The 133,754-nt window shown below is 39.2% G+C and overlaps 2 protein-coding genes across 2 annotated transcripts; both read right to left on the reverse strand.

The window, feature by feature from the left end:
• Nucleotides 1-12,318: 12,318 nt before the first annotated feature.
• On the reverse strand, nt 12,319-52,271 carry LOC143268653 (UDP-glucuronosyltransferase 3A2-like). The gene is made up of 7 exons (XM_076551787.1): nt 51,187-52,271; nt 42,853-42,951; nt 32,552-32,666; nt 25,249-25,780; nt 20,892-21,123; nt 19,354-19,573; nt 12,319-13,626 (listed from the first exon to the last, which is right to left on the reverse strand). Exons 1-7 carry the CDS (start codon nt 51,278-51,280, stop codon nt 13,350-13,352), a joined length of 1,569 nt encoding a protein of 522 aa, XP_076407902.1. The 5' UTR covers nt 51,281-52,271; the 3' UTR covers nt 12,319-13,349.
• Nucleotides 52,272-58,132: 5,861 nt separating this feature from the next.
• Nucleotides 58,133-105,264, reverse strand: LOC143268652 (UDP-glucuronosyltransferase 3A1-like). The gene is made up of 7 exons (XM_076551786.1): nt 104,981-105,264; nt 99,571-99,669; nt 83,300-83,414; nt 64,735-65,266; nt 61,480-61,711; nt 59,973-60,192; nt 58,133-58,448 (listed from the first exon to the last, which is right to left on the reverse strand). The coding sequence occupies exons 1-7, from the start codon at nt 105,072-105,074 to the stop codon at nt 58,172-58,174; spliced, it is 1,569 nt and encodes a 522-aa protein (XP_076407901.1). The 5' UTR covers nt 105,075-105,264; the 3' UTR covers nt 58,133-58,171.
• Nucleotides 105,265-133,754: the final 28,490 nt, after the last annotated feature.

Genomic DNA, 133,754 nt, shown 5'->3' on the forward strand with positions numbered 1-133,754 from the left:
AGTTTGCTGGCACATCTTTATTCAAGATCAAAATAGACATTAGGAAGACCAGACACTTGAATCTAGACAACAGCCACTTTTTCTTCTGACACCAGTTCTACCAGGGGTAATGATGGAGTTTGATTCTTGTGGATATGACTTGATAAATTCAGGGGAAAATTACAGCCACACATGGTACTTGAGGTGCCCATATTAACCGTTGTTTCTCTCGTCATTTAGTCACTTAATTCATCAACAAACAGCCAATATTAACTATGTCCTCTTTTCAAAGTACTATGCTAGGATAGAAGCTAGAAGTCTGAGGGGTGACTGAGACAATCAAGCTCTTGAATGGCATAGAATCTTGAACTGAATTCTGAAGCCTCTTATTAAAGCAGAACAGGAAAATACAGTTTGAAAGACCTGGGGTTTGGTCAGTCCCCATGCAGGTTCCACAGCTGTCAGCCTAAATCTGTAAGTTTCTCTGAGCTTGGTTCAGTTGTCTCTGCAGATTTCCCCTCATGATCTTGACCTCTGTAGCTCATATAATCCCTCTTCCATTTCTTTAACTGGACTCCTGGAGCTCAGCCTGGTAGTTGGCTATAAATTCTCTGCACCTGCTTCCATCACTTACTGGATGAAGACTCTATGATGACAGTTAGGGTATTCACCAATCTGATTACTAGTGTAAGCCAGTTCAGGAACCCTCACCACTATTACTAGCACTCTGCAAGGGACCAGACTAGACCCTCTGCACATAGGAGACAGCTGTGTAGCTGGGTCTATTTGAGGGGCAGTGGGATCAAGATCTATCCCTGGTGCATGAGCTGGCTTTCTGGAACCCATTACCTGTGGTCGGACACCTTGCTCTGCCTTGATGCAACAGGGAGGGGCTTGGTCCTGCCTCAACTGAATGTACCAGGCTTAGCTGTCCCCCAATGGGAGAACTTACCTTGTTGAAGCAAGGGATGAGGGGTAAGTTGGGGAGTGGAAAGGTAAAAGGAAGAGAGGGAGGAAGGATGAGAGGGGAATTTATGGTTGGTATGCAAAATGAATAAAAAATTTTAAAAAATGTTAAAGATCATTGAAATTGTATGAATTTTATTAATAATTATAAAATAAAATATATTTACAGCTAAAAAACATAAAAAGACTTGGGATTTGAGAGGAAGGCAAGAGAGAGTTGAGTTTCCAATAAAGAAGAGCAAGACAATCTCGGGGCTCTGAGATTTGACCAACACATCCAACTACAGTCTCTGAATAAGATGTCATGATTTCACTGATATCAGCCCAATTAATGTGTGTCTGACTCTTAAGTCTCTTTCTGATTCTTAAGCCATAGCAGTATAATCTGTCAGGTGGAACTAGGCGTAGGAAGCACTCCCCAACGCTGTGACCACAGCACCACCAGGTGTTGGCTCACCATATGTACAGTTCCCTTGTCAGAGGCACAGTTCGGTCCATTCCTTCAACAAACCTCTGCCCAGTTTGCTAGTTTGGGGCAACAGAGGCACAGACAGCCTTCAAAGCCCAGAATCTCCCTCTAGTCCTGCTACTGAGCTACAGTTCATCCCACGAGGGAAAGGCACAGGTATCACAGCTTTGGCATGGGAACTTTCTGAGATACCAGAGAGGAAATAATGCCTACATTTTACTCATAATAGAAGACAAAAATAATCTGTGCTAAGGCTGTGAATGTACCACAAAGAAACACACTATATCTTTTATTTTATATTTTATTTTTCTTTTTTTATTATTAAGAAGTTTTCTATTAATTTTACATACTAACCACAGATACCTCTCTCCTCCCACCTCAGCCTTCCTCCTAATACATCCCCGATTTCCATCTCCTCCAAGCCAAGGCCTCACGTGGGGAGTCAGCAGAGCCTGGTACCTTCAGTTGAGGCAGGTGCAAGTATCTTCCCTGCACTACGACTGTGTAAGGTGTTCCATCATAGGCACTGGGCTCCAAAAGCCCCACACATGTACCAGGGACAGATCCTGATCTCACTGCCAGGGGGCCCTTTAAGCAGGTCAAGCTACACAACTGTCTCTCCTGTGCAGAGAACATAGTCCAGTCATATGGAGGCTCAGCAGCTATTGGTCCACAGTTCATAAGTTCCCTAGTCTGGTTTGGTTGTCTCTGAAGGTTTCCCCATCATGATCTTGATGCCCCTGGCTTATAGAATCTTTCTTCTCTCTCTGACTGCATTCCTGGAGCTCGACCTGGTGCTTGGTTGTGGATCTCTGCATCTGCTTCCATCAGTTACTAAATGAAGGCTCTATGATGACAGTTAGGGTATTGACAAATCTGATTAACAGGGTAAGCCAGATCAGGCAACCTCTCCACTATTGCTAGTAGCCTAAGGTGTGTTCATCCTGTGGATTCCTGGTAACTTCCCTAGCACCCTGTTTCTCTCTATTCCCATGATGTCTTCCTCTATCATGGTATCTCTTTCCTTGTTCACCCACTCTGTCTCTGTTCCAAGTCGACCATTCCATTCCCTTATGTTCTCATCCCCTACCCCCTACCATTCATTGTCCTCCCAGCCCCAGTTTACTCATGGAGATCTCATCTTTTTCCCCTTGCCAGGCAATCCATGTGTCCCTCTTAGGGTTCTCCTTTTTAAGCTAGCTTTTCTGGGGCTGTGAATTTTAGTCTAGCTACCCTTTTGCTTTACTTCTAGTATCCATTTATGAGTGAGTACATACCATGTTTGTCCTTCTGGGTACCTCACTCAGGATGATATTTTCTAGTTCCATCCGTTTGCCTGCAAATTTCATGGTGGAATCACTTTGAGTTTCTCTACACTTAAATTTGTTATTGACTGTTGGCTTGCTGTAAATTGCCTTGTAATGTTTAGGTATGTTCCTTGTATTCCTGATCTCTCAACATCTTTATCATGAAGGAATGTTGGATTTTATCAAAGGCTTTTTTGGCATCTAATGAGATGATCATGTTTTTTTTTTCTTTCAGTTTTTTTATATGGTATATTACATTGACAGATTTTCGTATGTCCCACCATCCTTGTGTCTCTGGAATGAAGCCTGCTTGGCCATGGTGTATATTTTTTTTATGTATTCTTGGGTTTGGTTTGACAGTATTTTATTCAGTATTTCTGCATCAATGTTCATGAGGGAGATTGGTCTGTAATTCTCTTTCTTCTTGCACCTTTGTATGATTTGGGTACCAGGGTAACTGTAGTATTAAAAAAAGAGTTTGATAATGTTCCTTCTGTTTGTATTGTATGGAAAAATTTGAAGAGTATTGACATTAGTTCTTTGAAATTATGGTAGAATTCTGTGCTGAAACCATCTGGTCCTGGGATTTCTTTGGTTGGGAGACTTTTAATGACTGTTTCTATTTCCTTAGGGGCTATTGGTCTATTTACATTGTTTATCTGATCTTCATTTAAATTTGGTATGAGGTATCTATCCAGAAAATTTTCCATTTCTTTCAGATTTTTCCAATTTTGTGCAGTATAGGTTTTGAAGTATGACATGATGATTCTCTGGATTTCCTCATTGTCTGTTGTTATGTCTCCCTTTTCATTTCTTATTTTGTTAATTTGGATGCCCTCTCTCTACCTTTTGGTTAGTCTGGATAAGGGCTTGTCTATCTTGTTGATTTTCTCAAAGACCCAACACTTTGTTTCTTTGTATTGTTTTCTTTTTTTCTATTTTATTGATTTCAATCTGCATTTTTATTAATTCCTGGCATTTATTCCTCCAGTGTGGGTTTGCTATTTTTGTTATAGAACTTTCAGGTGTGCTGTTAAGGCACTAGTGTGAGATTTCTCCATCTTCTTTATGTGGGTATTTCATGCTATGAATTTCCTCTTACCACTGCTTTCATAGTATCTCATATGTTTGAGTATGTTGTATAATCATTTTCATTGAATTCTAGGAAATCTTTAATTTCTTTCTTTATTTCTTCCTTGATCCACTGGTGATTCAGTTGAGCATTATTCAGTTTCCATGAGATTGTAGGCTTTTGTTGTTGTTGAAATCTAATTTTAAACCATGGTGGTCTGATAGAATACAGGAGTTTATTCCAATTTTTTCTATCTGTTGAGTTTTGCTTTGTGACCAAATATGTGGTCGATTTTAGAGAAGTTTCCATGGAGTACTGAGAAGATGGTATATTGTTTTTTTTCTTTTAGGGTAGAATGTTCTGTAGTATCTATTAAGTCCACTTGAGTCATAATATCTGTTAGCTCCCTTAATCACTGCTAAGTTTCTGTCTGGTAGACCTGTCCATTGGTGAGTGTGGGGTGTTGAAGTCTCTCACTACTAGTGTGTGCAGTTTGATGTGCGATTTAAGCTTTAGTAATGTTTCTTTTACAAATGTGGGTGCCCTTGTATTGGGGACATAAATGTTCAGAATTGAGACTTAATTTAGTGGATTTTTTCCTGTGATTAATATATAATATCCTTCTTGATCTCTTTTGATTGATTTTAGTTTGAAGTCTCTTTTCTTAGATATTATGATAGCTACACCACCTTGTTTCTTGGGTCTATTTAATTGGAAAGTCTTTTCCCAGCCTTTTACTCTGAAATGCTATCTGCCTTTGAAGTTGATGTGTGTTTGTTATATGAGGCTGAAGGATAGATCCTGTTTTCATATCCATTCTGTTAGCCTGTGTCTTTTTATAGGCAAATTGAGTCCATTGATATTAAGGGATATTAATAACCACTGGTTTTAATTCCTGTTATTTTGTGGTTGTAGTGTTGTGTGTTTCCCTTCATTGGTATTTTTTGTTGTGGAATTATCTATTGCCTGTGTTTTCATGGATGTATCTAACTGACTTAGGTTGGTTTTTTCCTCCTACTGCTTTCTGTAGGGCTGGATTTGTGGATAGTATTGTTGAAATCAGTTTCTATTATGGAATATTTTGTTTACTTAGTCTATGCCAATTGACAGTTTTTTTGGGTATAATAGTCTGGGTTGGCATCCATGGTCTCTTAGTGTGTGTATAAGGTCTGTCCAGGACCTTCTGGCTTTCAGAGTCTCCATTGAGAATCTGAGAATCAGGTGTTATTCTGACAAGTCACCCATTATATGTTACTTGGCCTTTTTCCTTTGCAGCTATTAATTTTTTTCTTTATTCTGTATGTTTACTGGTCTGATTACAATGTGTCGAGGGGACTTTTTTGGGGGTCCAGTCTAGTTGGTGGTCTGTAAGCTTCTTGTATTTTCAAAGGCTTTCTTTCATTATACTGGGAAAGTTTTCTTCTATGATTTTGTTGAGTATATTCTCTGTGTCTTTGAGCTGGTATTCTTCTCCTTCTTTCCCTATTATTCTTAGGTTTTGTCTTTTCCTGGTGTCCCAGTTTTCCTGGATGTTTTGTGGTATGACTTTGTTGGCTTTAATGTTTTCTTTGACTAATCAATCTATTTCCTCTATCTTATCTTCAATGCCATCTCTTGCATTGTTTGTTATGTTTGCATCTGTAGTTCCTGTTCATATACTCAGATTTTCCATTTCCAGCATTCCCCCAGTTTGTGTCTTCCTTATTGCCTCTATTTCAGTTTTCAAGTCTTGAAGTGTTTCCTTCACCAGTTTGATTGTTTTTTCTCGGTTTTCTTGGCTTTCTTTAAAGGACTTATTGATTTCTTCCAATTTTTTTGTTTGTCTTTTCTTCGATTTCTTTAAGGCAATTTTTCATCTCTCTTTTAAAGGCCTCTATCATCTTCTTAAAGTCATTTTTAAAGTTGATTTCTTCTGTTTCTTCTGTATTGTGATGGTCAAGTCTCACTGATGTAGAACCACTAGGCTCTAGTTTTGCCATATTGCTCTTTGTGTTGTTGAATGTATTTTTGCACTGGTATCTACCCATTTCTTCCTCCAATTGGTATAAATGGTGTCTGTGTCTTAGGGAGCCTCTTTAACTGTAACTGGCACTCTTGGTCCAATGGGAGCTCTTATTCCAATGGGAGCTCTTGGTCCATTCAGAACTCTTGGACTACTTGCAGCTGGGGTACTCTGTGTCTCTGGGAGCAGATGTGATCTCAGAGGATGGGTGGGTTTGGGGGCAGGGTGGAGCTTGTAGGGTGCAGGGTCTGGTGGGGGATAATGGTACTCCAGCCTGCCTGCAGGAGTCCTGCCTGCTGGCTTGCATGTGGGGCTGCAATGTGTAGGGGTATTGGGGCATGTGTGAGCCCCTGGGCCAAAGCTTATAGGCTGGAGTGATCAGCTAGAAGAACAAAGACCTGCCAGTTGAACCAATTGGAGCAGATGGAGTCTGTGTCTCCCACTATATATTTTAGATGGCTGGCGTGCCATATGTTTTGGCCAAAGGAAAAAAAAGTAAATAACCAAAGTAGAGAAATACAACTTTTTTTTTTCATTTGCACTTGTGTGTCTACGTACATGTATGTCACATGCGTGAGAAGTCACAGAAGATGGAAAACACAGCTAGGATTAGCCTGTTTTGTCCAATAGACTGCCTGGCCCCTGTGGACAATGATGGATCCATTTAAAAATCCAAGTGACTGAACTTGAGGTTTGAGGGGAAAGGAGGACTAAGGCTATGTCTGTAATGTTGGTCAACTCTGCCTTTCCTGACATTTACCAACCCACACCCAAAATGGCAGATGAATGGACATTCACAGAGCAACAAAAAGCAGGGACTTGGAGATATGGGGCAGAGGATGAATAGAGCAGCCTCTCCACCCCCACCCCACCCCCCACCCCCACCCCCCACCCCCCACCCCCCACCCCGGAAAGGAGACTCATGGCACTGGTCCTGTATAGGCTGTCTCATTCCACTTCTCTTATGTACAGCTGACTGCCACTGTCAGAATTCTCAGCCTGGATTTCCAACATTCTTGCCAGATAGAACATGGAAACACATAGAGATCTGCTTCTGAGAATATTTCTTAAGGTTCTGTTTAGGCTGAGCCTTAGGAAAGAGAGATTCACTCAGGCCCCAACCTACGCTTCTGCTTCAACATTTCATTGAGTTGTGTTTAGTGTTATCTGGTTGCAGAAAATTGAATAATCACCCCTCCCTCCCTCCCTCCCTCCCTCCCTCCCTTCCTCCCCTTCTCCCTCCATTCCTTCCTCTCCCACCTCGAAGAAAACAACCTGTAAACATAAAAGTAGACACATTCATCAATGTGCTCTCTAGCATATTAACCCACATATGCTAAAACACCAAATTCTTCAACAACCAGCTTATGATTTAGTCCAAAGAAATGTCTTACCACATCCTCAAAAATGAAATCCTGCCTTTGGTTTCCCCAACAAATAGTCAAGAGAACTGGAGCAGCTTTGGCCTGCTCATATAAAACTATAAGAAAGGAGTCAGTCTGGGAAGATGCAGAGGGGAGAAGACCAAAATACATAAGGGAAGGCAGAGCAAAGGATATCCGGGGAATATGTGCCAAGGTGGGAGATGGCTGCTCTCCTGGCTAGCAGGGATGTGCACCACAGTGACTGATTAGGTCTCATTTGGTTTCTGCCAGTCTTCCTTTGCCTCCTAGTGCTTGGTGTACTGAGTCACAGAGAATGTGCACTACATAGAAACCATCCTAATGGGTGGCAGTCACAGGAGCCCAGCCAATTGCTAAAAACAGCAAGTGCCCAAAGAGCTGTACTGATTTTGCCAATTGCATTACCTCCTTTTAATGTTGTCACGCCTATTTCCCCCTCTGCTACACTGAGCAATAATTTTAAGTACCATTTAAGGCATTTGTGTAATTGTTAAGTGTCCAGGTCGTTACATTCAACTTTCTCAAAAACAAAAGATGTAGTGTTACTGTAATAATTCCTGTCGTTTTAAAGCATTGTTCTGTATAAAAAGAATAGAGAAGAAAAGCAATCTACAGAGCATGGGGCTGCCGATTAAACTGGGAGAACTTGAAGCGATTTTGAGGAGGAAAGCATGCTTGCCTTCTCTCCTCTTCCTCTCCTGTCTCTGTTACCTCAGACTTCATCCTGAGGAGCGTAGCCATACCTATGCTGCCCTCACAAACATGTTCATCTAGGTTTGTTTAGCTTTCTGATTCCAGAAGCAGAGTTCAGTCACTCTGATGGAATCATTGTACCCAAATAACTGAAGCTGACATCAAAGACAAGAGCTTAGAGATGTCTCTTCTTATGGCTGATTTGGCTCAGTGCTTGATCTAAATCTGAATCTATAGGGTCCCTTATATGTTACTGGTCTCTCTCCCCCACTTCCTTACCCTCTCCGTCCCTTTAACAAAAAAATAATTTATAAAGAAAAGATATTTTTCCCTAGAGTTCTAGGGGATGAATTCCGCCACTAAGCTATCAGTTAGTGGCTGGTGAGAACTTCTTTTTCCCTTTCAGTGTGGTGCTATGAGCTCTATGTTCTTCAGAAGTCTGTTCTTTATTATTTCTATTAATACTACAATGAAATTAAGTACTGATCCCCATGTTTGCAATTGGACATATTTCCTAATTATCATTAGATAGAGTTTGTATTGCTGTGAGAAGATACCATGCCTAAAACAATGGGAGGAAAGGGTTTTTTCATCTTACTGTATACAGCACAGTCCATCACTAAGGGAATTCAGGGTTAGAACTCACACAGTGCAGGAACATGGAGGCAGGAGCTGATACAGAAGCCATGGAGGAATGCTATTTACTGGCTTGCTGCTCATGGCTTGCTCAAACTACTTTGTTATAGCACCTTCAACCATCAGCCCAAGTTACCTGCCCACAGTAATCTGGGTCCTCTTGTATCAACCATCAATCAAGAAAGTGTACCAAAGGCTTGCTTACAAGCTAACCAACATCTTAGAAGACTGACATAATAGAACTTCTAACCGATGTCAACAACAGCCTGACTCAATACAACTGCCATGTGATGTCTATTGTTTATTTAACCCATTGATAGTCAGATCTTCTGATATTTTCACCTAAAAGATTCTTCTTTGACATAACTGGCATATACTTATTCCTGCAGTAACTTTATTTGAATTGATTCTAGATAATGAACTTGATCTGAGTGAAGCAACTATACAGGCTATGAGGATAAACTTCCATCTGTAATAGGTGGCAGTGGAGGATGGGGGGTCCGTTATAAATTTCTCCTCTCAATAGAATATACTTGTTAGATATCAGCCTCTTTGGATTTTCTGACGAGAGAGAGAGAGAGAGAGAGAGAGAGAGAGAGAGAGAGAGAGAGAGAGAGAGAGAGAAATCTGTTCAGTGTGCCATTCAAGGGTTCCTGTGACTTACACATGCAATAAAAATCCAGACTTAGTCAAACACAGAGGTTACCTTGAGATCTTGTCACACTGAGCTCCTTAGGGACTGGCAGACAGTGTTTCAGATGTATGAGGGGAGCACTCTCATTGCTGTACCTCCTCCATCTGACTCTCCTCCTGGACTGGATTGAGTCTCTGGTGTTTTGTTCAGAACATAACTTGCAGTACAGCCACTTTGGAAATCAGTGTGGGGCTTTCTTAGAAAACAATCTACCTTGGAAAGCAATCTACCTTGAGACACAGCATTACCACTCTTGGGCATATACCCAAAGGAAGATCAATCATACCACAAGGACACTTGCACAACTGTGTTCATAGCAGCATTTTTTCATAATAGCCAGAACCTGGAAACAATCTAGATGCCCCTCAAAAGGAATGAATAAAGAAAATATGGTACATTTACATAATGGAGTATTACTCACCTGTAAAAACAATGACTTCATGAAATTTGCAGGCAAATGGATGGAACTAGAAAAAATTATCCTGAGCACAGTAACCCAGATCCAGAAAGACAAACATGGTATGTATTCACTCAGAAGTGAATACCAGATGTAAAGGATAATCAGATCACAATATACAGCTCCAGAGAAACTTCATAACTTAGGAGGACCCTAAAAAGGATACATGGATCACCTTGGGAAGGGGAAATAGATGAGTCCTTCTGGGTAAACTGGGAGTTGGGGTGTGATAAAGGGGAGGGCATGGGGGATGAGATCATTGGGGAGTGTGATGGTCATGTTGGAGGAGGAGAGAGCAAGGAAAAGGAGCCATTATAAGACTAGGGAGAAACCTAATGCTAGGGAAATACCTAGGAATCCACAAGGATGACCCCAGCTAAGACCCCTGGCAATAGGGAAGATAATGCTGGAACTGTCCTTCTCCTACAATGAGGTAGGTGACTACCTTAACTGTCACCATAAAACCTTCACCCAGTAACTGATGGAAGCAGATGCAGAGACCCACATGCAAGCCCTAGGCCAAACTCTAAGAGTCCAGTAAAAGTGAGAAAGAGGGATTATAGGAGCAATGGGTGGGGGTCAAGATAATAACGGGGAAACCCAGAGAGACGGATGACCTGAACTTGTGGGAGCTCATAGACTATAGACCAACAGCTGGGGAGACTGCGTTGGACTACACTATGACCTCTGTATGTGGGTGACATTTTTGTAGCCTGGTCTGTTTGTAGGACCCCTGGCAGTGGGACCAGAATCTATCCCTGGTGTGTGAGCTGGCTTTTTGGCATCCATTCCATATGCTGGGATGCCTTGTTCAGCCTTGATGTGGGGAGAGGGCTTGTCTTCCCTCAACCAAATGTTATAGGCCTTGTTAACTCCCCATGGGAGGCCTTACCCTTTCTGAGAAGCCCATGGGCATGGGTTGGGAGAGGTGGGGGGTAGCAGGAGCAGGTGAGGGAGAGGGAGCTGTGGTTGATATGTAAAATGAATAAAAAATATTAATTAATTAATTAAAAAAACACTGATGGAGTACCAGTGGATTCATGACTAAATACAATCACTCCCCTCTCCCAAGATGTATCATCAGAAAACAGCTCACAATTGAGGAGTAGGTCCCCTCTAGTCCCTCCTCCATCCATGCCAGGCTGTTAATGGGCATCACTCAGGTGTTTATTCTTCTCAAGTTCTTCTTTGTTAATTTAGTTTTATTTGTTTCTTTGATTTTCTTTTAAGCTCCTTGAATTTAGATGAAGTTTATAATTTTCTTTTAGATTATGCATCCTGGGATTCATACAGGGATTTCTTGTCAGCAAATATTTCTATAGGCCTGATAGGTTTAGGGGTAAGATGCTGCCTTGATCTTTTATATCCTGGGAATTGGTCATGGGATCCCAGCACAGGGACTTTTTTTTTTTTTTTTTTTTTGTCAATTCAGTGTTATATGTGAGCAGAGCAGATTGGGCAAGAAAATGGTGGGGTCTGGAGGTCGGGTGTGGCTTATGTGGAATGACATCAGGCAGACACAGGGAGCAGGCCTGGTACGCAGGAAATGGGTTCTTCAAACCACACATTTTCAAGGAACCTGGATTCCTTTTCATGGGAAATGGTATTTAGAGACTAGAATATATTACTGAGGTCTACTCCTTCCTAGTGAAAGACTGCTGCTTTTCTTTCTTATCTTTGTATTGGTCAGATTTAGGGAATAACAGGTTGATTAAGACTATAAAAGTCTCATATCTGTACCTCTGTGTTGAGCTCCTCCTATCTTTAGCACATAAAATGATGAATTTGGGGTCATCCCTTAAGGTGAAATATAAGCCCACATGGTAATGTCACTACTCTTTCCAAATCCCCATTTAAAATTCTCCTTTTACACCGGGCAGTGGTGACATATGCCTTTAATCCCAGCACTCGGGAGGCAGAGCCAGGCGGATCTCTGTGAGTCTGAGGCCAGCCTGGGCTACAAGTGAGTCCCAGGAAAGGCGCAAAGCTACACAGAGAAACCCTGTCTCGAAAAACCAAAAATAAATAAATAAATAAAAATAAAAATAAAAAAATAAAATTCTCCTTTTGTAGTGGGTAGCCATTCCAGCTTGGATCTGGAAGTTCCAACCACCATTGAGACTCTGGCAACTGTTACGCCTACGAGGCTGGGAGAGGGGAGGCGCCTGGAGACCCAAGAGCTGGATGGGCCAGTGCTCTCTCTGTGCGCTCTCTGTGCCGGGACGCGAAACGGTGAAGGTGGATTGTGCAGAGCTCCGGAGAACACCGCTGGATTGCAATACACCTTCCCCAGACCTTGTGACCTACCTTTCACTTAATTTGTGAGTTACGCCATTAAATAAATATCCTTTTAACTACATGGAGTGGCCAAAATAATTTCTCCAATCTCCTTTTAGTAGCTTTGGAAACTTTAAATGTCATCAAATATTTGCTTATTCTCTAAACCTATGCAAAGATAATGCATTCTCATATAATAATCCACACAACTATAAAATACAAACAATAAATTGCAAGGTCATTTGCAATTATCTTTGTCTTTAATCTGAGAATTTAATGTGCAAATTAAACTTTCTCAACTGTCATTGTAATAGCTTTTTTTCATACTTGTATAGTTATAAAAATGCTGGTGAAAGAAGTGCATTCATTTCTGTATATATTTTATTTTAAGGGTTTAACTATTTTTCTATTTTAACATGTTTTATATATACAGTAGTAACAAACTTGCAAATCAAGAGGCTGTGTGTAATATGAGCTGTGATATGTGATCCTCATCCACACACTGCAGATATACCATCATAGGATTTTCCCATGTACACTTGGTTTCAAAAATAATATTTTATGAATAGCCACACATTGCTTGTTGTCCCTGAACTTCTATCAAATAGGACATTCTACATTTATCACTTCTCTTTCTATCTTCTTACTTAATATCACTGAAGTTGATGTTGAATCAATTTATAAATCTCTAGTTTATTCTGTTTTACTGCTATTCTGTTATTTCTGTTTTAGCTGTTACTCCAATAGGTGGATAGAACGTAGTTCCTTTTCCTTACTTATTATAATTTCTCAGACATAGGGAAATAAATCTATCATATCAGTCATATCAAAAATGATTCTCCAAACCCTCCAACTGTATATGAACTATAATTTTGATGTCTACCAAGAAAAATAAGGTTACTTCATTCATGTTGTCATTGTCAGGCAAATTGGTTCATATTACATCCTAGGAGTGAGTGTTCCTGCCTAACAGAAAGTGTAGAATGGAGCAGGACAGGCATTCTGAACTCTAAAGAGAGATTATAAGATAAGAAAAATAGAGGAGTAATCGAATTTGTCTATTTTTATCTCAAATGATATGAGAAATTAAAGTGAGATGATAGAAGCCACAGAGAGGATGAAACTGTCATAATACTGTCAATGGCAGAAAGGAGTGAAGAGAAGAAATGGCTGGGAAAGGAAGGATTGTACTAGAGCCAGGCGATCCAGGTAGTGGAGTCACCAGTCAATGTACTGTATGAGTGTTAGGAAAGAGGCAGAAAACAGTGAGGACAACTGGAGGTCCAGCAGCAGGAAGAGGGAAAGAGGAGAACCCTGGGAGTTCCTTGTGTTAGGGAAGGGGGAGGCCTCTAAAGAGCCAGATTTCCAACATCCTCCCCCAGGTCAACCTAACATTAGGACTTCTTTTCCTTCCTGACCACACCCTGGGACCTGAGCAACAAGCCCAGCATTTTCGTCAACAGCCACAAGGTGCCCAGAGTGAGCCCCAACAGGAACAATAGGACATCCAGCAGGTTCTGCACATGCCATGGCTGTTGAAAGCCTTGGGGCTTGAGATGTGCTCCTCCCCCTGTTTGTAGGATGTGGTCAATCCAGCCCACCAGACGCTGGGAAGGTGTCAGGGGGTGAGAGCGCCTGATGGCCCTGGCAGCCATGGCTGCAGACTTGAACCTATGGGCAGACACAGAGATAATGTGTTACCAATGTGCTATGATAGTACTTGAGACCTTATAACAGGCATACAAAACACACAAACACACACACACACACACACACACACACACACACACACACACACACACATCTTTTTCTTTTTTTTTTATATAGAGATTTTCTATTTATTTTACATATCAACCACAATTTCCCTATCCTACCTCCTCCCACCCCTCAGTCTCCCCCACCCACCCACCCACCCACCCAACACACCATCCATTCCTAACTCCTCCAAGGCAAGGTCTCTCCTAGGGAGTCAGCAGAGCCTGGTACATTCAGTTAAGGCGGGTCCAAGCCCCTCCTCCCTGCACAAAGTCTGAGCAAAGTGTCTCAGCATAGGCACTAGGTTCCAAAAAACCATATCATGCACTAAGAACAGGTTCTGGTCTCACTGCCTGGGGGCCCACTAAACAGTTCAAACTAAACAACTGTCTCACTTATCCAGAGAGCCTAGTCCAGTACCATGGGGGCTCCTCAGCTTTGGGTTCATAGTCCATGTGTTTTCACTAGTTTGGCTAGTTGTCTCTGTATTTTTTCCAATCATGGTATACATATCTCTTGCTCATATAATCCCTTCTCTCTCTCCTCGATTGGACTCCTGGAGCTCTGCCTGGAACTTGGCTGTGGATCTCTGCATCTACTTCCATCACTCACTGGATGAGGATTCTATCATAATAGTTAGGCTGTTTGGCCATCTGATCACCAGAGTAGATCAGCTCAGGCACCCTCTCGACCGCTCAGGCACCCTCTCGACCATTGCCAGTATTCTATAGTGAAGTCATCTTTGTGGGTTCCTGGGGACCTCTCTAGCATTCTGCTTTGTAATAGCCACATCATTTTCTAATATAGACCCACAGATCAGCTTCAAACAAAATTGCTGGCATATACTTGACAGCTAAAAGTTCAATAAAAAGATAAAAAGGAAAACCTTATACAGAAGGATCAAAATTAACCCTGGAAGGGAAATTTTTAAAAATGGCTATGTTTGTAAGTATTGACCTATGGTACTAAAGGTGTGCTCACATTAAGTATATTTGAACACAGGTGACAGGATGTCTGTCTGATTAAGTGATTAGGACATTGAAACCTGAGTATTCAGTCCTGTTTGGTTGTGAAATCATTGTCCTAGATGGGCTAGGGAAATGTGGATCACCTGTTTTTGTGTTTGTGAAAACTTCCTTTATATCAGGCCTGTCCTGGGCCCTAGGAACATAGTGCAAAATGATACCCACTGATCCTCATGGTGCATGCTTTCTATGTGCTAGTGTGCAATAGACACACATTGCCAAGGGCTGTGGGTGTATATAGCAGGTGACAACTAGTGTTTGTGGTGATATTTCATTTGTGCTGAAATGTGGTGATATTTTATGTGTGCTTTAATAAATAAAGCTTGCCTGGAGATCAGAGGAAAAGGTCAGCCACTATAAGTAAACAAAGAAATCAGGCAACAATAGCACTTGCCCTTAATCCTATCACTTGGCAGGCAGGATCTCTGTGTGTTCAGGCCACACTGGAAACAGGGCCAGGTGTGGTAGCACACACCTTAAATTCCAAAACTAATTTAACATGGAGATCTGGAAGTCTGTACAGACAGGAAGTGACAGAGCTGTGTAGGCAGAGGAAGTGGTGTATCTGAACTGAGAGAGAAAATCATATGGCATAACAGCAAGGCATACAAACATGGGTGGACAGGAAGCAACTCGCATTTGGAAGCTGCAGAGTAGGTGAGGTAAGGTTTGCTGCGGCTTTCCTTATTTCCCTGATCTCTCTAAGGCTTTCATGCCTGTATTTGGCTCTGAGTTTTTTATTTAATGAGACAATTTAGAAATGTGTCTACAAGTGTTTGACAAGTCGACCAACAGACGTATAACTCCCTAGCAGAAAGCCCCACTTGACAAAGCCCTGGAGTTACTATTACTGACCAGTTGCTCCTGCCTGTCATTTTTCTCATGTGCTACTGTATTTCTTTCCTAAGAACAGCTATTGATGCTTTCCCACTGCTTGTGTGTTTATCTCTAGAATATATTCCATCTATTGGCACATATATAGTGGTGAATGGTCAGGAAGCTGATTTCTACTTAAGCTGTATTATTTTGATGTATAGAAACTATACTAGGATATTTTACATTACTCAAACTGACATAGGATTATCAATCACAAAGATAGCCTTTTATACAGACAGCTAACTTTAGACTTCAGAACAGATTCAAAGCTGGCTGCTTGCCTCTAGAGACAAATACCTGAAGCCGTTTTTCCAGGTGTTGTTTTGCTTATTCGAGGTCAGAGATTGAGCAACTTTAGACATAATTTTCTCAGTTATTGGCCCTCTGCACACAGTCCCAGCCTCAGTATAGGCTCAAGGTTCAGCCAAGTGTTTACTTATTGTCTGGGATAACTCACCAACTTAGAGCTACATGCACGAATCAATGTGACATTGCTAGCCTAAAAGAATCTATGTGAATTACCTTGTGTTGTGAGAACGGGTAGGGTCCTGAAAATGTAACTTATAAGAGTTTGGCTGGCTGTAAGAGAGCAGTGGCAGTATGGAGAGAGACAGATGTGTAGATTTATGTGAGAACTGACACAGAATGTGAGTGAATTGTTTGTGTGTGTGCAGGGGGTGTGTGGGTTTGGGTGCTGGTGTGTGCTGAGTGAGAGATGAAGAAAGTGGCAATGTAGAGGAGGAAGTTGTGCAGAATGTGAGTGAAGTGTGTGTGAATGCTGGGTGAGAAATGAGGAATAAGAAGCATTAGGTAATGTAAGAGAATGAATGAGGGCAAATGATATTAATGAACAGTTTAAGAGCTGGGCAGAGGGTAAGAGTGAGTGTGTGAGTGTCTGTAAATTCATGTGCTAACTGAGGAATGTAGCTGAATGGGCAGAGAGAAAAATGTAACATGTAATTGCCCAAAGTTGGGCAGATAAGAAGAAGTAGTGTGAGACTAAGATGAGAAAATTAATGAATGAAAGAATGAATGAGTAAAGAGTGAAAAAATGATGTAATAATATGTGAAAAATGTAACAGAGTAGAGAGAAGAAATGTGCAGATGTAACTGTGCCAAAGAGATTTGTAGCTATGTGGAGAAGAGGAAAATGAAACTGTATAGAAAAGAGATATAGAAGAGAAATGTTTGTAAAAGAATGATATGTAGACATGTGAAAACAGATATAACTGTGTATAGAGATATATGGCCATATGCATGTAAAGACAGACAGGTAGCTGTCCATATAGAAGGTAGCAGTGTGGAGATATGTAGACATGTGAAAACAGATATAACTGTGTATAGAGATGTATGGCCATATGCATGTAAAGATAGACAGGTAGCTGTCCATATAGAAGGTAGCAGTGTGGAGATATGTAGCAATGCAGAGACAGAAAGAGTCAGAGGCCATTGTTAAGATGAAGTAAAAGAGACAGTTAACATCAGAAAGTATGTGTGTTTTCTTATTTTACTGGAGAGATAAGAACTGATTTCTAAATACCCTCAGATCGAAAAGGCCTAGTCTTTACTGCCTTTGTGTATTTTCTTGCATTACCATGGAGGTGGTCTTGGAGCAGGCTCTCCATAGGCCATTGATAAATATGACACACATGGTAGAGAAATTGCAAATATTTCAAAGTGTTAAAGAGAAAGTAGTGTATGATGAGTGAGCTCAAGCACAGAAAGAAATAATAGCCAAAAACATGTTCTCCTAAGAGTATGACGTTGGAGAGATGGTTCTGTGAGTTCAACACAAAGACCCTGAAGAGGGAAGGTCACCCATTAAGGACATGCAATTGTCCTTGTCGTAGTTTAGTGAGAACGGCTCCCGTGGTCACATATATTTGAATGGTTGCTTATCAGTTGGTGCTCTGTTACGGAAGGATTAAGAACTGTGACTTTATTGGAGGAGGTTTCTCACTGGGTTGTTTCAAAAAGCCTACACCAGGCATAGTCTTGATCTTTCTGCCTCCTGCCTGCAGATCAAGGTGTAAGTTCTCACCTATTGCTCCTATTTTGAAAGATTGATGTTTGCGTTTTATTTCAGTAAACAATTGCTAAAGACATCACAATAGAACATATGCAATGTTTTTATTACATACTTCTATTGAACATTACAGAATTCTTTGGGTTATTTGTAAATTAATGAATAGATTTGAATACTTATGACCCAATACTTGTTATAACATAGAAGAGTTTGTTTTACTCTAAGGAATGAATTTGCATTTAAAATCTTAATGAATGTTTTCATAAATGAATAGATGACATAGTACTCTAAAGTCTCCAAGTTATTTATTTATAATATTACATAGTAGTATGCTTAGCCTTTACTATGTATTAGCCATTTGTTAGATTTGTGTATGTATTTTATCACATGAATGTTAATGATAATGGTGTATGACTGCTTTACGTGAGTTCTTATGCATCTGGATAAGCAGATGCCTGTGGCCACAGTCACATCCATGATGATCATGGACTAACCTCTGAAACTGTAAGCAAGACCCAAATAAATGCTTTATCTTACATGTAGCCTTAGTCAGGGTACCTTTTCACAGCAATACAATGGTAATTAAGACAGTCCTCTTCTAATTCCATTCGAATTATATAGGTATATGATGAGTCAGGGAGATTAGCCACCTAAAGAACATGCAAATGATCTCTCCTGCCTCTATTGAAATTCTATTATAGCTATCCAAAATATAAGAGATCATGGCTGAAAGGTGTTTAAAGAAATGCTCAACATCCTTAATCATCAGAGAAATGCAAATCAAAACGACTCTGAGATACCACATTACACCTGTCAGAATGGCTATGATCAAAAACACTAATAATAGTCAATGTTGGAGAGGATGCGGAGCAAAGGGAACACTCCTCCACTGTTGGTGGGAATGCAAACTTGTACAACCACTGTGGAAATCAGTATGGCAGTTTCTCAGAAAATTGGGAATCGATCTACCTCAAGACCCAGCTATACCACTCTTGGGCATATATCCAAGGAATGCTCAATCATACCACAAAGATACATGCTCAGCTATGTTCATAGCAGCACTATTTGTAATAGTCAGAACCTGGAAACAACCTTGATGCCTGTCAACTGAAGAATGGATTAAGAAAATGTGGTACATATACACAACGGAGTACTACTCAGCAAGAAAAGCAATGACAGCATGAAATTTGCAGACAAATGGATGGAACTAGAAAAAATTATCCTGAGTGAGGTAACCCAAACCCAGAAGGACAAACATGGTATGTACTCACTCATAAGTGGATTTTAGATATAAAGCAAAGAACAATCAGATTGCAACCCACAGAACCCGGGAGTCTATATAGCAGGGGGGACCCTAGGATGACTGTGGCTTATAATAAGTTTTGGTTTTACTCAATTACTGGGCAAGCCGCAATGAAACATTTCACAATTAGGGTAAGAATTTATACTGTATCAAGCTGATAATAGAAAAATAAATTTTAAAAAGTGAAAAAAAATGAAGATAATGTGTGTATAAGAAATCATCCCACCACATTAGGTAGAGGCATAGTCTCAGTACCACACCTAAAATTAGAATTAATAACAAAAGAGCATCAGGACTTTCAGGGAATCACGCATGTATTATAACACATCCCACAAAATTCTGTTTCATTGATAAACAGACTATACAAAACATGTATTCAGTCTAAGGTACCCCAATCCCAGAGAGCTGCATACCTCTTGTCTTCTATGACTTTTTTCAGTGTAAGTGCAAATGTCTCTGCCTTGAGTGTCTCTAGATGAACAGAAACACCAATTTTCTTTGCTTCTACTAGGACCATGTTTTCAGGTTGGTCTGCTAAAAAGGGAATCCCCACCATGGGTACTCCATGCTGGATGGCCTCCATTATGCTATTCATTCCCCCGTGGGTGACAAAGAGACGAATACTAGGATGAGCTGTTGCAAAAGAGAAAGATCATCCAGTATGTCACTATCAAAGTTCAGATACCAGGTAAAGCAGCAGACCCAAGAAATACCAATGTGCTAGGGAGAATGAATTTACTGATGTTGCTTTAGAGATTTGCAATGTTCCAGGATGTAATACCAAGCCTTCTCTCTGCAGAGAGATGCCTTACTTCAGTCAAAATCTATCTAAGATCTAGAGCCAGGGACAGCTACAAGGACAGTGACAAGTGAGGCAAGTTTCTTTGTCCTTCTATTCATCCTCATCTTCTCCACTGATGCCTTCTTCTTCATTTGTCTAACCTTGGCCTTCTCTTGCTTTTTTACGTCTGATCTCACATGAAGTCTATATTATGGGTGTTATCTGCTCTGTTTGGGGAAGTTTACAGAAGGGGATGATAGACCAGAAACTTCTGTATTTACGGGTCGTGTCTCTTGCTCCATATTGAAAAAAAGGCTACTAAACATTTCTTATGATCATACAGAAATCATCCCAAACTATACCTCACTCAAAATCTACCCATTTTCCCTGGAAAGCAAGTCTTTTTCCTATTGTGTAGCCTGTGATTTTACTGAACAGAGATCTAAGTGAAAAATTTCCCAGCTTCTTTTGAGTCACAGTTTTAAGTACAAATCTCTGATTCAGCCACTGAGTGTAGAAAAGTGTATCCATAAAGTCACACAGAAACAAATAATTTGAGGGGAGGTGGCTTTAGGGAATTCTCTGTTGCTCAAGAAGTCATTGTCTCCATATATTACTGTGAGCTTATGTGTGGTGGTACTCAAATATCTCCTTATGTCCTCAATCCCACAATATCCATGTTGTAAGTGTCTGAGTTTTCAGCTCAGCTGACAACCAAGATGTGTCTGCATGCTTACGTGTGTGTGTGTGTGTGTGTGTGTGTGTGTGTGTGTGTGTGTGTGTGTTTATAAATACCAAGGATTTCTCACATCACTGTGAGAATAGCAGCAACAAATGGTGGCAACTGCCAAAGGAGTAGTTATAGCTCACATATTGGTCAAGACTGTGTTGGAGTGATCAATGGTAAATACTCAAGTCAAGGCTACATATCTATTTAGGGAACTGAAATCTGTCTGTGTTGAAAAGGATGAGGAAGTTGTTGCTATGGCCAGTCTAGAGCACAGACTGATTCTCCCAAGAACCTTAGCTGCTTCTACCTGCCTGCTGGACATATATCTTCACCCATCAGCAGCCTTTTCTTCTGCAAGTCAAAGCACTCTGACATCAGTTATCTGTTAAGTCCCAAAGCACATTAAAAGAAATAAAGTAACAGGTCTAGGAGATGTTTACCCAGGAGGTCAGTCTGGGGAAGCCAATTCATGATTTTGACATTTGGAGCCATACTGACATCTTTGGGCCAATGAGCATCCTTACATGCCCACAGCACTCCTTGAGGGAGGTGAGCAAAGGCACTGTTCATCTCCTTAATAAGTTCCTTGGTCTGATACATTGTTGCTATGGAGCCCAGTGTCACAAGGACAAAACCCGATTCTCCAAACTTAATGATAAAATCTTCCAAGTCCTAGAAGAAACATAAAGAAATTAGAAAAAAGTGGTTTGTTAACACAGGTGTGACATGAAACAAGACCAGTTGTTAAATAAACCCATGCCTTGCTTGCTTGTGTTCTATATGATAACACTCCTTTCAGAGTCCCTGTATAGCTGTGTCTGGAGTAGTTACTGCATTGAACAGCAGTCATCTCTTCAACTTTGTGTAGTTGAAATATTGTGCACCCCAATAAACTTATTTGGAGGTCAGAGAACAGAACATCCAGTATATTCAATATAGTTTTATGCAGTGGTCAGACACACATTTAATCCTAGCATTCCAGAGGCAGAGATCCATATGGATCTGTGTGAGTTCAAATCCACACTGGAAATAGCAGGCATGGTGACACACGCCTTTAATCCCAAGAAGTGATGGCAGGAAGTAAAAAGGTATATGAGGCATGAGGACCAGTAACTAGAGCCTTTTTAAGCTTTTAGCTTTTAGCAGCTGTTCAGTTGAGATCCATTCGGATGAGGATTCGGAGGCTTTCAGTCTGAGGAAACAAGGTGAAGTAAGGAATTGGCAAGGTGAGGTTGGATAATTTGTTCTGTTTCTCTGATCATTCAGTATTCACCTCAATACCTGGCTAGAGGTTTGTCTTTATCAATAAGACTTTTTAAGATTCGTGCTACACCTTTGGACTCTCATGGTTTGCTCTTCCAAGCAAACACATACACCAGATTTTATTTGAATAACTGACTTTTACTGCCTAAAATGTAAGCTCCAGAGTAATTTAATTGCTAAGGGCATTCTTTTTGCTTAATAACTTGAGGCCCTTCCTAACTATTTTTGACATCATTTGTATTATTTTATATTCATGCTAGAAATTCAGTATACGAAATTTCTTCACTTGCTGTGTGGCATCGTGTCCTCTCTTCTGGTGTTGTTTTCTACCTTTGCTTACCTAGTAATGACAGATTCATAGAATGGCTTGAGAAGTATTCCTTCCTGTGGAGGTGGCACAAATAATTATACAGGAACTGGCATTCATTCTTAAGTGTTTCACTTAATTCACCTGTTAATCCATGTTATATCAGACTTCCTTAATGAAAGACTTTGTTATTGATCAGTCTAATTTAATCCCATAACTTTAAGATGTTCTATTTTCCTCTTGAGTCAATTATGTTAACAGCCTTGCATAGGAATATGTCCACTCATGTAGATCACCTAATTTGATGATATATCATGTTTGTATAATTCAATTATAATCTTTATTGTTTTAATAGTGGATAATTTTTTACTTTAGAACTTAATTATTTTGTTGTTCTTTCTTATTTATATTCTTAATGATCCTATTGCTTTTCAGCATACTACTCTTTTGAATTTATTGGTTCTAAATTTGTTTATTCATTATTTCAATGCTCTACACTCTGATTCTTTTATGTCCCTTCTTTCTGCTAGCATCCTGTTCAGTCATCTCTTCATTATCTCTGCCTTATATTGAAGGGTTAAATTATCAATTGCAAGTACCTTGGCTGTACTAATAAATATAATAATAGCTATGAATTATATCCTATGTCTTGTTTTTATTGCACTCCCTCATTCCATTGTGTTTTGTATCCTTATCCTTGGTATATAATATTTTCAAATGTTCCTCTTGATTTTTCTCTTTGAATTTACATTATGTTGTTTTCTATTCACCCCACTGTGGTAAGAAATATTTACATTAACCAGAGAATTTGCAAAACTTGGGGTTGGGTTGGGGTGTGGCATGGGCTAACACACGAACAAAGGAATTTGTTTTGTGCATTAGAGAAGAATATGTGCTCTGCTGTTGTTGGAATGAACACTCAGAACTGGAGAGAAGGTTCAGTAGATTTCCTTCCAGAGGACCACAGTTCAGTTCCCACAGAGCAATCACAATTCTCTGTAATTCTAGTTCTAGGGGATCCATCACCCTCTTCTGGCCTCTTCTGGGCACTTGCAGGAACATGATGCACACACATACATGCAGGGCAAATACTCAGGCACATAAAGTCACTTACAAATACATTTTAAGCATGATCTATATATTTCTAATAATTCTATTGGGCCTATAGTATTATAAAAGGTGATAATTTGTATGGATAGTCATCTAATTCTAAAACTGTAGAATTGAAGTCTTAAGTTATTATTCATTTCTTCTTTAAATTACTTACATTTTTCTTCATAGTCTTTATTTCATAGTTTGTGCATAGATGACATATTTCCCTGTAAGTTAACTATTTCACATATTTTAAGTAATATTTTTATGGTTGCAATGTTTGATAAACACAAAGTTTCAAATATATGTAGTCTTTAAAATTCTTTGAGAGTTTTGATATAAAGTCTGATTTTCCTTATGTTGGCAACCACCACAGTCTATTTGCTTCTCACTTAATTCTTACAAAACAAGTATTGGAATACCCCATAAAGTGATTCCAGACTCTTGTGTCATGTATTATTTTGAAACATTTCCTCCCACTTTGTAACAATCCCTTCATCTCTCTGTGTGCCAATATCTGACCCATCAGTCCAGAAGGGGGGAGCTCTGGCAATCACATCTGGATTTATAAATGTAAGATATCTTCTACCACATAAAGATTCTGTCAGAGAACCCCAAACCTGTATACTGTACTCCTATTTCACCAACTTGGGTATTCAGGAGATTCTATCTAAAGCCCATATCCGAAAGCTCCTTCAAAAAGTTTATATATATATATATATATATATATATATATATATATATATATATATATATATATATATATATATATATATAAAACAGTCTTCCAAACAGTATGAAAAAGCTCCTCAAAATATTTGTTGTTAATTTTTTACAGGTCCAACCATGACACCAATGTAATGATCTTTGTAAAGATTAATGTAAAGCAGATAGATAGATAGATAGATAGATAGATAGATAGATAGATAGATAGATAGATGATAGATATCACTGATCACTCCCCAAACACTTGTTCTCACAAACTGCAAGGAAGGATGGGCACTGTGGTGCCCAACAGAGCCAGAACAAATCCATACCCTCTCTGCTTTGATCTGAACACAGGACAAATATCATCTTCATCATTTCAGCATCTTGGCCACCATGGTTTATATTCCCTTCATGGGTGAGGGAACCCCACAGTGACAGGGAACAAGCAATCTAACATCCTTAGCTCACTGTACTTATAAATTTTCAGTGATAGTGATTCTGAGCCTTCATAGAAATGCACACTACATGGCAGCTTTGATGGTTTACAGTAGCTAGATGGAGTACCTAGTGCTCAACAGGCTGGGGACACAGAATAACAGAAGCAGTTCTTGTCACTAGTGATAAGTTCTGTCTAGGTACATGTCTTCTGAAAGTATTATCTGTTTCATTATGAAGAACCCACCTCCTTAACACATTCTAAGTGTTTTGACATTCACTGTATTTAATATATATATATATACATATATATATATATACTTACAAATATATATGTATATATATATATATATTCAAATAGAAATACCAATACTAACTAAAGATTTTTTCCATCACAGCAAGGAATAGAGACAAAAGAAACTCACATTTTGTACCATCTACCCAGGTATTCAAACTTAGCATGGGGTATTCTAACACTGTGCTATCACAATCCAAAAAATCTAGACTCAGAGTTCTTCTGTTGCCTTAGAGTACTTTCATTCAAGACATCTTTTCTAAGGGACAATTTCCACCTATGGTGGTTTGAAATAAAATGGCACCCAAAAGGATTGGTGCCATTAGGAGGTATGGCCTTGTAGGACTGAGTATGCCCTTGTTGAAGGAAGTGTGTTACTGTAGGGGTGGACTTTGAGGTCTCCTTTGCTCTGCTATGCCTGATGTGACAGTTGACTTCCTGTTGCCTGTGGATCAAGATGTAGAACTCTGAGCTCCTTCTCCAGCATCATGTCTTCCTACATGGCACCATGTTTCCCACCATGATAATAATGGACTAAGCTTCTGAAACTGGAAGCCACCCAAATTAAATGTTTCCTTTATCAGTGTTGCTGTGGTCATAGAGTCTCTTTACAGCAATAGAAACCCTAACTAAGACACCATCTAAGCACCGCAGACCTCTGAATGAAAGATAAACTGAAAGCTAAGCTTTCACTCACTTGAGGTATTGGTCTAACAGGTTTGTCCGTTAAGCCTCCCACATAGATGATGTTGGGAAACATGGGATGAGGAAAATCCAAGGCAAAGTCAGAGCTGACAAACCACAACTCGGCTTTCCATGGAAGTTCAGACAAAATTGGCCGAGAACCTTCTGCAAAATGCTCCTGGATGATGCTGTCATATTGAGAAAGTATTTCTCTTTGCTTCATGGATGAATCAAGGAACATCAGGAAGTTCTTCACTCTGGCCCAGAAGTCCATTTGGTCAGTTAAAATGGAACCAAATCCTGGGACAAAAGACAAAGGCCTTGGTAGCCCATAGTCTATAATGCTAAATAGCATGGGAAGAAAGGCCACAAATTGTTTCCCAAGTTTCTCAGCGATCAAGAAAACACAAGGATCTGCTGCATCTAAAAATAACAGGTCAAAATTCTTATTCCTTAAGGAGTCCATGATGTCCTTTCTGCTTAATAAGTGACTGCATAAGTCCACATAGTGTTCAAAGATCTTTATGTTAGTGTGATGGGTAGACCTGTTTAAAAAAAAAAAAAACAAATATTTTGAGGAGCAATTTCATACTATTTGGAAGACTGTTATACTCAATCAAAGTATTTCACAGCTAGACAAATACAAACCTATAATCCAACACTCTGGAAACGGAGTCAGAAGTATCAGGAGATCAAGACTTGTCACAGACTTATGACTTGAGGACAGCAGGCTGGACTAAATAAAACCATAACTCACTTAGAATGAATTCATTTTTAATATATTTTATAAGAAAAGGCTCTGTGGCTTGAATTTTTTCCTTCTGTTTAACGCTATACAAATTATAGTGTTACTTAATATGTAAAACACATTGCTTTCCATAAAATAAAATATTCTTAATTAAAAATAAATAGGCCCATAGGAAATAATTTTCCATTCATCTCCTTACTACAGGGAGATATTTATTTTCTTCTTAACGATTTTTGCTTATCAGAGTTGGGGAGGATATTCAAGTTGATAATGCTGCACCACCTTTCCATGTGAATTACAGCTGTTGTTCAAAATCTTCAGCTTTAGTCATTCTGATATAGATATAGCTCTGCTTCCCAAACTATTTCTTCTTCCATCACATTTCCTCTAAGAGTCTATTTCCATTCATCATCAGTGTTAATTTATTTTCTTCTGTCTTAGAAGCCATCAATGATTATAGTGGATCTCAGAGTATCAGTCTCCATGGGCAGGTGTATAATGCTATTTACTTCACATTGTATAATGATTTTTTGTTGTTGTTGTTGAGAATCTTGCTCTATTGCCAATCTGTATAAGTTGCATGATTACAGCTTCTATAATGATCAGTGTTAAAGTCATTTCTTGTAGAGACCCAGAGAGGTTTCCTAGTGAGATCTGAGTTTGCTCTGGCAGTAAGGCTGCATAAGGGAATGCTTGGACCACAGGCATGCTTACCATGTGTTTGGAAGGGTCAACACTTGGCTGTGCAGTGTGCTTTGAGGGCAAAGGGGAGATCTTTTGCCCTGCCCTGGGGTCAAGAGAATGGACACAAAGACTCTAGAGCCACTAATGAATTAGGCTCTGGTTTCAAACTTTAAGGAGAACTTTAAGACTATGATTAGGACTGATTTCTGAGCATTTGCAACCTCAGATATGAAACAGTTTTGAATTCACTATGGTAACTATGATAATCATGATTCATGTACCCTCTGTCTTGTTGGAAGAAATTATTAATATTTCTGTTAAGAGATCTCTTTAAGATGTTTGCTAAAGTTTACAAAGTAGTCCTGTAGAGAGTTTGCTTTTGAATGTAAGTTAGTGTTGTAAATATGCATAGTAATATTCATGCTAGTTGTAAATATGTATAGTAACATTCAGACAAGAATTATGTTAACCTGGTGATAATAATGAACCATGATTTGGTAAAGCTAAGGGAGTCTTTAAGTTTCATGCAGTTACATCACTAGTTTGTTTATTTAATGTGTTTATTTAATGCGTTTGCATCAAGAGTTTATTGATGTAAAAAAAGGCCTTGGCAAAATTAAGACTGTTATAGACATTACAGACACATTCAAAAAGGATATCCCTCTTAGTCATCCTCTACTCCTTTGGAAGGGTGGCAGCCCTAGGAATTCCTGTGGTTTTTTTTTTTTTTCAAGTATTTGTAAGCTCTTAGTAGAGACCTGATTCAGAGCTGAGTTAAGCTCTGTACTTCCACTGCTAGAAGCCTGTAGTCAGGGAAGGGTAACATTCTTCTTGCTGCTTTGCAATCTAAGGCAGAGTATGCTTGATGGAAAGTGTATCTCAAGGAAGGGTAAGGCTGACTAGGGAAGAAGAATGATCTAAGGAAGGATATCTGAGGAGTCTGAGGGACCGTTTAAAATATTAAGAAGGGGGAGTTTTGGAGACCCACAGAAGTTTCCTAGTGGGATCTGAGCTTGCTCTACCCAGCAGGGCTGCATAAGGGAATAATCAGACCATGATTGAGTGTGGTTAGCAGGTGTTTGGAAGTGTCTGCACTTAACTGTGCAGTGTGCTTTGATGGCAAGGGGAAGGTCTTTTTCTCTTACCCTTGACATTGTTATTAAAAGAGCCTTTGAAGAGGTAGAAGGGGCTGTTGGATTTTTATCCAGGTCCTCCCAAAGCTATCCTGTGTTTCTGTCTTTCTCCTTTTTGCTATCTTTCTATCTAAAATGTGTCTAATTCCTCTCTCCTTTTCATAGGAATCCTTTAAAAGGTGGGAGCTGGCATCCCTCAATTTCTTTTAATCCTGCATATCTTGGCTTGAATATATTATCCCACAAAAGGAACTTTCCAATGATAATATTGGAACAAGGAGATCATGATTCAAGTTCCTGCCTAGAAACTAAGCAATTAGAAAAATAAATATAAAACCCACAGATTTTTTCTCTTATATATGAAGCCTAAATTTGTGTGTGTGTGTGTGTGTGTGTGTGTGTGTGTGTGTGTGTGTGTGTGTGTGTTTATTTCCCTTTTTGATGATGAAATTAGAAAGGAGGCAATGAGAGCAGATAACAAAGTCATCAAAAGAGATACATGTGTAATGGAATAGTGCTATGGAGGAAGGGGGCAACCTAGAAGAAAAGATACTGGCATCTATGTTTTCTAAAAAGTAGATAGCAAAGCCTATTACTTTATATACAAACTTAACTTTCTAATGGGAAGAAGAAGTATGATTGGAAGCCTATTTTTAGAATTTACAACTTCTACTGCTCAAACTGACACTGAAGACTGTCCTCAACTTTAGTAATTGTACTGATGACTCTTCCACACAGCACTTTTCCAGGAACCCTTTCACATCAATGCTTAGCAGATAAGCAACCTGGTAAGATTCACAAGTGCACCATGCCATCTGACATTAAAAGATCCACAACATGAGAGCCCAGAGTCTGGCTTATTTTTGCTCACTTTTAAGCTCCATTTCAAGTCACAAGAGCTGTGGTTTGTCTGTTGTGGGAATTCACACTGCTAATGACCTTGGGATATCTGGCATAATAGAGGCATGGATTTTTTGGGTATGTGACTATTTAACTGAGCAGGGGCTGTGTACTTTCTCTCTTTCTTGGTGTGGCCAGAGACTAGAGGGCTGGTTCAATTCTCCCATGGGCAAAACAGAAGTATTCTGCAACTGGATCTACCTTGTCCTGTATATGTGAGTCTGTTTTGCCTTAGCACTCACAAATAAATTGACATATATTGACATATACATGCTTTTGGCTCTCTGTTCATTTGTCTTCAAAGGTTCACCTGTCAGAGAGTTGGTGCCCAATATGGCTGTGTAGATGTAGTGGGATCTTTAGGAGCATACCTTTGTAGAAGGTTATAAGAAACCCTTACCCTATAGAGGGTTAAAATAGTCCTCATTAGACTTTGAGTTAACTTCTGTGGGAGACATAATCCTGTTCTTTCTCTTCTCTCTCTCTCTTTTTTTTTTTTTTGGTTGTGAGCCTAGCCTTTAACGGCTGAGCCATCTCTCCAGCCCTCTTTCTCTTCTCTTGACTTTTCAAGTCACACATTCTTTAGCCATTATGTTGCCATTATCATGATGCTTTCAATCAACCTGCCTGATGTTGACACCAGGAGTTGAACCTCTACAACTGTAACCTGAATAAGCTTCTTTTCATTATAAATTCACCTAAATTGAGTTACTCTGTTATAACAATGGAATGCAGATTGATACATGGCATAATTCATATTTATCACCTAAATTTCATTTTTACATATTTTATATAATAATCCCTAAATACCTGTAGTAGAATGATAATCCCTTTAAAGTATATCAATTATAAAATTCTCAACAAGTTCCTATTCCCATCAACTTGACTGTAATTTACTTGTAATTTGAACCACACTTCAAGAGTTCAAGCTTGAAAAGAAAATACAATATATATATGTCAAAAATGTAAATAAATAACAACCATGTTAGACTAAGGTGCAAGTTGACTTCTTTCAAACATATGACAAAAGATATGTGATCTTTCAGTCTGTGAGTGAGAAATATTTCCAGAAAGAATCATGGTGCTCTGAGTACCATCTGGAATATTCAGTAGAATTTTCTCGGACAGAGATGAGTAAGACCAATGAAGTTAACCAGGAAACAAATCCGTACTTGTCATCCATGTGGAAGGCAAAGGAGGTTCTGTAGTCAAAGACTAAAAGCCTCAGGCTCATCTGTATTACCTAGCCATTGAAAAGTTTTAAACTAACCTCTGGCCATTAGCTGTTAAGTCAATGATAACCAAGCTATAATTCATAGAACCACAGAGGTTAGGTGAATAGTAAGGGACCACTGAGAATGGGGAGAGCTCATGAAGAAAGGAAAATAGACTAGATAGTTACTGGTGTAAGTGCGGGTCTGGGATGGGGGTGTTAAGTGGGGTGGGAGGAGAGTGATGAGGGAGGGAATACAGGGAGACACAGATAAAATAAATGGACATTTTAGGGATAGAATTGAAACCTATCATAATAGACACTTGCTAAAATGTGTATATATACACATATATATGTGTATGTATATATATATATATATATATATATATATATATATATATATGAAGGTGATCTCAGTAAAATTGCCAAATGATGTGGGAGACAGAGTCACAACTTGCAATATCTAGCCACCAAATGATCTTGCAGTATCATAATTGAGTCAATCTAATTGAGATGTTGGACAAAGGTGTGGTGGTATTGTGTTCCCCAAAATATTGTGTACCTTAATAAACTTACCTGGGGTCAGAGAACAGACAAGCCACTAGTTAGGCAGTGATAGCATACGCCTTTAATCCTAGCATTCCAGAGACAGAAATCCCTCTGGATCTCTGTGAGTTCAAGACCACATTGGAAAGAGCCAAGCATGGTGACACACACCTTTAATCCCAGAAAGCCAGCCTTTAATCCCAGGGAGTGGTGGTAGAAAGCAAAAAGATATATAAGGCGGGAGAACCAGAAACTAGAGGCATTTGGCTGGTTAAGATTTTGGCTGGTTAAGCATTCAGGCTTTTGAGCAGTAATTCAGCTGAGACCCATTCTGGATGAGGACTAAGAGGCTTCCAGTCTGAGGAAACAGGACCAGCTGAGGAAATGGCAAGATGAGATAGCTGTGGCCTGTTCTGTCTCTCTGATCTACTAGCATTGACCCCAATAACTGGCCTCAGGTTTGATTTTATTAATAAGAACTTTGAAGATTCCTGCTACACAAAGGGGTCCCACAGAAATTCCCCAGACAACCCATGCAATTGCCAAAACTATAGGTTGCTGTCCACAAACTGACAACAAGGCTCTCTTGCTGAAGACAACACCTACACAGACCATTGAACATGGAGAAAGTGAGCTGTTGCCTATATAAAGTAAGGTTCTAGCATCTTTGGTACAGAAACATACTGTACACAGTACCAAAATAGAAATATAAACACCAAGCAAGTCACAAAACCAGTGATCTACAATGTTGTCCTGCTTGCAAGATATGCTAGGCCAATGGAGGCACAAAGCTTGTAGGAGTAACCAGCCACTAACTGATCTGACTTTAAATCCACTCTGTGAGATGAAACATACCAAACACTGCATGGGTAATCAAGAACCTGAGACTAAATAGCCCAGGGACCTAGGGTAAAACCAAATAATATCAGTCTATAAAAACAAGACAAGAAATGAAGCAATGAAATTACTTCCAAAGGCATTTTGCAATACTCCTAGATAAAGGCCTTGTACAGTCATAATCCCAGGAGCTTCCTGCTGTAGTAGATTGGAACAAATATAGAAAGCCATAGCCATATTTTATGCAAAGTGTGAAAGATCTTGGAACACTCAACACCAATTGGCATGTTTCCATCAATTCTCCCCCTTTGGGGGTTAGGGATCCCAGAGAAATAGCAGGCCGTGAAGGAGTCAGAGGGTTTAGGCCACATGAAGAAAACAAGAACCTCTAAATCAACATGAGAAAAGCAAATATAACTCAGAGAGACTGAGGCAGCTCTCTCTCTCTCTCTCTCTCTCTCTCTCTCTCTCTCTCTCTCACACACACACACACACACACACACACACACACACACATACACACACACTCACACACACATCCATTTTAGTGATGTTATGGGTTTTATGATTATGTACAAGAGCAGGTCTCTGATTCTTGTGCCTTCTCTTGCACCCTTTTCCTTTTCTTTGTTTTTCTTGTGCAACTCTGATGTGATATTTTGCTTTATGTTATTATATTTTATTATCTTTTAGAAGATTGTTTGGCTTCTAATAATGACAGAGTGACAGAAATAGAGTGGATCCGTGTGGGAGCACAGGTGGGGAGCTATTAGGAGGATAGAATGAAGGGAAACTGCAATCAGGATATATCATGTTTGGAATAAAAAGGGGGAAAGGAAAGCTTTTAAATTAGTTTAACAGGAAATGACCAAGGCAAGCACAGCCATGTAAAGTGACTTCCTCCATTAAGGGACTTATGTAAGAAGGTAACAAGGTACATGAAAGAAGGAGGCTCCTCTTGCCTTGAATAGAGAAGTTGAAGTGACTGCACCAGATTAATTGAGACTACATGTACAGATGACAAGTAAAAACAAGGCCTAGAAGGCACATCTTCCACTTTGTAGAGACTATCCCATCATTTATTGAGCTGTCAGTCATCCACAGTGCACAACTCAAACACAATCCATCCCCACATCCACCAGTGCTCCCAGTCATCATTTCTCTTAAATTCACTCAAAGCATCATGTGACCATCATCTCCCCATTTGTAATACTTGATTAGCAATAAGTTGGTTCCAAGAATTGAAACAAATTACCTGTAATGAACTAATTCCTCTGCAAGGAGTTGTCTTCTATTATCAATTTCCTTTTGCTTATCTTCAGGTAGATGCCAGTTTATAACTTGGTATGATATTTTCTCCTCTTTAAAATCTTAGAAAACATGGATTGAGTAAAATTTAGATTTATCATAATATACCACACATTATTATGGGGATAAAAATAATTTTATTTTATTTCTTTGCAAAAATTTGATTTTTCTTCTTCAGTGGTTTCATTATTTTGATCCATTCAATTCTGTAATCTGGGAATATTTATTTGTAGTATAAATCCTAATTGATCATAAAAAAAAATCCTGGAGCCAGATACTAGAGTAAATTGTAAAAGATAAGAAAGACAAAGGAGCAAGCCACAGCCATCTCTTACCTTGCCAACTCCTCAGTCTGAAAGGGGCAAGCTCCTTTCTTCTCCTCCCTTATATTCCTCTCTCCACCCAGCCATATCACTTCCTGTATCCACCTCCCTAGCACTGTGATTTAAGGCATGTGCCTCCCAAGTACTAGGATCAAAGACATGAGATGCCAAGGGCTACAATTAAAGGTGTGTGCCACCACTGCCTGCCTATGGTTAACTAGTGACTAGCCCAACACTTTGATCTCCAGGCAAGCTTTCTTTGTTAGAGCACAAAAAAGACACCACATTTATTGAGACTTTACAATAATACAAGAACATTTATACAGTCTACAGTAATGTAAAATTCTAGCAACAGCTTTCATTTAAAGACACAGCTATTATTTTTCATTTTATGTGTGAGAAAGTATAAAGGAAAACAGTATAAAATTATTCATTAACTGTCACTATAATGAGTTAGAGTTTATAGTTAACTACAAGTCAGTTTGACTGCAGAGTCCCTGCTTTTCATAGAAAAATTAAAATGAAATATGCCAAGTGTTGATTTGCTTGTTTGCCTTTTTGTTGCTGTTCATTTCATGTTTGGAGTTTGTTTGTTTGATTGTTCGTTTCTTTGATTTGTGGCAGGGTTATGTTTAGTAGCCCACATTGCCTTTCAACTCACAAACCTGTTTCTTGAGGCTGCAAAGCACTTGGAGTATATACAGCGCCAGGACAAAGTGGTGTGAATCTGGAGAGCTCTCTCTCCAGGTCCCCAGCCAAGCCCCGGCAGTCTGACAGTACACTTATAAAATAAACACACAGACGCTTATATTACTTATAAACTATGTGGCCATGGCAGGCTTCTTGTTATCTATTTCTTTTATCTTAAATTAACCCATTTCTATTAATCTATAAGTTGCCATGGGGCTCGTGGCTTACCGATACCTTACATCTTGTTTGTCATGGCAGTGGCTGGCAGGTCTCTCTGCCTAAGCCTTTCACTTCCCAGAATTTTCTTTCTTGTTTGTCCTGCCTATGATTTCTGCCTGGCTACTGGCCAATCACCATTTTATTTGTACAGAGCAATATCCACAGCAGTGGTGTTTCCATGTTTGTCTGTGGTTTGTTTGATCAAATTCAAGGGTTCTGACTTTAGTTTAAATGCTTATTCAAAAAGAAAAGGAAGGGAGAGAGAGAGATAGAGAGAGAGAGAGAGAGAGAGAGAGAGAGAGAGAGAGAGAGAGAGAGAGAAAGAAAGAAAGAAAGAAAGAAAGAAAGAAAGAAAGAAAGAAAGAAAGAAAGAAAGAAAGAAAGAAAGAAAGAAAGAAAGAAATCAGGAAAGAAAAAAAGGCTGCCATGCCTTCACTGGCCACTCTAGCACTTCTCATTTCTCACGTGTTAATTAACAGTCTGTTTGCAATTTTGAAGTTTAACTCCTGACAATTTCGACCTATATCTCTCATTTACAGAAAAAAAAAATCCTCAAACCATTGATTCTTGCTATTTATGAGAATTTAAATCAAGACAATTAGGTAAAAAACAGAATCCTCACATGAGATTCACTGGAGAGTTTCAATTATTATTTGAAGACAGACTATAGGATTGGGACTTCCTTTTCATTGTCCCTGAATCATGTGTCTCAGCCCAAATTTATTTTAGAATCTGAGATTCAGTCACGATTGTAGATTGCAGCACACACTATGAATGTGTCTCCAAGTGGAAAGGCTCTTACCTTTGTGTCTGCAAGGCAGTAGTGCTCATAGTAAATAGTTAGGATCGCTACCCTGTATGACATAATATCCAGCTGAATAGATCCAACTGAATGTTTATACCCACACAACACAAATAACAATGACACAGGATCCCGGAAAATGCCCTTTATATCCCTACCAATTCCATATCTATAGCTAAAAAAAATGCTATTAATGATGTTACATGGAAAAGCACCCACAGAATCGTTACAATACAATCAACGGTTCACTTCGAGCTTGATTTTAGCCTTAGACCTTTCAAAATTGTCATTCTCTTTGACAATTCTGGTTAGGTCTCTCTGGAGGAAGTTGTAAATATGAGAAGCTTAGAATGACACCCACCATCACTGAGGGAAGTCAAGGAACAATCAAAAGAAGGAATTGGGTGTGAGTCAAGGGTTATAAAAGAACATACATAATAATTTTAGAGAAAATTACAAAGGACTTTCCTTACATTTTGTATCTCAAAATTAGCATTAAAATCAGAGGAACTGTACCAGTAGAAACATTATTATTGACATTAAGGCATATCAAAACAAAGGTTACAAAGACCCTTGGATACTTTCCTCAGGTGACTCTTCTTAACCCCCAGAGTATAAATTGCCTGATGCTCTGAATAAAACTAGCTATTGCATGAGACTAGTCTACCTAATTTATTGACTTCATTATATTAGGCCCTACTGCCTCTAGAGTGGTAAACAAATCAGCAGTGAGTATGTATTGACATGCTTCTGCAAAGTGCATGCATATTTATTCACACACACACACACACAAAAAAAACACAAATGTGTTCTTTTGACATGGACTATGCTGTGCCCTTATATTATGATGCCAGCATTTGAAGTAATATTCTTTCAGGCATCTTTTCTTTATAGATCAAAAAACATTGCAAACTGCATTTTTAAATAGAGATAGGGTGTGATTATATTTTATTTGTATGATAATAAAATTTGCTGTAGATCAGAGGTCATAGCCCACCATAAACAGAAGTCAGGCGGTGGTAGCACATGCCCTTAATCTGAACACACAGAGACTCTGCCTGCCATCCTGTGGGCTTCAGCTACCCTATGGCAAGATCATGGTATGCAGGCTTGATCTGCAGCATGGCTGTGGATTCCTGCCATAGTACACAGAGGTGTCTCCAAGCCACACAATGTACTATGTGGTGGATTTAGCATTTGCTAGTTCAGACCAATAAATAAATAAATAAATAAATAAATAAATAAATAAATAAATAAATAAATAAATAAAAGTTTTCTGGGCTACACACTGCTTTATTGGAGGCATAGACCCACTGCTTCTGATAGTTGGTGGTACACATAGCCTCCAGACCCAGAGATGGTGATAAATGTACCACCATACCATCACCATGTTGGAAAACTGAGGTGGGCAGAGCCAGCAGCCAAAGCTGCCATTTCAGTCCTAGTAATGCTGCAGTTTAAAGCAATAAATTCACAATAATTCAGATCTAACAATACTTTAAATGGTTTACAGTGTGTGTAAAAATGTACATGTAGGCTTGGAAGAAGGAAGAATATGTATATAGACAGTTATATAATGAAATAGTTTTAAAAAATAAACTCTTTAAAGAGACAGTAACGATCGTATAAAAATAAGCCATGTAGAGATGGATATTACACAAAGAATCTGGGTTATATTGTCTTTGATATTTTTAACTGCAGGAAGACATTTGATTGTAAAGGCTGCTGAATTAAACTTGAAAAAAAGGTATCTTGACTTCAAAATTTGGATTTAAGGATATGTTGCTTTGGAAAGGACGGTCTGCTTTTGTTTCCACAGGAAGCAAGAGGCTATGGATTTGTTCTAGATTAAGATACATCAGGTTTGACCAGACAAGACCCCCTGAAAGTTCTCCAATGACACCATAGCCCAGATGATCCAACATCCAGGCAACTGCTCAGAGAATACAGCATCACAGACTATGCCAGTCAGAACTTGACCATAATTCTTAAGTTTCTCAAGATCCCCATAAGAATACAGTGCCCTTTATTAGCAAGAAGTAGCCTAGAAAACTATGCCCGCATTCCTAGAAAATGGATTATGGATATTTGTGTTTGTTTAGGTTATTAGTTACAAATTGTTATTGGTCATAGTCAATACCTTTCTAAGGTAAAAAGGGGGATATGATATGATGAAAGGACAGATGATTGAATCTACTTTTAAAGAGCAACTGGTTTAAAAAATGTTTTACATTGCTATGGATTTTAGTTTATTGATACAAATTTAAAGGTATTACATTTACATAACTCATTTAAATCATAATGGATAGTTAAGAAATACAGATCAATAATTGGTCTTCTGTGATAGTCAAACTTATAGTCATGTCAAGTTTTCTAGGTATACATAGATATAATTCAGTTAGGTAGGTAATCTTCAAACACTTCAAAAACCTACAAAATATGGCATTTAAAATGTTTTAAGCCGGGCGGTGGTGGCGCACGCCTTTAATCCCAGCACTCGGGAGGCAGAGGCAGGCGGATCTCTGTGAGTTCGAGGCCAGCCTGGGCTACCAAGTGAGTCCCAGGAAAGGCGCAAAGCTACACAGAGAAACCCTGTCTCGAAAAACCAAAAAAAAAAAAATGTTTTAAAAATTTAGAATTTCTGGACAATGAGACACGTCTGCTCCTGGCAGCACCAATTTACTTCAGAGAGGAAGATGGGCATTTAAGGCACTCTATATGGAGTTATCTTCTTCTTGGTAAAAATAGCCATTTGGGGAGGAAACTGTTCTTGCCTGGACTGCTTGACAAAATGCTGTATCGACTGGACATGTAGGACCCATAGAAAGGTGACCACTGAAATTTGCAAGGCAAGATGGTACTTCAGGTTCCTGCTTCACAGAAGAAACTGATAGACATTGTACAAGACTCATGAAAAAGTGACTGAGAGACTAAGCCTATAGGCTCAAGATGGATGCCCCAACATTACAGAGGAACTTTGGATGACTGTCCAGGCAGCCAGCTGTCTCTGTCATTCTAGATTTTTGAAAGTTGCTTACAATGCTCTTCCTGTTTACTTAGGTAATATTATATCCTTCTGAGGTCATTTATGTAGTTGAAAACTAGATAGTTATAGTTATGGTTTTCCTTGGTTATGATAAAAGATAAATTAGATATGATATTTTAGACTCACAAATATAGGATAGATAAAATATGTTCTTTAATTTTACAAAATACAAATAGACTAGATATTGTAACTATAATTTTTGCTTGATATATGTAATTATACTAGGTTAAAGTTAAAACCATGCTTTTGTTTAGAAAGAAAAGGAGAAGTGATAGGGGACTGTCTTTTTGTATGCTGTGAAAACATGTTACTCTGATTGGTTGATAAATAAAGCTGTTTGGCCAATGTTGAGGCAGAATAGGGTTAGGTGAGACATTCTAACTAGAGAGGAGGAAGGAGAAAGGCAGAACAGAGGAGAGGCTGCCAGTCGCCACCAGGAGAAGCAAAATGTAAAGATACCAGTAAGCCATGAGCCATGTGGCAAATATAGATTTATAGAAATGGGTTAATTTAAGATGTAAGATCTAGCTAGTGAGAAGCCTGAGCCATAATGCAGTTACACATTATATTCTCTGTGTGTTCATTTGGATCTGAGTAGCTACAGGACTGCGAGAACTCAGAAGACGGGTGGACATGAGAGAACAAAGTGCTATGTGAGAGGGAGAAAGTCTTTCAGGTCAATCCTAACATTCCAATCCTCCTCAGTTCAGCAGTGATTAAGAAATAGTCAAGTAGAATGCTATACAGAGGGCACACATGTTCCCTCTCTATGCCATTGTCCTTGATTCAACTGTTGATTTATAGAAGGGTTTCAATTGTCTCAAAACAAATAACAGTGTGATTCTGACTCCTGTGAGAATGATCTCTCTCTCTCTCTCTCTCTCTCTCTCTCTCTCTCTCTCTCTCTCTCTCTCAGTCTCTCTGTCTCTCTGTCTCTCTCTGTCTCTGTCTCTGTCTCTCTCTCTGCCTGTGTATATGAGAGAGAGATTCGAGGTGTGTGTGTGTGTGTGTGTGTGTGTGTGTGTGTGTGTGTGTATGTGTGTGCGTGCGCGCGTGCGTGCGTGCGCGCGTGCGTGCGTGCGCGCGTACGAGCGTGCGTGCGTACGTGCGTGCTTGTCTGTTTATCTGTCTGACTGACTGTTCGTAACCTTGACAATTCTGGTATTTAAGGATAAATGTGTGTTTTAAGATGTAGAACCAACAGTACTGAATCAACTTCACCTTACATAGTGAATGAAAGTTTCATACATTTCATTCCTATAGACTAAAGTCAATAAGCTGATAGAGAAAGAAAGGCCTATGTTCTAATCTGAAACTAAATTCTAAGTTAGGGATATCATCATATCTGCTCTATCTGCTTTTTTAACTAACTACCATGACAAAGAAGAACCAGCCTACTAGAAGGGATGAAGGTTGGCTGGTCAGGCAGAACATGTATACAAACAGGTCCTGGCCTGAATATTTGTAGCAAATCACTGAGGATCTCTGCTGTTATTGGACTGGTCCCCCCAAAACAAAAGCAACATTTAGCTTGAGATATATACCTAGTGAAAAGTGGGGTAGACAGGTATTTATATGTGGCTCAGTTGTTACAGTGCCTGCCTAGTGTACACAAAGTTCTACATTTGTTCTCAAGAACCATACATAAAATTTAAGGCAGACATTTATTATCCCAGAACTGAGAAAGTAGAGGAAGTTTGACCAGAAAATCAAGGTATCATTTACTACAAAGCAATATTGAAGCCAGCCTGGTATACATGAAAACCTTTCTCTAGATGATAAACAGAAAGATAGGTATGTAGGTAGACAGATAGACACATACATACATGGATACATACATACATACATACATACATACATACATACATATGCTGTGGGATGTCTGTCTGTATGCTGTGAATATGTGTTGCTCTCATTGGTTGATAAATAAAGCTGTTTTGGCCAATGGCCAGGCAGAATAATGTTAAGTGATACAATTGTACTTAAGAAGGGGATGAAGAAGGGCAGCGTCACGGCAGATACAAGCCAGCTGCCAAGGAAGCAGGATGTGTAGAAAATGAGACAACAAGCCACGAACCACATGGCAAAGCATAGATAAGAAATATGGATTAATTTAAATGTAAGCACTAGGTAGTAATAAGCCTGAGCCTTCCACCAAGGATTTATGTTTAATAAAATCTCTAAATGAATATTCAGGAATTGGCAGGCAGGAGAGAACCATCTGGTTACATAGATTTCTTTATGGTGAGTGCTAATGTGGTCAAAAGATTGACACATTATGAACAAGGCCTTGGGGAACTGTGAAAGAAGCTCCATTGAAAAGAGGAGAGGGCCTTTTACCTCAAGTGTATTTTTTTCCTGGGATTGTTATTGGACATGATTTCATACTTCCTGCAACAAACACTTAAATTCAATTTATAAGACATGTTTTTTTTTTGTTGCATGTCAGAACATAGCTATAGAATGCAATCTGGTAAAAGGATATTCCTAGGGCTCTCCTCAGGGTATGCTGAATCTGGATATGGCCTTCTGGCACTCCTTTGTGCTTTCCCTGATAAAATCTATAGTACATGTTAAAACTGACCTGTCCTGAGTAAATTCTGGGAAAGGGTTGCTCTGTTAATATTTAATATGTAATTACTGGTGTGTATTTCCTTGTTTTACCTGATCGTGTATTTCTGAACCCCAACAACCTTCCTTGAATCATTGTTTTGATCGTTCCAGTTGTGTATAAAGTACATTGAAACTGAAGTAATATTTTTCTGTAACATTATTGACAGTAGTGTAACTCATTCCTTAAGTTCTTCAAATCCCAATTCTTGAAAATAGATCTGCATAGGTCAACGAAGGTTGACAGTAAGTGTAAGGAAGCGAGTTATAAAACGAAAGAACTGTAAGGTCAAACCATTAACCCTTCTATCCTGGCACTATCAAATACCTGAAAATCATGTGAACCCTAGATACTTTATTTCTTCAAGTTGTCTGTCAGTTTTTCAGGTTGAATAACCACAGAATAAAAGTAATTCAGACAAATAATTAATGTTTACATGTTTTAATACATAGTTTCAGTTGAAGGTTGGATAAAAATGCTCTAGTAAGCCGGGCGTTGGTGGCGCACGCCTTTAATCCCAGCACTCGGGAGGCAGAGCCAGGCAGATCTCTGTGAGTTCGAGGCCAGCCTGGACTACCAAGTGAGTTCCAGGAAAAGGCGCAAAGCTACACAGAGAAACCCTGTCTCGAAAAACCCAAAAAAAAAAAAAAAAAAAAAGCTCTAGTAATGTTGTTTCTCTATTCACTAATCCACTTAACCTCTACTAGGAAATAAAAAGAAAGTCTAACCCATTATCACATCTGAAATGTCCAATGTTTATGGAAGTAGAAAGGACCTCTGAGTTGGGAGTGGTGACTCATGCCTATGAACCCTGACTTTGAGAAGCTAGGATAAGAGCATTCCCTGAGTTTGAGACCAACCATGGGTATATGAATATGTTCCATGAAAGCCTGGGCCTGTGTCAGAAAAACTAATAAAAAGAAAAGAAAGAAGAGAACAAAGGAAGGGGGCAAATAGCAGTGCATAGTGCCAGGGAGAGAGAAGAAAAAGAAAATAAAAGACAAAAGAAAATTTAGGTCAACAGCACTTTCATCTAAGAATTAAAGACAATTGGTCAACAGACATGCAGGATTTCTTTGCAGACCTTTAGTGCATAGCTTGTTAAAAGATCACAGAGTCTATAGGCCTGAGCAATGTATCAAAGGTTATGAGACTAGGCAAAAGAGGATAAGCATGAATTGCAGTTATGAAACCAGAATATTAAGGCAAATTAAATGTATAAAAATAGATCCAATAAACAAAGAATTGAAGTTTTCTGGGTTTCTGTGACCAAATCGATCAGCAGAGACTGGTGGGTTTTGGTTTACTTAAGAGAATCTTCAAAGCTTTGCAGAATGATATCAGTCTTTGATTTGCTTCTGATTCTCTGTACTCACTAAGCTAAATAAAATCTTCTGATATCATTCTGCAAAGCTTTGTGAGAGCCAGTTATTCTTCAAGAATCTGGGGTTTTCTCAATCACACATCCTAAAACTGAGCATAAATAAAAAGATTGCTAGAAAATATTTCTTAAATTGTAAGGCTTTTAAAAATAGAAACTGATTCATGCAGCACTGAGTGTAACTATCCTTAGATAATTAAAATCCTAAATATGGCAGAATATGTTGGTTCAACAATACATTTAGACATACTTGACATGAAATTACTCAAAATGATCAATAATGATGTGTAGTATTGACTGTGAGTGGCATACAAGTATTGGGATAGTTAATCTCTTTTTAGTGCCATAACAAAATATCTGATATTATTTAATTTATAGTGTTAATATTTTATGAGATGGCTCAGCAGTTTAAAGTGTATACTACTGTTGCAGAGGACCCATGTTCAGTTCCCAAAATCCACATCAGGCAGCTCCCAACTGCCTGCTAACTCCAGGTCAAGGTAATTCAACCACCTGTGTTGGCCCTCTTAGGCACTTGTACTCATATGCAGAAATACACACCATAACATGTAAATATAACGAGGAAAATATATATAAACATAAAAAATTATTTATTTCATAGTTTTAAATATTGACAATCCAGGATTATGTGGAGCTGTTGTGTGGAGCCTTTGCTGGATGCCTTTTCACTGCATCATAACACAGAAGATGATGTGTTTAATGTATAGTGAGCACTTGAGCCACATGACAAAAGAAAGAAAGAGGCCAGAGAAGGGAAGGTTCTTTCTTCCATAAACACCTAACCCACTGAGTAAAAATATCTACCCATGGATGGACAATGTAATTCATTTCCAAGTGTATACCTTCATAAGCCAATCAGCTTTTACTAGGCCTAGTACTTAAGGATCAATAATGCTCAATATCATTGGTTCTGGCCATCACAGTCAGTCTACATCAGGAAGTAAAATACAGAAGTTTATCATATGAGGTCTATAAAACTTATATACCCACACATACACATTCAGACACATAAAAAAACACAAACACACACAAACACCTGTACCATGATTTATATCTAAATAAGATCAAATACAGTACTTATATCAAGCAGTTCTATACAAAAGCCATTATTTTTTATTCAAAGTGACTTGATGTAATAATTGATTTCAAAAGTACCTGGATAGAGAAGCTTTTCATTAAGCAGACTGGTCACATTATGGCCATGGTCTTGAAGAATTTGTGACACACGGTTCATTAACATATAGTGGCTTCCACCTAGAAATAAAACATAAGTTCATTTTTGTGAAAACTAATGAAAAGATTTCTGGTTACTATAAAAAGCTGACACAAAGAAATCCAAAAGTAAGTGTAAAGACGTAGATAGCCTCATAATGCATAAACAGAAATAAGCTCTTCCATGCCCTCAATTACATTTTAGGTAATATCCAGGACATGAACCCAGAGCTCTGACCAATAGCAATCCTCAACCAAGATAGGAAGGTCATGCCTGAAAAGATGGCTCAGCAGTTAAAAGCAGTTGCTGCTCTCATAGAGGACTTGGGTTCAATTCCCAGCACTCACATGGTGACTCACAACCACCTGAAACTTTAGTTCCAGGAGATCTAACACCCTCTTCTGGCCTCCATGGGCATTTCATGCACATGCTACACTTACATACTATATGTGCAGGCAAAGCACTCATAAACACAAGCATAACAATAAATCTTTTTCAAAACTCTAAAGGTTCCCATCTTGATTAATGAGCTACTCTGCTCAAACATTAGACACTCTTCATCCTGTGGTTCATGGATATTTCCCACTGTGTCTTTCCATAACTACATTAATCATTCTGGCTCCTCTTCTGAAATGATCCCTGAGCCTCAGGTGCAGAAGTTGCTTCATTCAGTCATTTGGGTCAATAAATTACCACAAAAACAGAAAATATATGACATTAAGATGGCTGATATTTTTTCAGTGAAAAAATTTCATGGGGACAGATGGCTATTGAGCCCTTATGAAATATCTTTTCTTAGACCCAAGTTTCTACCATTTTGAATAAAGCCATTAAGGGTCATCATGAGATCTCAATAATTCTGGGGTGCTCATGAAGAACATCAGATGCATGAGGAACTGGGGCAACAAATTCTCCAAAAATCCTGGGATCTTCAGGAAATGTACAAGTAGCTATAGAAGGATTTTTATTTGGGCCACCAGCTCACAAATAATGACACAGAAACTTAATATGAATTCTTAAAACTAGGCCTTAGAGCAGGCTTACCCCACTTGCTCTTATAATTTAAATTAGGCCATTTATATTAATCTACATTTTAAATTGTGGCTTTTTATCTTTCTTCCATTCTGTATGTCTGATTTCCCCCCATCTCCTTACCATCTCTTCTGTTCCTCAATTATATCCTTCACTCCCTCTCTGTGTCCATAAGTCCTGCCTATACTTCCTGCCTAACTATTGACAATTCAGCTCCTTATCCAATCACAGCAATATATCTTCACACAGTGTATAAATATCCCACAAGTATCATCAAACAATAGATTCTTTGTGGCTACAATTTCTTTAGAACATTAGAGTCCAGAGCTGAAGCAGAGAAAGATAAATTAAGAAAAGAAGTGGAATTTGTGCAACAAAAGCTGGGAGGTCAAAGTTATCAAAGCACCATGATTGGGGCAGAGCTGGAGAAGTCAGGGAAGTTAAAACTATATGTTGTGTGAACCACTCTTTTCACTTACATTTGTGTTGTCTGTAATAACACAACACAGATGAAAGCCCATTGCACCTTGAGTTTCCTTCTCTTGTTCTCGTTAGACTGAGAAGGAGTGCCCAGAGAAACAGCCATTCTAATGAGTGCTCATGAAAAAGAGTTCATCCTGCAGAAAAACTGAGAATTTCAAACTGCACAAACTGAGCCAGTGAGGCTGGGAAAAAGTGAAGTTTCAAGAGTTGTGTCTTTACCTTCATTACATTAAAAATACTAGCACAAAAGCAGATGGATGAAACAACTTCTGCACCTGAGGCTCAGGGATCATTTCAGAAGAGGGGACAGAATGATTAAGAGTCAGAAGAACATGGAGTTGGCTGTGAGATTTTGTCTCCTAGGAATATCAGAATCTAAACTCATGAAGTCTCACCAGCAAGACATAAGCTAAATAAGAACAACATAAAAATGCTAAAGTTGATGTAGGAAAGCACAGAAGCCTTCAACCCTTCACATATACAACAAAAAGAAACAACAAAAATATAGACACAGGTAAGAAAGGCTGAAAATGGCAGAACGAATCTTACCTAGGAAAGACCACAGTAATTGCTTATCCAATACAAAATGGACATGGTTTTGATATCATAGATCAAACTATGACACTCTAAGACTGTTAACAAAGTTAACCTTGAATCAGGGGGCAGTGTCTATGACTATATGGCCAGAATTAGCCATGGAAAATTTTTAGGACCCAGGATATGATAGAGAACATGGGAAGAAATAGAGAGCATACAAAGATATGTAGGTCCTTTCAGTCTGGGAAATATGGATGGAGAGGGTCAGCTGGTTTCCATTGCAGCTTTCTTGAATTATCAGGGTTTTACCCCAATATCTGACTCCAGAATTGTTATTGATAATAGAACAATTCAGATAAATGCTTCCTGACCTCCCTAAAAACATACATACTAGTGTAGTAGGTAGCTAGATGTACCAGCTTTGACTGGAAAGTACTACCCCCAGTGAGTCTTCTGGTAGCTGTCACACCTACCTATGACCCTACCCTGAGGTGGGGCCAAGACGGGATCCCTTAAGACCCATGATCTGGATGTGCCTACTCTCTTGGTTTCTGGTGATTCTGGATGCTGGATGGTAAACCAATCAGAGCTCTCCAGAGAATACCACTGGACTGCATTTCACCTCTCCCAGATACTGTAACCAATCTCTTTACTTGCTGCACATTACCCCCAAAAAAACCTCCCTTTTATCTACATGGAGTTGCCTTAATATATCCCCCAATATTCTAGTAGCACTATACAGACTGAGCAGGTTATACTTAGTAGTCTATGTGTATATACACATGAATGTGTGCGTGTGACAACAAATGATGAAGAATGAGGGCATGAATTTGAAAGAGAACAGGGAGATATTTTGGGGAGAGTTTGGAGGGAGAAAAGAGAAAAAGAAATGACATTATAATTTCAAAAAATAAATTAATAATTTTGAAAGCAGGTGGAAAATGGAGTCACTATTTTTAACAAGAGTGTGCAGGTCCCCACTGTAATGATTCTCATTAGAAAATATAAAGGAATTCATTTTGGACATAATGTGAGTTTCAGTCCTACAAAAGGCAGCCCAGTCCCTTCACCCTTCTTTTCCTCTAGGAAGAACAGAGCAGAAGGTTCAAGCCCATGTCTATAATCTGTGTTTCACTCCAGCACTGAGGTACTCAGGATCCATCTCTGAAAGTGATCTAAGTGGAACCCACTGTCCTTTGTGAAAGGTTGAATAAAATAATCCCTTTATACTGGCACACCTCCAAACTATTGTATTCTATTATCCTAGACAAACAAAAAGTAAATACCATTTGAGCCAGAGAATACAGAATTTGAAGACCCATCTTTCTTCAAAAAATGTTGAGAAGGTAGATGAAACACAGCAGGGCAAGCAGAGTGAGTACTCCTTGAGATATCAAGTCATCTTTTCAGTTTTACCTTGGAAGAAAATATTCCTAATATTCACACCTTAGAAATTTAGGGAAAGTCTCTGAATGTTCTGCCCCTGGCACTGAGGAAATTGTGGGATTCTAGGGTTTAGGAGTACATCTAAACTTTTGTGCCCAGTTCTGTGTAATGATTGCTTCTACAGCAGCTGAAAGAACACTTCTGTTTTACATAGTTATCATCTGCCAGGTGGAGATAGCTCACACCTTTAATCCCAGCACTCAGGAAGAAGATGCAGGTATATCTCTATGAGTTGGGGGCCAGCCTGGTCTACAGAGCAAGTTACCAGATAGCCAGGGCAACATAGAGAAGATCTCTATCAAAATTAGATAAAAAGAAAAAAAGCACAAAACAAAAAGACCACAAAGGGGGAGGGTTGGAGAGTTTGCTCTGTGTTTAAAGTACTGGATCTTCTTCCAGAGGACCCTGGTTCAATTCCAGGCACCCTCATAGAGGCTCATAGCCACATGTAACTCCAGTTTCAGAAAGCCTGATGCCTTTGTGGAACTCCCACATGGCCTGGGCACATAAGTAGCAAACAGACAGACATGCAGGTATAACATTCTTACAATAAGCATAAGTAAGAATATATTTTTTATCATCATCTTGCTGAGACAGGATAATGATAGATAATGAAGAGATCCAGATACAGCTAACTTACTATTTGTTGCTCAAATTCTAAAGATCATAAAAAAAGGGCCAGATTTTGGGGTAAATGCTGAGAGATCAGAGTGACAAAGGAACAAGCCACAGGTCACCTCACCAACTCCATGAATCCTCTGACTGACTGAATGTCTGAGTCCTCAGGCAAAAGGTCTCCAGCTGAAATGGGCTTAGTTCTTGTCTCCTCGTGCCTTATATACCTTTCTCCACCCAGCCATATTACTTCCTTCCTAGTGCTGACATTAAAGACATGTGATTTCCAAGTACTGGGATTAAAGGCATGTGCCACCACTGGCTGTCTCTGTTTCTCTCCAAGACTGAATCAATCTCATGTAATCCAGGTGGCTTTGAACTCACAGAGATCCAGATGGATCTCTGCCTCCTAAGTGCTAGGATTAAAGGTGTGTGCCACCACTGCCTGGCATCTATGTTTAATCTAGTAGTTTGTTCTATTCTGATCTCCAGGCAAATTTTATTAGGGAACAAAATATATCATTACAACTATTCATTGTTAAATGCATAATGTCAGTAGCTTCGCTATAAAGCAGCACTAGGCACCAACAATGAAATGCTTACAGATGAGCTTTCCCTTATGACTACCACAGCTAAAGGAGGTAGAGTTTCAGATAGATACACAAATTGTAGGCACAAGAGGGTTAGTGACAAAAATATCTTAATTTGCAAAAACTCCTTAGTGATGTTCCAGAGTAAGCTCAGATGTCAGAAGTCAGTAAGAGCAGAATCATAGTCCCTTCAGAATGAATACTCTTCATTATAATTACCAAATAAAAAATCGAAGTAAGCCAGACAGCTTCATTTGCTTTTGTTTAACTTTTAAAAAATGTTTAATTTTCAGTCTCCTAGAACCCTTGCCCCAACTCAGCTCCAGTTGCCAGACAGTATGGAAAATTCCTGCACGAAGCCACCACCACCACCAAAATCCCCCATTGGACCCTGCAATCTACAAGTGCCACGCCTTGCCTCAATATCCATCCACTTGTGACCCCAGTAACTTCCTGAGACATGGAAACCAAACTGCCAGCTCTCATTGGAACAAGAGCTTTCATTGGACCAAGAGTAACCTCCTGACACAGGGAATCCACCAGGCCTCATTGGACCAAGGGTGGCTTTCTGAGACACAGAACCTGCCACCTCTCATTGGACCAAGAGAGGCTTTCTGAGACACAGAATCTGTCTGCTCTGACTGGACCAAGAGCCCTGAGAAGACCAAGAGCAGCCCCATGAGTCACAGAATCAGCTAGCTTGGATTGGGCCAAGAGCAGCTCCCTGAGACACAGAATCTGCCAGCTACAATTAGACCAAGAGCTAAGATTGGACCTAGAGGGGGCCCTTGAGACACAGACACACTAAGCACAGAGTGGACCAATACCAGCTCGCTCAGACACAGGCAGCTCTTGCACCTATTAGTAGAGGAAATGAACAGACGTAAATGCAAAAATACATACAACATAAACAGCAATATGGTATCACCAGAACCTAGCCCTCCTCCAACAGCAAGACCTGAACATCACAATGTAGAAGAAGCAGAAGAAAGCGACCTTCATGAAGATGCTAGAGGCCTACCAAGAAAAAAATGAAGAATTCCCTTGAAGAGATTTAGGAAAAGACAAACAAAAGATTGGAAGAAATCAATAAAGAAATTGAGGAAAAGACAAACAAAAAATGGAAGAAATCAATAAAGAAATTGAGGAAAAGACAAACAAAAATGGAAGAAATCAATAAAGAAATTGAGGAAAAGATAAGCAAAAAATTGGAAGAAATCAATAAATCCCTTAAAGAAAGCCAAGAAAACCATGTAATTAAACATGTGAGGGGAAAAGCTCAAGACCTGAAAAGTGTAATAGAAACAATGAAGAAGACACAAACAAAGGGAACGCTGGAAATAGAAAATCTGAGTAAATGAGCAGGAAACACAGATGTAATCATAATCAACAGAATACAAGAGATGGAAGAGAGCATCTCTGGTGTGGAGGATAAAACAGAGAAAATAGATTGGTCAGTCAAAGAAAACACCAAAGCTAAAATAGTTATAACACAAAACGTCCAGAAAATCTGGGACACCATGAAAAGGTCAAACCTAAGAATAATAGGGATAGAAGAAGGAGAAGAATACCAACTCAAAGGCACAGAAAATATATTCAACAATATCACATAAGAAAACTTTTCTAACTTAAAGAAGGAAATATCAATGAAGATACAAGAAGCCTATAGAACATCAAACAGACTAGACTCCCACAAAAAGTCCCCTTGCTACATAATAATTAAACCATTAAACATACAGAATAAAGAAAGAATATTAAGAGCAGCAAAGGAAAAAGGCCAAGTGACTAATAAAGTCAGACTCATCAGAATAACACCTGACTTCTCAATGGAGACTTTGGAAGCCAAAAGGACTTGGACAGATGTAATGCAGACACTAAGAGATCATGGATGCCAGCCTAAACTTATATACCCAGCAAAACTTTCAATCACCGTAGACGGAGTGAACAAGACATTCCAAGACAAAGCCAGATTAAAACAATGCCTATCCATATATCTAGCCCGACAGAAAGCACTAGAAGGAAAGTTTCAACCTAAGGAAGTCAGATACACCCATGAAACACAGGCAATAGAAAATTCCACAGCAGTAAATCCCAAAGAAGAGAAATACACACACACTACCATCAAAGGATAAGAGGAACTAACAATCACTGGTCATTAATATCCCTTAATATCAGTGGACTTAATTCACCTATAAAAAAGACATAGGCATACTGAATGGAAATGAAAGCAGGACACATCTTTCTGCTGCATACAAGAAACACACTTCAACTCCACTACCTCACAGTAAAAGGCTGTGAATAGTCTTTCCAGTCAAATGGTCTTAAGAAGAAAGCTGGTGTAGCTATCCCACTATCCAACAAAATAGACCTCAAACTAAAATCAATCAAAAGAGATCAAGAAGGACATTACATACTCATCATAGGAAAGATCCACCAAGATGAAGTTTCAATTCTGAATATTTATGCCCCAAATACAAAGGCACCCACATATGTAAAATAAACATAATTAAAGCGTAAATCAAACATCAAACCCCACACATTAATAGTGGGAGACTTCAACACCCCACTCTTACCACTGGAAAGATCTGCCAGATCGAAACTTAACAGAGAAGTAAGGGACTTAACTGATGTTATGACTCAAATGGACTACATATACTAATCAATATCTACAGAACATTACACCCTAACAAAAAAGAATACACCTTCTTCTCAGCAGAAGCTTGAAGGTTACTTTTGTTAAAATCTTGACTCTTTGCCAACAACAATAGGTATTCAATTTAGGATTAAAATAACATAACACATTCATCAACTATGCCTTCCTATTATATCTGTGTCCTTTCCTGCCTTAAACTTTGGGTCACGTCCTATTCAACTATGAATGCAAACACATTAACAATTTGAAAAAAATATTTTAAAACAGTCTATATATGGGTTTAATGTGGTCTGTTGCCTTTGGTACTAATATGTATTTCCCCTACCCAACCCTGACTTTTATCACTGATTCATGTATATAAAGCCTAACCAATTATCATGAGCTGCAGACCAAACAATGGAGCAAGAACATTTGTGGTGTTCAGAGTAAACATAGCAGTTCCTACAATAAGATGATGCTCTGATGACATGAAAATTCAGTGAGTGGGTGCTTGTAGAGAAAAAAAATCTTTTGAAACCAAAAATGTTTATGAATGTCAGCCAAACCCCTGAAAAATCATGAAATGCTCATTGCTCCCTTTTTTGCAGAAATAGACTGATCACTTTGACTTATATGCCTCCCATCAACTCACAATTTAAAGTCCCACTAGAGAAGCCTTTTTCATCTTCCTTACAAAATACCACTCAGTCTCCTGGTGATGTTTCCACATCAGATGCTATTTCAGTCTATTATTTACCCCCACTCTTAGGTAGAATCCCTTCTGAGCACCATATTTCACAATGCATCCTTCCTCCTCCAGGTCTGATCTAAGCCTAGCTAGAAAATCTCCTGCATGGTCGGTCCACTGTATGCTATTTGCATGAGACATGTTAACCCAAGTATACTGGTCTCACAAGACTATATTCCCAGCAAGCACTCACCAATTGTAGATATAGTCAGGATTTTTGCAGCATCCAAAAGAAGAACCTCAAGGAGAAATAAGCTCACTAGAATCCCAATCCAATGCTCAGCCATCTGTAAATCAAGTGGAGCACAGGTACAGGATGCTCAGCTTGAGAACTGTGTGCCACTAAGGGACCCTGTGAGCCTCTGTCACAAAGCACTGGCTGTGGCCTTGAAATGAGGTAAAAGGGGAGAACTTATTCTGGTCTTCTAAATGTCCTCTTGCTCTTTGCCTTGTCGCTGTGGTCTCTTTCCATTAAACACTGAACTTCTTAGCCAGAATCAATAGAGGATCAGGGGCTGAGTTAATATTTAACTTGTCCTTTAGCCACAATATCCTCTTTACTGCCTCTAAATAACTCTCTAAATTGTGAATGAAGGAACCCTGAGAAATGCTGTCAATGACAGCATCTTGAAGTGACATGTACCATGAACCATTTATAGGTCCATTCCCCAAGTTACAAGACTCTGCCTCCTCTGTCATTTCTCTATTTTTATCCTATTGCCATATCTGCAACCCATTTTGCCAGGTGCCAGTCTTAAAATCTCCAATAGTGTCAATGTAAGCTAATGATTCAGTAAAACACCTAAGATTATTGCCCAAGGCCTCCCCCTACTCACAAATTCATGAAAATGTGCTAATGGCCTAATTGCAGGACTTTACCTGAGAGACAAAGTATTAGCCTTTCTCATCTTCTTACTCCATGGCTTGCTGTTTGGCTGGGACACTGGACCCTGGTGTCATTCTCCGCTTCTCCTTTTGCTCCCCATCTTTCTTCCCTGATTTCTCCTCCTATGTCATCTCTTCCTGCCAGCCCTGCCTATTCTTTCTCCTGCCTAGCTATTGGCTGTTCAGATCTTAATAAAGAGCTCAATCTGGTGTTTAGACAGGCAAAGTACACAGCTTCACAGAGTTAAACAAATGCAACATAAAAGAATGCAACACATCTTTGCATCATTAAACAAATATTACACAGTATAAAATAATGTAACCCTTCTTCAACTAATATTCTACATCCCCCCGTTTTTGTATAAACAAAAATGAAAGGCTTTAACTTTAACATAGTAAATCTATATACAACAAAAACACTTAAAGTAAAAAATAACATTTACAGTATTCAGTTCATTTATTTGTATTTAACAATTTAGAGAAAATATTGCATTGTCTATCTTATTTTAGTGATTCTAAAGTTTTATACCAAATTTACTTTTTATCGTAACTAAGGAAAGTCATAACTATTTAGTCAAAACAATTAAAATTGAACCTGCAGTTCTGGGTGAACATCATAACACAGAATGGAAGTATTACACCATCTTCCCCAGGGCAAGCTCAGGACTGCTTCGCATTCTGCCACTTATCAGTCATCCCAAGAGAAAGGAGCACACTGCCTATGCAGTCATCTTCACATTCTATTTGAACACTAAACAGATTTAGTGACATTTCCCAGCCTCAAAGCAGAAAAAGAATCTGCTTCATTACTTTCAAAGCATGTAGAAGAACACAGCTTTGAATTCCGCTTTGCAACATGGTGTCTTGTGTCTACAAGTCGTTACCAGTGTCTGAGTTTAAGCATTGTATTCATATATAATCACGCTCCTTTCACAGTCATACAACTGAAGAGACAAAAAGGAGAAATAATGTGAGAAAGGGGGCTGTACTGTTCTTCACAACAAATCACCACCCAATCTATTGTTCCCATACTTCTCAAATGTGTTAATGTGATGGTTAATTTCATTGTTAACTTCATTAGATTCAAGGATACTCAGATAGCTGGGAAAGATTTATTTCTGGCCATGTGTGAGATTGCTTCCACATGGCAGTAGCTTTTGAATCAATGAAAAGAGTAAGGAAATTCCATCTTCATCCAAAGGGTCTCGGCACTGTCACATCTGCTGAGGCCTAGAAGTAAAAAAAAAAAAAATACAACAGAAAGGTAGATTCTCTCTTCCTCCCTTTTCTGTAGCAGAGATACACATCTTCACCTCACCTCCAATATCAGACCTCAGGACTGCGGAATTGGTTAGGTACATGAAGCACCTGTAGACTTGAGTACAGATACTCAGTACTCATATAAAGAAATAGGCAACTATAATCCCAGATCCAGGAAGGTAGAGATAGGTACATCCTGGGCTTGCTGGCCTAACAGTCTAGATTACTTGACAAGCTCCAGATCCAGTGAAAGACCTTGTCTCAAAAGTAGGGAGAGCAACAAACAGGAAGACACCTAATAATACCTTGTGTCAACCTCTGCCTTCCACATATATGTTTACATATGTATGTATGAAATGTCACACTCATATCTACACAGAAACACACATAGACCTCTCCCTTTCTCTCTCTCTGTCTGTCTGTCTCTGTCTGTCTCTGTCTCTGTCTCTCTCTGTCTCTCTGTCTCTCTGTCTCTCTCTGTCTATCTCTCTCTCACAACACACACACACACACACACACACACACACACACACACACACACTCACACACACCTTGACTAACATGCATAGTGTGTGAAAGTTCATGTCACATTTCCAGAGGAGAAAGGAGTTCATTAATATCACTGAGTTACAAAACCTGAGACCTGCAGCAGCAGCTTGCCTAAAATTATACTTGTGTAATAGTTGTACAATTGATAAGAGAGTTGTAGATGTAACCAACCATCTTATTAAATAAGAAACACAGAACCAATGTAAAAGAGAAAGCCGAGAGGTCAAAGCTCAGAGCTAAAATCTTACCCTTCCTCCTGCAGTGCTCCTAGCTTCCCAAAAGAGAGCTATTTCCTGTGTGTATGTCTTTAAATAATCTTTCTGTTCTGCCTTATAATTGGTTGTAAACCCAAACATATGGTGGTATTGTGTTCCCCAAAATATTGTGTACCTTAATACACTTATCTGGGGTCAGAGAACAGAAAAGCCACTAGTTAGGCAGTGATTGCACACGCCTTTAATCCTAGCATTCCAGAGGCAGAAATCCATCTGGGATCTCTGTGAGTTCAAGGCCACACTGGAAACAGCCAGGCATGGTGACTCATGCCTTTAATCCCAGAAAGTGAGGCTTTAATCCTAGGGAGTGATAGTAGAAAGCAGAAAGGTATATAAATCGTGAAGACCAGAAACTAGAAGCATTTGGCTGGTTAAGCATTTGGCTGGTTAAGCTTTCAGGCTTTGAAGCAGCACAGTACAGCTGGGATTCATTCTGGATGAGGACTCAGAGGCTTCTAGTCCGAGGAAACAGGACCAGCTGAGGATCCGGGTAGGTGAGATAGCTGTGGCTTGTTCTGTCTCTCTGACCTTCCAGTATTCACCCCAATAACTGGCCTCGGGTTTGATTTTATTAATAAGAACTTTTAAGATTCCTGCTACACAAACACATGACTGCCTCATCACTGCCTGTAAGTACAGCCCTCTAGGTCTTAAAGGCATATGTCTCCAATGCTAGCTGTATCCCTGAACACACAGAGATCTATGGGATTAAAGGCGTGCACCACCACCGCCATGCTCTTTCTATGGCTCTAATAGCTCTGACCCCCAGGCAACTTTATTTATTAACATACAATCAAACCCACATTTCAGTACAAATAGAATACCACCATAGAGAGTAACCAACTATGTTTTGATTTGGGACTAAGTACCACACCATGAGATGCAACACATACCTGACACTGCTAAAGTGCCCAAGAACCTGAGACTAGGTTGGCCATGGGTCTAGGGGAAAGCCCAATACTATTATTCTGTTAAAGGAACATACAGTAAAATGGCTCCTAATCATGTATACTGTACTCATAGGTCAGTGTCTTGCCCAACCCTCTCTAGCAAAGCTTCTTGTAGCAGAATGGGATAGGGACAAAAGACACATTCAGAAGCTGCTAAGGATGATATATTTGAACAAATTAGGTATTGTGTGTTTATAGAAGCGAGAAAAGACATTAGGCCTGGATCATTAGTAGGAATTAATAGTAATTTAGCAGTACTCACTTGCTGAAACCAATTCTGTGATATATGTGTATATGTATATGTATATGTATATATATATATATATATATATGTGTGTGTGTGTGTGTGTGTGTGTGTGTGTGTGTGTGTAGTAATACATAGAGTTATAGCTATAGTTATTTATATATAATGCCCTATATCCCTTTGATCCTACATTTCATGTTCTCCTCTGTGGTTTAAATGCTGGATTCTATTACTTCTGTCTTCAATGAGATTCTGAATATGATTGTCAAAGATGCTTACCAGTAACTCATACACTCATACAAACGCTTTAGTAGGCTAATGCCCCTGAATACTGAACAAGGTTTATAGGAAAGAAATGATAAAACAATTCCCTCTCCTTTTCTCTGTCTCTGTCTCTGTCTCTGTCTCTGTCTCTGTCTGTCTCTCTCTCTCTCTCTCTCTCTCTTTCTCTCTCTCTCTCTCTCTCTCTCTCTCGTTCTCACTCTCTCTCTCTTCCTCTTCTCTCACAAACACACACACACCATATACACAACTATCCTCCACTAGTTGATATTTTCTGTAAGAATATTCAGAAAAGGGAGAAGGTGACCTGGGCAGTCCAGACTTGGGTTCTCAGATCTCTTATTTCAGTGGGAAGATCATAAGACAAAAAAAGCCTACAAACCTGGGCCTTGGTCTTACCTCTCCAAACCCATCCCTGGTGATTATGAGTTTGAGCTCAAAGGCTCCATTATCTACTACCTATGATAATAGAGATGTAGACGAGATAGTAGACGGGAGAGACGAGAACACATGGTACAAGGATCTGCTCAGTACCTGGTGTAGGGCTTCATACTGCGTCATAAGAGCATCCCATGCCATAGCAGAACAAGCACATCAGTCCCAAGCCCCGTCCCCTTTTGGTAAAACTGTACTGTAACCATCAGAAAGGGCATCATATGCCAACCAGAACAAGCATGTCAACCCCAGGCCCTCTTCTCTTTTGGTAAAGCCACACTGTAGCCATCCTGGAGGGCCCACCCTGTGGACTTCTTTTAACTTTAATTATATCACAAACCTTCTACTGGAAAGTGTCGTTGACATATAAACTTTGGAATTGAGTTTCTAACATATGAATTTGGGAGAACACGTTAAAACCACAGCAGGAAAGTAAGTATGGACTGGTACAATGGCTTTCCTATAAGTCTTGACAAACAACAGACATTGGAGATTTGAGTCCCAGCAGGATTCTTTCTCCTCTACCATAGGTAACAATAGGTAAGAAATTCAAAGTGTATTTTTCTGCCACTTCCTCATGCAAAATCATACTTGACTTAGGGAAGACCAGATACAGGAATGCAGACTTCAGTCACTTTTCCCTCTGACACCAATGCTACCAGAGCTGATGTAGGAAGATACTTCTGGATATGACTTGATAAAGTCAGAGGGAAAATTACAGTCAAGCACGATACTCGAATGCTCACATTAACCATCATTTAGTCAATTTGTCAACACAAAGCCAGTATTAACTATGTCCTCTTTTCAATGTACCATGTTAGGACAGAAGCTAGGAGTGTGAGGGGTAACTCAGAGAATCAAGCTCTAGGATGGCATTCAAACTTAATTTGAACTCTGAGGACTCATATTAAATCATAAGAGAAGAAATAAATTTTGCAAGACCTTGAGGTTTGAGAGGAAGGTAGGAGAGAGTCGTATTTCTAATAAAGAAGGGCGAGACGTACTCAGAGCTCTAAGGTTTGAAAAACACATCCAGCCGCAGATTCCAAATATGATGTCATGATTTCACTGACGTCCCACCCCCTGTTAAAGTGTGTCTGACATTTGGTCACAACAGTATAAACTATCAGGTTTAACTCTGTTTACAAGAAGGTACTTCTAAGCCGGGCGGTGGTGGCGCACGCCTTTAATCCCAGCACTCGGGAGGCAGAGCCAGGCGGATCTCTGTGAGTTCTAGGCCAGCCTGGGCTACCAAGAGAGCTCCAGGAAAGGCGCAAAGCTATGCAGAGAAACCCTGTCTCGAAAAAAAAACAAAAAAAAAAAAAAAAAAGGTACTTCTTCCCAACTCTGTGACCACAGCGCCACCAGGTGTTGGCTCACCATATGTACAGTTCCCTTGTCAGAGGCACAGTCCATTCCTTCAACAAACCTCTGCCCAGTTTGCTAGTTTCAGGGAACAGGGCCAAAGACAGTCTTCAAAGCCCGGAATCTCCCTCTAGACCTGCTACTGAGCTACAGTTCATCCCAACAGGAATGCTATGTATATCGCTTCTCTTTGTATCTTCTTACTTAATGGCATTGAAATTCATTCTCTCTGGCTTATCCGATTTGACACATAGCTGTTACTTCAATAAGTGGATAGACTGTGTTTTCTTTTCTTTACTTATTTAAATTTTTTACACATAAGGAAATAAACTTATCATGTAAGTCATATCAAAAATGATTTCTCCAAACTCTTCAATTTTCTGTGAACTTTATTTTGTATTCTACCAAGAAAAATGAATTGATGGCATTCATATGTTGTCATTATCAGATAAATTGGTAGATATTACATGCTAGCAGAGGCTGTTCCTTCCTAACAGGAAGAGTAGAATGGAGTAGTCCAGGCATTCTGAACTCTAAAAGAGATTATAAGATAAGAAAAATAAAGGAGTAAGTAGAATTTGTCCAATATTTGGGGTTTTTATCTCAAATAATATGAGAAATTAGAGTCAGAGAATAGAAGTCACAGAGAGGATGAAACTGTCATAACACTGTCAATGGCAGAAAGGTGTGAAGAGAAGAAACAGTTGGGAAAGAAAGGATTGTACTAGAGCCAGGCAATCCAGGTAGTGGAGTCACCAGTCAGTTAGTGTATTGTATGAGTGTTAGGAAAGAGGCCGAAAACAGTGAGGACAACTGGAGGTCCCCCAGCAAGAAGAGGGAAAGAGGAGAATCCTGGGAGTACTTTGTGCTAGGGAAGGGGCAGGCATGTAAAAAGCCAGATTTCCAGCATCCTTCCCCAGGCCAACCCTAACATTAGGACTTCTTTTCCTTCCTGACCACACCCTGGGACCTGAGCAACAAGCCCAGCATTTTCTTCAACAGCCACAAGGTGCCCAGAGTGAGCCCCAACAGGAACAATAGGACATCCAGCAGGTTCTGCACATGCCATGGCTGTTGAAAGCCATGGGGCTTGAGATGTGCTCCTCCCCCTGTTTGTAGGATGTGGTCAATCCAGCCCACCAGACGCTGGGAAGGTGTCAGGGGATGAGAGCGCCTGATGGCCCTGGCAGCCATGGCTGCAGACTTGAACCTATGGGCAGACACAGAGAGAATGTGTTACCTATGTGCTGTGCCAGTAGTTGGGACTTTATAACATATACACATGCCCCCCCCCACACACACACATTTTGTTTCTAGTACATTTCCATAGGTCAGCTTTAACAAAATTGTTAGCATACATTTTTGTTGACACTGTCTACCTGAGTCCCAACTAAAAGTTCAATTTAAAAAATGTTCAATGAAAAGATAAACAGAAAAACCTAATACAAGAAGGATCAAAATTAACCCTTGAAGAGAAACATTTTTAATGTCTGTAAGGATTTCACCTATTGTGCTGAAGGTATGCTCACATTAAATATATGTGAACCTATGTGACATGATGTCTGTCTGATTAAGTGATTGGGACATTGAAACCTGAGTATTTAGTCGTGTTTGATTATGAAATCACTGTGCTGGTTGGGCAAGGAATATGTGGGTCACCTCTTTTTGTCTCTGTTACTATTGCATTTGTGCTAGATTTGTAAAAAGTTCCATTATAACAGACCTGTCCTGAGCCCCAGGAACAGAGTAGAAACTGATACCACTGCTTCCTCATGGTACATGCTTCATATGTGCTAGTATGGAACAGACAAGAATGACACACATGGTGGAGATATTGCAAATCTTTCAAAGTGTTAAAAAGAAAGTAGTGTATGATGAGTGACCTCAAGGACAGAAAAAGTAATAGCCAAAAACATGTTCTCCTAAGGACAACGTTGGAGAGATGGTTCTGTGAGTTCAACAAAAAGACCCTGAAGAGAGAAGTTCAGCCCATTAAGGCCATGCAATTGTCCTTGTCGTAGTTTGAATGAGAATGGCTCCCATAGTCATATATATTTGAATGTTTACTTATCAGTTGGTGGACTGTTAAGGAAGAATTAAGAACTGTGACTTTATTGGAGGAGGTTTCTAACTGGCGGGGATCAAAAAGCCCTCACCAGGCCCATTCTTGCTCTTTCTGCCTCCTGTTTGCAGATCAAGATGTGAGCTCTCTTCTATTGCTCCAGTACCATCCTGCAGACACAGTCACCACCATGATGATCATGGACTAACCCTCTGAAACTGTAAGCAAGAACCAAATAAATGCTTTATCTTACATGTAGCCTTGGTCATAGTACCTTTTCACAGTAATACAATAGTAACTAAGATCATTAACTTCTGAGTCAATAGAAATTCTTTAGGTATTTGATGATTCAGGGAGATTGGCCACGTAAAGAACATGCCAATGATCTCTCCTGCTTCAACTGAAATTCTATTATAGGTACCCAAAATATGAAAGATCAAAAAAATAATGTGACCATAAGAAGTCATCGCACCACATCAGGTAGAAGCATATTCTCAGCTCCTCACCCAAAATTAGGATTATTAGCAAAGGAAAAGCAGGACTTTCACGTATCATACATGTATTATAACACATCTCACAAAATTCTGTTTCGTTGATAAACAGACTACACAGTCCAATTAATACTAAGCCTATATTCAGCCTAAGAGACCCCAACCCCATAGAGCTGCATACCTCTTGTCTTCTATGACTTCTTTTAGTGTACGTGCAAATGTCTCTGCCTTGAGTGTCTCTAGCTGAACAGAAACACCAATTTTCTTTGCTTCTATTACAACCATGTTTTTAGCCTGGTCTCCAAAAAAGGGAATCCCGACCATGGGTACTCCATGCTGGATGGCCTCCATTATGCTATTCATCCCCCCGTGAGTGACAAAAAGACGAATTCTAGGATAAGCTGTTGCAAAAGGGAAAGATCATCCAATCTGTCACTATCAACGTTTCAGATTCCAGGTAAAGCAGCAGACCCAAGAAATAACAATGTGCTGAGGAGAATGAATTTACTGATGTTGCTTTAGAGATTTGCAATGTTCCAGCATGTGATACCCAGCCTTCTCTCTGCAGAGAGATGCCTTACTTCATTCAAAATCTATCTAAGACCTAGAACCCAGGCACAGCTACAAGGACAGTGACAAGCCAGGCAAGTTTCTTTGTCCTTCTGCTCATCCTCATCTTCTCCACTGATGCTTTCTTCTTCACTTGTCTAACCTTGGCCTTCTCTTACTTTTTACGTCTGATCTCACATAAGTCTATATTATGGGTGTTATCGGCTCTGTTTTGAGAAGCTTACAGAAGGGGATCATAGACCAGAAACTTCTGCATTTACAGGTCTTGACTGTTGCTCCATATTGAAAGCTACCAAACATTTCTTATGATCATAAAGAAATCATCCCAAACTATACCTCACACAAAAATCTACCCATTTTTCCTAGAAAGCAAGTCTTAGTCCTATTGTATAACCTATGATTTTACTGAACAGAGACCTATGTGAAAAATTTCCCAGCGTCTTTGGAGTCAGTCTTAGGTACAAACCTCTGATTCAGCCACTGAGTATAGAAAATATAGGTATCCATAAAATCACATAGAAACAAAAAATTTGAAGGGAAGTGTCTCTAGGGAATTCTGTTGCTATAGAAATCAGTGTCTTCATATTGTATTGTGGGCTTACATTGGTTGGTACTGAAATATCTCTCTATGTTCTCAACCCCACAATATCCATGTTGTAAGTGTCTGAGTTTTCAGCCCCTTTCTAACAACCAAGATGTGTCTTCATGCTTACACCTATATGTGTGTGTGTTTAAAAATACCAAGGATTTCTCACATCACTGTGAGAATAGCAGCAACAAATGGTGGCAACTGCCCAAGGAGTAGTTATAGATCACATATTGGTCAAGATTGTGTTGTTGTGATCAATGATAAATACTCTTAAGTCAAGACTACATATCTATTTAGGGAATTGTGATCTGTCTGTGTTGAAAAGGATGAGGAAGTTGTTGCTATGACAAGTCTAGAGCACAGACTGATTCTCCCAAGTACTCTAGCTCCTTCTACCTGCCTGCTGGACATATATCTTCACCTATCAGCAGCCTTTTCTTCTGCAACTGCAAGTGCTCAGACATCAGTTATCTATTAAGTCTCAAAGCATATTAATGGAAATAAAGTAAGAAGTCTAGGAAGTTCTTACCCAGAAGGTCAGTCTGTGGAAGCCAATCCATGATTTTGACATTTGGAGCCATTCTGACATCTTTAGGCCAATGAGCATCCTTACATGTCCACAGCACTCCTTGAGAGAGGCGAGCAAAGGCACTGTTCATCTCTGTAATAAGTTCTTTGGTCTGATACATTGTTGCTGTGGAGCCCAGTGCCACAAGGACAAAACCCGATTCTCCAAACTTAATGATAAAATCTTCCAAGTCCTATAATAAACATAAAGAAATTTGAAAAAAAATGGTTTGTTATAGCAGTTATGACATGAAACAAGACAAGTTGTTAAATAAACCCATGCTTTGGTTGTTTGTGTTCTATATGATAAAACTACTTTCATCGTCCCTGTATGGCTGTGTCTGGGGTAGTTACTGCATTGAATAGAAGTAACTTTGTGTGGTTGATATATTGTGCACCCCAATAAACTTATCTGGGGGTCAGAGAACAGAACAGCCACTATATTAAATATAGGTTTAGGCAGTTGTAGCACATTCTTTTAATCCTAGCATTCTGGAGGCAGAGATTCATCTGGATCTGTGTGAGTTCAAAGCCACACTGGAAACAGCCAGGCTTAGTGACACATGTCCTTAATCCCGGGAAGTGATAGCAGGAAGCAAAAAGGTATATAACGCATGAGGACCAGGAACTAGAGCATTTTTAAGCTTTTAGCTCTTAGTAGCAGTTCACCTGAGATCCATTTTGATGAGGACTCAGAGGCTTTCAGTCTGAGTAAACAAGATGAGCCGAGGAATTTAAAGATGAGGTTTGATGAATTGTTCTGTTTCTCTGATCATTCAGTGATCACCCTAATACCCGGCTCCAGATTTGTGTTTATCAATAAGACCTTTTAAAATTCGTGCTACACCTTTCAGCTCTTATAGATTACTCTTTCAAGCAAATACATACACGAGATATTATTTGAATAACTGATTTCTACTGCTTAAAATGTAATCTTCAGAGTTTACAATTGCTAAGGGCATTCTTTTCTTTAATAATTTGAGATCCTTCCTAACTATTTTTGACATCCTTTGTATTATTTTATGTTCATGCTGGAAATTCAGTAAACAAAATTCCTTCAATTGCTGTGTGGTATAATGTCTTCTCCTCTGATGTTGTTTTCTATCTTTGCTTACAGAGTAATTATAGATTCATAGAATGGCTGGAGAAGTATTCTTTCCTGTGGAAGTGCCACAAATATTTATAGAGGAACTGGCATTAATTCTTAAGTGTTTCACTTAATTCACCAGTTAATCCATGTTCTATCAGACTTCCTTAATGAAAGATTTATTATTGGTCAGTCTAATTTATTCCCATAACTTTAAGAATTTCTATTTTTTCTTGAGTCTGTTATGTTAACACACATGCATAGGAATATGTCCACTCATGTAGATCACCTAATTTGATGATATATCATGTTTGTATAATTCCCTTATAATCTTTATTGTTTTAAATAATAGTGGATAATTTTTTTATTTAGAACTTATCTTGTTGTTCTTTCTTATTTATATTCTCAATGACTCTAATGCTTTTCAGCATACTACTCTTTTGATTTTATTGATTCTAATGTTTTCTATTCATTGTTTCAAGCATCTACACTTTGATTATTTTAAGCCCCTTCTTTCTGCTAGTGTCCTGTTTAGTCATCTCATCATTATTTGTGCCTTATAATATAGGGTTAGATAATCAATTTCAAATACCTTGTCTGTACTAATAGAGAAAATAATAGCTATGAATTATATCCTATGTCTTGTTTTTATTGCACTCCATTTTTCCATTGTGTTTTGTCTCCTTTCCCTTTATATATAATATTTTCAAATGTTCCTCTTGATTTTTCCCTTTGATTTTACATATTGTTGTTTTCTACTCATCCCACTGTGGTAAGAGATGTTTACATTAATCTGAGAATTTGCAAATCGTGGGGTTGTTTTGGGGGGTGGGAAGGGTAATACATGAACCAAGGAATTTGTTTTGCGCATTAGAGAAGATTTTGTGCTCTGCTATTGTTGGAATGAACACTCGGAACTGGAGAGATAGTTCAGCAGCTGAGAGAATTGGCTGTCCTTCCAGAGGACCACAGTTCAGTTCCCACAGAGCAACCACAAATCTCTGTAATTCTAGCTCTAAGAGATCCAGTAACCTCTTCTGGCCTCTTCTGGGCACTTGCACAAATGTGATGCACACACATACCTGCAGGGCAAGCACTCACGCACAAAAAATCACTTACAAATACATTTTAAGCATGATCTATATATTTCTAATAATTCTATTGGGTCTATAGTATTATTCAAGGTGATAATTTTTCTGGATAGTTGTCTAATTCTAAAACTGTAGAGTTGAGTCTTAAGTTATTATTTATTTCTTCTTTAAATTCCTTACATTTTCTTCATATTCTTATTTTCATATTTTGTGCATAGATGACATATTTCTCTGTAAGTTAACTATTTCACATTTGAAGTAATATTTTTATAGTTGCAATGTTTGATAGACACAAAGTTTCAATATATATAGTCTTTAAACTTCTTTGAGAGTTTTGATATAAAGTCTGATTTTCCTTATGTTGGCAGCCATCACAGCCACAAAAATTCAATTGGAAATATCAATAATAACTAAAGGAGTTATTCTACCACAGCCAGGAATAGAGAGAGACAAAAGAAACTCACATTTTGTACCATCTAACCAAGTATTCAAACTTAGCATGGGGTATTCTAACATTGTACTTTCACAAACCTAAAAATGTAGACTCAGAATTCTTCTGTTGCCTTAGAGTACTTCCTTCCTTCCAGGACATCTTTACAAAGTGACAATTTTCTTCTATGGTGATTTGAAATAAAATGGCCCCCAAAGGGAGTGGCTCCATTAATAGGTATGGCCTTGTAGGAGTGAGTGTGGCATTTGTTGAAGAAAGTGAGTCACTGTGGGGGTAGGCTTTGAGGTATCCTATACTCAACTATGCCTGATGTCACAGTTCACTTCCTGCTGCCTATGGATGAAGTTGTAGAACTCTGAGCTCCCTCTCCAATATCATTTGTTCCTACATGGCACCATGTTTCCCACCATGATAATAATGGATTAAGCTTCTGAAACTGTAAGACACCCAAATTTTAAATGTTTTTCTGTATCAGTGTTGCTGTGGTCATAGAGTCTCCTTACAGCAATAGAAACCTTAACTAAGACACCATCTAAGCACTGCAGGCCTCCAAATAAAAGATAAACTGAGGGATAAGTTATCACTCACTGGAGGTATTGGTCTAACAGGTTTGTCAGTTAAGCCTCCCACATAGATGATGTTGGGAAACATGGGATGAGCAAAATCCAAGGCAAAGTCGGAGCTGACAAACCACAACTCTGCTTTCCTTGGGAGTTCAGACAAAACTGGCCGAGAGCCTTCTGCAAAATGCTCCTGGATGATGCCGTCATATTGAGAAAGTATTTCTCTTTGCTTCATGGATGAATCAAGGAACATCAGGAAGTACTTCACTCTGGCCCAGAAGTCCATTTGGTCAGTTAAACTGGAACCAAATCCTGGGACAAAAGACAAAGGGTTTGGTACCCCGTAGTCTATAATGCTAAATAGCACGGGAAGGAAGGCCACAAATTGTTTCCCAAGTTTCTCAGCAATCAAGAAAACACAAGGATCTGTTGCATCTAAAAAGAGTAAGTCAAATTTCTTCTTTCTTAAGGAGTCCATGATGTCCTTTCTGCTTAATAAGTGACTGCATAAGTCCACAAAATATTCAAAGATCTTTATATTGGTGTGATGGTTAGACCTATAAAAAAAATAACAACAAATATTTTGAAGAGCTTCTTAATACTATTTGGAAAACTATTACATTCAAAGTAAGTATTTCACAGCTAGACAAATGCAAGCCTATAATCCAACACTCTGGAAATGGAGACAGAAGTACCAAAAGTTCAAAGCTTGTCATAGACTTATGACTTTGAGTCTTGCAGGCTGAGCTAAATAAAACCCTAACACACTTAGAATAAATTATTTTTAATATATTTCATGAGAAGAGGCTCTGTGGCTTGAATTTTTTCCCTCCTGTTTAACACTATACAAATTATAGTGTTACTTAATATGTAAAACACATTGCTTTTCATAAAATAAAATATTCTTAATTAAAAATAAATAGGCCCATACAAATTCATTTTCTATTCCTCTCCTTACTACAGGGAGATATTTATTTTCTTCCTAATGATATTTGCTTATCAGAGTTGGGGAGGATATTCCAGGTAATAATGCTGCACCACATTTCCATGTGAATTACAGCTGTTGTTCAAAATCTTCAGCTTTAGTTATTCTGCTATAGATATAGCTCTGCTTCCCAAACTATTTCTTCTTGAATCACATTTCCTTTAAGGATCTATTCCTGTCCATCATAGGTGTTGGTTTATTTTCTTCTGCCTTAGAAGCCATCAAGGATTATAGTAGATCTCAAAGAAGTAGAAGCCATCAATGATATAGATCTCAAAGAAGCAGTCTCCATGGGCTGGTGTATAATGCTGTTTACTTCACATTATATAATGATTTGTTGTTGTTGTTGAGAATCTTGCTCTCTTAACCAATCTGTGTAAGTTGCATGATTACAGCTTTTTATAGTCATCAATGTTAAAGTCATTTTCCGTGGAGACCCAGAGAGGTTTCCTACTGAGATCTGAGCTTCCTCTTCCCAGCAGTGCTACATAAGGGAATGACTGGACCATGGGCATGGTTAATAGATGTTTGGAAGGGTCTGCACTTGCTTGTGCAGTGTGCTTTGATGGCAATGGAGAGATCTTTTGCCCTGCCCCTTTTTTTACAAAAAGCCCTTAGGAAGAGTCATAAAGGGCCATTCGATTTTGATCCAGGTATTTCAGAAGCTATCCTGTGTTTCTGTCTTTCTCCTCTCTGCTGTCTTTTTGTCTAAAATGTTTCTTATTCCTCTCTCCTCCTCATAGGAACCTTTTAAAAGGTGGGAGCTGGCCTCCCACAGATGGTGCCTAAACAGGGACTTGGGTGGGGAGGTAGTGAGAGTAGAAAAACCCCATGGAAGCAGTCAGACATGTCCAGTTTTATATTAAGGTTAAGGTGGTGGACTGGAAAGAGATGATCATAGCTTGCCTGTCGGGAGGCAATTAAAATGCTAATGCTACTTGTCAGTCTGCTTTGAGACCCTTTAAAAATTAAAGCTCATGGCAAGGCAGAACTGTCAAACACCAGGAAGTTGCTTTGGGTGTAGAAAAAGCTTAAGGGCACATAATGAAGCTGGGTTTTGCCTGAGATGCAAGTGAGGGAAACATTGGGCTAATAAAAGTCTATCAAGAACAAGACATAGTGGAAAGAGCTCATGGCAGTCTTAAGATGCAGCTTCAAAAAATAAAGAGGAAGGTATTGTACCCTCAGTCACCAAATGAAGCTTTATGACTGCCTGAGCACTTGGTGCACTGTGTGGAACAGAGGAATGTCAGCTCTTATGACACCTTAGCTGCTGATGCTCCTCCAGAGGAGTTGGAGTGAGAGCAGCTGAACCAATGTTCCTGACATTGATGTTCCATCCTGCAGTCTGGGGAAAGCAGGAGACTAATCCTCCCCTGTAGCTAGAGTTTTCCTGCCTTGCCCACAGTCAGGACAAATCTTTGTCACCCACCAGTCCCATAGCCGCTCAGACCCAACCAAGTAAACACAGAGACTTATATTGCTTACAAACTGTATGGCCGTGGCAGGCTTCTTGCTAACTGTTCTTATAGCTTAAATTAACCCATTTCTATAAATCTATACCTTGCCACGTGGCTGGTGGCTTACCGGCGTCTTTACATGCTGCTTGTCCTGGTGGTGGCTGCAGTGTCTCTCCTCAGCCTTCCACTTCCCAGAACTCTCCTCTCTCCTTGTCCCACCTACTTCCTGCCTGGCCACTGGCCAGTCTTTTATTTATTGACCAATCAGAGCAATTTGACATACAGACCATACCACAGCACTTCCCCTTTTCTTTTTTTTTAAAAAGGAAGGTTTTAACTTTTACACATCTCCAAAGCCAGCTTGGTATATTTAGGAATTTGGGCGTAGCTTCTCTTACTACTTCCTGCTGGAGGGGGGCGCTGTATCTTATGGGGATACAAAGAAAATTTTAGGATCATGGAGTAGTCCATGAGGCTGTATCATCTGAGCCAGTTGCCTTGAAACGATTCTGGATGTTGAATCATCTGGGTCATGGTGTCATCAGAGACCTTTCAGGTGGTCTTGGCTGGCCAAACCTGATGTATCTTAATCTGAAACAAATCCATAGCCTCTGGCTTTCTGTGGAAACAAAAGCAGAACCTCTTTTCCAAAGTAACATATCCTTATATCCAAATTTTGAAGTCAAGGTACCTTTAAAATATACATTTTGGCATAACTCAACAGCTTTTGCAATAAAATGTTTTTCTTCAGTTACAAATATCAAAGAGAACATAATCCAGATTCTCTGTGTGGTAGCCATCTTTATGTGGCTTATGCTTTATATTACCTTGAGCCTATTGCTTTAAACAGCAGCCTTCTAAGGCTGAAAAGGCGTTGTGGCTGCTGGCTTCTCCCACTTCAGCTTCCCAACATGATGGTGGTATGTTTTCCAACAGCTCTGGGAGCCATCAACTCTCAGAAATAGTGGGTCTATGCTTATATCAAGGCAGCGTGTAGCCCAGAAACCTCTTTTTGTTTTGTACTAGCAAAGGCTAAATCCACCAAGCAGCTTAATGTGCCACTTGCAGAGGCCTCATTCCCGCCACACTGCAGGTCGAGCGCAAACACCAGGAACCCGCCATAGTAGCTATTAGCTCAAACACTCACGCTGCTGCTAACTTGAAAGAGACAACTAGGAACTGTTTTTAGCTCCGTTTTAGAATCTTTTTACTCAGGTTTTAGGTGGAAACTCTTGCCCCACGTTGGGTGCTATTTGTAGCTAGAGTTTTCCTGCCTTGCCCACAGTCAGGACAAATCTTTGTCACCTGCCAGTCCCCCAGTTGCTCAGACCCAGCCAAGTAAACACAGAGACTTATATTGCTCACAAACTGTATGGCCGTGGCAGGCTTCTTGCTAACTGTTCTTATAGCTTAAATTAATCCATTTCCATAAATCTATACCTTGCCATGTGGCTGGTGGCTTACCGGCATCTTTACATGCTGCTTATCCTGGTGGTGGCTGCAGTGTCTCTCCTCAACCTTCTGCTTCCCAGAACTCTCCTCTCTCCTTGTCCCACCTACTTCCTGCCTGGCCACTGGCCAATCAGTGTTTTATTTATTGACCAATCAGAGCAATTTGACATACAGACCATCCCACAGCACTCCCCCCTCCCACTGCTGAGAGGAAGTTTGGAACAAAGGTTTTGTCACTATTTGGTGTTCAAGTACTGAGAATGTAAAAGCTGGAATGAAATAGAGCCCAGAGCCACACTACTTCTGATTGCCAGCTGTAAAACAATGAGAGGATCCTTGAAGAAACAGTTTCTGAGTCTTACTAGCTGAAAAAAAATGTAGCTCAGTATGCTAATTCCACCTTCACTGTAGGGAGAGCTAATTGAAATTGCTTCTGTAGCTGGGAGTGAAGTTTCAGCAACATTTGTTTGAACTTAGTTGAATTCTTGCATTCAGGAGAATTGCAATGAAATTAGATAAAAGGACCACTACCACCACTACCAGTGACTATCCACTGCTGGGCACATTTTCACTGGTTCTGGAATGGCTAGGAAGGTCCAGTGGAAAGTTGTCTCAGGCGGAGTGGCATTGTACTGAGTGTTACAGCATTCACCAAATCCTGGGGTCAAGGGAATGGATACAAAGACTCTAGAGTTGCTAATGAATTAGGCTCTGGTTTCAAACTTTCAGGAGAACTTTAAGTCTATTATTAGGACTGACTTTTCTGAGATTTTGCAAACCTCAGAAATGAAACAATTTTGAGTTCACTATGGTAACTAATCATGATTCATGTACCCTCTGTCTTATTGGAAGAAAATGTAATGGTTCTATTAAGACATCTCTTTTAGATGTTTGCTAAAGTTTGCAAAGTAGTCCTGTAGAGAATTTGCTTTTGAATGTAAGTTTGAATTGTAAATATGTATAGTAATATTCATGCTAGTTGTAAATATGTATAGTAATATTCAGACTAGTAAAATTCAGACGAGAATGTATAGAATATTCACACTAGTTAACCTGGTGATATTAATGAACCATGATTTGGTGAAGCTAAGTGAGTCTCCAAGTTTGATGCAGTTTCATCAGTAGTTTATTGATTTGTTTAATGCATTTGAATCAAGAGATTATTAATGTATAAAAAGGGCTTGGCAAAGTTAAGGTTGTTATAAACATCTTAGACCAATTCAAAAAGGATATTCCTCTTAGTCATCCTCTACTCCTTTACTGGGGGTGGGGGCGTGGCAGCCCTAGGAATTGCTGTGGTTTTTTCAACTATTTGCAAGCTCTTAGAGACCTGATTTAAAGCTGAGTTAAGTTCTGTACTTCCCCCGTGCCAGAGGCTGGTAGTCATGGACAGGTAACATTCTTCTTGCTAGCTTCCAACCTAAGACAGGGTAGTATGCTTGATGGAAAGTGTATCTCAAGGAAGGGTAAGGCTGACTAGAGAAGAAAGACCTAAGTCTATCTGAGGAGTCCGAGGGACCCTCTAAAATATTAAGAAGGGAGAGTTTTGGAGACCCACAGAAGTTTCCTAGTGGGATCTGAGCTTGCTCTAGCCAGCAGGGATGCATAAGGGAATGATCAGACCATGGACATGGTTACCAGGTGTTTGGAAGCTTCTCACTTAACTGTGATGTGTGCTTTAATGGCAAGGAGGAGGTCTTCTGCCCAGCCCCGTGGCATTGTTATAAAAAGCCTTTTTGAAGAGGCAGAAGGGGCTGCTGGATTTTGATCCAGGTCCTCCCAAAGCTATCCGGTGTTTCTGTCTTTCTCCTCTTTGATATCTTTCTATCTAAAATGTTTTTTTATTCCTCTCTTCTCCTCATTGGATCCCTTTAAAAGGTTGGAACTGGCCTCCCACAATTTCTTTTAATTCTGCGTATCTTTGCATTAATGATTTATCCCACAAAGGAACTTTCCAATGATAATATTGGAATAACAAGATCATGTTTCAAGTTGCTGCCTAGCAACTAAGCAGTTAGAAAAATAAAATATAAAGCCCACACATTTTTCTCTTATATATGAAACCTAAACATAAGTGTGTGTGTGTGTGTGTGTGTGTGTGTGCGCGCGCGTGCATGCGTGCGTGCATGAGTGCGTGTGTGTGTGTGTGTGTGTGTGTGTGTGTGTGTGTGTGTGCCTTTTTAGGTGATGAAATTAGAAAGGAGGCAATGAGAGTACATAACAAAGTCATCAAAAGAGATACATGTATCATGGAATAGTGCTATGGAGGAAGGAGGGAACCAAGAACAAAAGATACTGGCATTTATGTTTTCTAAAAAGTCAATAGCAAAGCCTATTACTTTATATACAAACTTAACTTTCTAATGGGACAGATAAATGTGATTGGAAGCTTATTGTTAGAATTTACAACTTCTACTGATCAAACTGACACTGAAGACTGTCTTCAACTTTAGTCATTGTACTGATGACTCTTGCCTACAGCACTTTTCCCGGGAATTTTCCACATCAATGCTTTGCAGATAAGCAATATGGTGGGTGAACCATATCATCCTATGTGAAAAGATCCACAAGATGGAGCCCACAGGCTGGCTTACTTTTGCTCACTTTTAAACTCCACTTCAAGTTAAAAGAGCTGTGGTTTGTCTGTTGTGGGAATTCACACTGCTAATGACCTTGGGATATCTGGCCCGATAGAGGCATTTTTTTCTGGTTATGTGACTGTTTAAAACTGAAGAGGGAGTGTGTACTTTCTCTCTCTTTGTGTGGCCAGAGACTAGAGGGCTGTTCATCCATGGGCAAAACAGAAGGATTCTGCAACTGGATCTACCTTATCCTGTATATGTGCATCTGTTTTCCCTTAGCATCCATGAATAAATTGACATATATTCATATATATACCCTTTTAGCTCTCTGATCATTTGTCTTCAAAGGTTCATCTGTCAGAGAGTTGGTGCCCAATATGGCTGTGTAGATATAGTGGGATCTTTAGGAAGACATCTTTGTAGAAGGTTATTAGAAATCCTTACCATATAGATGGTACAAATAGTCCTTTGAGTTAACTTCTATGGGAGACATAAACCTGTTCTTTCTCTTCTCTTGACTTTTCAAGTCACACATTCTTAAGCCATTATGTTGCCATTGTCATGATGCTTTCAATCACCCTGACTGATGTTGACACCATGAGTTTGAACTTCCACAACAATAACCTGAATAAGCTTCTTTTCATTATAAACTCACCCAAATTGAGTTGTTCTGTTATAATAATGGAATGTAGATCAAAATATGGCATAATTAATATTTATCACCTAAATTCCATTTTTACATATTTTATATAATAATCACTAAATACCTGTAGTAGAATGTTAATCCCTTTAAAGTAAATCAATTGTAAAAATTCTCTCTTTTTTTGTTTTTTTTTTCTTTTTGACACAGGGATTCTCTGTGTAGCTTTGCACCTTTCCTGGAACTCACTCTGTAGACTAGGCTGGCCTTGAACTCACAAAGATCCTCCTGGCTCTGCCTTCAGAGTGCTGGGAGTAAAAATTCTCAAGAAGTAACTATTCTCATCAACTTGACTGTATTTTGCCTGTAATTTGAACCACACCTTAAGAGTTCAAGCTTGAAAAGAAAATACAATACATATGTCAAAAATGTAAATAAATAACAACCATGTTAGCCTAAAGTAAAATTTGATTTCTTTCAAATATATGACAAAAGATATGTGATCTTTAATTCTGTGAGTATGAAATATTTCTAAAAACAATCATGATGCTGTGAGTACCATCTTGAGTATTAAGTAGAATTTTCTAAGAGAGAGATGAGTGAGACCAATGAAACTAGCTAAGAAACAGCCCATTGCCCAGATCCCCTGCCCAGCTGTGTTCCAGTTGCTGGCCAGAAGGCAAGGCACCTAGGCAAGGCCCCCTGACTCACCAAGACCCCCCACTGGACACGGCAATCTCCATGCCCTGGCCCCATACCCATCTGCCTGAGAACCCAGCCACCTCCTGAGGCACAGAAAGCAAACCACCAGCTCTCACTGGACCAAGAGGTGAGTGACTCTGCTCATACCCAGAGAGTCCTGCCCCTTGGACCCATCCCTGGAACACAGCCCATCCCCAGGAACCACTGAGGAGCTCTGTTCCAGTTGCTGGCCAGCAGGTAGGGCTCCTGCAAGAAGGCTCCCCTCATCAAGATCCCACACCCGACCCTGCAAGCTACACACCCTGCCCCCATACCCACCTGCCTGAGACCCCAGCCACTTCCCGAGGCACAGAAACCAAACTGCCATCTCTCATAGGACAAAGAGCTCTCATTGAAACAAGAGTAACCTCCTGAGACAGGGAATCTGCCACCCCTCATTAGAGGAAGAGTGGCTGTCTGAGATGTCGAATCTTCCACCTCTCATTGGACCAAGAAAGGCTTCCTGAAACACAGAGTCTGTCATCTCTGACTGGACCAAGGTTCCTGATAAGACCAAAAATGGCTCATGAGTCACAGAACCAACAAGTTAGGGTTGACCTAAGAGCAGCTCCTGGAGACACAAAATCTGCCTGCTCCAATGAGACCAAGAACTAAGATTGGAACCAGAGGGGGCCCCTGAGACACACACACAACAAGCAGAGAGTGGACCAATAGCAACTTGCTCAGACACAGGCACCACTTACACCTATTAGAGGAGGAGATGGGCAGACATCAATGCAAAATTACATACAACAACATTAACAGCAATACAGCATCACCAGAAGCCACACATCCTCCAACAGCAAGACCTGAATATCACAATGTAAAAGAAGTAGAAGAAAGTGACCCTAAGTATAGCATCATGAAGATGCTAGAAGCCTTTTAAGAAAAAATGAAAACTTAAATTGACGAAAAGACAACAAAAAAATTGGAAGAAATCAATGAAGAAATAGAGGAAAAGAAAAATTACAAATTGGAAGAAATCAATAAATCCCTTAAAGAAAGCCAAGAAAACCATGAAAAAGCAACTAAACATGTGAGGGAAACAGTTCAAGACCTGAAAAATGAAATAGAAACGATAAAGAAGACACAAACAAAGGGAACGCTGGAAATAGAAAAACTGAGTAAACGAACAGGAAATGCAGATGCAGCTATAACCAACAGAATACAAAAGATAGAAGAGAGAATCTCTGGTGTAGAGGATACAATAGGGGAAATAGATTCATCAATCAAAGAAAATACTGAAGCCACAAAAGTCATAACACAAAACATCCAGGAAATCTGGGACACCATGAAAAGGCCAAATCTAAGAATAATAAGGACAGAAGGAGAAGAATACCAACTCAAAGGCACAGAAAATATATTCAAGAAGATCATAGAAGAAAACTTTCCCGATTTAAAGAAGGAAATACCTGTGAAGATACAAGAAGCCTATAGGACACCAAACAGACTAGACTCCCCCAAAAAGTCCCCTTGCTACACAATAATTAAACCATTAAACATACAGAATAAAGAAAGAATATTAAGAGCAGCAAAGGAAAAAGGCCAAGTGACTTATAAAGTCAGACTCATCAGAATAACACCTGATTTCTCAATGGAGACTTTGAAAGCCAAAAGGACTTGGACAGATGTAATGCAGACACTAAGAGACCATGGATGCCAGCCTAAACTTATATACCCAGCAAAACTTTCAATCACCGTAGACGGAGTAAACAAGACATTCCAAGACAAAGACAGACTAAAACAATGCCTATCCATATATCCAGCCCTACAGAAAGCACTAGAAGGAAAATACTAACCTAAGGAAGTCAGATACACCAAAGAAACACAGGCAATAGATAACTCCACAGCAGTAAACCCCAAAGAAGAGAAATACACACACACTACCATCAAAGGATAAGAGGAACTAACAGTCACTGGTCATTAATATCCCTTAATATCAATGGACTTAATTCACCTATAAAAAGACATAGGCTTACAGAATGGAAACGAAAGCAGGACCCATCTTTCTGCTGCATACAAGAAACACACCTCAAATTCAAATATAGACACTACCTAAGAATAAAAGACTGGGAAAAGTCTTACCAATCAAATGGTCTTAAGAAGAAAACTAGTGTAGCTATACTAATATCCAGCAAAGTAGACTTCAAACTAAAATCAATCAAAAGAGATCAAGAAGGGCATTACATACAGGAAAGATCCACCAAGATGAAGTTTCAATTCTGAACATTTATGCGCCAAACACAAGGGCACCCACATATGTAAAAGAAACATTACTAAAGCTTAAATCACACATATAACCTCACACATTAATAGTGGGAGATTTCAACATCTCACTCTCACCACTGAACAGATCTGCCAAATCAAAACTTAACAGAGAAAAAGGTGCATAACTGATATTATGACTCAAATGGACTTAATTGATATCTACAGAACATTCCATCCTAACAAAAAAGAATATACCTTCTTCTCAGCACTTCTCTAAAATGGAGCACATACTTGGCCACAATGCAAATCTCAACAGATACAAAAAATTGGAATAACCTCCTGTATTCTATCAGATTTCAACAACAACAAAAACTACAGCAATCCTACAATCTCATGGAAACTGTATAATGTTCAACTGAATCACCAATGGATCAAGGAAGAAATAAAGAAAGAAATTAAAGACTTCCTAGAAACCAATGAAAACAAATATACCACATAACCACACTTATGGGACACTATGAAAGCTGTACTAAGAGGAAAATTCATAGCATTAAAGGCTTGCATAAAGAAGTGGGAGAAATCTCACACTAGTGACTTAACAGTACACCTGAAAGCTCTAGAACAAGAAGAAGCAAAGTCACTCAGGAGTAACAGACTCCATGATATAATCAAATTGAGAGCTGAAATCAATAAAATAGAAACAAAGAACTATACAAATAATTAATGAAACAAAGAGTTGCTTCTTTGAGAAAATCAACAAGATAAACAAGCCCTTATCCAGACTAAAAAAAGGCAGAGAGAGAGAGAGCATCCAAATTAGCAAAATCAGAAATAAAAAGAAAGACATAACAATGAACACTGAGGAAATCCAGAGAATCATCAGGTCATACTTAAAAAACCTCTACTCCAAAAAACTGGAAAATCTAAAAGAAATGGACAGTTTTCTGAATAAGTACCACACACCTAAATTTAGTCAAGACAAGATGAACTATTTAAATTGTCCAATAACCCCCTAAGGAAATAGAATCAGTCATTAAAAGTCTCCCAAGCAAAAAAAGCACAGGAGCAGATGATTTCAGTGCAGAATACTAGCAGATCTTCAAAGAAGAGTTAATACCAATACTCTCTAAATTGTTCCACATAATAGAAACAGAAGGAACATTACCAAACTCCTTCTATGAGGCTACAGTTACTCTGATTCCCAAGCCAAACAAAGATGCAACAATGAAAGAGAACTACAGACCAATCTCCCTCATGAACATAGATGCAAAAATACTCAATGAAATACTGGCAAACAGACTCCAACAACACATCAAAACAATTATCCACCATGATCAAGCAGGTTTCATCCCAGGCATTCAAGGATGGTTCAACATAAGAAAATCTGTCAATGTAATACACCATATAATCAATAAAAAACACCACATGATCATCTCACTAGATGCAGAAAAGGCATTTGACAAAATCCAACACCCCTTCATGATAAAGATCTTGGAGAGATCAGGAGTAGAGGGAACATACCTAAACAAAATAAAGGCAATTTACAGCAAGCCAACAGCCAACATCAAAGTAAATGGAGAGAAACTCAAAGTGGTTCCAATAAAATCAGGAACAAGACAAAGCTGTCCACTCTCCCCATATTTGTTCAATATAGTACTTGAAGTTCTAGCTATAGCAATAAGACAACATAAGGAGATCAAGGGGATACGACTTGGAAAGGAAGAAGTCAAACTTTCCCTATTTGCAGATGACATGTTATTATATATGAGTGACCCCAAAAATTCAACCAAGGAACTCTTACAGCTGATAAACACCTTCAGTAATGTGGTGATTTACAAGATTAACTAAAAAAAATCCTTAGCCCTCCTACATTCAAATGACAAAAGAGCTGAGAAAGAAATCAGAGTAACATCACTCTTTACAATAGCCACTAATGATATAAAAAAAACTTGGGGGTAACTCTAACTAAGCAAGCAAAGGACCTGTATCACAAGAACTTTAAGTCCCTGAAAAAAAAAAATGAAGAAGATGTCAGAATATGCAAAGATCTCCCATGCTCATGGATAAGTAGAATTAACATAGTAAACATGGCAACTTTACCAAAAGCAATCTACAGATTCAATGCAATCCCCATCAAAATCCCAACACAATTCTTCACAGACCTGGAAAGAACAATACTCAACTTTATATGGAAAAACAAAAAATCCAGGATAGCCAAAAGAATCCTGTACAATAAAGCAAACTCTGGAGGCATCATGATCCCTGACTTCAAGCTCTACTATAGAGCTACAGTAATAAAAACAGCTTGGTACTGGCATAAAACTGACATGTAGACCACTGGAACTGAATTGAGGACCCTGACATTAATCCGCATGTATAAACACCTAATTTTTGACAAAGAAGCCAAAACTGTACAATGGAAAATAAAAGCATCTTCAACAAATGGTGCTGGCATAACTAAATGTCAATATGTAGAAGACTGCAAATAGACTCATATCTGTCATTGTGCACAAAACTTAAGTCCAAATAGGTCAAAGATCTCAACATAAATCCAGTTACTCGGATCCTGAAAGAAGAGAAAGGCATCCAGGCAATGGGACCGGGTCCTGTACTCAGTGCATGAGTTGACTGTTTGAAACCTGGGGCTTATACAGGGACACTTGGCACAGCCTGGGAGGAGGGGACTGGACCTGCCTGAACTGAATCTACCAGGTTGAACTCAATCCTTAGGGGAGTCTTTGCCCTGGAAGAGATGGGAATGGGGGGTGGGCTTGGGGTAAGGTGCAGGGGGAGGGGGCTAGAGGGAGGAGAACAAGGCAATCTCTGGCTGATACATAAAATTAAATTAAATTATAAAATAAAAAAGAAGAGAAAGTAGGAAGTAGTCTTGAATGCATTGGCACCAGGGATTACTTCCTAAATATAGCACCTGTAGCACAGACCCTGAGAGCAACAATTAATAAATGGGACCTCTTGAAACTGAGAAGCTTTTGCAGAGCAAAAGACTCAGTCAATAATACAAAACAACAGCCTACAGAATGGGAAAATATCTTCACCAACCCCACATCTGACAGAGGGCTGATATCCAGAATATATAAAGAACCCAAAAATTGAGACATCAAAATACCTAACAGCCCAATTAAAAAATGGGCTCTAGAGCTAAACATAGTAATCTCAACAGAAGAAGATCAAATGGCTGAAAGACATTTAAGGAATTGCTCAACATCCTTAGTCATCAGGGAAATGCAAATCAAAACAACTCTGAGATACCACCTTACACGCATCAGAATGACTAAGATCAAAATCACTGAAGACAACTTATGTTGAAGAGGATGTGGAGCAAGGGGAACACTCCTACGCTGTTGGTGAGAATACAAACTGGTACAGCCCCTTTGGAAATCAGTATGGCACTTTCTCAAAAAATTGGGAATCTCTTTCCTTATTCACCCACTCTGTTTCTGATCCAGCTAGGACATCCCGCTCCCCTAAGCTTTCTTTCCCCAGACCCTTGCCCTCCATTACCCCCGACCCCATGTCCAGGTTGCTCATGTAGAGAGCCTTTTGCTTGTTTGTTTGTTTTTTGAGACAGGGTTTCTCTGTGTAGGTTTGGTGCCTGTCAAGGATCTCATTCTGTAGGCCAGGCTGGCCTAAAACTCACAGAAATCTACATGCCTCTGCCTCCCAAGTGCTGGGATAATGAAGACCCCATGGGAATAGGAAGAATCAGAGTGCTAGAGATGTCCCCAGAAATCCACAAAAATACCTCCACAATAGACTACTGGCAATGGTCAAGAGAAAGCCTGAGCTGACCTACTCTGTTGATCTGATGGCCGAACACCCCAATTGTCATGATAGAACCCTCATTCAGTGACTGATGGAAGTAGATGCAGAGATCCATGGCCAAGCCCCAGATGGAGCTCGAGGATTCCAATTGGCAAGAGAGAGGAGGGATTATATGAGCAAGAGATATTGAGACCATGATTGGAAAAAGCACTGGAACAAATGGCCAGACTAGAGGAAACACATGAACTATGAATCAATAGCTGAGGAGCCCCCATGAAACTGGATCAGGTCCTCTGAATAAGTGAGACAGTTGATTAGCTTGAACTATTTAGGAGGCCCTCAGGCAGTGGGACAGGATCTGTCCTTAGTGCATGAGCTGGCTTTCTGGAACCTAGGGCCTATGCTGAGACATTTTGCTTAGCCTTGGTATAGTATGGAGGGGACTGGACCTGCCTCAGCTGAATCTACCAGGCTGAGCTGAATCCCCAGGGGAGACCTTGCCTTGGAGGCGGTGGGAATGGGGGAGGATCAGGGGAGAAAAGTAGGGGGTGGGAGGAGGGAGGACAGGGCAATCCATGGCTGATATGTAAAACTAAAATAATTATTAAAAAAAAAGAAAATTGGGAATCAATCACTCTCAAGATCCAGCTATACCACTCTTGGGCACATAACCGAGGAATACTCAATCATACCACAAGGACACATGCTCAGCTATGTTCATAGCAGCATTATTTGTAATAGCCAGAACCTGGAAACAAACTAGATGCCCTTCAACTGAAGAATGGATAAAGAAAATGTGGCACATATACTCAATAGAGTACTACTCAGCCGGGCGGTGGTGGCGCACGCCTTTAATCCCAGCACTCGGGAGGCAGAGGCAGGTGGATCTCTGTGAGTTCGAGGCCAGCCTGGTCTCCAAAGCGAGTTCCAGGAAAGGCGCAAAGCTACACAGAGAAACTCTGTCTCGAAAAAAACAAACAAAAAAAAAATAGAGTACTACTCAGCAGAGAAAAGCAATGACATCATGTGGTTTGTGGGCAAATGGTTGGAACTAAAATATATCATCCTGAGTGAGGAAACCCATACTCAGAAAGACAAACATGGTATGTACTCACTCATAAGTGGACACTAGATGTAAAGCAAAGGATAATCAGACTACAACTCACAGCACCATGAAGGCTACCTAATAAAGAAGAGCCTAGGAAAGACACAGGGATCACCCAGCAACAGAATAAGGGATGAGATCAACATGAGCAAACTTGGGGTGAGGGGGTGGGTTAATGGAGGGCAAGGATTGGGGGAAAGAGATCTCTGGGAAGCATGATGTCCTAGCTGGATCTGGAACAAAGTAGGAGAACAAGGAAAGAAATACCATGATAAATGAAAACAAAATGGGAATAGGAAGAATCAGAGTGCTAGAGAGGTCGCCAGGAATCCAAAAAAGATGACTCCACTATAGACGACCACCAACGGTCATCGAGATGGTGTCTGAGCTGATCTACTCTGATGATTGAATGGCCAAACACCCTAACTGTCATGATAGAACCGTCATCCAGTTACTTATGGAAGCAGATGCAGAGATCCATGGGCAAGCCACAGGCAAAGCACCAGGACTCCAATCGATGAGAGAGAAGAGGGATTATATGAGCAAGATATATCGAGACCATGATTGGAAAAAGGACAGAGACAATTAGCCAATCTAGTGGAAACACATGAACCGAGAATCAATAGCTGAGGAACCTGCATGGAACCGGACTAGGCCCTCTGGATAAGTGAGACAGTTGTTTAGATTGAACTGTTTAGGAGGCCCCCAGGCAGTGAGACAGTGACCTGTCCTTACTGCATGAGCTGGGTTTTGGATACCTAGTGAGACACTTTGCTCAATCTTGGTGCAGGGAGGAGGGGACTGGACCTGCCTGAACTGAAGATACCAGGCTCTGCTGACTCCCCAGGGGAGAACTTGCCTTGGAAGAGGTGGGAAGGAGGGGTAGGTTGAGCGATGAAGGCTGGGAGTTGGGAGGAGGAAGAACAGGAGAATCTGTGGTGATATGTAAAATGAATAGAAAAATCTCTTAATAAAAAGAAAAGAAAAAATTTTAAATATTAAAAAAGGATGCTGTGGGATGTTAATGTATGTCCTGTGGGAGCCCTTCTTGGGTTCCTTGTGGCGTTACCCAGCAGGTTTGCATAGAGGATGATTAGGACCATGGGCCTGAGTGCAGGTGTCTGAGATGGTCTGCACTTGGCTGTACTGGGGGATGGTCTGTATGTCAAGTTGCTCTGATTGGTCAATAAATAAAACCTGATTGGTCGTGGCTAGGCAGGAAGTATAGGCGGGACTAACAGAGAGGAGAAATAAAAGAACAGGAAGGCAGAAGGAGATGCTGCCAGCCACCGCCAGGATAAGCAGCATGTGAAGATGCTGGTAAGCCACGAGCCACGTGGCAAGGTATAGATTTCTAGAAATGCGTTACTTTAAGATATAAGAATAGTTAACAAGAAGCCTGCCACGGCCATACAGTTTGTAAGCAATATAAGTCTCTGTGTTTACTTGGTTGGGTCTGAGCGGCTGTGGGACTGGCGGGTGACAGAGATTTGTCCTGACTGTAGGCAAGGCAGGAAAACTCTAGCGACAAAAGGACATTAACTAAGAGACAAATCTATACTTGTCATCCATATAGAAGACAAAGGAGGTTCTGTAGTCAAAGACTAAAAGCCTCAGACTCATCTGTATGACCTAGCCATTGAAATATTTTAAACAAACATCTGACCATTAGCTGTTAAGTCAATGATAAGCAAGATACAATTCATAGAACCACAGAGGTTCGGTGTAGAGTAAGGGGCCACATGAATGGGGAAACTCATTAAGAAAGGAAAATAGACTAGATAGTTATTGGATAGAAGAGAGGGTCTGGGATGGGTGTATCAAGTGGGATGGGAGGAGAGTGATGAGGGAGGGAATACAGGGAGACACAGATAAAATAAATGGACCTTTTAGGGGTACAATGGAAACCTATCATAATAGACACTTGCTAAATGTATACATATATGAAGGTGATCTCAATAAAATTGTCAAATGATGAACAAGACAGAGTCCCAACTCGCCATCTCCTGCCACCAAACGAACTTCCAGTACCATAATTGAGTCAGCCTAATTGAGATTTGGACAAAGGGGTCCCACAGAAGTCCCCGCAAAACAACAGGCAGTTGCCAAAACTATAGGTTACTCTCCACAAACTGACAGCAAGACTCTATTGCTGAATACAACACATACACAGACCATTGAACATGGAGAAAGTGAGCTGTTGCCTAGATAGAGCTGAGGTTCTAGCATCTTTGGTACAGAAACATAATCTGCACAGTACCAAAATAGAAACATAAACACCAAGCCAGTCACAAAACCAGTGATCTACAATGGTGTCCTGCCTGCAAGATGTGCTAGGCCAATGGAGGCACAAAGCTTGTAGGAGTAACCAACCACTAACTGATCTGACTTTAAATACACTCCATGAGATGAAACATACCAAACATTGCATGGGTGATCAAGAACCTGAAACTAAATAGCCCAAGGACCTAGGGTAAAACCAAATAATATTGGTCTATAAAAACAAGACAAGAAATGTAGCAATGAAATGACTTCTAAAGGCATTTTGCAATACTGGTAGATAAGGGCCTTGTTCAGACATAATCAGAGAAGCTTCCTGCTATAACAGATGGGAACAAATATAGAGACCCATAGCCAGATATTATGCAGAGTATGAGAGATCTTGGAACACTCAACTCTAACTGGGATGTCTCCATCAATTCTCTCCCTTTGGTGGTTAGGGAACCCAGAGAAATAGGAGGCAGTGAAAGAACCAGAGGGTATGGGCCACCTCAAGAAAATAAGGACCTCTAAATCAATATGAGGAAAATTTAGTGATTTTTATAGGATTTATGAGTATGTACAAGAGTAGGTCTCTGATTCTTGTGCCTTCTCTTGCACTCTTTTCCTTTTCTTTGTTTTTTCTTGTCCAAATAGGGTTTGATATTTTTGCTTTGTTTGTTTGTTTTTTGTTTTTTGAGACAGGGTTTCTCTGTGTACCTTTGTGCCTTTCCTGGAACTCATTTCCTGGGATTAAAGGCGTGTGCCACCACTGCCTGGCTAGATATTTTTGCTTTTATGTTATTATATTTTATTATTATCCCTCAGAATATTGTTAGGTTTTTGAGAGTGACACAGGGACAGAAATTGAGTGGATCTGGGTGGGAGGATGGTGGGGAGAAATTGGGAGGATAGAAGGAGGGGAAACTGGTATCAGGATATATCATATGATAAAAAGAACTGCTTTCAATAAAAAGGAAGAAGGAAAGCTTTTAAATGAGTTTAACAGGAAAAGGACCAAAGCATGGTCCAGTCATGTCAAGTGACTTCCTCCATTAAGGAACTTATGTAAGAAGGTGACAAGGTAGATGGAAGAAGGTGGCTCCTCCTTCCCTGAATAGAGAAGTTGACTTCATTGAGACTACATGCACAGATGACAGGTAAAAAACAAGGCCTAGACGGCTCATCTTCCACTTTCTATGGATTATCCTATGATTTATCAAGTTGTCAGTCATCCCCCATGCACCACCAAACAAAAACCATCCTCACATCTACCAATTCACCCAGTCATCATTTCTCTTAAATTCACTCAAAGCATCATGTGAGCATAATATTTGATTAGCAATATTTGGTTCCAAGAATTGAAACAAGTTACCTGTAATGAACTAATTCTTCTACAAGGAGTTGTCTTCTATTATCAATTTCTTTTTGCTTATCTTCAGATAGATGCCAGTTGATAACCTGGTATGATGTTTTCTCCACTTTAAATTCTAAGAAAACATCAATTGAGTAAAATTTAAATTTATCATAATATACCACACATTATTATGGGGATAAATATAATTAATTTAATTTTATATCAGTGCAGAAATTTGGTTTTTCTTCTTCAGTGATTTTGTTCTTTTGATCCATTCAATTCTGTAATCCAGCAATATTTATTTGTAGTATAAATATTAACTGATCAGACTAAAAACCTGGAGCCAGATACTGGGGTAAATGCTGAATGATCAGAGAGACAAGGAGCAAGCCACAGCCACCTCTTACCTTGCCAGCTCCTCAGCCTGAAAGGGCCAAGCTCCTGTCTTCTCCTCCCTTATATTCCTCTCTCCACCCAGCCATATCACTTCCTGTCTCCACCTCCCTAGTACTGGGATTAAAGGCATGTGAATCCCAAGTACTAGGATCAAAGGCATGAGATCCCAAGTGCTGGGGTTAATGGTGTGTGCCACCACCGGCTGGCTTCTGTGGTTAACTAGTGGCTAGCTCCACACACTGATCTCCAGCAAACTTTATTTGTTAGAGCACAAAAAATTATCACCACATTTATTGAGACTTTACAATAATACAAGAGCATTTATATAGTCTACAGTAATGTAAAATTCTAGCAACCACTTTCATTTAAAGACACAGCTATCATTTTTCATTTTACATGTGAGAAAGTATAAAGGAAAACAGTCTAAATTATTCATTACTTTGTCACTATAGTGGGTTAGAGTTTATAGTTAACTATAAGTCAGTTTGACTGCAGAGTCCCTGAATTTCATACAAAAATTAAAATGAAATATGCAAAGTGTTGATTTGCTTGCTTGCCTTTTTGTTGCTGTTCATTTCATGTTTGGAGTTTGGTTATTTGTTTCTTTGATTTGCGGCTGGGTCATGTTTTGGGGCCCCATTGGCTTTCAACTCACAAACCTGTTTCTTGAGGCAGCCAAGCACTTGGAGAATAAACAGGTGCCAGAACAGAGTGTTGTTTCCATGTTTGTTTGAGGTTTGTTTGAAAATTCAAGGGTTCTAGCTTTTGGCAAAATGCTTGTTCAAAAAAAAGAAAGGAAGGGAGGGAGGGAGGGAGGGAGGGAGGGAGGGAGGGAGAGGAGAAAAGAAAAAGAAAGAAGGAAAGAAAGAAAGAAAGAAAGAAAGAAAGAAAGAAAGAAAGAAAGAAAGAAAGAAAGAAAGAAAGAAAGAAAGAAAGAAAGAGAGAGAAAGAAAGAAAAAGGCCACCATTCCTTAACTGGCCACTCTGGCACTTGTCCTTATTACTCATGTATTAATTAAAAGTCTGATTGCAGTATTGAAGTTTAACTCCTGACAATTTCAATCTATATTTCTCATTTACAGGAAAAATCTCAATGCATCCATTCTTGATGTTGGTAAGAATTTCAAATCAAGGCAAGTAAGCCAACAACAGTATCCTCACATGAGACTCCCTGTAGTTTCTATTAGTATTTGAAGACAGAATATAGGATTGGGATTTCCTTTGCATTGTTGATGAATCACGTGTCTCAACCCAATCTCATATTAGAATCTCAGACTCAGTCATGATTGTAGATTGCAGCATTCACTATGAATGTGTGTCCTCTGTGGAAGGACTCTCACCTTTGTGTCTGCAAGGGAGTAGTGCTCATAGTAAATAGTTAGGATCACTACTCTGTACGACATAATATCCAATTAATAGATCCAACTGAATATTGATGCCCACTCAACACAGATAACAGTGACAAAGGATCCTGGAAAATGCCCTTTATATCCCTACTGATTCCATATCTACAGATAAAAAATGCTATTAATGATGTTGCATGGAAAAGCACCCACAGAATCATTACAACACAATCATAGGTTCACTTCGAGCTTGATTTTAGCCTTAGACCTCTCAAAATTGTCATTCTCTTTGACAATTCTGGTTAGGTCTCTCTGGAGGAAGCTATAAATATGAGAAGGTTAGAATGACACCCATCATCACTGAGGGAAGTCAAGAAACAATCAAAAGAAGGAATTGGGTGTGCGTCAAGGGTTATAGATGAACATACACAATAATTTTAGAGAAAATTACAAAAGAATTTCCTTACATTTCATATCTCTAAATTAGCAATAATATCAGAGGAATTGCACCAGTAGAAACATTATTAATGGCATTAAGGCATATCAGAACAAAGTTTACAAAGACCCTTGGATACTTTGCTCAGGTGACTCTTCTTAACCCCTAGAGTTTAAATTGTCTGATGCTCTGAATAAAGCTGGCTATTGCATGAGACTAGTCTACCTAATTATTGACTTCATTATACCAGACCCTACATCCTCTAGAGTGGTAACCACATCAGCAGTGAGTACGTATTGACATGCTTAAGCAAAGTACATGAATATTTATTCTATAAAAGTGTTCTTATGATATGGACTATACCGTGCCCTTATTATTATGATGCCAGCAGTTGCAACAATATTGTTTCAGGAATTGTTTCTTTATAAATCTAAAAATACTGCAAACTTTATTTTTAAATGGAGATAGGGTGTGGTGATATTTTATTTGTATGATAATAAAATTTGCCTGGAGATCAGAGGTCATAGCCAGCCATAAACAGAACTCAGGTGGTGGTAGCACATGCCCTTAATCTGAACACATAGAGACTCTGCCTGCCATCCTGTAGGCTTCAGCTACCCTATGACGGGTTCATGGCATGTGGACTTGATCTGCAGCATGGCTGCGGATTCCGGCCATAGTACACAGAGGTGTCTCCAAGCCATAAAATGCGGTGCTTTGTAGATTTGGACTTTGCTAGTACATACAAAAAATAACACATGAAAGATTTCTTCACTACACACTGCTTCTGATAGGTCATGGTACATTTGGCTTCCAGACCCAGAGATGGCAGTAGATGTACCACCATACCACCACCCTGTTGGAAAACTGAGGTGGGCAGAGCCAGCAGCCAAAGCTTCCATTTCAGTTCTAGTAATGATGCAATTTAAAGCAATAGATTCACAATAAGACAGATTCAGATGGAACAAGACTTTAAATGGTGTATAGTGTGTGTAAAAATGTACATGTAGGCTTGGAAGAGAGAAGAAAATGAATATAGACAGTTATATAAAGAAATAGTTTTTTTTTTAAAAAATAAAGTCTTTAAAGAGATGGTAAAGGTACTACAAAAATAAGCCATGTAAAGATGGATATTACACAGAGAATCGGATTATGTTGTATTTGATATTTTAAACTGCAGGAAGACATTGATGGTAAAGACTGCTAAATTAAGCCAATATACATATTTTAAAGGTAACTTGACTTCCAAATTTGGATCTAAGGATATGTTGCTTTGGAAAGGAGGGTCTGCTTTTGTTTCCACAGGAAGCAAGAGGCTATGGATTTGTTCTAGATTAAGATACATCAGATTTGACAAGCCAAGGCCCCCTGAAAGGTCTCTAATGACACCATGGCCAAGATGATCCAACATCCAAAAACAGCTTCAAGGCTACTGGCGCAGAAATACAGTGTCACAGACCACTCCAGTCAGGAGTTGACCATAATTCTTAATTTTCTCAGGATCCCCATAAGAATATAGCGCCCTTTATCAGCATGAAGTAGCCTAGAAAACTTTGCCCACATTCCCAAAAAAAATGGATTGTGGATATTTGGCTTTGTTTAAGTTATTGGTTACAAATTGTTATTGCTCATACTCAATATCTTTCTAAGGAAAAAAGGGAGATATGATATAAATATGATAGCATGAAAGGACAGATTATTGAATCTACTTTTAAAGAGCAGCTTGTTTAAAAATGTTTTACATTGCTATGGATTTTAGTTTATTGATACAAATTTAGAGTTAATTTTGTTATACTGTATGTATATTTCTACTCTCATTTAAAGTATTATGTTTATATATACTATAACTCATTTAAATTGTAATGGATAATTAAGAAATACAGAGTAATAATTAGTCTTCTATGATAGTCAAACTTATAGTTATGTTAACTTTTCTAGGTATACATATATATAATTCAGTTAGGTAGGCAATCTTCAAAACTTCAAAGACCTATAGAATATGGCATTTAAAATGTTTTAAAAACTTAGACTACTTCTGCTCCTGGAAGCACCTATTTACTTCAAAGAGAAAAATGGGCATTGGATATAGTCCATATGGAGTTTATCTTCCTGGCAAAAATAGCCATTTGGGCAAGAAGCTGTTCTTGCCTAGACTGCTTGACAAAATGTTGTATCGACTGGACATGCAGGACCCATAGAAAGGTGACCGCTGATCTTTGCAAGGCAAGATGGTCCTTCAGGTTCCTGCTTCACAGAAGAAACTGCTAGACCTTCTACAAGACTCATGAAAAATGACTGAGAGACTAGGCCTATATTCCTAAGATGGATGCCCAAATGTTACATAGGAACTTTGGATGACTGTCCAGGCAGCCAGCTGTCTCTGTCATTCTAGATTTTTTGGAAGTTGCTTACAGTGCTCTTCCTGTTTTCTTAGGTAATATTATATCCTTCTGAAATCATTGATGTAGTTGAAGACTAGATAGTTACAATTATGGTTTTCCTTGGTTATAATAAAAGATAAATTAGATATAATATTTAGACTCATAAATATAGAATAGATAAAATATTTTCTTTAATTTTACAAAATACAAATAGACTAGCTATTGTAACTGTAATTCTTGCTTGATATATGTAATTATACTCGGTTAAAGTTAAAACCTTCCTTTTGTTTAGAAAGAAAAGGGGAAGTGATAGGGGACTGTCTTTTGTATGCTGTGAAAACATGTTGCTCTGATTGGTTGATAAATAAAGATGTTTGTCCAATGGTGAGGCAGAATAGGGTTAGGTGGGACATTCTAACTAGAGAGGAAGAAAGAGAAAGGCAAAACAGAGGAGAGTCTACCAGCTGCCACCATGAGAAACAAGATGTAAAGATACCAGTAATAAACAAGCCATGTGGCAAAGTATAAATTTATAGAAATGGGTTAATTTAAGATTTTAAGATCTAGCTAGTGAAAAGACTGAGCTATGGCCATGCAGTTATAAATAATATTAAGCCTCTGTGTGTTCATTTGGGTCTGAGCAGCTACAGGACTGTGAGGATTTGGGAGCCGGGTAGACACAGGAAAACTTTCAGCTATAATAGGGTGGACAAAACATCTTTGGTTTAAAAAGATATTTTCTGATAGATTCTAGTCATTGAAGACTCAGTTTCCTTCCATTTTTGGTAGCATTGTTAAATATTCTGAGTTATAGGGAATCCATAGCACTACTTTTTTGTCAAACTGACTAAGCTAAGTGCTAAGAACTTTAGTATTCATTAGTTGCACAACCAAGCCCATCATGAGATGTTTTGGGAAATTACCTTATACTTAAGACTGTGAATACTTAGTCTCACTGAGGAGGGATCAATCTTTATTTTTCTCTAGCTTTATATTTAGTGACTTTGTAAAAGCATAGAAGGTGCTTATTTGTAGTGAAATCTTTTCTGTGTTAATGCACTCTCTTACCGTGCTCGCCCCCATCTTGAAGAAACTGATTCAACAGAATAATAGATGGCAATTGAACACATGTGTACAGATTCAGAAAGGTAGAACTAGATTGAGAGTCTAGGACAATGTACTTCATGTTACTATATGTATTCTTAACTTTATCTGTAGATGATCATGTTTCCCATATAGTCAGGATTCAAATATCTATGAATAAATGACTAGAAATGGGAGAAAAAGATTCACTGCCTGTTTTAGGGATATGCTAGCAATGTGTCCTTTCTAATCTTCAAATGTTTGTAGAGACTGTAAAGAGGAAATGGCTGGGGAGGGGAATCCTGAAAAATAGTACTGACAGTAGGACATCTGAAAAGCGAAGTAGAGAAAATTGTGAGAATAGCAAAATTTCAATGGTAAAGAGGGCAGAAATTTGGGGGAAATGTGGAGAAGGACTACACAAAACTAAAGATTATACAGAAACCATATGGAAATCTGCTAGTCTAAAAGCTAATTTTGAAAGAAAAACATAAAACCTCAAAGGTCCAGTAGACAGTTTATCAGGTTAAGGCACTCACTGCCAAGCCTGATGGGCTTAGTTTGATTCCTAAGACTCAGACACTGGAAAGAGAGTTTCAACTCCAGTAGGTTTTCCCATGATCTTCACATGTGTCCACACATGAGCATGCATACACACAATAAGTACACAAATTTAATGTCAAGAACACTCATACAACAACTTTTTACTTTTTTAAATAGAGATGTTATGCTTATTTAGATAATGCTGATCTCAGAAGCCACGGTGATCAAACAAAAATTCCAGTGTCAGATATGGGACAGGTTCCTATGATTTGTTGGTCAGGAAGCCCATAAGCCCTCAAGATACCATATGCCATTGCAATTGATCTTAATGGCCCAACTAGAACAGAAGATGGTATTTCTAGAGTCACCACAGAGTGTGGTTATCAGGCAGAAGAAAATCAAGCAGGAATTGATTGAAATCTCCACTACGTTGGCTAGCTTTCATATTGGCACACAGTGCTACACTGGCCTAGGTGGAAAAATCAGGGCTTTTATCTAACAATTGAACTTCCATGTTACAACACTAATACACAGGGAAAATGCACCCAGTGGTGTAATAGTGGTGGAGCTGTTAGAGAGGTAATCACCCTCCTTGTGACTGAATTTCAAGCCTGTTGTACAGAGGAGAAAAAAAGACCTGTCTGCTGTGGGACGGTCTGTATGTCAAATTGCTCTGATTGGTCAATAAATAAAATACTGATTGGCCAGTGGCCAGGCAGGAAGTAGGTGGGACAAGGAAAGAGGAGAATTATGGGAAGCAGAAGGCTGAGGCGGAGGGACACTGCAGCCACCGCCAGGACAAGCAGCATGTAGAGACTCTGGTAAGCCACCAGCCACGTGGCAAGGTATAGATTTATAAAAATGGGTTAATTTAAGATAAAAGAACAGTTAACAAGAAGCCTGCCACGGCCATACAGTTTATAAGTGATATAAGTGTCTGAGTGATTATTTTATAAGTGGATTTTGGGACTGCGGGGCTTGGGGAACCTGGAGAGAAGCCCTCCAGCAACAAATGGCGCCCAACGTGGGGCAAGAGTTTCCACCTAAAACCTGAGAAAAGATTCTAAAACGGAGCTAAAAACAGCTTCCTAATTGTCTCTCTCAAATGAGCGGCAGCCTGCCGGTTTGAGCTACTGGCGGGTTCCTAGCGTGCAAGCTTGGTCTGCAGTATGGCGGGAATGAGGCCTCTGCAAGTGGCACATTAAGCTGCGTGGTGGATTTAGCCTTTGCTAGTACAAAACAAAAAAAAGAGGTTTCTGGGCTACACGCTGCTTTGATAAGAAGCATAGACCCACTATTTCCGAGAGTTGATGGCTCCCAGAGCTGGCGGAAAACGTACCACCACCATGTTGGGAAGCTGAAGTGGGCAGAGCCAGCAGCCGCAGCGCCGTTTCAGGCTTAAAAGGCTGCAGTTTAAAGCAATAGGCTCAAGGTAATATAAAAAATAAGCCATGTAAAGATGGCTACCACACAGAGAATCTGGATTATGTTCTCTTTGATATTTGTAACTGAAGAAAAACATTTGATTGCAAAAGCTGTTGAGTTATGCAAAAATGTGTATTTTAAAGGTACCTTGACTTCAAAATTTGGATATAAGGATATGTTGCTCTGGAAAAGAGGCTCTGGTTTTGTTTCCACAGAAAGCCAGAGGCTATGGATTTGTTCCAGATTAAGATACATCAGGTTTGACCAGCCAAGACCACCTGAAAGTTCTCTGATGACACCATGACCCAGATGATTCAACATCCAGAATTGTTTCAAGGCAACTGGCTCAGACAATACAGTCTCACGGACTACTCCATGATCCTAAAATTTTCTTTGTGTCCCCATAAGATACAGCACCCCCCTCCAGCAGGAAGTAGTAAGAGAAGCTATGCCCAAATTCCCAAATATACCAAGCTGACTTTGGAGATGCGTAAAAGTTAAAAACCTTCCTTTTAAAAAAAAAAGAAAGGGGAAGTGCTGTGGGACGGTCTGTATGTCAAATTGCTCTGATTGGTCAATAAATAAAACACTGATTGGCCAGTGGCCAGGCAGGAAGTAGGTGGGACAAGGAAAGAGGAGAATTATGGGAAGCAGAAGGCTGAGGAGGAGGGACACTGCAGCCACCGCCAGGACAAGCAGCATGTAGAGACTCTGGTAAGCCACCAGCCACGTGGCAAGGTATAGATTTATAAAAATGGGTTAATTTAAGATAAAAGAACAGTTAACAAGAAGCCTGCCACGGCCATACAGTTTATAAGTGATATAAGTGTCTGAGTGATTATTTTATAAGTGGATTTTGGAAATAGTGGGTCTATGCTTCTTATCAAAGCAGCGTGTAGCCCAGAAACCTCTTTTTTTTGTTTTGTACTAGCAAAGGCTAAATCCACCACGCAGCTTAATGTGCCACTTGCAGAGGCCTCATTCCCGCCATACTGCAGACCAAGCTTGCACGCTAGGAACCCGCCAGTAGCTCAAACCGGCAGGCTGCTGCTCATTTGAGAGAGACAATTAGGAAGCTGTTTTTAGCTCCGTTTTAGAATCTTTTCTCAGGTTTTAGGTGGAAACTCTTGCCCCACGTTGGGCGCCATTTGTTGCTGGAGGGCTTCTCTCCAGGTTCCCCAAGCCCCGCAGTCCCAAAATCCACTTATAAAATAATCACTCAGACACTTATATCACTTATAAACTGTATGGCTGTGGCAGGCTTCTTGTTAACTGTTCTTTTATCTTAAATTAACCCATTTTTATAAATCTATACCTTGCCACGTGGCTGGTGGCTTACCAGAGTCTCTACATGCTGCTTGTCCTGGCGGTGGCTGCAGTGTCCCTCCGCCTCAGCCTTCTGCTTCCCATAATTCTCCTCTTTCCTTGTCCCACCTACTTCCTGCCTGTTCGTTTTTTTAAAGTATGTTGTTCTGCCTTCTCATTGGTTGTAAACCCAAACACATGACTGCCTCATCACTGTCTGAATGTACAGCCCCCTAGGTCTTAAAGGCATATGTCTCCAATGCTGACTGTATCCCTGAACACACAGAGATCTTATGGGATTAAAGGCGTGTGCCACCACCGCCACACTCTTGCTATGGCTCTAATAGCTCTGACCCTGAACACACAGATATCTATGGGATTAAAGGCGTGTGCCAGCACTGCCACACTCTTGCTATGGCTCTAATAGCTCTGACTCCCAGACAACTTTATTTATTAACATACAATCAAAATAATAATTCAGTACAATTAGATTATCACCACACCTGTCACTGTAAACCTCATCAAAAGCCCATTACAAAGGAGATCTTATACCGTACAGAGGAAACTACTTCTATTGTTTCACTAAATGTTCAAGATTTCAAATGACCTTCCAGATATGTATGATTATACCCATGTATTATAAGCGTTGCTCCTAGCATTCATCTAAGAGCTTGTTTTTACAGCAATTACAATAAATACAGTAAATGCAAAGACTCATGTCTGTTTGATGTACTGAGAGTAAATGACTATTGAGTACTTGGTCCTCAAAAGGGCATCTATATCCCTCCCTCTGGGACTCAAGGAACACAGCAGAATAAGGGAAAAAAGAAGATAAGAGCTGGATGGTGGGGAGAAGGGTCATAAAACACTCTCCTTCTGAACATGCCATGCCTGTTGCATTCATGATCTCACAGGAGCTTGGTCTGCCTACACTGGATCTTACTTTCAATCAGGATGAGGAATGACCCATGCAACTCTGCCCTTCATGGGGGAAAACTGCTGACTGTCCATGGATACTGGGGGAGGGAAGGACATTGCCATCAGTGGTTGGGCCACGAGTGAGTCACCCAACTCCAGAAGATAGCTCCACACCCAGGCTCACTCAATGATTGCCCTGGTTAAATACAGTGGTTCTGGATAATAATAAATTCAGTGGTTCTGGTTAAATATTAAATACAGTGGGATTCTCTCTCTTTCTCTCTCTCTCTCTCTCTCTCTCTCTCTCTCTCTCTCTCTCTCTCTCTCTCTCTTCCTCTCTCTCTCTCTCTCACTCACTCTCTCTCTCTCTTTTTCTCTCTCTCTCACACACTACATTCTTTCTCATACACCACACACACACACACACACACACACACACACACACACACACCAAGACAAGAATATGGGAGGAAAATTTGCAAGTGGAAGGGAAGTAAATAGGGAACTAGATAAAAAGATAGAAAACATGGGGGAGTAAGTATTTATCAGAATATACATTACATATGTGCATGAAATTATATAAAAAAAAAACTTTCAGGCACTGAACTCCCAGCTACCAATGTAGAAAAAATAATTTGTATATAGAAATGTGTTTGTGTGTGTCTGTGTGTGTGCATGTGTATATAAAAATATTCACAACAGGTTAATTTTAACCACACAAAGCTATAAGTAGCCTGTTCTCTATCAATAGTAACTAAATAAGTTAACTATGGCAATGCACACAATAGAATATGACTAAAAACCACAAAGAATTATTTGCAGACACTATGAATGAACCTTTATATAACAACTTTGTTTAAAACACTACAATAAAAGTATATATAACTTATAATCCAATTTATATAAAACAAGGAAGACAAAAACTAACATAGTAATATTAGTTGTTGACCACCAATAGCTATTGAGAAGTAATATGGCCAACAGCAAGGATTATGAAGAGCCATGGAGGAGAAATCTTCTGTGATGATAAATGTACATGTGTTCAGATATTTAAGTATAGGTAGGTATAGATATAAATATACGTGTAAATATATAGTAATTATGATGACTTTGTCAATTGTAACCCAATAAAATACTTTCCAAAGTGAAATGTGACCAAAAAGAAATAATAGGTGTTCTTTGTATTTTAAGTGATAAAAAACTAAACTAGAAACACTATGTGGGGAAAATGTTATTCATTTGTTCATTAGAAAGTACAGGACACTCAGTACTAATAGGACTTAGTTTTCAAAACTCAACTCATGGAAAAATATTCAAATTAGGTCAGGCCTTCTTCCTGAGTGAGAGGACTGGATTCAGATTTTAGGAAGGACCTGATATCTGGCTGGAATTTACAGGACAGAACAGCAAGGATAGAGTTATGCATGAGAGAACAGAGTGCTATGTTAGAGGGAAGAAGTCCTTCATTGGAGATTTTCAAGAAACAGGTCAATCCTAATATTCCAATCCCTCCTCAGTTCAGCAATGATTAAGAAATAGTCAATGGAACGATATACAGAAGGCACAGATGGTCCCTTGTAGCTAGGGTTTTCTCCAGTCCTGCCTGGCCCATGGCTAGGACAAATCTCTCTCACCTGCCAGTCCCACAGCTGCTCAAACCCAACCAAGAAAACACAAAGAGACTTATATTACTTATAAACTGTATGGCCATGGCAGGCTTCTTGCTAACTATTCTTTTATCTTAAATCAACACATTTCTAATAATCTATAAGTTGCCACATGGCTGGTGGCTTACCAGTATCTTAACATCTTCTCATGGAGGTGGCTGGCAGTGTCTCTCTGCCTCAGCCTTCCTGTTCCCAGAATTCTCCTCTCTCCTTGTTCTACCTGTACTTCCTGCCTGGCTACTGGCCAATCAGCATTTTATTTATACAGAATAATATCCACAGCAATCCCTCTCTATGTCAATGTCCTTGATTCAACTCTTAATTTACAGAAGAGTTTCAACTGGCTTGGAACAATTAAGAGTGCTATTCTGACTATGAGAATCCTCTCTCTCTCTCTCTCTCTCTCTCTCTCTCTCTCTCTCTCTCTCTCTCTCTCTCTCTGTGTGTGTGTGTGTGTGTGTGTGTGTGTGTATGTGTGTGTGTGTGTGTGTCTGCCTCTCTGTCGCTGCCTGTGTATATGAGAGAGAGAGAGATTCTCTGTGTGTGTGTCTGTCTGTCTGTCTGTCAGGTTGAGAATTCTGATATTTAATGATAATGGTATGTTTTAAGATGTAGAACCAAAAGTATTAAATCAACTTCACCTTACTTAGTGAATGAAAGTTTCATACATTGTGTTCCTATGGACTAAAGTCAATAAACAGATAGAGAACAAAATGCCTGTGTTCTAATCTGAAACTAAATTCTAAGTTAGGGATATCATCATATCTGCTCTATCTGCTTTTTTAACTAACTACCATGACAAAGAAGAACCAGCCTACTAGAAGGGATGAAGGTTGTCTGGTCAGGCAGGACATATATACAAACAAGTCCTGGCTTGAATATTTGTAGCAAATCACCGAGGATCTCTGCTGTTATTGGACTGGTGCCCCAAAACAAAAACAACATTTAGCTTGATATATGTTCCTTTTGAAAGTTGGGGCAGACAGGTATTTATATGTGGCTCAGTTGTTATAGTGCCTGGCTAGTGTATTTGTACTCAAGAACCATACAAAAATTTATGGCATACATCTATTATCCCAGAACTCAGAAAGTAAAGGAAGTTTGACCACAAAATCAAGGTTATCATTTAATACAAAGCAGTTGTGAAGCCAGCCTGGTATACATGGAAACCTTTCACTAGATGATAGATAGACAGATAGGTAAGTAGGCAGTTAGGTAGATATCTAGATACATAGATAGACACATAGACAGACAGATACATACATACATACATATGCTGTGAGATGTCTTTCTGTACACTGTGAATATGTGTTGCTGTAATTGGTTGATGAATAAAACTGTTTTAGCCAATGGCCAGGCAGAATAAGGTTAGGTGATACAATTAAATTAAGATGGGGATGAAGAAGGGCAGAGATGGGGCAGATGCCATCCAGCTGCCAAGGAAGCAGGATGTGTAGAAAAATGAGTTAACAAGTCACGAACCACATGTCAAGGCATAGATAAGAAATATGAGTTAATTTAATTGTAAGTGCTAGCTAGTAATAAACCTGAGCTGTTGACCAAGGATTTATGACTAATAAAAGTCTCTGAATGAATAATCAGGTACTGGCAGGCAGGAGAGAACCATCTGGTTACATAGATTTCTTTATGGTGAGTGCTAATGTGGTCAAAAGATTAACACATTATGAATAAGGCCTTGGGGATCTGTGAGAGAAGCTCCAGGGAATAGAGGAGAGGGCCTTTTACCTCAAGTATATTTTTTTCCTTGGATTGTTCTTGGACATGATTTCATACTTGCTGCAACAGATACTTAAATTCAATTTATAAGATATGTTATTTTTTGTTGCATGATAGAACATAGCTATAGAACCCAATCTTGTAAAAGGATATTCCTAGCGCTCTCCTCAGGGTATCCTGAATCTGGATATGGCCTTTTGGTGTACTTTTGTGCTTTCCCAGGTATAATCTATAGTACATGTTAAAACTGACCTAATGGCCGGGCGTTGGTGGCGCACGCCTTTAATCCCAGGACTCGGGAGGCAGAGCCAGGCGGATCTCTGTGAGTTCGAGGCCAGCCTGGGCTACCAAGTGAGCTCTAGGAAAGGCGCAAAGCTACACAGAGAAACCCTGTCTCGAAAAACCAAAAAAAAAATAAATAAATAAATAAATAAATAAATAAATAAATAAATAAATAAATAAATAAATAAATAAAACTGACCTGTCCTGGGAGAGTTCTAGGAAACAGTTACTCTGCTTAAATTTAATACATGATCACTGGTGTCTATTTCCTTGTTTTTCCTGATCATGTATTTCTGAATTCAAACAACCTTCTTGGATCATTGTATTGATTGTTACAGTTGTGTATAAAGTACATTGAAATTGAAATAATATGTTTCTGTTAACATTATAGACAGTAGTCTAATTGATTCCTTAAGTTCTTCAAATCCCAGTTCTTGAAAATAGATCTGCATAGGTCAATGAAGGTTGACAGTAAGTGTAAGGAAGCTTGTTATAGAAACGAAAGAACTACAAGGTCAAACCATTCACCCTTCCGTCCTGGCACTATCAAATATTTGCAAATCATGTGAATGCCAAATACCTTTATTTCTTCAAGTTGTCTGTCATACAGTTTTTCAGGTTGAATAACCACAGAATTAAGTGATCCAGACAAATAATTAATGTTCACATGTTTCAATACAGAGTTTCAGTTGAAGGTTGGATAAACATGCTCTAGTAATGTTGTTACTAATCCACTTAAATCCACTAATCACAAATCCACTTAAAGTCTACTGGGAAATAAAAAGAAAGTCTAACCCATTATCACATCTGAAATGTCCAATGTTTATGGAAGTAGAAAGGACCTCTGAGTTGGGACTGGTGACTCATGCCTATAAACGCAGAAGTTGAGAAGCTAGGATAAGAGCATTCCTTGAGTTTGAGAACAACCATGGGTATATGAATATGTTCCATGAAAGCTTGGGCCTGTCTGAGAAAAAATAAGAAAAAGAAAAAGAAAGAAGAGAACACAGGAAGGGGGGCAAATAGCAGGGCATGGTGACAGGGAGAGAGAAGAAAAAGAAAATAAAAGACAAAAGAAAATTTAGGTCAACGACAATTGCATCTAAGAATTAAAGACAATTGGTCAACAGACATGGAGGATTTCTTTGCAGACCTTTTGTGCATAGCTTGTTAAAAGATCAGAGAGTCTATAGCTTTGAGCAATAGTCAAAGGTTATGAGACTAGACAAAACAGGATAAACATGAACTCCACTTATGAATCCAGAATATTAAGGCAAATTAAATATATAAATACATCAAATAGCCAGGCGGTGGTGACTTTTAATCTCAGCACTCTGGAGGCAGAGCCAGGTGGATCTCCGTTAGTTCAAAGCCAGCATGGTCTAAAGAGCAAGATCCAGGACAGGCACCAAAACTACACACAGAAACCCTGTCTCAAAAAAAATACATTCAATAAACAAAGAATTGAACTTTTCTGGGCTTCTGCCTGAATCTATCAGCAGAGACTGGTGGGTTTTGGTTTACTTATGATTCTCTGTACTCAATAAGCTAGGTAAGAACTTCTAATATCATTCTGCAGAGTTTTGGGGGAGCCAGTTATTCTTCAAGAATCTGGAGTTTTCTCAGTCACACATCCTAAACTTTGAGAATAAATAAAAAGATAATTAGAAAAATATTTCTTAAATTTTAGGTCTTTTAAAGATAGAAACAGATTTATGTGGCACTGAATATAGATATCCTTAGATAATTAAAATCCTAAATATGGCAGAATATGTCTAATCAACACTACTTTTAGACATACTTGACATAAAATTTCTCAAAATGATCAATAATGATGTGTAGTGTTGACTGTGAGTGATATTCAAGTAATGGGTTATTTAATCTGTTTTTAATGCCATAAAAATATCTGATGTTTGTTAATTTATCATGTTAATATTTTACTGAGATGGCTCAGCAGTTTAAAGTGTATACTACTCTTGCAGAGGACCCATGTTCAGTTCCAAAAATCCACATTAGGCAGTTCCCATCTTCTGGCTAACTCCAGGTCCAGGTGATTCAACCACTTGGGTTGGCCTCCTTGGGCACTTGTACCCATATGCAGAAATATACACCATAACACATAAATATACACAATGAAAATAAACATAAACATAAAAAATTATTTATCTCATAGTTTTAAAGATTAACACTCCAGGATGATTATTGTGTGGAGCCTTGGCTGGATGCCTTTTCACTGCATCATAATACGGAAGGGGATGTGTTTAATATATAGTGAGCACTTGAGCCACACGACAAAAGAGAAGAAAGAGGCCAGAGAAGAAAAGGCTCATTCTTTCATAAACACCTACTCCACTGAGTAAAAATATCTACCCATGGATGGACAATGTAATTCCTTTCCAAGTGTATACCTTCATAGGCCAATCAGCTTTTAGTAGGCCTAATACTTAAGGATCACTAATGTTCAATACCAAAGGTTCTGGCAATCACAGTCAACCTACACCACTATGTAAAATACAGAAGTATATCATATGAGGACAAGACCACAAAGTCTAATGAGATCTCCAAAACTTATATATGCACATATATATATATACTTTCACACACACACATACACACACACACACACAAACACACACATACACACACACAAACACACATACCACAATTTATATCTAAATAAGATCAAATACAGAACTTATATCAAACAGTTCTATACAAAATCTATTATTTTTTATTTAAAGTGACTTAATTTATTAATTGATTTTAAAAGTACCTGGGATAATAAGCTTTTCATTAAGCAGATTAGTCACATTATGTCCATGGTCTTGAAGAATTTGTGACACATGGTTTATCACCACATAGTGGCTTCCACCTAGAAATAAAACATAAGTTCATTTTGGTGAAGACTAATGAAAAGAATTCTGCTTACCATAAATAGCTGACATAAAGAAATCCAAAAGTAAGTGTAAAGACACAGAAAGCCTCATAATGAATAAATGGAAACCAAAACTTCCATGCCCTCAATTACATTTTAGATGATATCCAGGATGTGAACCCAGAGCTCTGACTACCAAAGATAGGAAGGTAATGCCTGAAAAGATGGCTCAGCAGTTAAAAGCAGTTACTGCTCTCATATAGGACTCAGGTTCCATTCCAAGCGCTCACATGATACCTCACAACCACCTGAAACTCTACTTCTAGGATTTCTAACACCTTCTTCTGGCCTCCATGGTCATTTCATGCACATGATGCACTTATATATTTTATGTGTAGGCAAAGGACTCATAATCACAAACTTAAAAATAAATTATTTTAAAAATCTGAAGGTTCTTATATTTTTGGTTGTGAGCCTAGCCTTTAATGGCTGAGCCATCTCTCCAGGAATGGGGGGTGGCCTGGGGGGAAGAGGAGGGGGCAGGAAGGGAGAGAACAAGGGAATCTGTGGCTATTATGTAGAACTGAATAGTATTTTAAAATAAAATTTTAAAAAAAATCTAACGGTTCTTGATTAACGAGCTTCTCTGCTTGGACAATAGACAATCTTTATCCTTGATCCATGTACATTTTCCACTGTGTCTTCTCATAACTACATTAATCATTCTGCCTCTTCTTCTAAAATGATCCCTGAGCCTCAGGTGCAGAAGTTGCTTCATCCAGTCATTTTGTTCAATAAATTACCAGAGATGGAAAATACATCACAATAAGATGGCTGATATTTTTTCAGTGAAAGAAATTTCATGGGGAGAGATGCTTATTGAACCCTTAAGAAATTTCTCTTCTTGGACCTGAGTTTCTACCATTTTGAATAAAGCCATTAAGGGTCATCATGAGGTCTCAATAATTCTGGGGTGCTCATGAAGAACATCAGATGCATGAGGAACTGGGGCAACAAATTCTTCAACAATCCTAGGATCTTCAGGAAAGGTACAAGTATCTATAGAAGAATTTTTACTTGGGCTAATGGCTCACAAATAATGACCCAGAAACTTATTATCAAGTAATAATGATAGTCCCTAGCTTAGGCTTGTCCCACTAGCTCTTATAATTTAAATTAATCCATTTATAGTAATCTACATTTTACCTTGTGGCTTTTTATCTTTCTTCCTTTCTGTATGTCTGATTTCCCCCAATCTTCTTGCCATCTCTTCTGTGCCTTGATTGTGTTCCCCATTTCCTCTCTAGGTCTGGAAATCCTGCCTTTACATCTTGCCTAGTTATTGACAATTTATCTCTTTATTAATCCTATCACAGCGATATGTCTTTACACAGTGTATAAATATTACACAAGTATCATCAAACAATAGCTTCTCTGTGGCTACAATTTCTTTAGAACAATAGTTTGAGTCCAGAGCTGAAGCAGAGAATGATAAATTAAGAAGAGAAATGGAATTTGTACAATAAAAGCTGGGAGATCAAAGTGATTGGGAGAACTCAGAGCACCATGATTAAAATGGGGCAGAGCAGGAAAAAGTCAGGAAAGTTGAATCTATACATTGTATGAATCACTCTTTTCATTCACATTTGTGTAGTCTGAAATAACACAACACAGATAAAAGCCTACTACACCCTGATTTTCCTGTTCTTGTTCTTATTAGACTTAGAAGGGGTGCCCAGTGAATCAGCCATTCTAATGAGTACTCACAAGAAAGAGCTCATCCTGGAGAAAATCTGAGAATTTCAAACTGCACAAACTGAGCCAGTGAGCCCAGGAAAAAAAGTGAAGTTTCAAGAATTGGGTCTTCACCTTCATTACATTAAAAATACCAGCACAAAAGCAGATGGATGAAACAACTTCTGCACCTGAGGCTCAGGGATCATTTCAGAAGAGGGGACAGAATGATTAAGAGTCAGAAGAACATGGAGTTTGCTGTGAGATTGTGTCTCCTAAGAATATCAGAATCTATATTCATGAAGTCTCACCAGCAAGAAATGAACCAAATAAGAACAACATAAAAATGCTAAAGTTGATGTAGGAAAGCACAGATCCTTCAACCCTTCACACACACACAGCAAAAACAAACACAAATAGAGTCAACTAAGAAATGGTGAAAATAGGAGAACCAGTATTACCTAGTGAAGACCACAGTAATTGTTTATCCAATACAAATTTGACATTGTGTTGATATATTTGATCAAACTGTGACACTCCAAGAGTGTTAACAAAGTTAACATTGAATCAGTGGGCAATGTCTGTGACTATATGGAGAATTAGCCATGGAGAAATTGTAAGACCCAGGATATGATAGAGAAGACAGGAAGGAATAGAGGGGATAGAAAGATTTGCAGAGACTTTCAATCTGGGAAACATGGAAAGAGGGGGTCAGCTGATCATTCCTTTGCTGCTTTCTCAATCTATCAGGTTTTCACCGCAGTATCTGACTCCAGAGTTGTTATTGATAATAGAACAATTAAGATAAATGGTTCATATCATCCCTAAAAACATACATACTAATAATATTATACAGACTGAGCAGGTTATATTTAGTAGTGTATGTTATTATATAGTAACACTATACAGATTGAGCAGGTTACATTTAGTAGTATATGTGTATATATAGTAACACTATACACACTGAGCAGGTTATACTCGGTAGTATATGTGTATATACACGTGAATGTATACATGGGACAACAAATGATGATGAATGAGGCTGTGAATTTGAAAGAGAACATGGAGATATTTTGAAGAGGGTTTGGAGGGAGGAAAGAGAAAAAGAAATGATATCATTATAATCTCAAAAAATAAAAGAAATAATTTTAAAAGCAGGTGGAAAATGGAGTCATGATTTTTAACAAGAGTGCTCAAATCCCCACTGTAACAATACTCATTAGAAAATGATATGTGCCGGGCAGTGGTGGCTAACGGCTTTAATCCCAGCACTCGGGAGGCAGAGCCAGGTGAATCTCTGTGAGTTCGAGGCCAGCCTGGGCTACCAAGTGAGTTCCAGGAAAGGCGCAAAGCTACACAGAGAAACCAACCCTGTCTCGAAAAAAACAAAAAAAAAGGTATGCAAAATTAGATTAAATTATAAAATAAAAAATATTAAATATGGCATAGAGGAAATGTAAAATCACCGAGAATATATCTATACTGATAAACTTTAAAAGCACAGTTTTATGAATTAATTGCTAATATTTTCTTCTAATAAATATATCTTTATTGTAAAAAAAAAAAGAAAATGTATATGAATTCATTATGGGACATTATAAATGTGAGTTGTAGCCTTGCCAGATGCAGCCCAGTCCATTTATCTGTCTGAGGAGACTGTTATTCTAGGGTTTAGGAGTACATCTAAATTCTAGTGCCCAGTTCTGTGTAATGATTACTTCTACAGCAGCTGAAAGAACACTTCTGCTTTACATAATTATCATCAGCCAGGCAGAGGTGGCACACACCTTTAATCCCAGCACTCAGGAGGCAGAGGCAGGTGGATCTCTATAAGTTTGAGGCCAGGTGGTCTACAGAGAGAGTTATGAGACAGCCAGGACAACATAAAGAAGCTCTCTCAAAAGAAAAGAAAAAGAAAAAAAGCACAAAACAAAAAGACCGCAAAGGGGGAGAGCAGGAGAGTTTGCTCTGTGTTTAAAGTACTGGATCTTCTTCCAGAGGACCCAGGTTCAATTCCAGGCACTGTCAAGGGGGCTCCTAGTCACATGTAACTCCAGGTCCAGAAGATCTGATGCCTTCTCAGGAACCCCACAGTGCCTGGGCACATAAGTAGCAAACAGACAGACATGCAGGTAAAAATACTTCTACAATAAGCACAAATAGGAATATATTTTTATCATCATCTTGCTGAGATAGTGAGTAGTAGTGAAGAGGACCAGATACAGCTAACTTACTGTTCATTGTTGAATCCATAATGTCAATAGCTTTGCTCTAAAGTAGCATTAGAAGCCAACGATGAAATGCTTATAGACGAGCATTCCCTTATGACAATGACAGCTAAAGGAGGTAGAGTTTGAGATAGATACACAAATTGTAGGCACAAAAGGGTTAGTGACAAGATATCTTAATTTGCAAAAGCTCCTTAGTAATGCTACAGAGTAAGCTCAGATGTCAGAAGTCAGTAAGAGCAGAATCATAGTCCCTTCAGAATGTTTTTCCTTATAATAAACAAAAAAATCTAACTAAGCCATCCAGCTTCATTCGCTTTTGGTTAACTTTTAAAAATCATTAATTTCAGAGGTCCTAAAGTACAACATGTGAGTTATTTGCTGACAATTTGGCTTTGGGTAATATCTATTATGAGTGTATTGTGTTCACACATTACAAATTAAGTGTCTATGTTCTTTTTTGCAGAAGCTTGAAGGTTACCTATGTTAAAATCTTGACTCTTTACCAGAAACACTAGGTATCCAAATTAGGATTAAAATAACATAATGCATTCATCAATTCTGCTTTCTTATTCTATCTGTGTCCTTTCCTGTCCTAATCCTTGGGAAATCCTATTCAGCTATGAATGCAAACAGGTTAAAAATTGTAAAAAAAAAAAAAAAAAAAAAGGGGGGGTTTTCACAAAGCCTATATATGGGTTTGATGTTGTTTGTTGCCTTTGGTACTAGTATGTATTTCCCCTACCCAACCCTGACTTTTATCAGTGATTCATGCATATAAAGCCCTACCCAATTATTATGAGCCTCAGTCCAAAAAACGGAGCATGGATATTTGTGGTGTTCAGAGTAACTTAGAAGTACCTACAATAAGATGACACCCTAATGACATGCAAACTTCAGTGACTGTGTGCTTATTCAGAAGAACAAGAAATACTTTTGGAAACAAAAATATTTATGGACATAGCCAAACCCCTGAAAATCAATAAAGGCTCATTGCTCCCTTTTTTGGAAGAATAGACTGATCACTTTGACTAATATGCCTCCCATCTACTCACAATCTAAACTGCTAGTAGAGAAGCCTTTCTTGTCTTCCTTACAATACACTACTCAGTCTTCCGCTACTGTTTCCACATCAGATGCTATTTCCATCTACTATTTACCCCCACTCTTTGGTAGAATCACTTCTGAGCACCATATTTTACAATGCATCCCTCCTCCCCCAGGTTTGATCTAAGCCTAGTTTGAAAATCTCTTGCATGGTCTGTCCAGTGCATGCTGTTTGCATGAGACATGTTAACCCAGGTATACTGATCTCATAAGACTCTAATTTGCCAACAAGCACTCACCAACTGTAGATATAGTCAGGATTTTTGCAGCATCCAAGAGAAGAACCTCAAGAAGAAATAAGCTCACTAGAAGCCCAATCCGATGCTCAGCCATTTGTAAATCAAGTGGAGCACAGGCACAGGATGCACAGCTTGAGAACTGTGTGCCACTAAGGGACCCTGTGAGCCTCTGTCACAAAGCACTGGCTGTGCCCTTGAAATGAGGTAAAATGAGATCTTACTCTGCTCTTCCAAATGTCTTCTTGCTCTTTGCCTTGTCTCTGCTGGTCTCTTTCCATTGGACATTCTGTTTCACCCTCCTTCACCAGAGTTGATAGAGGAACGGGTGCTGAGTTAATATTTACCTTGTCCTCTAGCCAAAATATCCTCTTTACTGCCTCTAACTCTCTAAATTGTGAATCAAGGAACCCTGTGGAATCCTGTCAATGACAGCATCTTGAAGTGACATGTAGCATGAACCTTTTATAGGCCCATTCCCCCCTAACTTACAAGACTCTGCCTCCCCTGTCATTTGTCATTTGTATCCTATTGCCATATCTATAACCCATTATGCCAGGTGCCAGTATTAAAATCTCCGATAGTGTCAATGTAAGCTAATGATTCAGGAAAACACCTAAGATTATTGCTCAAGATCTCATGAACACAAACTCATGAACATGTGTTAGTGGCCTAAGTGCAGAACTTTACCCCCAAAATAAAATACGTACCTTTCTTTACTTCTTACTCTGTGGCTTGTTGTGTAGCTGGGAGGCTGGACCATAGAGTCCTCTACTCCTTCTCCTTTCACTTCCTGTTCTTTTTTCCCAGATTTCTCCTCCTATTTAATCTCTCAGTCTGCCAGTCCTATCTATACTTTCTCTTGCCTTGCTTTTGGTCATTCAACTCTTTATTGTACAAATCAGATGTTTTAGACAGGTAAAGTAACACAGCTTCACAGAGTTAAGCAAATGCAACATATCCTTGCATCATTAAGCAAGTGTTCCACAGCATAAACAAATGTAACACATCTTTAACTAATATTCCATAACATTTCCCCCTTTTGGCCTAAGCAAAAATGAAAAGATTTGCCAAGCTGTGGTGGCGCATTCCTGTAATCCCAACACCTGGCAGACAGAGGCAAGCGGATCTCTGTGAGTTCAAGGCCAGCCTGGTCTACAAAGTGAGTTCCAGGAAAGGCACAAAACTACACAGAGAAACTCTGTCTTGAAAAACAAACAAAAAAAAGTAAATAAAAATGAAAAGTTTTAACTTAACATAGTAAAATTATACACAACAAAACAGTTATTAAGTAAGAATTACATTTACAATATTCAGTCCATGAGTATTTTACAATTTAAAGAAAATATTACATTGTCTATCTTATCTTAGTGATTCTAAAGTTTTATAACTAGTTTGTTTTAACATAACTGAAGAAAAACTGTAACTATTTAGTCTTTAACACCAAAGACCCCAGAATAAAGGATGACCTAAGAGCAGAGACAACTGGCTTTTTGGACAGTCACCTAAAATTCCTCTGTATTATTGGGGCATGCACCTTCAGCCCAGGCCTACAATATCTGACAGACTTTTCAGTGAATCAGGAAATTTGAAGGACTCTCCTGCCTTGTATTGGCAATGTTCATCAGTTGCTTTCCTCTGAATCCTGCAGAATATCTAACAGACTCCTCTGTGAAGTGACAATTTTGAAAGACTGTCCAGCCTTGTTTTGACAAAGTTCAGCAGTGACTTTCCTGTGAGTATTACATGTGCAGTCTGTCAACACTCAAGGCAAAAGCAGTTTCTTGCCCAAATGGTTAGTCTTACCACATTGAAAATAAACTCCACCTGGAGTTTCTCTGATGCCTATCATCCCTTTATGAAGTAAATTAGTGCTTCCAGGATCAGATTATGTCTTATTGTCATGAAAATCTTAGGTTATTAAACTTCTTAAATGCTATATTCTGTAGGTCTTTGAAGTATTTGAAAACCATCTATCTGTCTAAAATATACCTGTTTAATCATGAAAACATACCAGATGTGACTACATGTTTGATTATTATAAATTAACTACTAAACTCAACTCTTAATTATACTTTGCATTTTTAAATGAGCTACATAAGCACTATACACCAAACATGAGTAGAAGCTTATACACAATGTAACAAAAATAATTGTAAATTTATATCAATTTGTCAAAACCCATTCCAATGCATAACATATGAGATTGAGAGTTGTCTTTTTACCCTATATTTCTATATTCCTGTAAATGTTACAAAATAGACATAACTCACCAAATAACAAGAGACTACCTACCCCATCTTTTGGGAATGTAGGCATCATGTACTCCAGACTGCTTCCTGTTGTCTGTAGGTAAAGGCATCTTTAGGATTCCCTGAGAAAACATGAGGTGACAGCCAAGTCATGGGAAGACTAGCTGTTTCCTTTATTGATATATATCACCTGTCAAGATTCAGGAGGTCTTCACCAAACAAACATGATCCACATCAACTCAGAAGGAACATACAGACTCTCATTTCCTATGGAAACAAAAGCAAAACCTCTTCTCCAATGTAACGTATTTTTGACATTATTTTAAAGTTAAGATAACCCCAAAGTATTTAGGTGGCTCAATTTGTCAGTCCAGTTCACATGTTCATGTCTGATAGCAGCTGTTATTTACTCCTCATCAGTCAAAAAATTTAAAATCAACACAATACTATACAGGATCCAGATTCCCTGTGTATTTTGCATCACTATGTGTCTTTTTCTTTTACATTATTTATACTCTCTCTTTAAATAATTTATTTCTTTCTATGACTGGTAATAGCCTTTTTTCTTTTTTCTTAAACTTTCATGCATTGTAAAACACAGTGGAACCTATTTAGAGGTTTTTTTTTTCCTTGTGTGAACCTGCTTTACTGCATATCTCTAGTCTTTTTTGAAATGTGAACAAACTTTAAACTGCTAAGTGGAAGGACCTATGCTAATGCTTTGGTGGCTGGCTTTACCCCATGTCCTTGGTCATGAAAGCCAACCCTAAAATTTAAGACCCAGTCAGACTGCCTAATCAGAGGTACCTTCAACTCCCAAACTATGGAATGTTGGTGCCCTGCACTTTGGCAGACATATTTACTTGGCTTTTGGTTTCTATTTGGTGAGAAATAGACTGTTTCAGTGCTGTGCAACAAGACAGAGTTTCTTAATGGAGTAGTATTTATTTTGGTTTTTGTGGGTTTTTTTTTTCTGGTTTCCTCAGGCTATAGGAATATTTAAGACCCACAGTGAATGCCAAAATATACTTGTTTGTTTTTACACTTTTTCCTCTTTTTTCCTTGGGGGCTGGAGGCCCACTATCCAGCACCCAAAGAATTACACGGCATCTTATTCTTACTTATAAATGAATGGCTCTAGCTTGGCTTGTTTCTAGACAAATTTTCTTAACTGAAATTATCCAGACTATCTTTTGCTTCCAGGCTTTTAACTTTCTATATACATTCCTTTACTTCTTACTCTGTGGCTTGCTCTTTAGCTAGGTGACTGGACTCTGGAGTCCTCTTCTCTTTCTCCATTTGCACCCCAATCTCTCTTCACAGATTTCCCCTCTTATTTATTCTCTCTGCATGCCAGCCCTACCTATTCTTTCTCCTGCCTAGCTATTGATCATTCAGATCTTTTTTAGACAAACCAGGTGTTTTAGACAGGCAAATTAAAACAGCTTTACAGAGTTAAACAAATGCAACATAATAGAATGCAACAAATATTTACATCATTAAACAAATTTTCCACAGCATAAAAACATGTAACACATCTACAACTAATATTCCAGAACAACAGAATAATTAAGATTGAAGCCTACAGTTCTGAATAAACATCATAAAACAGAATGGAAATATTGCACAATCCTCCCAAGAGCAAGTTGGAGGTGCCATCAAATTCTGCCCACTTGTAAATCAACCCAAGAAGAGGACCATACAGCCCTATACTGTCATCTTCACATTCTAGTCTAACATTAAACAGTTTTGTGAAGTTTCCCAGTGTAGCCACAAAACAGATGCTGTGGAATAATCCTTTTGTACAGTGTAAAGATGTATCTTTGCCAAGGCACCTCTTGATTGCTTTATATAAAAGAGCTGACTGACCAATAGTTGTGCACAAAGAGTGTGAGTGAGAGAGCAAGACTAGGAGGATTCTGGGAAGAAGAAGGTTGTACTGTCAGGGTTACCAGCCAGACACAAAAGAAGCAAGAGATAAACAGACCATGCTCAAGAAGGTACCACCATGTGGCAGAGAATAAGTAAATGAGAAATTTGGGTTAATTTAAGTTGTAAGAGCTAGTTAGTAACAAGTATAACCTATTGCCCGAGCATTTATAATTAATGTGCCTCTGTGTAGTTAATTTGGGAAATGGCTGGTAGGACAGTAAAGTCCACCTACAAAGAAGAGAATCTACTTCAGCACTTTCCAAGCATGTAGAAGAATACAGCCTTGAATTCTGCTGTGTAGTATTGTATTTTGTGTCTACAAGTCTTTATCTATGTCCAAATTTAAACATTACATGCTGTGGGATGTTTTATATGGTAAATATGTTAATAAATAAAACACTGATTGGCTAATAGCCAGACAGGAAGTATAGGCAGGACTAACAGAGAAGAGAATTAAGGGAACAGTGCTGTGGGATGTTCTGTATGTCCTGTGGGAGCCCGTTCTCAGGTTCCTCATGGCTTTACCCAGCAGGTCCACATAGAGGATGATTAGGACCACGGGCCGGAGTGCAGGTGTCTGAGATGGTCTGCACTTGGCCGTGCTGTGGGATGTCAAGTTACTCTGATTGGTCAATAAATAAAACCTGATTGGCTGCGGCTAGGCAGGAAGTATAGGTGGGACTAACAGAGAGGAGAAATAAAAGAACAGGAAGGCAGAAAGACTCACTGCAAGCCTCCACCCTGACAAGCAGCATGAAAAGATGCCAGTAAGCCATGAGCTGTGTGGCAGGGTATGGATTTGTGGAAATGGATTAATTTAAGCTATAAGAACAGTTAGCAAGAAGCCTGCCATGACCATACAGTTTATAAAGCAATGTAAGTCTCTGTGTTTACTTGGTTGGGTTGAGCGGCTGTGGGACTGGCGGGTGACAAGAATTTGTCCTGACTGTGGGCAAGGCAGGAAAACTGTAGCTACAGAACAGGAAGGGGCCCAGACTTCCCTTCAGGACCAGAGGTGAGTGTCCTGGCTCAGCCCGGACCCCATCCCTGGGCACCAGCCACTCCGGGAAGACCTGCCCAACTTGGCCCCAGGTTCTGGCCACGCAGCAGGTTCCCTTCTAGTGCCACCAGGAAGGATCCCCTACTCCAAGACCCCCGGCAGACCCTGCAATCTCCACACACTGCCCCCACGCCCATCTGCCCAAGACCCCAGCCACTTCCTGAGACTTAGAGACTGGCCCCCAGCACCCAACCTTCCCCCGGACTTCCCTTCTGGACCAGAGAGAGAGAGCTCCCATCCTGCCCCAGACTTCCCTTCTGGACCAGAGAGAGAGAGCTCCCATCCTGCCCCAGACTTCCCTTCTGGACCAGAGAGGACTCTCATCCTACCCCAGACTTCCCTTCTGGACCAGAGAGGACTCCCATACTGCCCCAGACTTCCCTTCTGGACCAGAGAGGACTCCCATCCTGCCCCAGACTTCCCTTCTGGACAACAACTCCCATCCTGCCCTGGACTTTCCTTGTGGAAAAAAGCTCCCATCCTGCCCTGGACATCCCTTGTGGACAAAAGCACCCATCCTGACCTAGACTTCCCTTCAGGACAAGAGCACTCATCCTGCCCCAGACTTCCCTTCTGGACAAGAGCACCCATCCTGCCCCAGACTTCCTGTCTGGACAAGAGCTCCCATCCTGCCCCAGACTTCCTGTCTGGACAAGAGCTCCCATCCTGCCCCGGACTTCCCATCTAGATAAGAGCTTTCATCCTGCCCCGGAGTTCCCATTTGGACAAGAAAGCTCCCATCTGGACAAGAGAGAGAGAGACTTCCTGAATCTATCAGCTCTGTCTGAACCAAGTGCGCTGATAAGACCAAGAACAAACCACAAGGAGATGGGCAGATGTCAAGGCAGAAGTACATACAACAAAATGAAGAGCAATACAGCATCACCAGAACCTAGCCTGCCTCCAACATCTAGACCTCATCATCAAAAATTGGAAGAAGCAGAAGAAAACAGCCTTATGAATAACATCATGAAGAAGGTATAGGCTTGTGTAGAGGAAAAGAAAAAAAATGGGAAGAACACTATAAACAACTAGAGGAAAGGGCAAACAAATTAGAAGAAAACAATAAAGTCCTGGAAGAAAACATTAAAGTACTGAAAGAAAACCATGAAAAAGCAATGAAACAAATAAAGGAAATGGTCTGAGACCTAAAAAGGGAAATAGAAAAAAATGAAGAATACATAAACAGAGGGAATGCTGGAAATAGAAAATCTGAGTAAACGATTAGGAACTTCAGATGCAAGTATAACCAACAGAATGCAAGAGATGGAAGAGAGGATCTCTGGTGTTGAAGATACAGTAGAAGAGATAGATTCTTCAGTCAAAGAAAACACTAAAGCCAACAAAGTCATGAACCAAAATGTCCAAGAAATTTGGGACACTATGAAAAGACCAACCTATGAATAATAGGGATAGAAGAAGGAGAAGAATACCAACTCAAAGGCACAGAAAATATATTCAACAAAATCATAGAAGAAAACTCTCCCAACTTAAAGAAGGAAATACCTATGAAGATACAAGAAGCCTATAGAACACCAAACAAACTAGACCCCCCAAAAAAGTCCCCTTGACACAAAATAATTAAACAACTAAACATACAGAATAAAGAAAGAATATTAAGAGCAGCAAAGGAAAAAGGCCAAGTGACCTATAAAGGCAAACCCATCAGAATAACACCCGATTTCTCAATGGAGATTTGAAAGCCAGAAGGACCTGGACAGATGTAATGCAGACACTAAGAGACCATGGATGTCAGCCCAGACTAATATACCCAGTAAAACTTTCAACCATCATAGATGGAATGAACAAGACATTCCAAGACAAAGCCAGATTTAAACAATACTTATCCACAATCCCAGCCCTACAGAAAGCACTAGAAGGAAAATTCCAACCTAAGGAAGTCAGATACACACTCAAAAACACAGGCAATAGATAAAGCCACAGCAGTAAACCCCAAAGAAGAGAAGTACACACATACTACCACCAAAATAATGGGGATGAACAATCACTGGTCATTAATATCCCTTAATATCAATGGACTTAATTCACCTATAAAAAGACATAGGCTTGCAGAATGGATATGAAAGCAGGACCCATCTTTCTGCTGCATACAAGAAACACATCTCAAATTCAAAGACAGACACTACCTAAGAATAAAAGGCTGGGAAAAGACTTTTCAATCAAACAGTCTTAAGAAACAAGCGGGTGTAGCCATGCTGATATCCAACAAAATAGCCTTCAAACTAAAATCAATCAAAAGAGATCAAGAAGAGCATTATATACTCATCACAGGAAAGATCCACCAAGATGAAGTTTCAATTCTGAACATTTATGCCCCAAACACAAGGGTACCCACATATGTAAAAGAAACATTACTAAAGCTTAAACCACATATAAAACCCCACACATTAATAGTGGGAGATATCAACACCCCACTTTCACCACTGGACAGATCTCCCAAATCAAAACTTAACAGAGAAATAAAGGACTTAACTGATGTCATGACCCAAATGGACCTAATAGATATCTACAGAACCTTCCACCCTAACAAAAAAGAATATACCTTCTTCTCAGCACCCCATGGAACTTTCTTTAAAATTGACACATACTTAGCCACAAAGCAAATCTCAACAGACACAAAATAATGGGAATAACTCCCTGTGTTCTATCAGACCACCATGGTTTAAAGTTAGATTTCAACAACAACAAAAACTACAGAAAACCTACAATCTCATAGAAACTGAATAATGCTCAACTGAATCACCAATGGGTTAAGGAAGAAATAAAAAAAGAAATTAAAGACTTCCTAGAGATCAATAAAAAAGAAGGCACCACATACCCAAACTTATGGGACACTATGAAAGCAGTGCTAAGAGGGAAATTCATAGCACTAAATGTCCACATAAAGAAGTTGGAGAAATCTCACACTAGTGACTTAGCAGCACACCTGAAAGCTCTAGAACAAGAAGAAGCAAAGACACCCAGGAAGAATAGATGCCAAGAAATTATCAAAGTGAGAGGTGAAATCAATAAAACAGAAACTAAGAGAACAATACAAAAAATTAATGAAACAAAGAGTTGGTTCTTTGAGAAAATCAACAAGATAGACAAGCCCTTATCCAAACTAACCAAAAGACAGAGAGAGAGAGAGAATCCAAATCAACAAAATCAGAAATGAAAAGGGGGACATAACAACAGACATTGAGGAAATCCAGAGAATCATCAGGTCATACTTCAAAAACTCTACTCCACAAAACTGGAAAACCTAAAAGAAATGGACAATTTTTCAGGATAGGTACCACATACCTAAGTTAAATCAAGACCAGATGAACCATTTAAATTGTCCAATAACCCCTAAGGAAATAGAAACAGTCATTAAAAGTCTCCCAAGCAAAAAAAGCCCAGGACCAGATGGTTTCGGTGCAGAATTCTACCAGATCTTCAAAGAAGAGTTAATACCAATACTCTCTAAATTGTTCCACACAATAGAAACAGAAGGAACATTACCAAACTCCTTCTATGAGGCTACAATTACCCTGATTCCTAAACCAAACAAAGATACAACAAAGAAAGAGAAATACAGACCAATCTCCCTCATGACCATTGATGCAAAAATACTCAATAAAATACTGCAAAACAGACTCCAAGAACACATCAAAACAATTATCCACCGTGAACAAGTAGGCTTCATCCCAGGGATGCAAGGGTGGTTCAACATACGAAAGTCTGTCAATGTAATACACCATATAAATAAACTCAAAGAAAAAAAAACACATAATCATCTCACAAGATGCAGAAAAGGCATTTGACAAAATCCAACACTCCTTCATGATAAAAGTCTTGGAGCGATCAGGAATATAGGGAACATACCTAAACATAATAAAGGCAATTTACAGCAAGCCAATAGCCAACATCAAATTAAATGGAGAGAAACTCAAAGCAATTCCACTAAAATCAGGAACAAGGAAAGGCTGTCTACTCTCTCCATACTTATTCAATATAGTACTTGAAGTTCTAGCCAGAGCAATAAGACAACATAAGGAGATTAAGGGGATACAAATTGGAAAGGAAGAAGGCAAGCTTTCCCTCTTTGCAGATGACATGATAGTATATTTGAGTGACCCCAAAGATTCCACCAAGGAACTGATAAAGCTTATAAACACCTTCAGCAACATAGCAGGATACAAGATCAAGTCAAAAAAATCAGTAGCCCTCCTATATACAATGGACAAAGAAGCTGAGAAGGAAATCAGAGATACATAACCCTTTACAATAGCCAAAAATGACATAAAATACCTTGGGGTAACTCTAACCAGACAAGTGAAGGACCTATATGACAAGAACTTTAAGTCCCTGAAAAAAGAAATTGAAGAAGATGTCAGAAAATGGAAAGATCTCCCATGCTCATGGATAGGCAGGACCAACATAGTAAAAATGGCAATTTTACCAAAAGCAATCTACAGATTCAATGCAATCCCCATCAATATACCAACACAATTCTTCACAGACCTGGAAAGAATAATACTCAACTTCATATGGAAAAACAAAAAAACCCAGGATAGCCAAAAGAATCCTGTACAATAAAACAACCTCTAGAGGCATCACAATCCCTGACTTCAAGCTCTACTATAGAGCTACAGTAGTAAAAACAGCTTGGTATTGGCATAAAAACCGACATGTGGACCAATGGAATCGAATTGAAGACCCTGACATTAACCCACACACCTATGGACATATAATTTTTGACAAAGAAGCCAAAAGTGTACAATGGAAAAAAGAAAGCATCTTCAATAAACGGTGCTGGCATAACTGGATATCAACGTGTAGAAGGCTGCAAATAGATCCATATCTGTCACAGTGCAAAAAATTTAAGTCCAAGTGGATCAAGGACCTCAACATAAATCCAGCTACTCTAAACCTGCTAGAAGAGAAAATAGAAAGTAGTCTTGAATGCATTGACATAGGAGATCACTTTCTAAATATAACACCAGTAGCACAGACACTGAGAGAAACAATCAATCAATGGGACCTCTAAAAACTGAGAAGCTTTTGTAAAGCAAAGGATACAGTCAACAAGGCAAAGCGACAGCCTACAGAATGGGAAAAGGTCTTCACCAACCCCACATCTGACAGAGAACTGATATCCAGAATATATAAGGAACTCAAGAAATTAGACATCAAAACAACCAACAGTCCAATTAAGAAATGGGCTATAGAACTAAACAAAGAATTCTCAACAGAGGAAATTCAAATGGCTGACAGACATTTAAGGAATTGCTCAACATCCCTAATCATCAGGGAAATGCAAGTCAAAACAACTCTGAGATACCACCTTACACCTGTCAGAATGGCTAAGATCAAAAACACTGAGGACACTTTATGCTGGAGAGGATGTGGAACTAGGGGAACTCTCCTCCACTGCTGGTGGGAATGCAAGCTTGTACAACCACTTTGGAAATCAATATGGTGCTTTCTTAGAAAACTGGGAATCAATCTCCCCCAAGATCCAGCTATACCATTCTTGGGCATATACCCAAGAAATGCTCAATCATACTACAAGAGCACTTGCTCACCTATGTTCATATCAGCATTGTTGGTAATAGCCAAAACCTGGAAACAACCTAGATGCCCTTCAACTGAAGAATGGATAAATAAATTGTGGCACATATACACAATGGAATACTACTCAGCAGAGAAAAACAATGACATCATGAGGTTTGCAGGCAAATGGATAGATCTAGAAAATATCATCCTGAGTGAAGTAACCCAAACTCAGAAAGACAAATATGGTATGTACTCACTCATAGGAGAATACGAGAGGTGGAACAAGGATGACTGGACTGCTACTCACATAACCAGGGAGGCTACCTGGAAAACAAGACCCCAAGAAAGAAACGAGGATTGCCCAATGATGGAGAAATGGCTGAGATCTACATGAACAACCTGGACATGAGTGGGAGTAATGAACAGCAAGGGTCGAGGGAAAGAGAGCCTGTGGGAGCGGGAGATCCCAGCTGGATCAAGAACAGAGAGGGAGAACAAGGAATAGGAGACTATGGTAAATGAAGATCACATGAGGAAAGGAAGAAGCAAAGTGCTAAAGAGGCCCACAGAAATCCACAAAGATACCCCCACAATAGACTGCTGGCAATGGTCGAGAGACAGCCAGGACTGACCTACTCTGGTGATGGGATGGCCAAACACCCAAACACCTTAATAGTTGTGCCAGAAACCCCATCCAAGGACTGAGGAATCTGGATGCAGAGATCCATAGCTAGGCCCCGGGTGGAGCTCTGGGAGTCTAATTAGTGAGAAAGAGGAGGGTTTATATGAGCGAGAATTGTTGAAACCTGGATAAAGCACAGGGACAAATAGCCAAATGAATATAAACGCATGAACTATGAACCAAAGGCTGAGGGACCCCCAACTGGATCAGGCCCTCTGAATAAGTGAGACAGTTGATTGGCTTGATCTGTTTGGGAGGCATCTAGGCAGTGGTACCAGGCCCTGGGCTCATTGCATGAGTTGACTGTTTGAAACCTGGGACTTATGCAGGGACACTTGGCTCAACCTGGGAGGAGGGAACTGGACCTGCCTAGACTGAGTCTACCAGGTTGATCTCAGTCCTCAGGGGAGGCTTTGCCCGGGTGGAGTTGGGATTGGGAGGTGGACTGGGGGGAAGGGGAGGAGCAGGAGGGGGGAGAACAAGGGTATCTGTGGCTGATATGTAGAACTGAATGTTATTGTAAAATAAAATAAAAGGAAAAAAAGGACAGGAAGGGAAGGAAGTGACTGCTTGGAGCCACCAGGACAAGGAAGATGTAAGGTACCAGTGAGCCATGAGCCACATGGCAAAGTATAGATTAATAGAAATGGGCTGAATATAAGAGTAAGAGCTAGCCGGGCGATGGTGGTGCACGCCTTTAATCCCAGCACTCGGGAGGCAGAGCCAGGTGGATCGCTGTGATTTCGAGGCCAGCCTGGGCTACCAAGTGAGCTCCAGGAAAGGCGCAAAGCTACACAGAGAAACCCTGTCTCGAAAAAACCAAAAAAAAAAAAAAAAAAAAAAAAAAAAAAAAAAAGAGTAAGAGCTAGACAATGATAGGCCTGAGCTAATGGCAAAGCAGTTTAAATAATATAAGCATCTATATGTTTATTTTATAAGTGGGTTAAGGGACTGCCGGGACTTGGCGGGACCTGGAGAGAAAACTCTATCTACAAATACATTTGTATATAATCATGTTTATTTTACAGTCATGCAACTGAAGATACTCAGATAGATGGAAAGGCTTTACTTCTGATCATGTGTACTTCCATATGGGAGTAGCTTTTGAATTAGTGAAAAGAGTAAAGAAATTCCACTTTCACCAAATGTCTGAGCACTGTCACATCTGTTGATGACTAGAAATAAAAAAATTAAAAAGTAAATATAGATTCTCTCTTCCTCCCTCTTCTGGAGCTGAGACACCCATCTTCACCTCACCAACCAACATCAGACCTCAAGGACTGGGGAATTGGTTAGGTACATGAAGCACCTGTGGACCTGAGTTCAGATACCCAGTACTCACATAAAAAGATAGGCAATATAATTCCAGATCCAGGAAGGTAGAGATAGGTACATCCTGGGCTTGCTGGCCTGACAGTCTAGATTACTTGACAAGCTCCAGGTCCAATAAAAGACCCTGTCTCATAAGTAGGGTGAGCAGTATAAAGGAAGATAACTAATGACACCTAGTGTCCTCTGGCTTCCACATACATGTTCACATATGTATATATGAAGTGTCACACTCACATATACACACAAACACACACATATTACACACAGATGCCTATTCTCTCTCTCTCACACACATACAAACACACACACACTCACACTAACACTCACAGTTACATACACACACATACACAAACACACACACACAAGCACAAAGATATGAATGGGAGTGAGACTTCAAGAGGAAAGGAAGTAGATGAGGAGATAGAGAGAATGGAGGAGAAATTATGACCAGAATGCATTACTCATATGTATGAAATTCCACATAAAAACATTCAGGTACTGCATTTCCATCCACCAAGGTAGAGAAAATAGTTTTTATACAGAAATGTGTGTGTGCATAAGTGTGTCTGTGTGTGTATGTATGTGTACAAAACATTTACAATAGGCTATTTTTTTCACCTGACAAAACTATAAATAGCCTAGATTCTATCAATAGAAAAAGAAATGTATTAACTGTGACAATGCATATAATAGACTATGACTAAGAAACACAATGAATTACTCACAAATATTATGAATGAATCTTAACATAATAACTTACATTTAAAACAATACCATAATAGAAAATCTAATTTAAGATCCCAATTTATATATGGTGCAGAAGATAAAAACAAACATAGTAAAAATATTTATTGACCAAAAATGGCAATTGGAAAATAAGATGGCCAGCAGCAAAAGTTATGAAGTGTTATATAGGAGAAATCTTCTGTGATGACAAATCCTCATTGTGATCAGAGATAAAAATATAGACAAATATGAACATCCATATGTGTATAATTATTTATTTTAATTATGTTGAGTTTGTAACCCAATAAAATACTTTCCAAAAAGAAATTTGACCAAAAGGAAGCAATAGGTAGATCTGCTTTCTGTTTGAAATGATTAAAAACTAAACTAGAAAAACTATCTGGGTAAAATGTTATTCACACGTTGTTCATTAGGAAGTACAGAACACTCAGTACTAACTGGACTTAGTTTTCAGAATTCAGATGATAGAGGAATATTCAAATCTGTTCAGGCCTTCTCCCGGAGTGAGAGAACTGGATTCAGATTTTAGGAAGGACATGACATCTGGCTGGAATTTACAGAACAGAACACCAAGGACAGAGTGATGCATGAGAGAACAGAGTGCTATGTGAGAGGGACAAAGTCCTTCATTGGAGATGAAACAGGTCAATCCTAACATTCCAATCCTTCCTCAGTTCAGCAATGATTAAGAAATATTAAGTGGAATGATATACAGAGTACACACAAGGCCCCTCTCTATGCAATTGCCCTTGATTCAACTGTTGATTTACCGAAGAGTTTCAGTTGGCTTGATACACTTAACAGTGTGATTCTGACTCCTGTGATCCTCTCTCTCTCTCTCTCTCTCTCTCTCTCTCTCTCTCTCTCTCTCTCTCTCTCTCTCTCACACACACACACACACACACACACACACACACACACACACACACCTTTTACTAACATTCATGGTGCTTGAAATACATTAAGCATTATCAGAGGAGAAAGGAATTCATCAATATCACCCAGTTACAAAACCTGAGACCTGCAACAGCAGTCTGCCTACAAATAATACTTCTGTAACAGTGGTACAATGTTGAAAAAGTAACCAACTATGATTTAATTTGGGTTTAAGTACCACACCATGAGAAGGAATACATAACTGACATTGACAAAGTACCCAAGAAACCGAGACTAGGTAAGCCATGGGTCTAGGGGAAAGCCTAATACTATTATTCTGTTAAAACAACATACAATAAAATGGCTGCTAATGATGTATACTGTGCTTAGTGCCTTGCTCAACCCTCCTCAGAAAATTTCTTGTAGTAGATTGGGATAGGGACAAAAGAAAGCATTCAGAAGTTGCTAAGGGGGCTAAATTTGAACAAATGAGAATGTGTGTGTATATAGAAGTGATAAAACCCATTTGGTCTGAAACATTAGGAGGAGTTAATAGTGAATGTCTCAGTACTCACTTGTCTGAACTAATTATGATATATAATTAATATATATAGAGAGAGTTATAATTTATTTATAATGACCAGTATCCCCTTGATTCTACATTTAGTGGTTTAAATCCTGGGTTCTGTTACTTCTGTCTTCACTGAGATTATCAATATTAGTGTTAGAGATGCTTACCAGTAACTCATATACTCTCTTTAGTAGGTTAATGCCCCTAAATACTGAAATACTGAATAAGGTTTATTGAAAAGCCAATTCTCTCTCTCTCTCTCTCTCTCTCTCTCTCTCTCTCTCTCTCTCTCTCTCTCTCTCTCTCTCTTTCCACACACACCTACATTTCTCCCTTAGTTGAACTTTTCAGTAAGAAAATATTCAGAAATAGGAGAAGGTTACCTCAGTAACCCAGACTTGGGCTCTCAGATTTTTTACTTTAGTGGGAAGAGCCCAAGACTAAAAGCCTAGAAACTTAGTATTTGGTCTTACCTCTCCAAACCCATCCATGGTGAACTTGACTTTGACCCAATGCCTCCATTATCTACTACCTGTGACAGTAGAGATGTGGAATAAACAGTAGATAGCAGAGACCAGAGAACACACAACCTGAGGATCCGCTCAGCTTTCAGTGAAGGGTGTCATACTACATCATGGAGGGTATCACATTATTACTGTAACTAATGAGGAAATTCCATGTAATTTATCTGGTAATCAAAGAGGTTTATTTCTGAAATAATGTACAGCCAATGCGGGTTGGTTATAGGATCCAGGAGGGATGAGATGCCATCCAGCAGAGAATTCTGGCTTGGTGTCCCATCCAGCTTCCAGGACCATGAGATATCCAGAAGAGGCCAAACACATATGCACCTGGAGTCTTAAGGGGCTCCCTCTCAGCCATGCCCCAGGGGCAGGTCAGCCCTAGAAGCAGGTCACAGGCAAGTATTGTCACATGGATGACACTGGAGTTGGTGTGGCATTTCCCGGCTTTTTGTTTTTAAGATGCAGCTCCTGCAGATCATGCCTCACTGTGTGTAGGGAACGTAGGATAATTTTGAAAAGACAAGGAAATAATAGCACAACCAAGATAAAAATAAGAATTGGCCTGGCAGTGGTGGTGCACGCCTTTAATCCCAGCACTTGGGAGGCAGAGGCAGGCAGATCTCTGTGAGTTCAAGGCCAGCCTGGGCTACCGAGTGAGTTCCAGGAAAGGCGCAAAGCTACATAGAGAAACCCTGTCTCGAAAAACCAAAAAAAAAAAAAAGAAGAAGAAGAAGAATCAATATCCCAATGAATGTAAAATATTGTGTCCAATCTAGAGGATTAAGAGAGAAGACATTTGACTCAAGTTCATGAGCTAAGGCATCCAAAGAGTCATTTTCGAAATGAGCTTTGTTCATAGCCTTAATAACTTTTTGTAAAGCTTCTATGTCATGAGTGGTATCTGAATCTTTTTAGACTCTTTGTAGATGTTTTTTATCTTTTTTTAACTTTGACTAGCATTATAAGGCAGAGGAATGACACAAATATATTGATATGTAGCATGACACCTAATCTCTAATCTATTTTGAATATTAGCCAAATCTTGTCCAAGATTGGTACCTTTGTTTTAATATATTAATCTTTGTTTTTAATTTTTTACCTATAAGGGACTGTTCTGACAAAACCAAGGTAACATTCTTATTTAATGCACTAACAAAATGAGTAGTATGGATTTCTTGCACTAAGGCAGTGGTAGCTACAGCAAAGGTGGTAATAATAACTATTAAAGCAGATATGCCTAAAATTAATGCAGCAACAGTTTTCATAGTAGTAATGAGTATAGTGATGCCCAAAATTAAAGTAGCAATAAATCTTTTAGCCTATTGAGAACATTAGTAATTTTTTTTGATAGCATATGTTAAGTAGGCACCTCAGCCGTATATCCCAGGTTAGGAAATCAATGTTCCAGCCCTTTGTTAATAAATGAATGATAAGGGACAATGTAATCATCTTACTACTTTTTGTTGAAATTTGGAGCTTAGTTGGGGACCGAAAAGGCTGGAATTTTGACCAAGTCCAGGAAGAGTAGACTGCTCTATTTGTTGTCCAGATGATGTAGGATCATGTGAGGCTAGGGACATGCAGACAGCAGTTAGAATAGTCTGTAACCTTTAAGTGATTAGAAATCTGTTTAAACAAATATATATTAATGGACAGAACATGAAGTTAAGAAATTTTAAAGGGGAATTTTTTTAGGTGTACATTTGGAAATTTTAAGTGCCTGGTTTTGGCAGAAAAGAAAGAGGAGTTCCAATATTCAGAGAGAGAAAAAAGATGTGCCTCTCAAGGAAATAGGCAGTTGGAGAAACAAACCATAGATTGATAGTAATTTTTTGAAGTCTGTCTTTGCCTGTGGGCATTGGTGGATTTAGATCTCTTGAAGCCTGTAAGAACCTTCTTAAAGAGATAAAAATTCCAAATGGTATTTTGTTAGAGGAAAATTATGAAACTTTGGAGTCTCAATATAACAGTAGAATAGCAAAAGAGAGAAATCTGAAACATGTTTTATTTTTTATACATCTTAAAGCATTTTTTTAAAATCATTATTTAAGCCTTTGTATCCTCAGCCCTTTATAAGTTGTTTTTACATTAGATACTTTCCATATTTTTTTATATTTCCATACTTAAAACCTTTATATATTAGACCCTACATAAACTTTACTTATATCAAACCTCACAACTTACTTAAACTTTAAAGTTAGTATTGGTGAAATTATTAAGGCCACTCCACGTAGTTAAAAGGATATTTATTTAATGGTGTAACTTAGAAATTAAGGGATAGGTAGGTTGCGGGGTCTGGGGAAGGTGTATCGCCATCCAGCGGTATTCTCTGGAGTTCTGCTCAGTCCACCTCCAACATTCAGGGTCCCGGAACAGAGAGAGCACTGGCCCATCCAGATCTCGGGTCTCCAGGCGCCTCCCCTGGCCCAGCCTGGTAGGCATGACAGTTGCCAGAGTCTCAATGGGGGTTGGAACTTCCAGATCAAAGCTGGAATGGCTACCCACTACAAGTCAGACTTTAAAGTTTCATATTTTTATATCTTAAATTACTTACTCAGACCCAAAATATCACGTACTTAAACCCTCATGACATGTTTAAGCCTTTAAATTTTTACATCTTAAACTGCTTCTTTAAACCAAAAAAATCATTTATTTAAACTTTTATCTTAACCAACAATAATTTGAAAACAATGTTTTTAAATGATGACAAATATTTGTAACCCATGGAACTCAAATGACCAAAACTCATGTAAATTTTTACTTTTTCTGTGGAAACAAAAGCATAATTTTTTGGTATCTTGAACTGGTAATTTAACTTTTTTAATATGTTGTATTATATCTATAATGAATCTTTTTTATTTAGACTCATTATGTCCCATACCTTTTACAAAGTTCTGTTTTATATCTATAGAGTCTTTTTTTTTACTCTTTATGGCCCATAACTTATTTATAATTATTATCTTTTTATCCCATTTTAGTTCCTTATCTACTTCTTATCAAGGGGGCTCTTAAAACCCTTTTTCTCCTGTTAAAGGAGTTCCATCCATCTTTGTGGAACTTGGATTCGCATACATTCCTCCAGTGTCTTCCTTTCTGACACCGTGAACATAATCCAGGAGCCGTATTTTTATGGTCCTTGTTGTCTTGTTCTGTACATGCCTAGCTATTGGCTGTTCAGCTCTTTATTAGACCAACCAGGTGTTTTAAACAGGCAAAGTAACATAATTGCACAGAGTTAAACAAATGCAACATAAAAGGATGCAACACATCTTTGCATCATTAAACAAATATTCCACAGCATCAACAAATATAACACATCTTTAACTAATATTTTTTATCAACAACAGACATTGGACTTTTGAGTCCCAGCAGGATTCTTTTTCCTTTACCAAATGTACCAAAATACAAGAATTTCAAAGTATAGTTTGCTGGCACATCTTTATTCAAGATCAAAATAGACATTAGGAAGACCAGACACTTGAATCTAGACAACAGCCACTTTTTCTTCTGACACCAGTTCTACCAGGGGTAATGATGGAGTTTGATTCTTGTGGATATGACTTGATAAATTCAGGGGAAAATTACAGCCACACATGGTACTTGAGGTGCCCATATTAACCGTTGTTTCTCTCGTCATTTAGTCACTTAATTCATCAACAAACAGCCAATATTAACTATGTCCTCTTTTCAAAGTACTATGCTAGGATAGAAGCTAGAAGTCTGAGGGGTGACTGAGACAATCAAGCTCTTGAATGGCATAGAATCTTGAACTGAATTCTGAAGCCTCTTATTAAAGCAGAACAGGAAAATACAGTTTGAAAGACCTGGGGTTTGGTCAGTCCCCATGCAGGTTCCACAGCTGTCAGCCTAAATCTGTAAGTTTCTCTGAGCTTGGTTCAGTTGTCTCTGCAGATTTCCCCTCATGATCTTGACCTCCGTAGCTCATATAATCCCTCTTCCATTTCTTTAACTGGACTCCTGGAGCTCAGCCTGGTAGTTGGCTATAAATTCTCTGCACCTGCTTCCATCACTTACTGGATGAAGACTCTATGATGACAGTTAGGGTATTCACCAATCTGATTACTAGTGTAAGCCAGTTCAGGAACCCTCACCACTATTACTAGCACTCTGCAAGGGACCAGACTAGACCCTCTGCACATAGGAGACAGCTGTGTAGCTGGGTCTATTTGAGGGGCAGTGGGATCAAGATCTATCCCTGGTGCATGAGCTGGCTTTCTGGAACCCATTACCTGTGGTCGGACACCTTGCTCTGCCTTGATGCAACAGGGAGGGGCTTGGTCCTGCCTCAACTGAATGTACCAGGCTTAGCTGTCCCCCAATGGGAGAACTTACCTTGTTGAAGCAAGGGATGAGGGGTAAGTTGGGGAGTGGAAAGGTAAAAGGAAGAGAGGGAGGAAGGATGAGAGGGGAATTTATGGTTGGTATGCAAAATGAATAAAAAATTTTAAAAAATGTTAAAGATCATTGAAATTGTATGAATTTTATTAATAATTATAAAATAAAATATATTTACAGCTAAAAAAACATAAAAAGACTTGGGATTTGAGAGGAAGGCAAGAGAGAGTTGAGTTTCCAATAAAGAAGAGCAAGACAATCTCGGAGCTCTGAGATTTGACCAACACATCCGACTATAGTCTCTAAATAAGATGTCATGATTTCACTGGTATCACAGTACAAATTAATGTGTGTCTGACTCTTAAGGCCCCTTCTGTCTCTTAGGCCATAGCAGTATAATCTGTCAGGTGGAACTAGGCTTAGGAGGAACTCCCCAATGCTGTGACCACAGCACCACCAGGTGCTGGCTCATCATATGTACAGTTCCCTTGTCAGAGGCACAGTTCGGTCCATTCCTTCAACAAACCTCTGCCCAGTTTGCTAGTTTGGGGCAACAGAGGCACAGATAGCCTTCAAAGCCCAGAATCTCCCTCTAGTCCCGCTACTGAGCTACAGTTCATCCCACCAGGGAAAGGCACAGGTATCACAGCTTTGGCATGGGAACTTTCTGAGATACCAGAGAGGAAATAATGCCTACATTTTACTCATAATAGAAGACAAAAATAATCTGTGCTAAGGCTGTGAATGTACCACAAAGAAACACACTATATCTTTTATTTTATATTTTATTTTTCTTTTTTTATTATTAAGAAGTTTTCTATTAATTTTACATACTAACCACAGATACCTCTCTCCTCCCCCCTCAGCCTTCCTCCTAATACATCCCCGATTTCCATCTCCTCCAAGCCAAGGCCTCACATGGGGAGTCAGCAGAGCCTGGTACCTTCAGTTGAGGCAGGTGCAAGTATCTTTCCCTGCACCAAGACTGTGTAAGGTGTCCCACCATAGGCACTGGGCTCCAAAAGGCCCACAGATGTACCAGGGACAGATCCTGATCTCACTGCCAGGGGGCCCTTTAAGCAGGTCAAGCTACACAACTGTCTCTCCTGTGCAGAGAACATAGTCCAGTCATATGGAGGCTCAGCAGCTATTGGTCCACAGTTCATAAGTTCCCTAGTCTGGTTTGGTTATCTCTGTAGGTTTCCCCATCATGATCTTGATGCCCCTGGCTTATAGAATCTTTCTTCTCTCTCTTTGACTGCACTCCTGGAGCTCGACCTGGTGTTTGGCTGTGGATCTCTGCATCTGCTTCCATGAGTTACTAAATGAAGGCTCTATGATGACAGTTAGGGTATTGACAAATCTGATTAACAGGGTAAGCCAGATCAGGCAACCTCTCCACTATTGCTAGTAGCCTAAGGTGTGTTCATCCTGTGGATTCCTGGTAACTTCCCTAGCACCCTGTTTCTCTCTATTCCCATGATGTCTTCCTCTATCATGGTATCTCTTTCCTTGTTCACCCACTCTGTCTCTGTTCCAAGTCGACCATTCCATTCCCTTATGTTCTCATCCCCTACCCACTACCATTCATTGTCCTCCCAGCCCCAGTTTACTCATGGAGATCTCATCTTTTTCCCCTTGCCAGGGCAATCCATGTGTCCCTCTTAGGGTTCTCCTTTTTAAGCTAGCTTTTCTGGGGCTGTGAATTTTAGTCTAGCTACCCTTTTGCTTTACTTCTAGTATCCATTTATGAGTAAGTACATACCATGTTTGTCCTTCTGGGTACCTCACTCAGGATGATATTTTCTAGTTCCATCCGTTTGCCTGCAAATTTCATGGTGGAATCACTTTGAGTTTCTCTACACTTAAATTTGTTATTGACTGTTGGCTTGCTGTAAATTGCCTTGTAATGTTTAGGTATGTTCCTTGTATTCCTGATCTCTCAACATCTTTATCATGAAGGAATGTTGGATTTTATCAAAGGCTTTTTTGGCATCTAATGAGATGATCATGTTTTTTTTTTCTTTCAGTTTTTTTATATGGTATATTACATTGACAGATTTTCGTATGTCCCACCATCCTTGTGTCTCTGGAATGAAGCCTGCTTGGCCATGGTGTATATTTTTTTTATGTATTCTTGGGTTTGGTTTGACAGTATTTTATTCAGTATTTCTGCATCAATGTTCATGAGGGAGATTGGTCTGTAATTCTCTTTCTTCTTGCACCTTTGTATGATTTGGGTACCAGGGTAACTGTAGTATTAAAAAAAGAGTTTGATAATGTTCCTTCTGTTTGTATTGTATGGAAAAATTTGAAGAGTATTGACATTAGTTCTTTGAAATTATGGTAGAATTCTGTGCTGAAACCATCTGGTCCTGGGATTTCTTTGGTTGGGAGACTTTTAATGACTGTTTCTATTTCCTTAGGGGCTATTGGTCTATTTACATTGTTTATCTGATCTTCATTTAAATTTGGTATGAGGTATCTATCCAGAAAATTTTCCATTTCTTTCAGATTTTTCCAATTTTGTGCAGTATAGGTTTTGAAGTATGACATGATGATTCTCTGGATTTCCTCATTGTCTGTTGTTATGTCTCCCTTTTCATTTCTTATTTTGTTAATTTGGATGCCCTCTCTCTACCTTTTGGTTAGTCTGGATAAGGGCTTGTCTATCTTGTTGATTTTCTCAAAGACCCAACACTTTGTTTCTTTGTATTGTTTTCTTTTTTTCTATTTTATTGATTTCAATCTGCATTTTTATTAATTCCTGGCATTTATTCCTCCAGTGTGGGTTTGCTATTTTTGTTATAGAACTTTCAGGTGTGCTGTTAAGGCACTAGTGTGAGATTTCTCCATCTTCTTTATGTGGGTATTTCATGCTATGAATTTCCTCTTACCACTGCTTTCATAGTATCTCATATGTTTGAGTATGTTGTATAATCATTTTCATTGAATTCTAGGAAATCTTTAATTTCTTTCTTTATTTCTTCCTTGATCCACTGGTGATTCAGTTGAGCATTATTCAGTTTCCATGAGATTGTAGGCTTTCTGTAATTTTTGTTGTTGTTGAAATCTAATTTTAAACCATGGTGGTCTGATAGAATACAGGAGTTTATTCCAATTTTTTCTATCTGTTGAGTTTTGCTTTGTGACCAAATATGTGGTCGATTTTAGAGAAGTTTCCATGGAGTACTGAGAAGATGGTATATTGTTTTTTTTCTTTTAGGGTAGAATGTTCTGTAGTATCTATTAAGTCCACTTGAGTCATAATATCTGTTAGCTCCCTTAATCACTGCTAAGTTTCTGTCTGGTAGACCTGTCCATTGGTGAGTGTGGGGTGTTGAAGTCTCTCACTACTAGTGTGTGCAGTTTGATGTGCGATTTAAGCTTTAGTAATGTTTCTTTTACAAATGTGGGTGCCCTTGTATTGGGGACATAAATGTTCAGAATTGAGACTTAATTTAGTGGATTTTTTCCTGTGATTAATATATAATATCCTTCTTGATCTCTTTTGATTGATTTTAGTTTGAAGTCTCTTTTCTTAGATATTATGATAGCTACACCACCTTGTTTCTTGGGTCTATTTAATTGGAAAGTCTTTTCCCAGCCTTTTACTCTGAAATGCTATCTGCCTTTGAAGTTGATGTGTGTTTGTTATATGAGGCTGAAGGATAGATCCTGTTTTCATATCCATTCTGTTAGCCTGTGTCTTTTTATAGGCAAATTGAGTCCATTGATATTAAGGGATATTAATAACCACTGGTTTTAATTCCTGTTATTTTGTGGTTGTAGTGTTGTGTGTTTCCCTTCATTGGTATTTTTTGTTGTGGAATTATCTATTGCCTGTGTTTTCATGGATGTATCTAACTGACTTAGGTTGGTTTTTTCCTCCTACTGCTTTCTGTAGGGCTGGATTTGTGGATAGTATTGTTGAAATCAGTTTCTATTATGGAATATTTTGTTTACTTAGTCTATGCCAATTGACAGTTTTTTTGGGTATAATAGTCTGGGTTGGCATCCATGGTCTCTTAGTGTGTGTATAAGGTCTGTCCAGGACCTTCTGGCTTTCAGAGTCTCCATTGAGAATCTGAGAATCAGGTGTTATTCTGACAAGTCACCCATTATATGTTACTTGGCCTTTTTCCTTTGCAGCTATTAATTTTTTTCTTTATTCTGTATGTTTACTGGTCCGATTACAATGTGTCGAGGGGACTTTTTTGGGGGTCCAGTCTAGTTGGTGGTCTGTAAGCTTCTTGTATTTTCAAAGGCTTTCTTTCATTATACTGGGAAAGTTTTCTTCTATGATTTTGTTGAGTATATTCTCTGTGTCTTTGAGCTGGTATTCTTCTCCTTCTTTCCCTATTATTCTTAGGTTTTGTCTTTTCCTGGTGTCCCAGTTTTCCTGGATGTTTTGTGGTATGACTTTGTTGGCTTTAATGTTTTCTTTGACTAATCAATCTATTTCCTCTATCTTATCTTCAATGCCATCTCTTGCATTGTTTGTTATGCTTGCATCTGTAGTTCCTGTTCATTTACCAGATTTTCCATTTCCAGCATTCCCCCAGTTTGTGTCTTCCTTATTGCCTCTATTTCAGTTTTCAAGTCTTGAAGTGTTTCCTTCACCAGTTTGATTGCTTTTTCTCGGTTTTCTTGGCTTTCTTTAAAGGACTTATTGATTTCTTCCAATTTTTTTGTTTGTCTTTTCTTCGATTTCTTTAAGGCAATTTTTCATCTCTCTTTTAAAGGCCTCTATCATCTTCTTAAAGTCATTTTTAAAGTTGATTTCTTCTGTTTCTTCTGTATTGTGATGGTCAAGTCTCACTGATGTAGAACCACTAGGCTCTAGTTTTGCCATATTGCTCTTTGTGTTGTTGAATGTATTTTTGCACTGGTATCTACCCATTTCTTCCTCCAATTGGTATAAATGGTGTCTGTGTCTTAGGGAGCCTCTTTAACTGTAACTGGCACTCTTGGTCCAATGGGAGCTCTTATTCCAATGGGAGCTCTTGGTCCATTCAGAACTCTTGGACTACTTGCAGCTGGGGTACTCTGTGTCTCTGGGAGCAGATGTGATCTCAGAGGATGGGTGGGTTTGGGGGCAGGGTGGAGCTTGTAGGTTGCAGGGTCTGGTGGGGGATAATGGTACTCCAGCCTGCCTGCAGGAGTCCTGCCTGCTGGCTTGCATGTGGGGCTGCAATGTGTAGGGGTATTGGGGCATGTGTGAGCCCCTGGGCCAAAGCTTATAGGCTGGAGTGATCAGCTAGAAGAACAAAGACCTGCCAGTTGAACCAATTGGAGCAGATGGAGTCTGTGTCTCCCACTATATATTTTAGATGGCTGGCGTGCCATATGTTTTGGCCAAAGGAAAAAAAAGTAAATAACCAAAGTAGAGAAATACAACTTTTTTTTTTCATTTGCACTTGTGTGTCTACGTACATGTATGTCACATGCGTGAGAAGTCACAGAAGATGGAAGACACAGCTAGGATTAGCCTGTTTTGTCCAATAGGCTGCCTGGCCCCTGTGGACAATGATGGATCCATTTAAAAATCCAAGTGACTGAACTTGAGGTTTGAGGGGAAAGGAGGACTAAGGCTATGTCTGTAATGTTGGTCAACTCTGCCTTTCCTGACATTTACCAACCCACACCCAAAATGGCAGATGAATGGACATTCACAGAGCAACAAAAAGCAGGGACTTGGAGATATGGGGCAGAGGATGAATAGAGCAGCCTCTCCACCCCCACCCCACCCCCCACCCCCACCCCCACCCCCCACCCCCCACCCCCCACCCCCCACCCCGGAAAGGAAACTCATGGCACTGGTCCTGTATAGGCTGTCTCATTCCACTTCTCTTATGTACAGCTGACTGCCACTGTCAGAATTCTCAGCCTGGATTTCCAACATTCTTGCCAGATAGAACATGGAAACACATAGAGATCTGCTTCTGAGAATATTTCTTAAGGTTCTGTTTAGGCTGAGCCTTAGGAAAGAGAGATTCACTCAGGCCCCAACCTACGCTTCTGTTTCAACATTTCATTGAGTTGTGTTTAGTGCTATCTGGTTGCAGAAAATTGAATAATCACCCCTCCCTCCCTCCCTCCCTCCCTCCCTCCCTCCCTCCCTCCCTCCCTCCCTCCCTTCCTCCCCTTCTCCCTCCATTCCTTCCTCTCCCACCTCGAAGAAAACAACCTGTAAACATAAAAGTAGACACATTCATCAATGTGCTCTCTAGCATATTAACCCACATATGCTAAAACACCAAATTCTTCAACAACCAGGTTATGATTTAGTCCAAAGAAATGTCTTACCACATCCTCAAAAATGAAATCCTGCCTTTGGTTTCCCCAACAAATAGTCAAGAGAACCGGAGCAGCTTTGGCCTGCTCATATAAAACTATAAGAAAGGAGTCAGTCTGGGAAGATGCAGAGGGGAGAAGACCAAAATACATAAGGGAAGGCAGAGCAAAGGATATCCTGGGAATATATGCCAAGGTGGGAGATGGCTGCTCTCCTGGCTAGCAGGGATGTGCACCACAGTGACTGATTAGGTCTCATTTGGTTTCTGCCAGTCTTCCTTTGCCTCCTAGTGCTTGGTGTACTGAGTCACAGAGAATGTGCACTGCATAGAAACCATCCTAATGGGTGGCAGTCACAGGAGCCCAGCCAATGGCTAAAAACAGCAAGTGCCCAAAGAGCTGTACTGATTTTGCCAATTGCATTCCCTCCTTTTAATGTTGTCACGCCTATTTCCCCCTCTGCTACACTGAGCAATAATTTTAAGTACCATTTAAGGCATTTGTGTAATTGTTAAGTGTCCAGGTCGTTACATTCAACTTTCTCAAAAACAAAAGATGTAGTGTTGCTGTAATAATTCCTGTCGTTTTAAAGCATTGTTCTGTATAAAAAGAATAGAGAAGAAAAGCAATCTACAGAGCATGGGGCTGCCGATTAAACTGGGAGAACTTGAAGCGATTTTGAGGAGGAAAGCATGCTTGCCTTCTCTCCTCTTCCTCTCCTGTCTCTGTTACCTCAGACTTCATCCTGAGGAGCGTAGCCATACCTATGCTGCCCTCACAAACATGTTCATCTAGGTTTGTTTAGCTTTCTGATTCCAGAAGCAGAGTTCAGTCACTCTGATGGAATCATTGTACCCAAATAGCTCAAGCTGACATCAAAGACAAGAGCTTAGAGGTGTCTCTTCTTATGGCTGATTTGGCTCAGTGCTTGATCTAAATCCGAATCTATAGGGTCCCTTATATGCTACTGGTCTCTCTCCCCCATTTCCTTACCCTCTCCATCCCTTTAACAAAAAATAATTTATAAAGAAAAGATATTTTTCCCTAGAGTTCTAGGGGATGAAGTCCACCACTAAACTATCAGTTAGTGACTGGTGAGAACATCTTTTCCCTTTCAGTGTGGTGCTATGAGCTCTATGTTCTTCAGAAGTCTGTTCTTTATTATTTCTATTAATACTACAATGAAATTAAGTACTGATCGCCATATTTGCAATTGGACATATTTCCTAATTATCGTTAGATAGAGTTTGTATTGCTGTGAGAAGATACCATGCCTAAAACAATGGGAGGAAAGGGTTTTTTCATTTTACTGTATACAGCACAGTCCATCACTAAGGGAATTCGGGGTTAGAACTCACACAGTGCAGGAACATGGAGGCAGGAGCTGATACAGAAGCCATGGAGGAATGCTGTTTACTGGCTTGCTGCTCATGGCTTGCTCAAACTACTTTGTTATAGCACCTTCAACCATCAGCCCAAGTTACCCGCCCACAGTAATCTGGGTCCTCTTGTATCAACCATCAATCAAGAAAGTGTACGAAAGGCTTGCTTACAAGCTAACCAACATCTTAGAAGACTGACATAATAGAGCTTGTAACTGATGTCAACAACAGCCTGACTCAATACAACTGCCATGTGATTTATATTGTTTATTTATCCCATTGATAGTCAGATCTTCTGATATTTTCACCTAAAAGATTCTTCTTTGACATAACTGGCATATACTTATTCCTGCAGTAACTTTATTTGAATTGATTCTAGATAATGAACTTGATCTGAGTGAAGCAACTATACAGGCTATGAGGATAAACTTCCACCTGTAATAGGTGGCAGTGGAGGATGGGGGGGTCCGTTATAAATTTCTCCTCTCAATAGAATTTACTTGTTAGATATCAGCCTCTTTGGAATTTCTGACGAGAGAGAGAGAGAGAGAGAGAGAGAGAGAGAGAGAGAGAGAGAGAGAGAGAGAAATCTGTTCAGTGTGCCACTCAAGGGCTCCTGTGACTTACACATGCAATAAAAATCCAGACTTAGTCAAACACAGAGGTTACCTTGAGATCTTGTCACACTGAGCTCCTTAGGAACTGGCAGGCAGTATTTCAGATGTATGAGGGGAGCACTCTCATTGCTGTACCTCCTCCATCTGACTCTCCTCCTGGACTGGATTGAGTCTCTGGTGTTTTGTTCAGAACATAACTTGCAGTACAGCCACTTTGGAAATCAGTGTGGGGGTTTCTTAGAAAACAATCTACCTTGGAAAGCAATCTACCTTGAGACACAGCATTACCACTCTTGGGCATATACCCAAAGGAAGATCAATCATACCACAAGGACACTTACACAACTGTGTTCATAGCAGCATTTTTTCATAATAGCCAGAACCTGGAAACAATCTAGATGCCCCTCAAAAGGAATGAATAAAGAAAATATGGTACATTTACACAATGGAGTATTACTCACCTGTAAAAACAATGACTTCATGAAATTTGCAGGCAAATGGATGGAACTAGAAAAAATTATCCTGAGCACAGTAACCCAGATCCAGAAAGACAAACATGGTATGTATTCACTCAGAAGTGAATACCAGATGTAAAGGATAATCAG

The sequence above is a fragment of the Peromyscus maniculatus genome, chromosome 15, assembly GCF_049852395.1.
Source record: "Peromyscus maniculatus bairdii isolate BWxNUB_F1_BW_parent chromosome 15, HU_Pman_BW_mat_3.1, whole genome shotgun sequence".
Taxonomy (NCBI): Eukaryota; Metazoa; Chordata; class Mammalia; order Rodentia; family Cricetidae; genus Peromyscus; species Peromyscus maniculatus.

What these genes read in the sequence shown, in the direction of transcription:
- LOC143268653 (XM_076551787.1), bottom strand. Translation starts at nt 51,280, where the DNA reads ATGGCTGAGCATTGGATTGGGATTCTAGTGAGCTTATTTCTCCTTGAG. An exon ending in CCTGACTATATCTACAATTG is followed by an intron (nt 42,952 to 51,186) that starts GTGAGTGCTTGC and finishes TTTTATTTCTAG; the next exon opens with GTGGAAGCCACTATATGTTA. An exon ending in TGAAAAGCTTCTCTATCCAG is followed by an intron (nt 32,667 to 42,852) that starts GTACTTTTGAAA and finishes ATGTTTTCTAAG; the next exon opens with ATTTTAAAGAGGAGAAAATA.
- LOC143268652 (XM_076551786.1), bottom strand. Translation starts at nt 105,074, where the DNA reads ATGGCTGAGCATCGGATTGGGCTTCTAGTGAGCTTATTTCTTCTTGAG. An exon ending in TCCACAGACTGACCTTCTGG is followed by an intron (nt 60,193 to 61,479) that starts GTAAGAACTTCC and finishes CTTTTGCAACAG; the next exon opens with CTTATCCTAGAATTCGTCTT. An exon ending in GAAGTCATAGAAGACAAGAG is followed by an intron (nt 58,449 to 59,972) that starts GTATGCAGCTCT and finishes GTCTGCCCATAG; the next exon opens with GTTCAAGTCTGCAGCCATGG.